General features: G+C 36.9%; 8 protein-coding genes and 5 long non-coding RNA genes across 14 annotated transcripts; 6 read left to right on the forward strand and 7 right to left on the reverse strand.

The window, feature by feature from the left end:
- Positions 1-636: 636 nt before the first annotated feature.
- On the forward strand, positions 637-6395 carry LOC144629251 (uncharacterized). The gene is made up of 4 exons (XR_013566324.1): positions 637-813; positions 2055-2078; positions 5366-5438; positions 6227-6395. It is a non-coding gene; the product is annotated as an uncharacterized LOC144629251 (long non-coding RNA).
- A 2330-nt stretch (positions 6396-8725) lies between these two features.
- On the forward strand, positions 8726-11821 carry LOC144628934 (uncharacterized). The gene is made up of 3 exons (XR_013566301.1): positions 8726-8902; positions 11436-11506; positions 11658-11821. It is a non-coding gene; the product is annotated as an uncharacterized LOC144628934 (long non-coding RNA).
- Positions 11822-21964: 10143 nt separating this feature from the next.
- Positions 21965-71054, reverse strand: LOC144629001 (cysteine repeat modular protein A-like). Its single transcript, XM_078487143.1, has 14 exons — positions 70989-71054; positions 70453-70524; positions 46265-46336; positions 42657-42728; positions 40544-40615; positions 39701-39772; positions 38553-38651; positions 28740-28820; positions 28397-28471; positions 28219-28290; positions 26755-26960; positions 25340-25465; positions 23402-24961; positions 21965-22743 (listed from the first exon to the last, which is right to left on the reverse strand). Exons 8-14 carry the CDS (start codon positions 28817-28819, stop codon positions 22412-22414), a joined length of 2451 nt encoding a protein of 816 aa, XP_078343269.1. The 5' UTR covers position 28820; positions 38553-38651; positions 39701-39772; positions 40544-40615; positions 42657-42728; positions 46265-46336; positions 70453-70524; positions 70989-71054; the 3' UTR covers positions 21965-22411.
- On the forward strand, positions 29449-31492 carry LOC144628695 (uncharacterized). The gene is made up of 4 exons (XM_078486822.1): positions 29449-29726; positions 29813-29950; positions 30322-30699; positions 31368-31492. The coding sequence occupies exons 1-4, from the start codon at positions 29498-29500 to the stop codon at positions 31490-31492; spliced, it is 870 nt and encodes a 289-aa protein (XP_078342948.1). The 5' UTR covers positions 29449-29497.
- On the reverse strand, positions 31631-34738 carry LOC144628696 (uncharacterized). Its single transcript, XM_078486823.1, has 4 exons — positions 33455-34738; positions 32611-32781; positions 31960-32147; positions 31631-31667 (listed from the first exon to the last, which is right to left on the reverse strand). The coding sequence occupies exons 1-4, from the start codon at positions 33524-33526 to the stop codon at positions 31631-31633; spliced, it is 468 nt and encodes a 155-aa protein (XP_078342949.1). The 5' UTR covers positions 33527-34738.
- Positions 48936-54296, forward strand: LOC144629243 (uncharacterized). The gene is made up of 2 exons (XR_013566317.1): positions 48936-49375; positions 53756-54296. It is a non-coding gene; the product is annotated as an uncharacterized LOC144629243 (long non-coding RNA).
- On the reverse strand, positions 55988-58471 carry LOC144629258 (uncharacterized). The gene is made up of 2 exons (XR_013566329.1): positions 58137-58471; positions 55988-58045 (listed from the first exon to the last, which is right to left on the reverse strand). It is a non-coding gene; the product is annotated as an uncharacterized LOC144629258 (long non-coding RNA).
- LOC144628697 (ATP-dependent DNA helicase PIF1-like) lies at positions 63574-66385 on the forward strand. Its single transcript, XM_078486825.1, has 2 exons — positions 63574-64747; positions 66374-66385. The coding sequence occupies exons 1-2, from the start codon at positions 63671-63673 to the stop codon at positions 66383-66385; spliced, it is 1089 nt and encodes a 362-aa protein (XP_078342951.1). The 5' UTR covers positions 63574-63670.
- Positions 66351-68227, forward strand: LOC144629255 (uncharacterized). The gene is made up of 3 exons (XR_013566326.1): positions 66351-66404; positions 66598-67051; positions 67651-68227. It is a non-coding gene; the product is annotated as an uncharacterized LOC144629255 (long non-coding RNA).
- Positions 71055-71478: 424 nt separating the features above from the next.
- On the reverse strand, positions 71479-81895 carry LOC144667488 (uncharacterized). Its single transcript, XM_078528909.1, has 12 exons — positions 81752-81895; positions 80324-80396; positions 80116-80187; positions 79327-79398; positions 79018-79089; positions 77777-77848; positions 77548-77619; positions 76385-76456; positions 75265-75336; positions 72902-72970; positions 72508-72579; positions 71479-71568 (listed from the first exon to the last, which is right to left on the reverse strand). Exons 2-12 carry the CDS (start codon positions 80356-80358, stop codon positions 71493-71495), a joined length of 756 nt encoding a protein of 251 aa, XP_078385035.1. The 5' UTR covers positions 80359-80396; positions 81752-81895; the 3' UTR covers positions 71479-71492.
- A 951-nt stretch (positions 81896-82846) lies between these two features.
- LOC144667256 (CUB domain-containing protein 2-like) lies at positions 82847-87214 on the reverse strand. The gene is made up of 7 exons (XM_078528654.1): positions 87137-87214; positions 86479-86644; positions 84946-85121; positions 84184-84352; positions 83493-83662; positions 83055-83175; positions 82847-82922 (listed from the first exon to the last, which is right to left on the reverse strand). The coding sequence occupies exons 1-7, from the start codon at positions 87141-87143 to the stop codon at positions 82847-82849; spliced, it is 885 nt and encodes a 294-aa protein (XP_078384780.1). The 5' UTR covers positions 87144-87214.
- A 15744-nt stretch (positions 87215-102958) lies between these two features.
- LOC144628993 (uncharacterized) lies at positions 102959-114633 on the reverse strand. 2 transcript variants are annotated; one of them, XM_078487131.1, is made up of 13 exons: positions 113817-114633; positions 112267-112338; positions 111537-111993; positions 110848-110919; positions 110566-110637; positions 110039-110137; positions 109245-109316; positions 108211-108285; positions 107786-107857; positions 107107-107312; positions 106683-106808; positions 104669-106228; positions 102959-104134 (listed from the first exon to the last, which is right to left on the reverse strand). In XM_078487131.1, exons 4-13 carry the CDS (start codon positions 110883-110885, stop codon positions 103749-103751), a joined length of 2706 nt encoding a protein of 901 aa, XP_078343257.1. In that variant the 5' UTR covers positions 110886-110919; positions 111537-111993; positions 112267-112338; positions 113817-114633; the 3' UTR covers positions 102959-103748. The 2 variants fall into 2 exon arrangements, with proteins under 2 accessions (XP_078343257.1, XP_078343258.1); XM_078487132.1 differs by lacking the exon at positions 113817-114633 and having other exon boundaries at positions 111499-111570; positions 111925-111993; positions 112267-112362.
- Positions 114634-114636: 3 nt separating this feature from the next.
- Positions 114637-130560, reverse strand: LOC144629036 (tolloid-like protein 2). Its single transcript, XM_078487194.1, has 10 exons — positions 130464-130560; positions 129804-129960; positions 128035-128210; positions 127153-127318; positions 124508-124683; positions 123671-123836; positions 121059-121234; positions 120017-120173; positions 118779-118951; positions 114637-114729 (listed from the first exon to the last, which is right to left on the reverse strand). The coding sequence occupies exons 1-10, from the start codon at positions 130528-130530 to the stop codon at positions 114680-114682; spliced, it is 1464 nt and encodes a 487-aa protein (XP_078343320.1). The 5' UTR covers positions 130531-130560; the 3' UTR covers positions 114637-114679.
- Positions 130561-143550: the final 12990 nt, after the last annotated feature.

Consider the following 143550-nt stretch of genomic DNA (forward strand, 5'->3'; position numbering starts at 1 on the left):
AGGAATTGATTCTTACTAATTACAGCTTTTTGAATAAGCTCGCGCAAAGTTGGCGTGCTCCTCAGAAGAAGCCCGTAGCCTTCGGTTCAAAGCTCGCTCGCTTACCGCCATCGCATTATCTTCGTAAAAGCCTGCTTACTTTAGCCGATTTAGAAATTTCCTGCGGGTTTTGAGAACTATTTTCATGATTGGAAACAAACTGCTTCAGGAAATTCTTTTACAATAGAATTGTTACGTGGATACATCGTACATGGATTGTTGATTGTTTACGAGTACCTTTTATCCAATTAAATCCTTTATCTTTCTGATCGAAACTACTGTTTGATACTTATCAGAGAATATAGCCTTTCTGGTAAACTCACGCTCACTACTGCATAAGTTTCTTGCAAGTTTTCCGTGGCCTTTGCTAAACTGCACCTCGAATTCTGCCATTTTTAATTTGATAATACGAGGTCCCATCTGCGAGGAATTATTTTGCTCGACAAAGCTATCTTTGCCTTCTTCTTTAACCGGTACGTACGAGTTTCTTCCAGCGTATCTTTTTGAAAGGATTCTTCGTGTAGGATAATTACTTGTTTGTCAAAAGCTTCAATTTTCAGCATCTCATTAAACCCATCTGCATAAGTATCGGATGAGGGTTGAACACGAGCGCATTCTGTCAGCGTATGCTTCAGTTCGCGTCATCATAATCAGCTCAAAATGGCATCAAAAGCGGCCCTTGTCCTTGCAGTGTGCTTCATGGTCTTTATCGCAGTCCAAAGCAGTCCACTTGTTATACCGGGGCGTCCACCACTGCCGCCCAAGAAAAACAATGTAAGATTATCACCATACCACTTGACTTAAACAAATATCTATCTGCTATCTATCAAACATATGAATAACTATAGCATAAGCTACATGGCCCCACGAGGGTCGTCGCTTAAAACTTGTTCGTGTATTAATATAAATGTCGTATTGTTAACAATGTAAAGGAAAAAGTGGTTCAAAAGCAGAAACAAAATTTTCATTGGTAACCTTGTTTTCATTCGAAAATTCTTCAAGTCCCGTTTGAAGAACCGAGTTCTGCCTTATGCGTGTTTTTCGTGTACAGTTGAATTTAACCTGACACTTTTCGTACGGAAAATTAAAGGGGAATACGGGATGTGTTTAAATTAAAAAAAAATTAAACGTTTATTAGCGGTTAAAACTGTGGGGGTGAGATAAAAAAAAAGTTGCGAAATAATATAAAAAAAATGTCAAATTCGAGACAAAATGGGAGATGCGAAAAAGAAAATGCGAGATTGGAGGTAAATATGCGAGATGCGAGATGGAAAATGAAAAAGTAAGATTAGAAATTGGGAGATGCGAAATAAAAATGGCAGATTTGAAATAAAAATGCGAGAAGCGAGATAGATAATGTGAAATGCGAGATAGAAAATGCGAGATTCTAGATAAAAATAGTAGACGCGAAATAAGAAATGCGAGATGAGAAATAGAAAAATCCGAGATTGATATTCGAGATGAAATGCGAGATGTAAGATAGAAAACACGAAATGAAAACTAGAAAATGCGAAATGCGAGATAGAAAATGTGATATGTGAGATAAAAAAAATGGGAGATTTAAGATAAAATTCGAGATGCGAAATAAAAAAGTGCGAGATTCGCATTTTTATATCACTATATACAGTTTGCCAATGGCGTTATCTTTTTATCTCTACTGTAATTGAAGAAAAAACTCAGCCAGTAAGCGTGCTAGAAAATTGAGCGTTGTTGTCAAAAAAAAATCGTCGTGCAAACGTCGTGCCCTATAAAACATAAAACATTTATTGCGTGAATGACTTTCAGTTTTCATTCCGATGTCCCAGAGAGCAAACATATACACCTTAGTGTAGTGTTATTCTTCAATGCAAGAAACTTGAATATGATAAATATCTCATTTCTTATGTTGCTGTTGTTGTTGTTGACGTCGTCGTTGTCGTTGTCGCTAACGCTGTCGATGTCGTCGTCGCCGTTATTGCTGTTGCTGTTGTTGTCGTTTGTTGTTGGTGTTAACAACATCTGTTTATTTTTTTCAGTGCAAAGGCGGTAGATGTCCCAAGGTACTACTAATTAATTAATTCTCTTTACTAGCCACTATACAATTCTATTAATGCGGCGAACTGACCTGGCCGGGGTAATATGTTGTATTCTTGGGCAAGACACTTTACTCTCATGGTGCTTCTCTCTACCCAGGTGTCTAATGGGTACCGGCGATGGACTAGCATCCCATTCAGGAGGATAAGAATATTCCTAGCCGCTTAATGCTATCAAAACCAGGTTAAGCTCCGGCAGGATGGGCCACTTGGCTGACGGGGCATCCCTAAATATAAAAATAGGTCCGCAATGCGTACGTGTGGGGCTTGATAATTTCAAATTTGATTCTTCTTTTTTGTGAATTCATTTAGTACATTCAATTACCTTAAGGCTGCTATTTATTGCGGCAAACAATCTTCGCGATTTTTTGCAAATCGCCAAATTTAGTAGCCGCAATAATTTCTACTCGCGAAATTTACCCTGTTTTGCAGTTTAAGCAAGATCAAAAAAGGACGCTTTTTGACGCTTTTTTTGTTTTGACAAAGTGTTTTTGTTGAGATTAATTAGTACGTTACTTTTTGTGTTTCCCTACCAATAATAACTTACCTTATCTTTCCTTAACATAAATAAATTCAAATTCTTGCCCTGTTCCTCACTCTTTTTCATTTTCGGGATTATTTTTTCTCAAGCAAAATCTTTGAAAAATCGCAAAATCTAAACACTCGCAAAATACGCAGTTTCCGATATCACAAAATTTAAGAATCGCAATAAATAGTAGCCTTAAGGTATACATTTAATACCAAAATCATCGTGTATAAAAGGAGTTGTTAAATTGTTGGTAACAACTTGAAGTACTATTTCAAAAACGAGTGCGAGTGTTTCATCACGATTTCCAAACACGAGAAAACAGATGAAAGTTAATTATGTATTCCGGTGGCCATATCTCGACTGCTATTTATCGTATACACCTCAAATTTGGCCTGTAAAGTCCTTTCATATTGCTCTTTCCAAATCAGGGGTCAAATGTTGTTAAATCGAAAAAAAGTATTTATGACGTCATCACTCTAGGACTCTATGGTAGAACGTCCGACTACTGTGCGGAAGGCCACAGGTTCGACCCCCAGCTGGTAAAACGTATTAATTACTTTTTTCTTTGAATATTAAATTGTTCCATGATTGTTACTTAGTTTAAGTCTAAGTCAAAGAAATGCCGCAAGAATCTTGATATGCCATAAAACTGAGTGAGTAAATAAAATTAAGTGAGTAAAAAAGAAAGCAAACAAACAAACAAGCAAAGAAGCAAACAAACAAGATCGAAGAGCTCTTCCAGCCACGACTGAATTTTTTGCCAAGTTTAAAAGTTTAGTTTTCATTCCTTGAAAATTTATGAGCAGCGGGTGATTCAAACATTTCTTTGATGCACATGATAACAGATAAACAGCGGAATGTCTATTACATTGATATAAGATATTTTCGCCTTACGGTATTAAGTATGTCTGAGTAGCACACCCGGGTAGGCATCTGACTGGGGAACGAGAGGTCGCGAGAGGTCCCGAGTTCGAATCCCAGAGGAGACAATTTTTTTTTCTTTTTTCCTTTTTTTTTTTCTTTTTTAACCAGTAGCACTAAAATGGTTTGTTTATTATATCGCTCCGTAGGTATGCATTGCAGAATAATTTACATATATCAGAACATATAGCCATATAGACTGATTTAAGTACAAATGTATTAAATTGTGCTGTTTCATCTGAAAAGCTCTTCCTTTTGTTCCGAACAAGCAGCCACGCACTCGATTTTAGCCAACGCTCTGGTTTCTAGATAGATCTATCGTTAATGAAGCTTATGTGAAACCCGATTTAGTTTTCGAATATTCCTACATGTACGACGCTAGCTCGGCAGATACGAAAGAGATCGATCATTACATCGCTTTTGCGGCTCTCAATATTGGCTTGCGTAAGCGTAAAAGCTCCTCTTGAATTGATGTGCAACCTGCACAGACTTCCAGCCAAACGAAATGTTGGCTAGTATGACTTCGTGAGCTGCTGTAATGACGAGCAACTACAGGAACAGCTGAAATCAAAACAGTACAAAAAGAAAATCCAATATGGCCGATTTCTACTCGACACGCTCATCCCCAGGCTCTCTCTCATTTTCTTTCCCGTCTCCGGCCTCAGGCTCTTTCGCAGAAGACCACGTGACACAAGCAAACCCACGCACAAATAAATCCCTCAGTCGACGACAATGTGCGGGCTTTCCCCCACAAAAAAGGATTGCTTTTCGACATTTGGCAAAATTAAACTTGAAGTATTTTTATGTTTGGTGGTTGACCCTAGTGAAATCGTGGCTAAACTCGGACTTGTTACAAACCCAAACTTTTGGAGGGCAAAGACGTTGGCAACAAAGCGTTGGGGTGCATCTAGTGGCAAGGTGGAGGAATTGAATCCAGGACCTCCACCGCCCTAATTACAGGCCACGCTCGCAGGGCCGTAACTAGCAAGAGGCAAGACGATACACTTGTCTCGTCTTGATTTTAGCCCAAAATTAAAGAAACGAAATCTGTTTTTTTTTTTGGGAAAATAATCCCAAGTTAAGCAAGATTGATTTTTCTCGAGAAATACCTTATGAAAAACGCCGAAGAAAGTGTTCCAGCGCTTCTAGATTTCAAAATGTTCTGGAAGGTATGCCCCCAGAACTCCCTAACAATATCTTGCCTCGTCACGGCCCTGGATCGCCCCCCTTGTCTGTGAAGGAAACCAAAATTTAATCATTCGAGTGAAAGCTTCTGAGTATTACTTGTAATTAGCCATGTTCGAAATGAGCGGGGGACTGGGTACAAATATTCAATATTGGGCCTGTCATCTGAAAGAGCATCCAAAAATTAGTAACTTAACCGAATTTGAGAGTTATTGGTTTAAACGCAAAGGCATGGTACTCTTTTAAAAATCGATAAAATAAGAAAGCTTAGTATGGATTGGACAGACAGCTGTCCCTCCAATCCATACTAAGCTCTCTTATTTTAACGATTTCTAAAAGTGAACTATAGCTATGTGCTTAAACCAATAACAATCAAATTTTGTAAATAAAGTAATTTTTGGATGCTCTTTAAGATGCCAGGGTTCATTTTTCAATTTAATCATTTTTTTAAATTCGTATCCAGTTCCCTGCTCGTTTAGAACATGGCTAATTGGCGTTTCTTATTTTGATGAAACTGTCCTAATCACATTTAAGTCTATCGACAAAATTTAGAAACCTTTTGAACGTTGACCTAAACATCGTGATTTTTGATTGTACTTTTAGTCATTTGTCCCGCCAGCATGAGTGGGGGAGAAAACGGACAACTTTGGAAGCCAGTGTCACAGAGTCTAACCCGGACATATACGTTACAGGTAAAGGTTGGCTAATTGTTATTATTATACATTGTAGTCATTAGCTGTCTTCTCATTGACTAAGAGCCTACAGCTAATTCTGGGAGTCCGCACAACCCCGCGCAACCTACAGATTAGTGAATAATCTGCTAGCAGATTATTCACTAATCTGTAGGTTGCGCGCGCAATGCATGATTTTCAAGAGCAATGTGTCAGGCATCTGGCGGCGAAGGAAATTCATAGTTCGTCGATTCACTTCTTCAACCGAGAAATAGTTTGACCAAAGTTCAAAAATTGCTGACAATAAAGTTTCGGAAAACACAAAATGACTAACGAAAATTGGGAAGTAACTATTCCACGATTTAGTAGGACGACCAGCCGGAATTAGCACAAGTTTAATTTTGAAACAGGTTGAAATTACTTCCTTTTCCAGAAAAAAAAAAAAACAATGTATAATAAAACAATTATTAGATTCGGTTTATGTGATATCTGAAATAATCAAGGTCTCGGTAAGTGTTATCAGCCTCAGCCTTCGGCTTCGGCTGATAATACTTACCTCGGCATTGATTATTCCGGATATCACAAAAACCTCATCCAATAATTGTTTATAATTATGTATCAATGAAACGTGAAACGTTTGTCCTACTTCGCGCTTTTTGAAATTCTTTTGCGCAGATGGATCGAAAGTTCTACTGATCTTCATCTTACTCTTCGACCTCGTACACCTCATAGTAGTTTAACGTAAGCACTCGACACCATTTATACGGATTTATTGCATCAAATATCAATATTTTTTTTTATTCCAACAGATGAAACAAACTAATTTCCCGATGGATTTTTCCCGATGGACCATTGACCAGTGATGTTTATCGAAAATTAATTGTTAGCTATAGTCGCTTAACTTTTAAACTTAGCTTATGTAGTCGGGTTTAGGGTCAGAACACTGTAGTGTTGTAATGAATAAAATGTTAAAATGTTCGACTCGCTCTGTCATAATATTGTTATGCATACCATCCTTTATTCAATTTTGAATAAGGGATCCCGTGCAAAAAGTGGTCACGAAAAATCATGATTAGGCATGACATTTTGTGATATTTTATGACATATCATGACTTGTCATGAAAAGTCATGATTCATCACAAACATGTCATGACTAGTCACAATTGAGTCATGACTTGCCATGACAGAGTCATGACAATGTTGATTAAGTCATGACATGTCATGACTGTTCATGACAAAATGTGATTTGTCATGAAATTATCATGACTTGTCATTATTTTGGAGACTTAAGCCATTAGTTAGCTCAGTTTAGTCATGAAATTAATGACTGATCATGAGAAAAAGCCTTTCTTTCCATCAACTTATCATTTAGTCATGATATTTTTTTTTATGATCATGATGATCTAATGACAGACCATGATTAATGGGCATGAGTCAAGTCAGTCAAATGCTCAAAATATATTTATTTTTCTTGCTAAACACCATGTCTTTAAGTTCCAGAATTAAATGACTTTAAGGTAACAAGAGTCATTAAATGGTTTCAGTATTATTTATTTATCTGAGTTTAGCATCTTGACAATCATATACTGAAACGCGAGCCAGAAAAATAGATCAAAAATAAATTAAATAATTAATTTTCAATCGATTGGTTAAAGTTAGTCTCTTTCACACGTGTTTGGCATTTTTGCAATGAATGCAGTGCCGTCGCTTCCACAAATGTAAAGACATTTTTGTAACAGCCGAGTCACACTGATGACAACTTTGGTTCTAGACCTAAAAGAAAAAAAATACAGCAAAAATTAATATTTTACTTAATCAGTGGCCATATGAGGGTAAATGCTTCTTAGCTTTCTCTTCAGTCTGTAGCTTATGACAAAATTTAATTTTTACTATATGGAAATTATTCACTACATTGTAATTCAATGTAGGTTTTGTCATGTTTCCGTATGGATTTAATAATTGTTTTTCATGCACCTACTACACAGTACATATACATGTAGTTGTTTGCTTAAAATTCTTTTAAACCAGCCTTTTTGAAAAGGAAAAACCCAGATTCTTTAAGTTCCAGAAGGAAATGTTACTTACCAAAAATGTTTCTATTTTCATTCATGAAGAGTCATGTACATGTTGCTTTTCAATGTAAACACTTACCGTGGTTCTACGGCAGACAAGTGACCAACAAATGGAGGCAATGGGTTCCTTGGTAGTGGTGCAAGGACTGACACAAGAGCATAACCATGATTGGCGAAGGTAATGAAATTTTCAATCACTCCAATACGTGTTTCACCAGCTTTATCGTTGAACAAAACTGTGTAACAATTCCTCTTTGCCATCGCTGTGTAACTCCTGCTGGTGTAGAGCTCATCTGCAATACTTGCTCTTTGGTATGATTGAATTTCATGTCTCATTAAATTTACTAGTGTGCTTAACTTAATGAATTTCAGAGACCGTATTTTACAAGAAGTCAAAGTATTTCTTTCGACCGCAAAAAATACAATACGATAAAGACACGGCTCAACTTTGCGTCTAATTTTCTAGGCCAAAATAACCCCAAATCTAAATATTAGTGCAAGAATGAGTTGATCTACATCAGAAGATTTTGAAGCCGTTCAATAAATTCGCAGTTCGTGTTTTATCAGGTCTAAAACACTCGGCTGCGCCTCGTGTTTTAAAGTTGATAAAACACTGCTGCTCATATATTAAACATTACTTAAAATTTACGACAGCTATTACAAAATGTCACAACTGTTATAATAGCATCAATTTACCGCTTCCAAAGTGCCATTCCAACCGAGTCCTCAGTTTGCCGGGATACTTTGCATCAGGCGTACTTATTTGAAAGCTTTTTACCTCTTAAAATTCAACCTGTTTACTTTTAACTTGAGTACAGCTTCTCTAGCTCACGCTAACTTTCTAATGGCAGTATTTTCTTTCAAGTATCCGGTTAAATGATTTGATTCTTATCACAGTGTATAACCTTTCTAGCTCAGTCAACACGCTAAATGCATGTGGTATTAATTTTGTTGCAAGTATTCCGTGGCCAGTTCTTAAAAATATCACGTCGAATGTCAGTATTTCCAACTTGTGATATCTTTCTGCGACAATTTATCTTCTTTGACTTATCATTTTTCTTTAACGAATATTCGTGCGTTTAATGTATCATTAGCATGCAGGCGCGAGACAAACTGACTCTTGAAATGATGTTTCCACGTTGAAGGCCGATTATTATCATTGTTTTACTTTGATACGTTTTACACACCAGCAGCTTATTTGCATAGATTTTCTCATTCAAGGCCAATTATCTTGGACTTTGAAACAGGAGCGCAACGTGTCTCTCAGATTGCGTCAGATTTTCAACTCAAAATGACTTCCAAAACTGTTCTTGTCTTTGCCGTGTGTTTCCTGGTTTTGACGGCAATCCATCTTAGTAATCCAATGATTATGCATTCGAGGAATCGAAGACGGTCGTCTAAGTCCATACACAAGTAAGAACATTAGTTACAGCCATTGTACATGTGAATTAAGTCATACATGTGTACAATGGACTAAAGATACACACACTTTACACAACCATCAAATGTAAAGCACTTTAATTTACACGCAGTTACTTCACGTAGCACGCTTAGTTTCCGAACGAGAAAAACTTAACAGGTGAAACTTTGAGAAAATATCACTAGTGACAAAATCGACATTTAAGTTTCGCTAAGAATCACATTATAAAATTGTATTTGCAGCGTTTCATGTATTTTCTCTGTGCGAAAGATATGGCTGGAACTCCGAAGCATAGAAGGTCGGCGACAGCAGTTTAAACAACGAATCCAAGTTTTTATTTTCGTAATAATCGTGACAAGTTTAGTAGAAAATTCGAATTGCTTCGCACAAGGTACTTTAGGCCATCCAAACAAAATGTCAAGTTTCCCATCACGCTTTTAGTCGGGTGGGCAGAGTAAGAATAAGTTGCAAGGGTCTGGGTCCAAGAGAAGACCTGGCTTCTAAGAAAGAAGACATAGCTACCACTATCAAGGTGGGAGTAAGAATAAGTCTTTACCCTCGAACGTAAGGTTTTCCGAAATTTTAAAAAGAGGTTTAACTCTGCAACGCTAAAACTTTCAGTACCTGTTCATTTAACCCTGGTGGAAATTTTGATATGTCAATCTTGTGCCAATGATATTTGACTTTGCCAAGGCAACGTCATAATTAAAGCAGGTCTGGCCAAATATTGTTATTTTTAGCATTTTACTTTTTTCCCCTGTTGTTTTGAAACACAATTGTACGATTTGTTTATTTTTACATTCCATACGCATTCTGGCTTGATTTTGCATCAATTTCCGTTATTTTGTGACTTTCTAAGAAAATGGTGAAATCCAAGATGGCGGCTATAATGACGTCACAACCAACAATAAGTATGTCATCTTGTAGAGTAAGCGACGGGCTTTCTACTCAGTGCAAAATAATTTCGCTGCGCCCAGCTTAGCAGAATGAAAACTCTGGGGAGGGGTTCCGAGGGTTAATTAAATTCCACCTTTTGTAATACCAGTATCAAATCTTGAAAGATGCATAAAAAAGACTGGTTTTGTATATGTTATTAGGGCGATCAGTGTTTGACATAATAAAAATTTTGGTTTGTATCTGATCTAAAAATGTTGGTAAAAACGTATAAAACTGAATTTTCGGTAACTCTCTGCTACCTTCATCAGAGTTAAAATTGGTTCAGTTTTTGCATAATCAGTTTTTATACGCCGCTGGTCTCTAAGGATGTTCCCAATGTTAAATAAACGTGTGGGAAATACACATGCTCATTCACACAGTTAATGTCCTGGATAGAATGCAGCGCTTCTAGGAATAGGCGTTGTTGTCTATTGTTGACATTTCTTTCTAAAATTTCTACATAATGCGGATGAATGTCATGGTCTGTTGTTTCCGCGTGAAATCTTATTGCGCTTTCGTTATTAGATCTTGTGCCTGGCTTGTGCTCTGCGCCGCGCGAATTCCATGATCTTTTGCTCTCTCCCACATAGGCAAAATCACATGTTTTGCATTTGACTTTGCACACAATTCCCTTGATCTGATTTGTGGCGGGGCGATCTTTTGGTTTCTTAAAGATACTACCCAGTGTTTTAACAGGCTTGAAAGTGGTTCTTATGTTTTCTCTGCTAAGCACACGTCGAACTCTCTCGGAAACACCCTTTATGTAAGGGATTGAAGCGTAACCCCTTGGAATCTCTTGACTTTCTTGGTTTTCTGGCTGTATGGTTTCTTGAGCCGAAACAAGGCAACGATCGATAAAACTTTGGGGGTATTCGTTGACTTTAAGGTCACCAATTTCTTAATAACAATAAAAAAACAACAACAAGTCAAGTTTTATACGTTTTTACCAACATTTTTATATCAGATACAAACCAAAATTTTTATTTGGTTTTGTATACCCTAGATCTAGCTCGCATCCAGTCCCCCCTTTACAAACTATTTTGCGACAGGACTCCATACTCTCTAGATTTTCATATTTGTTTACATGTTGCTTACAGCTAACTTTGATTTTGCAAACACGTAATACTTAATATCAAATGTATAAACAGGCTACTAAAAATGGCAGTTATGTGAATTTATTTTAAAATAATTATATTTAAAATAATCTTGATTAACCATTCATGTCTTAGCAATGTAGTCGGTCCGGTGATGGGAAACGAGACATTTTATCCAAATGGACTTATTCTTAGAGTTCCTCTTTCCCGTACCTTTGATTGTCTAAAAATACACGATTAAAAATACTTGAGAAGGGTGTATTACATACAATTGCCTAGCAGTATTTACGTGTGTTACAGTAGCCATACCCTTTGGTGCTTTAATTTTTGAGGGGGGCGCAACACAACCTCGACGAACTGTAATTGGCTTTAACGTTTGCAACATTTTAGTAAAAGCCGCCAAACTTTCTGACTTTATTTAAAATTTGTTAGACAACATTTTGGCATGTTCTTTTTTCTGCGAACGAAAAGGGTTTAACGGTCTATTCCTTTGCAGAAGAATCAAACAAGCAAAAATGCAAAACAAAGACATCTGTTTGACGGTAATGTACAAGTTACAGAAAAAAGGTAAGCGTATATTTATTTACATCATATTTTATGCAAGTCCACAAACCCATTATAAAAAATACATTATTTTGGTTTAATCAATCCAGGATTGCTTAGACATATATCTCTCTTTTTTTTCAAATACATCTACAGTTTGTACTTATCTCAACAGGTGAAGCAAAGCAACACGCCAAAAGCTTCTGGAACAGAAACCGCTGAAGTGTAACAGAAATCGAATTGATTGTTGCTCGCGCAAGCTCTTATATTGTTAAGTTAAATTAATCGGATTGAAGTGTAACGTACAAACTATATTGTGCTTGCAATAAAGGATATTGAAACGACTGACTGTAGTTTTCACATTAACGTATCTCTTAGTCGTGTGCTTTAAATGCCAGCCTTTCGAAAGCCATCACGTTTACTCGCACACCAAATTAATTCTATTGAGTGGCAACGGTTTTTAAGAGTGACTTTTACGAACGGCCGAGCAAGAATTTGATTTCCAGGCAGAAATTGGAAAATCGATTTTTCTTCGTTCTTTGCTCATTATTAGCTGTAAGGTAGATAAGAAACCTGATGTAGTTTGTTTCCCCTAGAGGTCTTCTAATTTTAAGAAAACAAAGAAAATCGATTTCGGTGGTCGAAGTCATAAATTTCCTAACTTTTAAACCCGAAATTAGCTATTATGAACACTACTTGCGTTCGCTTACAAAACCGCGCAGAGAAATTTGGTCACTTCCTATCAACATAAAAACTCTTTTTCTTTCGCTAGAATATAATTTCAGGGCTTTAGCGCAACTCTTCTAACTGAAAAAAATGACCAGACGAGGAATGCTTTTTACGATAACAAAAATTTGAATGAAATAGTAATTTTCAACGGCAGTATTTAGCATGTGGTATAACATTAATTTTTTTCAATTCTTGCTCAAACGTGCATACAGATATTCTTATTAAACATACCTGAGAATTGGCTCGGGTTATTGGAAAGATTCTCACTTAGAGGGCATCAAACTTCGGCAAATTTTCACAGCATGACCGTAAACTGTGTAAATACTTCTAATTGCCAAACGCCACGATAATGAATGTTTTAACCCCAAATGCTCGTCTTTCCTTCTTCTTGCCGAATGTTCCATTGCAAAATTCCCTTTTCAACGAAAGAGTGAGATAAAAAAGCCAACCTGGGTCAATTAAGGTCCATTTTGATCGCAAAACCTCTTCGCCATTTTGCCACAAGATTAGATTTTTGACTTACGTGACATAATACACGTGACATGAAACACCATATTGTGACGTAAGTGAGTCTGCGCAGTAAGAGCTCTGGGGTTGAGAATGTCACGGAGTTAAAATAACGCAAAACAATTCTCCAGCACCGCCAACGCAGTTTGAGGAAGCAAATTGATCGTTCTGGAGTTCTGTACACACTTTGGTCAAGAGAAAAGAACCACGATAAAGGAAAATTGCTAAGGATGAAGATGCAAAAGGAATTTCGCGCTTAACAGTTGCTTTGTTGTATTTTGGAACCAAGAAATGTTTAGCTGTCAGTTAGGCTATTTTGATCGATATCACAACATTTTGTGGGACTACGATGCATTGGTAAATATGCTGCCTTCAACAACCCGAGCCAATTCTCAGGTATGTCTTAGATAAACATTTACAAGTGTGTTTAAACGACAATTGAGAAAGTTTGGAGTTATACCACATATTAAATAATTCCGTTGAAAACTGCCGTTTAATTCGACTTTCTAGTATCGTGCAAAGTATTCCCTACCTTTTTAATTATTTCAGTTCGAAGAGTTTTGCTTAAGCCCTGAAATTATATTTTAGCAAATGGAAAAGAGTGTCTCTGTTGATAGAAAGCATCCAAAGTTTTCAATGTGGCTTTGTTTGTGAACGCGACGAGAGTTAACGATAGCGAATTTGGGGTTGAAATTTGTGTCACTTTGAGGCTCCGATCACGAAAACTGACTTTGTTTTTTTTTTTTCTCGAAATTAGAAGACTTCTGGGGGGAACAAAATACATCAGGTTTCTTATCTACCTAAAAGCTATTAATGAGCAAAAAAATGAAGGAATTTGTTTTTTCAATTTTCTGCCAGTGCAAGCGCGGTTTTTATTTAAAGTCCTTCTTAAAGCACTTTCAGCAATTATCTACTGATGGGTGAGTACTGTAAAAGTAAGTGCTCAAAAAGGAACACGGTGACCACCTATATTATTGTTAAGAAATGTTTGGCGGTTTTATTTTTATCACCTATTTTCGAAAATTCAAGGTGGCTCAGATTTTGATTTCTCTCGGCAAAAAGTAGGTTTATTTTCGAATAATTTCTCAGTAATAGGTATTGAGGGTCGCAAAGCTCGATTTCTATATATTTTCGCTGATTACTAATAATATATGTTCAACAAAATATTATGTTGCTATGGGCACCAAAACTGTTAAGAAAATGACACAAATTTTATTGTAGAAACAACTGATAAAGGTTAAGTAGTATTGATCCATCAAAGTGCTGGAACATTTAACCAGCCACCTAAAACAGTTGAAAAGTTGTTGTCTCTTGGGTTGCTGCATATAATTTATATCTCGGGGTCACTAAAAAAAATGAATGAGAGTGAGATGTTTTAAATAGTATACAAAGTGTTACCATGCTATGGGTAGATTTTTAGTAATTATTATGTTTTTGCACTTATTGCTCAAAAACTTTCAGCGGAGTCCGTCTTAATTAATTGTTTAAATGTTGAGTTCACACCGTTTTTATCTCCATAAAAGAGTCGGAGACTGGAATGCGGCTCTCGGTGTTGTTACTCTTGCTGGAAGTGCTGGAAGTGAAGGCGTTAATAATTATTTATTCATTACGTCCTTCCAAGCAAGTAATTTTACTTTCTTGATTTAGAAATGTGTTTTCGAATAAGTTCACTATTTTTTTGCCAGCTTCTGTTAGAGAACCGTCGAATGTTGGGACAGAGCCTATTGAGGAGTTTGGCATTTTCGACGATCTTGCTGCTGAACTCGTACACTCTAACAATCAGGAGATTTTACGTCTTTCCGTCAACTCAAACAGAACATAGGCAAGTACTGTGATCGCCCAACTCGAAAGTTGACCAACAATTAAAAACAAAAATATGTTGATTTTTTATCAAGACATACCTAATGAAAACGTTTTAAGAAAAAAGTTTCAGAGAAAAAAATCAGAGCTTCTAATTCTCCAATTTTCCTGAAGGACATACCCTCGGAACCTCCTTGTAAGATCTTGCCTCGTCTAAGTCAAAGGCCTGGTTACGGCCCTGTGGATATTTAACAAACCCAAGTGGCTCGCAGTGTGTCTGCCTCGTAATTCAGTGGTTAGAGCGCCTGTAAAGAATTTGGGTTGTCATACATTCGATTCCGGTGCGGGCATCTAATTCATTCGTGCACTTATCCAGCAAAGGCTAACAAACCATGCCATTTTTGTGTAATATTTACTGCTGTTCCGGCTCTGTTTATTACAAAAATCCACTAGCCCGTAGATAACACAGGCTAGACCAGACGGGCAGACAACATTTTGAAATAAACGACATTAAAAACAACATTCAAAAAGCGAAAATGAGCAACTCCATTAAGGCAATCTTCATGTTGATACCAAGGGTTTACTAAATGATATTGAAGCGAACAAGCTATGCCAACCAACCACAATGTTTTGATGGCGCGTTGGATGTTATTGTCGGCATTTAAAAAGCAGGACAACCTAGCAACCCTATCAATCATATTTTGGCTTGCGAGTAATTACTACAACACTACTGAGGCCTATTTGCATTGGATATCTCATCAACAAATCAAGTTATAGCAAGCTAGTCGTATCTTAAAATCATATTTTGAAGTTGTTTCACGTAATAGGAAGCTAAAGTGACTTCATGGCAGATATATGTAAATATGTATTTTCTTCAGATGAGATGTTGTGGTATCTTATAATAATATTTCAATGAATTAAGCATGACGTCAAATACTAATTAAGCAAGCCCAGTTATTGCATAATATGAAAACAATAAATCCACGTTCTAACCGAATCTTAGCAACAAGCCAAAATAGAAATAGTGGTTGCCAGAGAAACAATTCTTATTTAGGATCCAAATTAAGCTGTGGCTGTGTTTTGGCAAATTAAGAGCGATAGTTGACATAAAAACAAATCGCACTCGCATAGAACCAACAAATTAGCAAGTGAAACGATTTTTGTTTTTTCGAAAACAACTTTCAGCCCTGCAGTATAATAGTTTGTTTTACAGTCGGCGATAACACATCCATATCTTTTAAAATCAGTTCTCTTCAATCATGGGTTGTTCGGCAAGCCAATCATTAGCTCATGCATCATCTGATAACGTCTTTGCTGGTCAAGGCATCATTTACACAACAGATGATTACGAACAGGCTCGTGTCATGCTGGCAACAGTTCCTGTGAAACCTCGTATACAAATAAGACGGGCTCGTTCAGTTGGATTGATTTCGTCAGGTGTATGGGTGTACTGGCGACCTGGCTGGAATGAGCGTACGCGACAGCAACGAACGGAACAAGGCACGATTCCAACAAGATCTCCACAGGCGACAAGATCGGGACGCAACTAAATCAGTTACAGTGGAATTATACACAAGGACTTTTCTGTATCTCGTAACTTCCTTATCCTACGACTTTGCTGCAAAACAAAGAACTACTGTATTGTTTGCAGAACTACGTTTTACTAAATGTCTTTTTTGTCTCAAACTGTGACGAGCTCCGATATGGAGGATACAATATATAACGATGTTCAATGTGGAACGGAATACGAACCACAATTTTATTTTTTAAGCAACATGAATTTAGCTACATCGGCGGTTACCGAATATAATTTTTAAGCCATTGAAGTACGGTGTTAATGCAAAAATGAATGTCCAACTAGCGACAAGATTTGAAGAAACGAAACTATTCACGGCAGCAAAATTATACTAAGCTGTATGACTATTTTATCACAATTTATAGGAAGAATTTCTTGGAAATAGTTTGATAACGAATTGAATGTAACTGTACTTACTTGACAACTGGATATTTGTAAAAAGATTTCAGGCTGTACCTAATTAAATAAACTGTGGATAGTTATCAGAAAAAAATTCAGGGTGTACATGATTGAATAGACGTCTGGTTTCACCCTTGCTCGGGAATGGGTACTGGAAAGTACCATCCCTATAAGGAAAGAAAACAGCGTGGTCCGAGTGCTTGTTAAAAGACTAGGCGGTGTGCGCACTGGGATCGCTATGCATCATGGTCGGAATTAGAATTCTGATCATTTGTGGTGGAGTGCACATCAGTGGGAAGCGACGAAGGCTACGAAAATCAGCAAATTGGCTATTTTTTTTTCTTTAAAAGAACCTTAGTGAACAAACAAGTTCGAGTTTTGTTGGGAAAAAAGTCTTCGCTTCTTGATACATACCGTTTGTTACATTCGCATGTTGGTCCATGTGGGCGAAGAATATATTATCTTGCCGGTGTATCGTGCAAGGCGACTTAATGCCTGGGACCAATATCACTTTGTGCGATCAATCACGATCAGTTTGTACTTTTTTGACTCTCAGTCAGTGATTCCAAACTCAAGGTAAGATGGCCAGTGTTCGAAATGTTTTGATTTCTCTGTCCGTTCAGCTCTACCTTGAGTACTGAAATCGATTTGATCGTTTCGAGTTTTCAGCTGTCGAAACAAGGCGTCAAAATGGCTTGATTAAATAGCTGCCCTGTGTTGTATAAACTACCGCTTCTGCGTGATAAGAATTGTACTGATGTATTCTAGTGTTTATACAAACTCATCCAAAGTTGGTACAAAATGTTATGAACTGGATTGTTTATAATTTAAGCTTTTCTTTTGCTTCTTTTTGCAGTTCTTGTCATTCTTATTTTTACGGTTGAGGTTTGACTTCCTCTTGCAAGTACATTTCTTTTATAAATTATTAGTAACGTTCTGGTCAGTGGTGTGGAACAACAGTGGATTCAAATATAAAGGGATTGTCTAGTATATATATGATACGTAATCGGTGCTCCATTGAGCTTAATATCTGGCACTCTAGTACTTCAGTTGCCTCCATCATGCAGTGGTCAGGGCGCCTGTAATTAACAAAGCATTATCGAATGAGGTTCAGCATGATACGACGAGGTTTGTGTTGTATCTGCCGAAGCCGAAGGCTGAAGCGGATAACACAAAACCGAATCCAATAATTGTTTTTTTAGACATTGTAAGAGCCCAGCACTTTGATACCCACTTTCAGATGAGATACTTTTTAAGTAACAATTTAAAATGTTACTTTACTGTTTTTTGTGACGTCATCCTTTGTGACGTCACTATGTGCCATTTTGAGAAATTCTTCAACTTAAATTGACGTGGACATCAATTTGTGGTAACGCCACAAGTTCAGTAGAATAATGTTGAAAATAACCAAAATTAGGATTTATGAAACATTCGGGGGTGGTTTGGCCCCTACGTGGTGGACAACACGTTACATAAAATGTGGCAAATGTTGCGTCAGCATAAGTGGTCCCCGATCTGCCAATCTTCCACTGGGCACTGTGCGCGCTTCTCTCTGTGTGTATCTCTGCTGTCTAAGGTCAATAACGGCGCACTAAGCTTTGAACTACTGACAAATAATTGTAGTGTCATCTACAGGACAAAGTATATGTGTCACATAAAAAAATGCCTGTGTGAACCCGGCTTTATCTATAGGAATGACATCAGTTCTGCATGCATAATCATATTTTTATGAGATTGTGGCTACAGTGCATAATAATTTGGGTTGTAAAATTCATTAATAATTCATGAGGCTGCAAACCAATCCCAGCACAGTATTCAGATCACATGTACACAACTGTAAACCCCAATACAAATCAGACAAAAGAATTAACTTTTGATACAAACTCCTGCTCAGCTAATTAGTATTTATTAACTTTTGATACAGATCTCTACTGATTCGCATAACAATACTCAACATTCAATTTATTGTTTTCATTTCAACAAGTAGAATAAAATATTCGCGCCCGATCTGTATGGCCCTTTACAATGGCTCGCCTAGCGGCTCGCCATTGTAAACGCCCATACAGATCTCCCGCTCATATTTTATCTACTACTTATCATGCATTCGACTCCTGATCTGGGCTCCTGATTCATTTGTAAACCTGTTCCGCTAAATAACAACAATGGTAAATATTATTAATGATAACAATGAAAATGATAATAAATAATTATTCTTCAAGAGCTAACCTCTCTAAAGAAATAATAACCATGTTGTGCGAGAATAAAGTGTTATTTATTTCTTCTGCTGTTCCAGCTATGTTACAAAACTTCACTAGCCCGTATATTTCATAACCTTGTTAAGGCAAGTAGTAATAAGTAATGTAAATAACATTAAGGGATTTAAAGTAAAAATTCCATGAAGGCAATCTGCGTGTTGATACCAAGGGTTAGCTTGAGGATATTGTAGCGAACAAGCTATGCCAACGAAACGTAAAGTTTTGATTGCGCGTCGGCTGTAATTGTCGGCATTTATAAAGGTAGTACCACCTAGCAACGACATCAATCATCCCGTTGCTTGCAAGTAGCTACGTCAGTGCCGATTCCAAACTCAAGGTAAGATGGCCAGTGTTCGAAATGTTTTGATTTCTCTGTCCGTTCAGCTCTATCTTGAGTACTGAAATCGATTTGACTGTTTCGAGTTTTCAGCTGTCGAAACAAGGCGTCAAAATGGCTTGATTAAATAGCTGCCCTGTGTTGTATAAACTACCGCTTCTGCGTGATAAGAATTGTACTGATGTATTCTAGTGTTTATACAAACTCATCCAAAGTTGGTACAAAATGTTATGAACTGGATTGTTTATAATTGAAGCTTTTCTTTTGCCTCTTCTTGCAGTTCTTGTCATTGTTATTTTTACGGTTGAGGTTTGACTTCCTCTTGTAAATACATTTCTTTTATAAATTATTAGTAACGTTCTGGTCAGTGGTGTGGAACAACAGTGGATTCAAATATAAAGGGATTGTGTAGTAATCGGTGCTCCGTTGACTTAATATCTGACACACTAGTACTTCAGTTGCCTCCATTATGCAGTCGTCAGGGCGTCTGTAATTAACAAAGCATTATTGGATGAGGTTGAGCATGATACGAGAAAGTTTGTGTTATCTGCCGAAGCCGAAGGCTGAAGCGGATAACACAGAACCGAATCAAATCATTGTTTTTTTAGACACTGTTAGAGCCCAGAACAATGATAAAAAGCACACTTCTTTTTCGGTTTGTATGCTTGTTTTTTTTTTGTTTGTTTGGTTTTGGTGGTGACAAAATGCGCGAGAATGGTGTATGAAACGCATGTGTTTTTCGCGTCCAGCGTTTGCAACTCCGCACAATGCTATAATTTGTACTCTCTTAAAGCTAGTTTACACGAGCAACTTTTATGTTACAGTTTTTATTTGCTAGTGTATATGAGAAAAACATGGCCATTTTATGCGACAAATAATGTCATATTGAAAGCATTGCTCGTGTAGACATCTCGTCACATAAAATGTGACAAATATTGCGTCAGCATAGTTATCCCCAATTTCCCAATCTTCCACTGTGCGCGCGTTTCTCTGCACGTTCCTCTGCAGTTCAAGGTCAATAATCGCACACTAAGCTTTGAACTACTGACAAATAATTGTTGTGTCATCTACAGGAGCAAGTATAATCATACTTTATGTGGATATGACATCATAACTATATAACAGCGTGGATTAACTGGATGCTCTCAACTAATGAGATAGTGGCTAAAATGTATGATAATTTGGGTTAACTGCATTCGACTCCTGATTTGGACTTCTGATTCATTCGTAAACCTGTTCTGCTAAATAACAACAATGATAAATAAAAAAATGATAATAATGGAAATTACAATAAATAATTATCCTTCAAGAGCTAACCTCTCTAAAGATAGCCATGTTGTGCGAGAATAAAATGTAATTTATTTTTCTGCTGTTCCAGCTATGTTACAAAACTTCACAAGCCCATAGATTTCATAGGTTTGTTAAGGCAGGTAGTAATTAGTAATATAAATAACATTCCACGAAGGTAATCTGCGTGTTGATAGCAAGGTTAGCTTGGAAATATTGTAGCGAACAAGCTCTGCAAACCATGCACGTAAAGTTTTGATTGTGCGTCGGCTGTAATTGTAGGCATTTAAAAAGGTAGCACCACCTAGCGACGGCATCAATCATACCTTTGCTTGCCAGTAACTAGGCCAGCGCCATAGTTGAGAATTCTCTATATCTATCCGATACACATATAACTCACCAACAAATCAAAGTTAGCAGTATCTTAAAATCCGATTTTGGAGTTGTTTTCGCGTAATGGAAAGCTAAAGACTCTTTATGACAGGTATTTATATTTTTTTTCAGATGGAATGTTGTGACATCTTGCATCTGTTAGATTTCAGTGGTGTAAAGTATGACGTCAAATGCAAATAAAGTTAGCGCCTAGTTACCGCATAATGTAAAAACAATTAATCTACTGTGTGAATGGAGCTTAGCAACTGGGCAAAATAGAATGACTAGTTGCCAGAGAAACAATTCTTATTTATGATTTAGTTGTGGCTGCGTCAGTGGCAACGGGCAAAATAAGAGGGATAGTTGGCATACAAACACATCGTCCTCGCAAAGAGCCAACAGATTTTCGAGTGAAACGAAAGAGATATTATTCAAACAATTTTCAGTCGTGCAGTAAAATCGTTTGTTTTAAAGTCGGCGATAACACAAGGTTATCCGTTAACAACAGTTCTCTTCAATCATGGGTTGTTCGGCAAGCCAATCATTAGCTCATGTTTCATCTGGTAGTGTCGTTGCTGGTCAAGGCATCATTAACCACACAGAGGAATATTACGAACAGGCTCGTGTCATGCTGGCAACAGTTCCCGTGAAACCTCCGATACAAATTAGACGAGCTCGTTCGGTTGGATTGTCTTTGTCGGGTGTCTGGATGTACTGGCGTCCCGGGCGGAATGAGAGAACGCAACAACACAGAACGGAACAAGGCAGAATTCAGGCGAGTTGTCAAGGGGGACAAGATCGACGCGAAACTGAATGATGCTGTGGAATTTTACACAAGGACGTTTCTGTATCTCATTACTTCCTTATCCTACGATTGTGCTAAGAAACAAAACACTATTATTCTATTTGAAGAACTGTATTTTACTAATGCTCTCCAATATGATGTGATGCGCTTCAATATAAGATTGTTCAAAATGAAACTGAATTTGAACCACAATTTCATTTCTTAACAAAGATGAAGTTCACTACATTGGCGGCTACCGAATTTTAAATTCTAGATGCTAATTCTAATTCTGGAGCATGGGATGTAGGAGAGTAGCTGCGAAGAATTATTTGATAGAAATAAATATTTGCACTAAATCAACAATTCCAAAAGGCAGCATTTTTATGATGTTTATTTCTTTTACATGAAGTTCACAAAAAATAATTAAAACCTACAAAGATATGGCAATATGACTTATTTATAGCAAGGACACATGATAAATACGTTTGTGTAATGATAAATACTAATCAAAGGGGATATATCAATTGGTTATGGTTTTGTATCTGCTTGAAAACCTATTCATCGAGCTAGATTAATATTCCTATTATTATTTTTATTGCTATTGTTATTTCGATTACTATTAATAGTCTTTATTACAGGCAGAAGAGGTAAATACGATGAAAATGACAACGACAACGCAACTTTTGACATGATTACTAATTATCAAGCTCAACGTTTTGTCTTACTTAAAAGTAACATTTTAAGTAAACATAAAACACCTGGAACAACGCTCGTTACATGTAAAACATCTTTCTTTTGTGCTCTACTTAAGCCCGTCTCGGTTACTCCAACATCTGAATAACACGTAATGTAAGACGTGCGAGCAAAGATTTAAAAGCACTTCTCAGATGGTTCGTAAGAAGTCAGTTTGCGTTGCTTTATTACGCTTTTTCATAAACTTCGCACCGTCGTCACCACGATGACCTTGCTTGTGTCCACTTTCTTCTCCTTCGAGGTTGACATTAACACCGCTGCTCTCCACGGCAATCATTATGGTGGACATTTCCATGTCTCCAGTTTTTAGCTGTGATTGAAGGACGTTCATTCCATCCAGACCCTTCATTTCACCTCGCAAATCGTTAAGAGGGAGAACCAAAGCAAGGCAACAAGAAAAGGACCAGTGTGGATTTTTAAGCCATTCTTTCAAGTAACAATACACACCCACAATGTATTGAACTGAAAACAAACCAAAACAAGTATTTGTTGAACATAAAGAACCCTAGCCAAAGAAGATTGGGAAATTAAATTAAATTCAGTTAAAAAAAGATTGGTTCAAATGTACTTATGACTTTGACGTTTGAGATGGTCGCTTCCCTTCGTATGTCGAATTTAATAGCAAGCAATTATCACGCCGTCATTCATCCATCGTTTGTGCCGAGAATTTTTTGTTTCGTTTTGTTTTGTTTATTGTTAGTTAGTAAGTTAGTTTTTTTGTTTCTTCGTTTATATTTTTTTAAGCATTACCGATTTTCTTCCAGTATCCCTGATAATATTTGTGGCACACTGGTTACATGTTGTTCGTTATGATTCATGGAGACGAACCGCTCAGTGGAATAATTTCGGACAGGGATCGAGACTATGGAGATATTTGAGCACTTAAGCAAACAAAAAGAACTTTCAAGTGAACTAAAGGAAAAAAAGCAATTTACACTAAGCCTGTTCATTTTTCCGATTGATGGTCCCCTAAAAAATAGTATAAGCAGAGAAAAGGATGTACACAGAGAAGAAGAAAATAATGACACAGAAACAGGTAACATACTCTAATATTCAATTTGTTACCTTGATCATATGCTCATGCAAATAATTATTATTGATGAATTTCTGAGTAACGTACAAGCAAGTAGGCCAATCACTAGAGTATTTGCCCCAAGCACCAGCAAGTTAAATAAAAATGCTTCCATGTTCGGTTCACTCGATGATGATACATTCTCTGCGGGAATTCTACTCACAACGCCAATAGCCAAGTTAAACACAGTGACGGCAAGTGATATTGACATCATTCTGTTCTCGAACCCGTCCTGTATGGGTTTCATCCAGGAGAACACCATTCCATACATGCCTGCGATGACCAATGTTAAGCCAATATATGACCTGCTTTCTTCTCCCACAAGGATCAGACCGGATGTAAGGATAACTTTACGGGACATCTCAACCAATTCCCAATACCACGAACTGGGTTTATAGTTTTCAAAGAGAAAACGCAATCCTTTGATCATTTCCATGGTGGAACTTGGATTTTGTGACGTCTCCTTATCTTTTGGGGCTACGATCAATAATCTTTGTCTCCAGAGAGCGATGAACGAGGCTGCAGGAGTGAAAACGACATATGCTGCAGAAATGTATGCCGCAATAAGAAAATGGTTGTACCTTTCGCCTTGGCATTGAATGCTGTAATCTGCTTTCAGGTATTTGTTGCACAGCTCGTCGTTTTTATCTCGGCAAAGTTTATGGCAGGTAAGTGGCAAAACATTGGCTGTCATGGAACACGTGCTCAAGTAAGTCGTGTACAGGAAGAAAAACACATTCCTGTATAGAAGCTCCTTTGTTTGTGAGAGTTTTTTGGACATTCCCCTGTTATCCAAGGTTTGACTTCTTAAGACAATGACTTTTCGTACTCCATAAGCTACGACAGAAAGACAAATGACAGCAGCATTTATTGCCATCATGACAAGCAAGTTTCCAAACGCATCTACTTTAAATCCTTTGTAAAGGCAGTGAATGGGTGCAATCTGAAGAACGTTCATCTGAAGTACCTCTGAATATTTGCCGACAACTTCTAGGGAATCGGGCCATTTTATGTACGAGAATGTCTCGAGCAAACCATACGTGACCTGATAAAAGCCGATTACGATCTTTACTTTGGATAGAAACATGTCAATTACTGAATGATCATCGTCCTTTTTGGCACTTCGTTTGTTTGTCCACGCCAAAACTGCAATGATTATCCACAGTATGGCTACAAGTATCGACAACTGCCCCACAATCCATTTTTTCGATGGGCACCGTCTACAAGTTTGCAATTGTTTATAGTATCCCGAAGTGCACACTGCACAGAGTGGACCTTCGTACCCAACTTCACACGAAGAATCTAAGCCACCAATACACGATTCTTCTCTTGGACACTGGTAATGACTTGGTATTGGGTAAGGGTATAGCACATCATCAGCACTTAATGCTGGGTAAGGTGCTTTGAGATTTTCAATAAAAACTGTGTAGCGATGTTTTCGTGTCTCACTTCTCCATTTCCACCAATATCCGGATTTCAGTGAAGCATAGTCATCCGTGCATCGCAGTCCAATAACACATTTGTGACATTTCTCAAACATGTGCGTTCGATAAAAACCTTCCAAACATTTACAAGCGCGGTATCCAGCAAAGAAATCAGTCTCTGTTCCTATTGAAGATAAGGAAAAGTGAAAGTTATTTTTTCGAAGGCTTATTTCAAATGTACCCTCTTAAACGACTCCTTTCCAGGTATTTAAATTCGTTTCGAACCTCTTAACTAAAACGGAAGGAAAGTTTTTGATAATCTTGAGACTTAACTAAACTTGTTCTGTACTGAGTGAATGGGAAAATGGCGACAAGACATTTAAACTATTTTTTTTTTGTCACAATTAAATTTTGAAAGTGCCAACAAGAAAACACTAAAGGTAATGGAAGTGTAGTCCGGTCAGAGTTACGACTATTTGAAGTGACTGTTTATGGTTTTGAGCTTATTATTCTCCATCAAATAATAAGGCTGTACTACAAAGAAAGATAATTTCCAAATTACCTAGTGGGCATGACTTGCAATCTTGAGGCTGTGTTCCTGGTGCTTTATCAAAGTGAACAAAGGAACCGTTTGGACATTTCTTACAGCTCGGCGCAACGTGACCAACATCATCTGAGTAGAAACCGCCTACGAAACATGTCATAGGTCAAAATAAGGTTGTGATGGAAGAGCAGCAAAGTTCACAGTCATCTCATGATCCTATTATAAAACACTCTGGTGCTGTAGACAACTTTGACAAAACAAGCAAAAACAAAACAAACAAAACCTTCATTTATACACGATGGGATAAAAAAAGCTACATAGCTTGTGGGGTCGTGTGTAAATAAAACATTAAAACTAGTAGATAAAAAAAAACACGCGAACGGTGACAGGCCAACGTGACTCCTTCAATAGTTACATGTTTCATCTGCTGTTCAATCGACACGATTTGGTTTACCCACCTATTTTGGTTCTACTATGTTTCTTATTAACAATAAGAATTCAAGCCCAAGTTTTCTACGAGCGAATAGTCAAAGAGGCGCAGCTGAGTTGACTATCGCTCATAGAAAACGAGGGCGAGTAGTCTAATTGATTAGGTACGTAGAAACCCTACAGGAGTGTAGTCCGAAACCTAAAGAAAAGAAAGAAAAATGACCCTTCGAAGAGCAATGAGCACGAATTTCCAATAAAACAAGTCTGTTTCTACTATTGTGAGGATCGAATATACTGTGCTGTTATAAAAGTAGGAAGCCGAAAGAAGTGGTAGCCCTTTATTTGTTGAACGAATTTTAAGACGTCAGATAATTGTGCAGTGTCTATTTAGGCATTATTAAAAACTAGCAATGGTATATTGCAATTCTTGAGTTTTGATTGGTTAACAGGCAATGGTATATGAGCTCATATACCATTGACCACAAATACGGTAGCTGGTCCGCGTCAATGAAAACAGCTGGGGAGCTCAAAAATTGCAATTATTTGGGCGTTTTTAATAAAACAATTATTCCACTCGCGCTTGTTGGACATGAGGTCGTTATAGCCAACTCGGCGCTATGCGCATTGTCGGCTAGCTACCATCTCATATCCAACGCGTGCTCGTGGAATAATTGTTAAATACACCGCACTTTCTGTAGATTTCCAATTGGGGTGTCGGGAGAACACGAGAAAAAAATGTTAATCACGAGCGGTGCAGAAATGTAAGTTTATATTATGTTAGTTTATGAAAATTACAGCTTTTACTTTAATCACATGATATGATAAACCAAAATCTGACACTAAACCAAAGCTTAAAAAATATTTTTCCTTAGGCGTAGACGGGCCCACTGCTTGCATGTCAGGGAGAGGGAAGTTTACCGCTGGTACAATAGTACAGGTTCTTGACCAATCAGGACATGCGTAGTAGCTCAGTTATTATAATTTTATAAAACGTGTATACCTACCTGGCGGACATGTCGTGCAGCCTTGTTTTTCATCAGAAGAAGAGTTTGTAAATGTTCCCACAGGACACGGTAAAAAATAAGCCATCGTGCGATTACCAGCTATTTGTCTGAATCCCGAGGTCAGCAGAACGGATACAAGAACAGTTTGCAAAGCAGTTGTAGGGTCCTCAACTTCGATAGCTTCTTCTTCAGAATTTTGAGGGTTCCTTGAAGGCAACATAAAGTCAGTTTGCTATTTTGATAACGTTTTCGGCTTGATGAAGTTAAACGTTAACGTTAACAGTCAAGTAATGTACTAATGTACTGTCGGTTAAAAACAATAATGGTCACCTCAAAAGCCTAAAGTTAACCCTCGGACGTCCAAGGGGGGGGGGGGTGGATGCCACCCCCCCATAAGGTTTTTTCCAAATTTTGAGAAAACGATTTACTCTACAGTACTGAAACTTTCAGTAGCTGTTCATTCATCCTTTGCCGAAATTTTGATATGTCAACCATGTGTCCATGATATTTGACGTTGCCATGGCAACATCATAAATACAGGCAGGTCTTGCCAAAAATCGTCATTTTTAACATTTTTCTTTATTTTTTCCAGTTTTTTTAAACAGAATTGCACGATTTCTTTATTTTACGAATCCGTAAGCATTCTGACTTGATTTTGCATCAATTTCTGTTATTTTGTGACTTTCTAAGAAAATGTTTAAATCCAAGATGGCGGATCCAAGATGGCGGCTCTAATGACGTCACATGACGTCATGTGACGTCACAGCCAATTAAAATTATGCCATCTTGTAGAGTAAGCTACGGGCTTTCTTGTGAGAGCAAAATAATTTCGCTACGCCTTAATATAACGAAAACTCCGGGGAGGGGTTCCATCCACCCCCCCCCCCCCCCCCTTGTACGATGGTGGGGGTATGAGTTTGCTTGTACGTCCGAGGGTTAAAATATAATTACGTCTTCTATAAATAATGTCACCAGCTGTGTAAGCTGTTCAATAAGTAATGGTTGCTGATTTGTTGTTGTTGTTGTTGTTTTGGTTTGTTTTGTTGTTTTACCAAAGGCCTTTTTCCGTACGTTTGAAAGGGACTGCCAACTTACAAAAGACTTCACTTGCGTGGAAGCGAAGCCAACATTCCCAAGATCACACAACCGATGCAAACAATTAAGTATCGAGAGGGTCTCACAGGTGTAGTAATAAAGGCATGCGCTGTTTGTAATGACTAATAGCTTTATCTTATAAATAGTAGAATTTGTTCAAGGGGCGTGTATTCACTACAATTTTTCGTCAAACGGCTTTGTAGCAAATCATTAAAATATATCATTTATATATCATTTTATTTACTTTTATATTACTAGTAATGTAAACGTGCAAAAAATGGTATTTTTTATGGTTCTTAGTGTTTGTTGTTGTTGTTGTTGCTGTTTCTTTTGCTGTTACAGCAGTTGTCTATTGATGAATATACTGACAGAAAAATTATGCAGCGTTGTTGGCCGTCAGAAGAGTACTTCAGTGTTGTTATTGTCCTGTTTGTTATTAGCCTGAAAATAGTAATAATAATAATAAAAACATAGAATAACGGAATCGATTAGAATTCAAGGATTTTCGTTAAAGTCTTTATTGATGTAGTTTAAAAAAATACGTCACATTCTAGAATCCAGACCATCGAGACCACTGATAAACTCAAGGCTCAACACCTTAAGTTTCGACCGTAGCAAATATCTGGAAAAGAAAAAACACAAACAAAAAAAAAGCAAAATAGGTTACCTTAAACATTTAACTCGGACACAAAAACATGACAATAAGACTCACCTTTTCAGATTGTAAAATAAGAGATGCAAGGCTACTCGCGCTCACAATTTTTATGTATCCAAAACAGACATTCAAAACATTTATGGTTCAGTGGTTGACGCTGTATTATTTTAAGCACTTCTTAGAGGTCTAATAAAGCAACAGATAGGGGAAATGATTTTTTTTCAAAATAACTTACATTCTTGTAATTCTTGTAGCTATTAAATCCAGTTTAAATGCCTCTGGTTCGATTGTCTTTATTGGATTGTCGTTTAACATTCTATTAAGATAAACATGTTAAAGATGCGATGACCGCCAACAATTATTTGGGAATTGAATTTTTAAGAAGTCTTATCAGATACCCTAAAACATGCCTCCTGCTTGCCTCAGAATAGTTCCACGTTTGTATAGGTAATCACATGATTTTGAGAGCAATTTGGGATAAATAAGCACGAGTAAATTTTTCAAAGACTAACAAAATTGTATTCTTTGAAAAAAATACGAGTGCTTATTTATCCCAAATTGCACGACTGAGAAAAATCATGTGATTACTTATTAATAATATTCATGAAAAAATTGCGAGAAAATAACAAGCGCAAATCTCGCACAAAAAATATTTATTCAAACTCAGCAAAGATAATCACGCGTTCAAAACTTGGTCAAAGCCCAAACAACGTACAGCCGGGTTTCTCAATGTTTTAAAAGTTTTTTAGCCGAAAAAACTGGTTTAACCTCTTCCATAGATTGTCTTTTGCTTTTACTTGTCGAGCTTTACTTGAGCGCTTTCGACTCGACCACCAGCCAAGTGTTGCAACCCAATCTCCCGCACGAAATTGTAGACAGTCTACAATGGTAACTCCAGACAGATAATGTACACAGTCTACATTATTAGATTTCTGAGAAAAGACTGGAAGCGAATTCGCGGGATTCGCGCGGGGTTTTCATTGCGTGTACAAAATGGCGGATGTTCGAGATCAACTGAGCGCTGTCACTGACGAAGCTAAGGAAGCTCTTGCCTCTCTAGAGTCGTCAGTGAAAGGTGGTGGAACGAAAAAGAAGGGTAAAAAACGTCGAGTTGATATTCTGTATGACTCCTCCGGTTCACGTATTATAAAAAACCCAAGGAGAGCTTCTATAAAGATGGCTGAATCGCCAAATGAATCCACGTCCTCGACGAGATCAAACGGTGAGTACCAGTGGATACAGATGAATATTTGGATGGCTATGATTCAGTGTTGAATACTTGTTAAGTTTTCAAAGCTTGTGTTGTAGTTGGTGCCTCCAGTAGTCATGATAGCGACTTAGTGAGTGTCACTGCAGTGGATTCCATTCAAAGTGAAAGTGTGCCTGATGCAGATGATGATGCTGTTGATCTAGCTGTAGAGGTGGAATTTGACAGTGAAGAAAACGGTAAGTAAATCATTTCTTTAGGATTTTGAATTGTTAGCATTTCCGAAACATTTTAGACCATTGACTTAACTGCAGGCCAGCTTGTAGTCTGAAATTCATTTACTTATATTTTTTTCAATTTATTCTTCTACAAAACAATGTTATCTGCACTTTTTCTTCTTTTATCGAAATTTTGTTTCTAAGATCCTGCCACGGCCTTTGTCATGACTCCTACAGACTGTCTGGTAATGACAACACTGCACAGTTAAAATTAGTGATTATTGTTAATTGTGTTTTAATTGATAAGTAATCTGCAGTTATGTACATGTCCTTATCACAGGTTAAAATTAACACGATCGACATCACTTATCAATTTGTTTGTCTATCTCTAGACTTCATGTTACAAGAGGCATTTGCCGATGCTGAAAAGCTAATTGAAGCTAATGCGGAGGCTACACAAATGACCTGGCAAACAAGGCAGACACGCCTTGAAACAAACTGGGAAGGCTTCAGGGCAAACCTTGCATATTATGCTATTTGCCAAGAAGCCTTAACCTTTCCACAACACTGCTCAAAGTGTTCTGAGGAATTAGAGCAGTGTGTTGTCCGTTGTCTGGATTGTGGCCCTGGTGTCTTGTTCTGTTCGGAGTGTAACATGCAAGCCCATGATCACTATCCAATTCATGACAGAGAAGCATGGAATGGAAATTTTTTCAGACCCATTTTGCCAACTGAAGGTGTTGACTCTCAGGGAAAACTTATTTCTGTTGGTAAGTAATGCCACAATGTTAATGTTTTATCTTTTTATTCACAATGATATAAACGTTGACATTTTAAAAATAAACTATATATGTATTGTACAGAGGCCCTGCCAGGGGAGGTTCCCGTGTCACTTGTGTAAATTTAAAAATGTGCCATGTCGCTAGTTTATCAAACTTTGTGTCGCTTTCAGTGGTAAAATTGAAGGAAAATTACTTGTCGTTGTCGGAATTTAAGTTTTACCAAAAGGGTTGTCGTTTGTTGCGATTTGCTGTCGCGACTGAAAATGATTCTCCTAAGTATGTATGGTAACCTCTTAATGTAATGGCTGATGTACATACAACAATCCTCCAAGTTAATTTTTTTCCGTAGTGGCCATTTTGCCACCAGCTGCTCAGTTTGGTCACCAGTGAGAAATGTTAGTCGCTAAATTAAGCTCACGCTCTTAATGCTTCTCCTTAATTTTAGTTGCCAGGCTGCCGACTTTGGTTGCAATTTAGCCGCCAGCTCCAAAATTTTAATCGCCATGTCAACTAAAAAGGGTCTTAACTTGAAGGGTTGTATAATAATTATTTTGTTGTTGATCAAGGGTGAGGTACATGATCAAGGTATTAGTTTACACAGCCTACCTGATTAATAAATAAATATAATACATATCTTCTTTTGTTTTATGTTGTAGCTCGTTTTGTTCCATGCAGTGCTGATGCATTCTGTTGTTTTAAGTGCAAGGGCTCAGTGAAGGCCATACCTTCACAATCCAAGTGCATTTTGATAAATCTTAAAGGTCAGTCAATTTTTACGTGAAAGGTTGACTTGCAGAGTAGCCCCAGGGATTTGTTGCATCAATTTTGTTATGTTTGGTTATTGAGGACATTCAAGATTGTTTTGATGTCATGTTGATCCACATGTTCCAGGACCCCACACATATTCAAAAAGTTGCACTCACCACACTGACCAGTCACATGGACACACAAGTCTCCTTTAGAGTTGAAGGAAAATGCAGTGATTATATGAACAGTTCAGTTTTGTTCCATTTCAATGGTGTTAATTTGTGTTCAAGAAAATATCAATGTCTACCCCAAGGATGGTTAATTTTTTAATTTTTAGGGGGGATGCAATTTTGGGTTTCTCATCACAAAATGTGCATATGTAATTTGTAAAAAGCTAAACTGGGAATTACAGGGGGTAAGGGTTCAAATGAGAATCTTTTCTTTGAGGGTATGATTATGATTATTTTTGTTGTTATTTTTGTAATTGTTATGATATATTGCCTTTGTAATGTTTTGTTCGCCGCGCAAAAAAGGTGAAAGAGCCTCTGCACGCAATCGTTTTGGTAAGATAGGAATCTCCGCCCGATTCCTTCGGTCCCGTAGAGATGGAACTCGTTTCCACGCTCCGTCTCGTGGAAGATGAGCATCACGCAGTGCGTGTTTGGCTGCCCTGCATGAAGATTTGTTGCCTGAAAAGACATAAGAAAAATAATATATTTGAACAAGAGTTCATACGACAAGCGCCAGAAGTATAAACTGAAGATACATAGCAGAAACTAGGAAATTTTTTATCTATTCAGTAAACTAATGACGTGCCAGTGAAGAAACACGTTAACAACTGAAAATAGTACTTGATCCGCATTTTACAGTGTTTGTGAAAACATTCCTGATGAACCAATGAACGTTAACTTACAGATGAAGCCTTAACGATGAGTGTAAAACTCACGTTATACAAATTTCGCATCGCTAATAGCAAGGTGATCATAAAGCAGACATGGGGTCATGGCAAATTAAATTTGTAAAGGATTGATCCCCTTTTAAATTTGGCTACAAAAGTAACACATAGAGCTGTACCTGAAGCAGTCGACACTCTGATGCTGTATTGAAAGTGTAAAACTGCCATGCAGGCAAGCTATTATTAGGCAAACATACCTTCTGAAACAGCTTTGATTTGTGGTAGGAAAACTGTTTGGCAGACACTGGCTTCACCGGGACCTTTTTCTTCAAAAACTCTTTTCTACACTGCTTGCAAGTGCCAGCCTTTACAGGGTTTTCCGTTTCCCCACATTGTTCACAGGGCCTCCTGTACCATTTCGGTTTGGGCTGGAAAAAATAAAAGGCGCAACTAGTAGGACCAACAGTATAATAAAATACTTGTACCAGGCTTACACTGCTAAAATAAAGAGACCATTAGCAGTCTCATGCACAATGATGACCACATGTGATTTTCTGAAATAGCTAGTATTCTCGTCTTCTCGTTTTTTTCTGGGCTGAAATTCACTGAAATATCTAAAAACAGGATCAAGGGGACTGGACAATTACAGCCTTTGTTGAAATGGAAATGCAATTTATTAATACCAAAAGGTATGTCACCTTAAGAAGGTTTCTTCATTTATATGTTTGCATAACTTGTTATTCTTTTTAAACTTAAATATACCAGGAACTAATAAAGGTGATTGAAAACAGTACACAGCATACTAAAAATTATCTTATTTTATATTCTATGGTACAAAAAAGTGCACAAATTTAATCATAGTACCACTTCATTTCATTCAAAAAAGAAAGGCTAACTTTAATTGCATTCAGCATATCACTTAAGTCTGTAACTAAACAGTTATAGTTTCCATGATCTAAGCTAGAGAAGTTTTAACAATTTTAACTGGACAATTATTTTAAGAATTCATCAATGGAAATGTGACTTTTTTAAAACAATGTTCAGTATTTTTTGTTAATTACTAAACTGAATAACATATTACTAAACTGCTTAAAAACTAACCATAGCAACAGTTTCAATGTTATTTGTGTGGGTAGATGATGATGTTGTATCCACTTCTGCATCAGCCATCATATTTTACTGTAAACCTGAAAAAACACAAACACAATGCTCATTCTATTTAAAAAAGCTTACACAAAATAAAAACAACTTGAGCATAAAAAACCCAAAAAGGGGAACCATTATTATAGCTTAAGATTTCAATGTTTCATTCTCCCTACAAATAATGTGACAAAATAAAGCAGTTAACAGTAAAATTAATAACAATATGAACAAGGTAGAGTCTCTATTCAAACCATGTAGACCATCAGGCCAGAGCTTTCAGCCCTCTGGAATCAATGTTAGTCAATTGCAGTGTTAATCCCGACAGAGATTAGCGGGTACCCATTTAAATACACTTGGCTAATATATAGGTGAAGATAGGTATGTTGATAGTTAAATGTCCTGCCTAATAAAGGAAACAATTAACACAGTACCCCACCCAGTGTGCAAACCCGTAGCAGTCGAACAATCTGGCGTCCAACAAACTATACCATTAAGCCACAGTGACTCTCACAAATTAAGACTAAAACAGAGAAACAAACTTGAGATGCCAAAATATAATAACAAAATTGTGATTTCCAAATCATTATCTGAAACTGAGATATCCAATTTACTTTGTAATCATTTGATATTCAATTACGTGTTTGTTCCATGATAAAAAAATACCTCTCACCATGCACCTATGGAAATTCAGATCACTAATTCATACATTTCTTTGATTATAAATATTTGGACTTTAAAAGCCCCCACCTCTAGAATTTGGCAATCCTTTCTATGGAAGGGGAGTGAGGTATAAAAATAAAATGAAACTATACAATTTAGGCCCCGTCCACACTGACCCGGGTAAATTTGAAAACACATCTTTTTTCTCTGGTTAGGCCAACCGTCCACACTGAAACAAGGGCTTTTCAAAAATGCTCACCAATGAGCGTTTGGACTTGGAGCGTGAAATAGTTTATTTTTATATTTATTGTAAATAATTTTAGAGGGCCACTGGTTGGTTATTTTAGTGCTACCCTCGTTAAATGAGGACTTGTACTTTTACTTTTACTTACTAATGAAGCGTATCGTTTTTAAATTTATCCGGGTTAATGTGGACGCAAAACATTTTACGCTGCGTTTTCAAATTTCTCTGTTTTCAAATTTACCCAGGTCAGTGTGGACGGGGCCTTAGTTTATAATGATGTACTTGCACTGTTATAAGATAATTAAGACACTCAAGATGAATAACAAATTAAATAAATTTGAATATTAATAAAGGTTAGCTATTGACCTGAGTAAGAAACAAATCATAAATAAAATGACTATTAATAAAACTGTATGATATTAAGGTATATATTCTGGTAAAAAATGGTAATATAAATAACTGTTATTCAGTTGTTAATATAAGAATAAAATCAAAGGTTATCTAGGCAAAAACAAATTTATTTACAATTAAGTCATTTAAAATTATCATCTTAATTAATGCATAATTTGATTACACTGTTCATTCAATATTTTACAAATGTACAATATTATTAGAGGAGATGGTATATGATGATAAGTTTGTATACTAAGGTTTTATTTGATTAGCTATTTCCAAAATAACTTTAATTGAAATTGGTTAATTTGGATACAGTCATTTCATCATGCATGCACTTTTTCAGGAATAATATTAGCTTGTTTTTTGACTCAATAGACATAAGGCATAGTTGACATCTTCATTACTTCCCAAAGAAATGTCTGCTTGTTATTAAGCTAAGGAAGTCCAAATGGCTGTATGTGTAAAAAAATGAAAATCAACAAAACACTAATAGGGAGGGGGATTTGGCTATGTCCAGCAGACTAAATGGGAGCTGTGTAAATATCTCAACCAACAAGTTTTTCCAAATCACAGCATTTGAGTATAAGAAATCTGCCTGGCTCGAATGATTTATCCAATGTAAAAATGACGTCACTCCAATAAGAAAGTTATTTCCCAAGGGAGAACTCAAGCTTGAACTGATTACGGATTGTATTCCAAAATGAATAAATTAAATAACAATTTTTAGCGCAGGGAAGGGTATGTGACTGACTGAGGAATTATCTTCCCCAAGACCTTTATGAAAAACACTAAAACTTGTGACAAAAAGAATTGACACACTTTAAATGCCAACTGCAATGCCAATTACTCTAGATATTGATGAAACAACAAGGAATAAACATGACTCAAGACATGCCGTCTGCAGTGATAAATAACAATACAACCACTGCAATGCTTAACACATAGCATTACATGTAAATGTACTGCTTTTTTCCTAATACCAGCTTCCAATTTAAAAACATAACAAATAGATATCTAATTGGACGTATATGGACAGCAATAACTTGGCTTCAAAATACCTAGACAACAAATTATCTGGTGCATTTGATATTCTATGCTTTTCATTTGAATACATACCAGTGTATGCTTTATACTTGTGGTCGCCGGAAAAACTGATTACACTATGACTGCCAAAAGAATGAAATGGGTTTATTAGAACTATAAGAATATGGGAAAATGACATTTTAATCTGAAAAAGATTTTTCCACATGCAAGAAAATCAGGATAAACAAGAAAAAATGAGATATTGACATAAAAAGCAATATTATACCATGTCATCAGTAACATATAACATTATTATTATTTTTTGAATAGCAAATTAATTTGATTAGATGTGATTGAAAAAGAAAAACAAGCAAACCCCAGAAGGTGGTTGTTCTTGCATGGGCCTCATCAAGGCCCAGCAGGGGAAACCCCCATAAATTTTGGATATTGGTGTGCCACGAATGATCTAAAACCCTGACCCTATTTAAGGATAAAGAAAGCGAAAATCAATACCCTTTTAAGGCCCAAAACAGAAAAATGACACCATATTAAAGGGGAGGAAAAGCATTCCGTGACGGCCCAAATAACAGGTAACCGCGCACAGCAAAACACAATTCGTTATAAAACCGCTTTAATAAGACTTGAAAAGATAGATCAGTCGTTTAGCTGGGTTTTATTTTAGCTGATAGAATTTAGTTACCTTATAGAAGGATCACAATGTCAACACATTGCCAAAGGCAGCAAAAATGATACCCTACTTAAGGACCGAAAACCTCAAAAACCATACCCTATCCCTCGGCACATACCTATATAACCCATAAATGGGAGTACCTCGCCGGGGATTAGGGGTAAAAGAATATTGCTGACACATACAAACTAAATGCAGTGAATAAAAAAAAAACACCAAGTATGCAAGAGTGGAATCAGTGTAGCATGGACAAGCAATCAGGGTGGTGCAACCCAGTAAAGATGTGAGATTATTCACAGGGGTTTCAATCAAATTTGATGGAGGCAGATTGTTTGAGTAGAGTAACTGGCAAATATTTCAACTGATCTTCCTGATATATTTTCTTCATCACTGTCAACAGGGGTAAAAAAGTTGAAAAATTTTGTTGGCTGTGGGTGTATGGTTATTGAAACCCTGTATCCTCCATTCATCTGAACAACTGATCAAAAGACGTGTTGATATACAGTGAGTTATTATACCTAGTTTTGGCAGTTTACACCGAGCAATTAAATCACCCGAGCAATTAAAACAAATCAACAATGACGATACTCAAAGTAACTGAGCACAACACTTACGAGCATTGTCAAATGTATCTGCAAGTCAACCTTCTCAGTTCTTTGGCAATCAAAGTTAATTAATCTACCAATGCTTCAAAAGCTTGGACAGGCTTGGACAGTCAATTAAGAACTTAGAAAGTAATAAACATGCAAAGTAAAAGCGAATATAATTTAGTAGAATATGATCTTTCAAGAAGTACCTACTAGAAAATAAGTCTAGCTTTTATTATACTTCACGAATATATTGCTTACGGCCGTACAGTATAATGCCGAACCGAGTTTACAAACCTGGAAGGATGGATAAAGTCTAAAGCAGTCCTGGTCCTCGGTAGCTCCGTCCACTTCCACTCACAATCCTTAAGCTTGTTTGAGCTATTCTATCCTCTAAACAGTGCTCCACAACTCGCCAGATCGACGCAATTCTCCGAAAGAAAATAGTTATAATTATAGTTCCATCGCCGACTGGCCCCGGGGACTGGCGGGCATAGCAAAGATGGATCGATCGATATCCCAGCACCACCCGAGGCCTTCGAAATCTAATAATGTAGACTGTGTACATTATCTGTCTGGAGTTACCATTGTAGACCGTCTACAATTTCGTGCGGGAGACTGAGTTGGCTAAGTGAAGCTGTTTCGCTATTCTGTTCAACACTTCCTTGGACGAAACAATTATCTGTCCCGTACAGTTCCCTAAGTATAGTGTCTTTCAGGCGATGTGGTCATTACTTTGAGGCTATCTGGTCCATAATCTTCGCCAATGTGTTGTTTTTAAATTGGGCTAATTCGGCGTAAATAAATTCGCTCAAGCAAAGCGTAAAACTTAGTCGGGTTGTAGTTTCCATTTCGTCGGCAGTTTCCTTCTTGAGAAACAAGTTATTCCAAAAAAAAAAGAACCAACAACCAGTGCTTTTCAGTGCTATGATATTTACACCTGTCTTCTGGTCCTCTACTGTGCTCAAAACGCCAGCCATTTTTTTCACTCGCATCTTGAAGCAGATCCAAACTTCGCGCCATTTAGATCGCGTGGAAGCGTTTGATTGGCCCTTTGTGGGTGCCTTTGTTTATTAACCAATCAGAATGCTCTGTTTGTTTCCCTTTTTTGCACCGAATTTCCTTTTTTCTGCACTATATGATCTCATTCTTGCATCGAACTTACTAAAAACTGCATTTCTCTAAGCCAACCAGATTTGAGATTTTTTTTTAATGTATATTATAAGAGAAAAAAAAGTGACGACCTAAGATAAAATCTTCTTAGTGAAATATATATTTTATTAGTATCATCGGAAAGTAACAAATTTGACTTTTTTAACGTATTAAGACCATCACCCCCCACCAACCCCACCCCACCCCAACCCAACCCAACTTTACTCCTTTGGCGAAGAACTTAGTTTACTGTTCGTGTGTCTGAGGATGTATTTAATTCCAACTAGTTTCTTACTGGATACTCACATTGTCAAGTCACAGTTATTACATTGTATCTCCTCGGTGTGACGCAAATACGAAAAAGCTCGACGCGGAATATTCTCCAATAGGTTTGCGCCTAGAAATCTAAAATGTAAAAAAAAATGCCATTAAAACTCACCGTTGACATCAACCAGGATGACCTTTTTTAGGAAACTTTGAAAACTTCTGCCGATTGCTTACAACGTACGTGATCTGAAAGCTTCGAGTGGGTTTGAGTTCTCATAGACACACTGTTCCACAATATTGTTAGCACTTTTTTAACGACATGGGAATAATTTTTATGGGAATTCCACTGAAAAAGAAACCAAGAAACGGAACAAAACATGACGAAACAAGCTGTTTCTACCCCTTAAGGGGAGGTATCCCGAGGCTATTGATTGTTGTTCGTCGAAACTGTGGTGTAATTACCTCAACTTATTTACAAAACAATCGTAAAATACAAAGAGGAAGATACCAGCCGATTATTTGTTTTTCAAAAAAGGAACATATCTTGATCGTTTTTAGGAAAAAGATGCGAGAACTTGAAGATTTCCGCCGTAATTTTTGCAGTTTCAATTCATTTCGACCCTTTCCAACCATGGCCAGAGTTACTTGTCGACAGTTTTAGGACACTAGGTGGTAATTTATAACAAACCTGAACCATTATTTAAACTGTTTTGGTTCCCATTTACACAAAATCTTTCTCTTTTTGTAACTTTTGAAGTTACACAGAATCCCCCGTGATACTTTCCCATTTAAATCGCAGATTTATTACCTCAGGGAACAAAACCAAATAGTTAAAAAAAGGCTATATTTGACCTCTTTACGGTTGCCATGCCAAGTATTTTTGACGTCACAGTGACCTCGATTTGTATCATTGGTTAAACGTATAAAACTTCGACGTGCTAAAATATTAACATTATTGGTATGGCTACGATAGAACACAAGAACCTAAACTTAACCTAAACCTTTGTAATCTACCCTTTATTACAAAAGTTGCACTAAAAACTTGTAAAGTAGCTATAAAGAACATCCGGATTGAATGTAAGGTAAATCAATTTATTTATTTTTTTAAAGAAACGTTTAATTTGTTTTCAGTGCTAATCCCCTCTATATTTCATTTATCGCATGAAAAAGGCGCTACATTTACGTACATATTTTCAGCGTTGGAGGTCTTGGCGAAGGCCTGGTTTGAAAAAGATCTTATCTGGTTGTTATGCAAATATCTAATTGGAAGTAATAGATTAATAACATGCCAGATAAGTCTGTCATTTTTGGGTAGGTAGGTAGGTGGGTAGGTAGGTAGGAAGGTAGTTAGGTAGGTAGGAAGGAAGGAAGGTAGGTAGGTAGGTAGGTAGGTAGGTAGGTAGGTAGGTAGGTAGGTAGATAGGTAGGTAGGTAGGTAGGTAGGTAGGTAGGAAGGTAGGTAGGTAGGTAGGTAGGTAGGTAGGTAGGTAGGTAGGTAGGTAGGTAGGTAGGTAGGTAGGTGGGTGGGTGGGTGGGTGGGTGGGTGAGCAGGCAGGCAGGCAGGCAGGTAGGGAAGCGAGGAACGAAGAAAGTTAGATAAAAAAGGCTACAGTATCTTTATATACCGTATGCCGTGATTTTGTGCGAGGCAAAGATACAAGTTAACTGTTGTCTTTTTCTCATTGACATGCTTTTTATAGGTTGTGATCAAAACATTCACATTTTTTGTTTTGTTTGTTTGTTTGTTTTTTGCACGTTTTTCCTACTAAATTATAATTTTGTTATTTAAATATGTGTTGAAACATTTGTCCAGTAATTAACAGGAATACGTATTACATTTGCAAGGTTCTTTCTTAACATTTCAAGGATTTTACTGGTATAGTCGAGATCAAGTAAATGTTCAGACATCGCATATTCAGTATCCTCTCGCGTATGTGCATATTATTTACATATTATTTGTATGCGTATACATTTTCATCTCTGACCTGTGTGCCTGCATGCTTAGAAACGTTGTAACATTACATACTTACATAGCAGCTATACCATCAATACCCAAGAAAACATCCTTCTGTAGGTATTTAATTTTGTTGTAAGAAAGTTCTCTGCAGATAGTAGATAACTAATTAGCACAGCAAACACGTCCAATGAATGGGTTAACTGCGCACGTTAATCTGGTTTCGTATACCAATTCTAGTTGCCAGTTTTGCAAACTCATTAGCAGCGCTTTCAAATTTGAGATGTTGTTATTGTTGCCGCTTCGGTCGACGTCAGTTTTGTGAGTAAAGGGTTTAAAGTGCTACTGTGATGAAATTCGTATCTTTCCTTTTGTGGCCGTTTTAACATATTAACAAGTACTCTTTATGAGAAGAAAAATGCTTTTTATTTTTTTCAAATATCTCTTTTCTTTCCAGAGATACTCAAGTTTTTAGAATATGCAAATTAGCAAAATGATGACGTCATAGACTCAACCAAATTTTCATCCAATATGAAGAAAGTGATATCTCAGCCAATTTTTATCACAAGTCTCTGATTTTTTGCAGTAGCCTTCTGGTAGTTGTGTTTCACAATTTGAAATTAACAATTTGGTTACCATGGTGACATACTAGGTTCCAGATCCCCTGGATGCTAAAAGCTTTTCTGGCAGATTCTAGCATTCCTTTTTGATATTTGCCAATGATGCTTTACATGGGTGATTTGGCAAGCATATGAATGAATTTGGTAGTCGTCTTGGCTGGGTTACATTTTTCCGAACTAAAAAAAATAAAATATTAAAAATAAATCGCAGGGGACTGGAAAAGAGTGAGTTGCCATGGTAACGTAATTTTATGCCAACTGAAAGTGTGTTTTCTGTAGAACTATTAGACTGCCAAGTTTCATTGGTCTCTGCAAAAAAATGACTGAGATAATTCAATTTTTGTACTTAACAGAAAATTGGGTTGAGTAGATGACGTCATCGGTCCTCTAATTTGCATATTTTGCGATTTTTTTAAGCTTGAATATCTCTGGAACTAAAATAGATATTTGAAAACGGAAAACGGCATTTTGAATCTTTCGTTAAAAACTCCCTAAAACGACTAAAATATCAAGAGGTGAAAATTTGATCACAGTAGCACTTTAACAGAGAGTAAATAAAGGTCATCACACATCGGATTTTTAATATCTTGTCCTTGATCTTTTCGTTTAATCATTCCTAATATGTTCTCGCGTTCATTTACTTCTTTATAAATATACATAACAAATAAAACACTAACCCTCGGACGTACAAAGGGGGGGGGGGTGGATGCCACCCCCCCCCCACTAAGGTTTTTTCCAAATTTTGAAAAAAACGATTTACTCTATAATACTGAAACTTTCAGTAGCTGTTCATTCATCCTTTGCGGAAATTTTGATATGTCAACCATGTGTCCATGATATTTGACGTTGCCATGGCAACGTCATAAATACAGGCAGGTCTTGCCAAGAATCGTCATTTTTAACATTTTTATTTAATTTTTCCAGTTTTTTGAAACAGAAGTGCAAGATTTGTGTATTTTTACATTCCATAAGCATTCTGGCTTGATTTTGCATCAATTTCCGTTAATTTTTTTACTTTCTAAGAAAATGTTGAAATCCAAGATGGCGGATCCAAGATGGCGGCTCTTATGACGTCATGTGACGTCATATGACGTGACGTCATATGACGTCATATGACGTCATATGACGTCATATGACGTGTGACGTCATATGACGTCACAGCCAATTAAACTTAGGCCATCTTGTAGAGTAAGCTAAGGGCTTTCTTCTCAGTACAAAATTATTTCGCTACGCCTTATTATAACGAAAACTCCGGGGAGGGGTTACATCCACCCACCCCACCCCCCTTGTACGATGGTGGGGGTATGAGTTTGCTTGTACGTCCGAGGATTAATTATAACACTAGTTTTGTTACTATTCAGCTCGTTTAGTTTATTGCTATTTTTAGTAATTTTTTGGCCTATTCAAGTTAATTTCGTTTTTTGCTTCTATCTTTTTGGTAAAATAAAATTATTGTCGTTGTTACCGGTGTTGGTATTGGTTGAAATGCGGATTATAAGATCCGTCTATACTTTTTCTTTTATTTCCAGAACGCAAAAAAATAGTTTATTATGAACTTCTCAAACATACAGCAAGTACAACTTCGGAGTATTGGCAAAAAGACCCACGGGGAGTATTTCAATATTGTTTGAACTCAAAAGCCTGCAAAATAAATGGTAAATCGTTATCTTCCCATTTTAAAAGTGCTATCATCCCAAGAGATACTATAGACGTTTCTGAATGAATAAAGGATAACAAAATTTCGTTGTTAAATAAGAAAAAAAAATGATAAAGGAATCATCGCTTAGACTAGAGCAAAGCTTTCTATATATTTCATATTTCTTTCTATTTTTTTTTTATTTCATATTATTAATAGCTTTAGGTAGATAAGAAACCTGATGTAGTTCGTTTCCCCTAGAAGTCGTTTAATTTCGAAAAAACAAAGAAAATCGATTTTGGTGGTCGAAGTCACAAATTTCCCAAATTTGAAACCCGAAATTTGTTACTATGAGTACTACACGTTCGCTTACAAACCTGCGCAGAAAAAAATTGGAAACTTAATTTCTATTAACACAAAAACTCTTTTTCTTTCGCTTTAATATAATTTTAGGGCTTTAGAGCAACTCTTCGAGCTAAAAAAAACTGAACTGACGAGGAATAGTTTTCACGATGACAAAAAATGAATTCATTATCTCCGATTTTTTTTTCAATTCTCGCTCAAACTTGCATGTAGATATTCATGTTAAACATACCTGAGAATTGGCTTGGGATATTTGAAGGATTCTCTCTTAGAGGGCATCAAACTTCGGCGAATTTTCACAACAACACCCGTATATAAAACTGTGTAAACACTTCTAATTGCTAAACGCACGAAAATAAATGTTTTAACCCCAAATGCTCGCCAGATCTCAGGTATGACGTCTTAGATAAATATCGACATTTGTGTTTGAAAGAATATTGAGAAAAATATGGAGTTATACCAAACGTTAAATAATTTCGTTGAACTACTGTTTAATTGGACTTTTTATAGTGAAAAGAATTGTTCGCTCTTTGACTTATTTCAGTTCGAAGAGTTTTGCTTAAGCCCTGAAACTACATTCAAACCAAGGAAAAGAAGTTTTTCTGTTGATAAAAAGCGTCCAAATTTCTCAATGTGGCTCTGTTTACGAACGCAAGAAGAGTTTACGATAGGATTGAAAATGATTGAAAATTGTGTCATGTTGGGGCTCCGATCACGAAAACTGTTTTTTTTTTCTTTTTTTTTTCTTGAAATTACAAGACTTCTGGGGGGGGGGGGGACAAAGTACATTAGTTTTCTTATTCATCAAAAAGCTATTCAAAATGAGCAAAAATGAAGGAAATCTATCTTTTTTTAATTTCTGCCGCCTCAAGCGTGGTTTATCGTGAAAGGCGCTCTAAAGGTGGCTCCATAGGGTTTTGAGATATTACGGCGCGCGCACAAGTTATTCCCATCAAGAGATAATTTTCGCGTTATTTTTTAAACTAGTTAAATAAAAGCTGCCGAAATATTAAAAATAAGGACTAAAATATGTTGTGCATTATTCTTTTTTAAAGTAACGGCCTTTGCTTTTGAGCTACATCTACCCAAAAAGTCCTATTTACTGGTGTTTTCATGGCTTTGATCTTAAATTTCTTTAATTTTCTTTGCTGAATTTTTTTTAATTTTTCCCACCGGATTGAATCTGATGGGAAGTAACTTTTTTTGAGCATGCTTGAACTTTCGAACCATACGAGTTAATGAGTACAGACGAGCGTTTCCCGTTGTTGTCGGTTTTTGTACGAATATCTGTTAACACAAAGGTTGTTTAGATACATACCTTAATCCTTTATGTAGCAGAATCTCTGAAATTCTGCTCGAAGTATCTCACAATCGCGGAGACTATTCTCTATATTTTCTCTTTTTCTTTCGATCGTAGGAACTTTACAAAAGCCGCCAGAAGCACCGCAGACGTTGTAAACACCTGTTTGGGGTGTTGTAAACTCTTTTATCTGTTCAACACAGGAAAGCACGGGTGTTGTTACATTGGCAGGGAGCAAGTTTCACGTTTTCTCGTCGAAAATTTCACTCTCGCGAGAAGCCGCCATGTTTGTTTTGATCACAGGCAGACCACCCTATGTGTTCGTGGTTAATTATTGTTGGTGACGTGAAACGAACAAAACAAATTTTGAAATCTAAAAGGGCTACTGAAAAAAAGCTTTAGAAATTAAATATCCAAACTACATTTCGCTTTAAATACCTCAATAAAGTTTATGAAACGTTTATCGACACATGTGTTGTATTTCTTTGCATGCGCGGGCCGTTTTAAGTGCCTTTTTACCTGATTTAGCCGGCCGAAGGTCGGTAAGAGATGGAAAGGAGACAAGGCTTGCAAGTCGGCGGCCGCCAGCAGCGACCTTCTTCACTTCAAATCGAGCTAAATCGCAATTAACGCCAAATTACTGAAAATCTCGCCTGTCTGACGATGGCTATCGATCGGTGGGTTGTTGCTATATCTTTTCGCAGAATTTTAGCTCATCCCTCCAACATTTTCCGAGAAAATCCACGCTGAAATCATGCATACAGCTTTCTCAATATGATCGAAAACATGCAGGCCCTTTCAAATTTACCAATCAGCGCTGGCATCCCGCGGCAGCTCAACGCGGTTCAAAACCTGATTTGTGAATTTGAAACGTCCTAGGTGTTTCGAATTCCATTGGTCGCTGAATTGGGCACCGATCATATTGAGAAAGCTATATGCATAATTTCAGCGTGGATTTCTTCGGAAAATGTTGGAGGGATGAAGCTAAAATTAAGTGAAAAGACGTAGCAACAACTCAGCGATCGATAGCCATCGTCAGACAGGCGAGATTTTCAGTAGTTTGACGTTAATTGCGGTTTGAAGTGGAGGAGGTCGCTGCTGGCGGCCGTCGGCTTGCAAGCCTTGTCTCCTCTTTCTCTCTTACACCGGCCCTCGGCCGGATAAATCAGTTATAAAGGCGCTTTAAACGGCCCGCGCAGGCGAGGAAATACAACACATGAGTCGATAAACGTTTCATTAAACTTTATTGATATATATAGAGCGAAATGTAGTTTAGATATTTAATTTCTAGAGCTTTATTTCAGTAGCTCTTATAGATTTCAAAACTTCTTTTGTTCGTACAATAATAAACCACGAACACATAGGGTGGTCTGCCTGTGTTTTGATTTGCCAGCATTTCAAGCTCGCCCATTTTCGTACCCATTCTTCGCGCGGTCAAGAAACCCTATGGAGCTACCTTAAGCTCTTTTGGGAACACCATGGCGAAGTAGAAAGCAGTGGAGATGCGGCACTTATTGAAAGACACGGAGGCATTTTTTTTTACATCTGCCGAAAGTTCGGAAAGAAACTAAGAAAAAATATTTTTATTATTCAGGTTGCCAGATTTATAACTAACCTTTTTTTCCAAAAAAATAAGTAGTTTTTAACTTTCCCATATAGATGCAATTTAATTTTAGTCTAAATCTTAGTATTCTTGTGTATTTATTTTTTTTAATATTTTAACTTCTATTTTAGATACACTGTAAGGTTTATTGTAACTTTTTAATTTTTACTTTTACTGAATGTAAAGCTGATGAAGTCATCCTAATTAGTCATCCTAAAATTAAATTTTATGCCTCTATAGGCCCTCTATACATACAGGCAGGAAGTCAAACGTACAGAAATTCTAAGGAATATAGAGTGGAAAATACATAAGCGTCAAGATAAGTAATATTGTTGGTTCCCAGACGCCTGCAAAGATATGAGAAAACACATAAACAATGAATGTCGACATATGATGTCGACAAGAAACAGTTTAGTTCTCAGGAATGATTCTCGAAAAGAACGAAAAGCAAAATAAGTTAGCCACCAGTCCATAGGGATGGCATCTCTACTAGCAGGGATTTATTTCATTAAAACATATTAAAAAGAAAAAAAAAGATAGACAAGTCAGAATAATCTTCTCTTGACAAATCACAACCCCCCCCTCCCCAAACACCACCATCTGCGACAAAATTGAAAGTAGGGACAAACAGTAGGATAGCATTACTTTATGTCCTCCTGAGTTCTTGCCATGTGTTCTGTGGTTTATTTACACTCGCTTTCAGTGTTTGAAATGAGCCAATCAAAACCGATGCATACCGGTGTTAGTCTCATGCAAATAACCCCACAATTTCAGAAGGCCATGCTAGTGGTCTGTGATTGGCGGATTTCGATCCGCCTTGATTCTTTGTTTTTAATTTGGTCCATATTTTGGCCACAGAGACGTAAGTTTTATTTAGCTACATATCCATTCAGATTTATTTATCATCATCATCGATCCTTATCGCGCCATTGGACGCATAAGGCCTCTACAGTCTCTCTCCAGCGGGAGCGGTCTTGTGCCGCCTTCCGGATCCCATTCCAGGTCAGGTGCAGGGACTTAAGTTCTTTCTCGGCCGACCTTCGCCAGGTTGTTCTAGGCCTTCCCCGTGCTCGCTTTCCCTCTGGTGTCCAGAATAAACCTTCTTTAGCCACATCGCCGGAGTCCTTCCTCAATACATGCCCAATCCAACTCCATTTCCTGCGGGTTAAGCTCACCATGATGTCCTCTTGTTTACGGATGTTTCGTACTTCCAGGTTGGATATTTTTTGTGGCCATCTTATTCCCAATATAATACGGAGGCACTTGTGGATAAAAACCCTCAACTTTTTAACTACGTCCTGTGTTGTTTTCCAGCTTTCGGAGCCATAGAGAAGCACTGTCTTTACATTTGAGTTGAATAGTCTTAATTTGGTCTTAAGGGAAATCCTTTTGGATCTCCAAACTGGTTTCAGTGCTATGAATGCCTGTCTAGCTTTGCCGATACGCGTTTTTACATCTGCATCGGCACCTCCCTGCACATCAATCACACTGCCAAGGTAAGAGAACTGTTCTATTTTCTCTATCTCATGTCCATCTATCTTTATTTGGCAATTTCTTTTGCATCCAGTGCTCATCCATTTGGTCTTTTTGGTGTTAATCTTAAGCCCAACTCTACGCGCATTGTTCTGTAATCTAGCTGTTTTCTCGCCTAGATGTGTTCCATGGGTGGATAGAAGGCAGAGGTCATACGCATAATCCAGATCTTCTAATACGGTTGTCAATTTCCATCTGATTCCAGTACGTTGGTGACTTGTTGTTTCTTTCATCACCCAGTCTAGGGTAATCAAAAACAGCAAAAATGACAGCATGCATCCTTGCTTGACCCCAGTTTTCACGGCAAACCATGGTGTTAAATTTCCTTCATGGAGAACACTACATGTGAAATCTTTGTACAAGGCCTGTATCATCCTGATGATCTTGTGTGGGACGCCATAAAGCCGCAAGAGTTTCCATAGGGTGATTCGATGAACACTGTCAAACGCCTTTTCAAAATCAATAAAATTCAGGTGCAGGGATGCCTGCCATTCCATACATTGTTCTATTATGTTCCTTAGAGTGAAAATCTGTTCTGTGCACGACCTTCCTTTACGGAAGCCTGCTTGCTCCTTCCGTAGCTGATTATCCACTGCATTCTGAATTCTTGTCAGGATGATTCTGGTGAATACCTTAGACACCACAGATAGAAGAGTTATTCCCCTCCAGTTGGTACATTCTGTGGTGTCACCCTTTTTTGGGATTTTCACAATAAGACCTTTGCGCCAGTCACCCGGAAGCTGTTCTTCTTGCCATATGTGCCCGAACAATACGAAGAGCACCTCTGTAGCTGTTTCGATGTCTGCTTTAAGCAGCTCTGCGGGTATGTCATCATAACCAGGGGCTTTGTTGTTCTTCAGTAGTTTGATTGCCTGTCGGATTTCATCTCTACTAATGGCATTTGAATTTAGGTCTAGATCAGGCACATTAGTCTCAAGGCGGGGCGGGTTGCGTGGATCGTCTCTATTTAGTGTTTTACTAAAGTGTTCAGCCCACCGTTTTAGTTGATCTTCAATTGTTGTTAAAACATCGCCATTACGATCTTTAATCGTTGTAGAGCTTTGGTGGGTTTTGCCTGAAAGACTTCTTGTGATGTTATAGAGCTTTCTGCTATCATTTACCTTCGCTGCTTCTTCTGCTTCTCCCGCCTTATTCTCGAAGTAATTAACCGGGCGGGGCCTGGGCCCGGTTCATAATCTGCCCGGGGTTTAGTTTTTGTTTTTTTGTCGGTAAATCGTTCGAGATGCAGGTCACGGTCACGCAAATTTTGATGTGTATGGCGATCGCTCGTTTAAAATTTTACAAACACTTTGCTCTCTGTTTAGTGTGAAGTGTATGTTTGTGACATTCGAGCGTTTGACTGTCACATTGCAAAACCGAAAACTGTTTTGAAATGTCCACGCTATTTTTAAATGAAACCATTACGGTGACCAGCAGGTCACGCCTTGGTCACGCAAGATTTGATGTTTACCAGCGATCAGTCGCCTGTAGCTATACAAAAATCATTCAGTGCCGGTTTTTAAAATATTTTCGAATACTCTGCGCTCTGTTTTGTGTGATATTGTGTTATTCAAGCGTTTTGCTCGAAGCGAGTACAAGCCGTACTCGGAACGTGCTGAATATATTGCAAAACAACGACTTGTTTTGACATGTCCAAGCTGCACGCTAAATAAAGAACCATTACGTCATGACAGATGTCAAAACCTTGGCAAGCGGTGGTGCAATACCAGTTGCGTTGTTGATGTCGTCGAGCGCTGTGTTTGTTGAGGTCGCGTTGAGTTGCCTTGAGCTTTATATAATCTGCAGAAGTGTATTTACAATTCCCGGACTGCCCGTGGACAAGAAACGTGAAGGTAAGCGTTTACGTGTATTTCCTTTACTGTCAGGGTTAAAATTTTGATATCTGTACAGAGCCCATTTTGCGTTTCCTTTTACCGTGCCGATTTGCTCGTGAGATAAGGCTTAGTAATAAATCACAATTCTGTTGGTTCAGCGATTATCGATCTCATAGAAGGGAAGCACTAGCTCGCAGAAGCAGAATTATATTGTTCGTACAGCGAAAGCATTTATAGAAACACTGAAATACTGTTATGTGTCTTGTGTTGCTCCAAATTCTGTTCATAGAAAGCAGTTCGTTTAATTTCTCTGGGTCTTGTGTTGCTCTAAATTGTTATGTTCCATGAGCTGTTCGTTTCTCTGGGTATCGAGAAAAAAGTTTTTCTTAAATGTGCAAACTCGAAAATGTTCCCGAGAAAAAATGGACAGTTTTAAAAGTATTCGCGTGTGATGTACAGGTATTTCGTATCCACTATTTACCTTCGATCGCTCGACGAGCTTGTTTACTTGACATTTAAGTTTTCAAATTCTCACAATGTGCTTTGCTGGACGCATAACGTGTACCAGAAATGAAAAGCTTGAATTGAAGTCATGTTTAAAATTGAATACCAAAACCTTGACGAAAGCAATAACGAAAAATATCACGCATTTTCTGACTGTATTTTTTTGTCACGTAAGGGACATGAATTTGCATAAGTTATGTGCTACCAAAGTTGGAACTGCCTTGATACAGTAAGAGTGCGTTTCTTTGGGAAAATCCAAAATTGGATCATTGATCTCAGATCACATGGATACTTTGCTCCCAAAGAAACGAAGAATCCGAAAATGGATTTTTTTGCCATGACAACCCCGTAAACACATTTCGCACAGAACAAAAAATATCAGCACAAATTTATTTTTCGTCGAATGTATCCTAGATAAAATAATTTCAGCATACAAAATCTTTTACAAAAATCACACGTCGAAATAGTTCTTCTTTAGCCTCAAGCACAGTGTGGCGAGAAAGCATCAGAGAGCGAAGAATGTTTGCGAAATGATCAATGCAAACTGCACTCGTGACAATTTCAAAAGGATACAACTTCCGTAGGCACACGGTGGCTGTTCTAGAAGACCTGTATCGAGTTTAAAATAACACTTCATACCTATGGAGCAACCGTTTCCTTTTAACATGAAATATTTTCGTATTTTGATCGAAATAACCGCCTGAAAACGTACCGTATGACAATGTTTACAAAGAGCAAACCTGCATTTTCACAGCAAAGACCGCTGGGCCAAGGTACCTTTTTCGAATCCTTTCCCAAAGAAACGCACGGATCATGAATCCTAAAAATCCGGATTCAGATATGATCTGATGTATCCACTCTGAGTGTGGATTCTTCAGATCATTGATCCAAGATTAATCCATTTTCGGATATAGGTAAAGAAATGCAAAATCCGTTTTTGGATCAAGAATCCGGATTTGGATTTTTCCCAAAGAAACGCACCCTAAGCCTTCAAATAAAACGTGCTTTGCTTGACTGTCGTCACAAACAGAAAAAAATTAAATGGAAGTTATACTTAAATCGGACATTCAATAATACTGAAGTTAGTGAAAGTACTTGCGTGAAATTGCATTATTTTCTCCTGGATTTATTTTTAATCAGTGCTCGAGATTAGTGATCGTCCGAGACATCTAAAAGCGCGTTCGGAAAAAAATGCCGGACAACCCAAGAAAAAAATTGAAGTACAGTACAGTAATTACAATGTGACGCCCAACAGAATAAAGATTAGAAGTTATAAATTTGAAACACGAAATTATTAACTCTTTATAGCTTTCTTTCTGATCGATGGAATCCACGACGAAATTTTCGATATCTTGGCGCTTTGGTATGCATTTCTTGCCTTCATCTTAAAAGAAATATTATTCTAAACAAAGTTGAGTTCAAGTTCTTTCATATTTCAATCTTTAGTTCGGAAATTTTGACTTTTTTAAGCGAACAGATTTGAAACCCCAAGACGCACCTTGTCTGGGAATAGTTAGGATTTAGAAAATTACTACACCGCTTCAGAAAAAACAAAGAAGTATTTTCATTAACATTAGTAAGTCGAAGCGTTGAGTTTATTTACTGGAAGGAATTCTGCAGTTTCATCTACATTCTACATTCCTCGAAGCCCAACCAGCTAAAACTGATGAAACTTGGCACGCACGATTTGTCTCAGATCTACTGTAAACAAACTAATCAGGAACTATTGTGCAACAGAACCAACAAAGCAGTAACACAGAACACCCTACCCCACCATGTCCCTTATCTCTAGCCCTCACTATTAAGGCAACTACAATACCCTTAGCTGAAACCCTGAGGTGAGTACTTGACCTAAGTTTAGGTATAGGGGTGCCGCTGGGAGTTTATTAATTGAAACCCTGTTTAGGACAATAAAAACTTAAAATGCATACCCTGTGTAGGACAACACCCCCTATAAGATTTCAAGTGGTGCTGTAGTCTTGATAACCTACAAATTTACCCTGTATGAGTTGAGCCGTAGCGAAAAGGTCATATGGATTTTGATAACACCAAACTAAAATATATTAAAATACACAAATGCAAGAAAAATTGAGAACATTGAACAATAGAATTTAAAACGAAACAAAATTACTAAAGGTTACCAATTGTCCTCCCTCTTGCCTGAACTGTTCAAAACGCATAAAGGTACCGAAGTTTAAAACGATAAAGAACGCAAATTTGTACCAGTACAAGTCTTGCATACACTAAAGCGGCGCTTAAAGTGTTGTAATGAGGGTTTCTGTTATAGTTTGAATCTTGTTAAAATGCCCTAAATAACATTCCTGACGTTCTGAAAATTCCATTTTTCCCCAGAGGAGCATGCCTCTGGATCCCCCTTCTTTGTTATGTACTCTTCTTTGTTATTAACCCCAAGAGTGCCAACATCAAATTTCTCGTCTCAATATCAAAACATAAACAAGAGGACAGGTTTTGAGAATTGACAAATGATCACAAAAGGAAAAGTAGTTTGATTGTTTAACAAATTCTCCAACTAAAGGACTGGTCAATAAGTACCAGGGGGGTGGACCGGAGCAATTGGAAAAGTGGTGGCTCAAAAATTTGTGACCCACCCTTTCCTTCTGGCTAAAAAATGATTGATCCACCCCTGATAGGGGGTTGAAAATTGCATGACCCACCCCCTTTGCTAAAAAAAATTTAGGGACCAATCATTTCTTTATCATCTGTTAGGAGTTGGAGATTTTTGATTTGACTTCAGCTTTTAAAGTGAAATTCCCTACATAGACATTTTCCCTGATGGACACTGCGGTTCCATGTACGTCTTTTTTCCATTTTCTTTACACACCAAAGAAGGATGAATTTATCGCTTCTTATACTAGCCTTTTGTAAGTTTTCCACATATTTGTGTGTAAAGTCCATGGGTAAATTTAGACACAAACATATGCAAAAAACTGAATCAGTATGTAAAATTAATTCATAATCAATTATTGAAGAGTTCATATTTTTATACAGAAATTAATAACAGAAACTTCAACCACTGTCCATCATTCATATTTGCAAAGTGTTTGACTAAAGAGTTTACTGGTATTAAAAGGCCTAAAGCCCAGCGTGAATCTATGCAGGTTGAAGAGAGACAAGCAAAACTGATGTTACGATCACAAGTCATCTAGGGGGGAAATTTTTATATTTGGGCCTTTTGAAATTGCTAGAAATTCATTTAAAACTGCTCACATGGAGAAATTTATCAATTTTATATAATGATGAATACAACTTTTCTTGGAACTATAACAGTTTAAAGTTAGTGAATAAATAAGATGACCCACCCCGTACGTGTAGATCAAAATTAAATAACCCACCCCTTTTCGAGGGCTCAAAAACTGATGACCCACCCCCTTTCTGCTCCGGCCCACCCCCCCCCCCCCTGTACTTATTGACCAGTCCCTTAAATACTATAGAAAAATGTATGAAAATAAGTAATGAGAATTTTTGTTTTGATATTGGGGCTTAAAGGGGTAAATAACAAACGGAATCCACAACAGACAGTCAAGGCAATTTTGGGGGGATTTTGTTTGTCTATTTTTATGACTGAACAACTGATGCATTCTTTAGTCAAAGGCTTGATAAATTTTAATTTCACTTGATTACTGTTTTTTTTTTGGGGGGGGGACATGAAAAAAATCGATTTTGAGAGGGGGGGGCAGGTAAAAATTTCCGATGAAGAAGGGGGGCATTATATTTAACAGTGACTATCTATCAAATCCCACCAGCCCCCCCCCCTCCCTATAAAAAATCAACAGTCCCTTAGGTTAACACGGAGGACTTGAATATTTAACAAAATGAACTAAATGGGTTTTAGAAGACACTGACAATATTTGTTGTTTTCTTTTTCTTTTTTAGTTTCCAAAAAAACGGGACCTGATCGACGAGTGAGCTTATCAAGAGTTGTCCCAGTTATCAAGAGTTATTATTATATTATTATTATTAAGCTGAGCAAAGTCTTAGCGTAACGGAGATTAACCAAGTAACGGAAATATACACAATTATACACAATTATACTGAAATACAGCTTCACTGAGTATCCCCATGCTTGACGCAATGAAGATAATAAAAGAAACATCATCTAGATCTCGCTTTGCATTGTTTGTTAATAGTGTTGACAGCCAAAAGAAAGGGAAAAAAAGACGCTGTGCAGAACCAAGTAGGCTGCCTGTAAAACAGTTGAAACGGGCTTTAAGAAAGAGAAAACTTAGGAAAATAATGCGAAAATATGTATTAAAGAATGTTCCCAAGTCATCAAAACTCTATCACATCATTCAAACACCCTCACTGCGCAAAAGGGTTGCATTTGCCAATGGCAAACGTATAACGGAAGGCAATGAGTTTACAGTTACTGAAAAATACCCTTTGAGAAATGGCTGTAAAATTTTGCCATCACGGAATAAACTGGTGTACAAAAATGTAAATCACAGAATAAACAATATTGTTAGTAAGCTTTCTGGGGATATAGAGACAAATCCTGGCCCGTTTGTAGTAGATCCTACCAAAACCATTCATGCTCCATACAGTCAAGGAAATAGTTCAGTTTTTGGTTCAAATGCAGGAAATCAGTGTGTGGCAATGAGCTTGACAGCAATATTGTACAGCTTCATCTATTCCGTAAGATCCTCCTCAGATCTTGTAGAAATAATGACCATTGGTAATGAGTTATACACACACCTTTCAACGTCAGTAGCACAGGATCGCTTGATGTTGACAGACTCGTACCCAGTCGTTACTCTTTTTTCGTTTTGGCTTCGTTCAAAGAGGATGATGGGAAGGACGTAGAAAGAGTAACGACTGGCAGAAAACGAATCCAAGATGGCGGCCGATTTTTCCCGCCAAAAAAATGCACTTGAAGAAAGGCCATTTCAGCGCTGTTTTTTAGCTCGTAATCTTCCTTGTCCGCACGCTAATTGCTCCGAGAGTGTTTCCGGTTATTCTCGTGATGGAATCGACCACCATTATCGGGTTAGTCACAATTGCCATATATTAAAACCAAGACGATATTCTAAACGCAGGACTCAGTCCTTCTGAAAAATAATCACTCAGAAGAAACCCTAACATGTATAAAGAGTCTTTCAAATGAGTACAAGTCAAAGGTAGTTAAGTTTATTGCTATGGCCGAATGTACTTACGAAAGGAACCTGGAAAGATTTCCGCACAGGACCCTACATTAATTATGTATGCAACGTATTTCATACTATCACTATACATAAACAGCAATCATGAAAAGAACGAATCAGTCAGAAAATTGTATGCATAATTAATGTAGGGTCCTGTGCGGAAATCTTGCCAAGGAACCTTGTTGAAACCAAGAGCGAAGGACACGAATTCCAGATTCAACACGATTCCACTAAAATAAGATATTGCAAAATTATGCAGCTCAGCAACTGAAGCAGCCAAACTCTATGGCACATACCTGTAACACAAGGGTTATTACAAGCTTACGAAAAAGGTAGTAGGCCACAGATAATTATCGTTGACTCGTCAGAGTTTGTGAAGTTCAATATAGACCAATGTATGGTTCCACAAGTCTAGCAGTACTGTTGAAATTGTTGTGAAATCTTTTTAAGCGAAGTTGGTATGTTTTGTTATTAAAAGATGTAGTTCTGTATACTGGTTTCTATGCTTTTGTTTGTATATACATATGCTATGAAAACAGGATTTCAACTTGTGAAGATTTCAAGCTATCAGCACACAAATTCCACAATATAAAGGTCTTTCATAGGCTTATTTATATATATTTATCAAAACCACATAGCAGAACTGTAGGTGTGCACTACCAGGCCTACCTATACAATTCTTGATGGTGTAGATGACAGCACACTTGATGATTTTTTTTTTCAAGAAGCTTGGGTTCAATTCCCAAACAAGTACATTATGGTTCTGTGCACCTATTTCTGCTCTTAATTATTATTACTAGAGCTCATAATTAAACTATATTGTGGAAACATGTGTTCTTGTAATCCATGTTCCATAATATAATATTCTAGCCAATCGATTTCATGAAGAAGATGCATGAGTTTATTGTTTAGCAAGTATCTATTGTGAAGTTCTATATATCTTCCACAATATTTATTATTTTTGTTGTTAGCTTCCATTGAGAATGATAACATGCATGCTAACAAACAACAATTGTCTCTGAAATTTATCAGAGTTATTTTAATTCATTATGTCACATTAATTCAACAGTTAATTCATTACAAGCAATTTCTGTAGAAAAATCAAATTCTGTATCTTACAATATTATACATTATCATAGTAATTTCCCTTCCCCATATGAACCCCACTCCACAGAATTTAAGTGTAAATATTTTTAACCTAAATGTAGCTTAGTAGATTTTAATGTAAATAGTGTCCCCAATTAGTTTTTTAAAGCTAAATACCTTGACACTATAATAAAGTATCCATTCATTCATTCACACCAACTATGGTAACTTTTTTACTTTGTCAACTTGTTCTAATTCACTAACATATCAGTAACAATTATACATGTACTGTAATGTGTACCAGAAAAGCCTTTGGCGTGGGAATTGACCAAAAAAATGTGAGATTTGTCATCCATCTCACTATCCCTGAATCTATGGAGGATAACTTCCAGGAAGCAGGTCGAGATGGTATGCCCTCAACATGCATTCTATAGGTTTGAGGACAGATCAAAGATTCTAAACTCAATAAGCAGAACAACAGACTTGGACCAAAAATGTCTTCAGAAGAAGATGTTATATAGTATTGTGAAATACTGCATGCTGAGCCATTGCCTTAGATCTTTTAAACTGTCATACTTTGATGGGGACAGTGACACATCACAACCATGTGGCAATTTGTGTGATAATTGCCAGAATCCAAATCAATTTAAACCTAATTAACTGTTGAACAAGCTGCATTTACCTTCAAAGGATGAAAATGTAAAAATAGATGTACTAAACAAAAATTTCCAACGCAATTTGGGCTGGGAAAGGCCAAGTTAAAATCTGAAGGGCAAGCCATACGATTTTTTCAATAACTGATTGTCAATGGATTTATGCAAGAGAACTTGTTAGTTCAGACAGAGAACACATCTGCATCATTTTGAACACTGACCGAAAAAGCATACCAAGTCAAGAATGGAATAGGCACAGTTGCTTCAAGTCTATAATAAATAAAGCTAAATAAGGAAGAAAATACTAATATATACCTGTAAAATAGAGAGCATACAATACACCTGTGAAATAATAAGCTAACAAGATATGCTAAAGTTTGCCGATTCTTTGTTTCCTGTTGTCTACTGTGTAGTAGTAATTAAGACTAACTATTTCTCAGGTATATTGTTTGTGCTCAGCCATAACATTAGGAAACTTGACAACAGGTATGAGATTGACATTATTCTCTCATGCGATTTGATTTTATTGTTCAAGCCATACAACACTGGTGATGCTGAGAATCTCTACTATAATATGCAAATTCACTACTAAAATGGTATCACTTTCTGTCATATCGCCTAGAACGCCTAGAGCAGGCCTGGATAGGCGCTATCAAAAATGTTTATTATTAAAATGTTTTTTTATAATTATATCAAAAGTATCCAAAAAATGCAAAATTTTGTCTGTGATGACTGTCCATATGAAAATAAAAACAGATAATTTGTGACAAAACTGCAATAGTGCATTTCCCTTTGTCTTAATACCACTACTATCAAACTAACATTAATTGCATTGAATCGTTAACCAAAAATTTTTTCTAAGTTCTAGAAAGGACTTGTTGTGCAGAATTTAGGAGAATGGAATGAAGAATAAAAAACTTTCACAAGGTACCTACATAACATACAGGGAGAATTTTCAGCTCATTCTAAGACCTTTCACAAGACTTTTACAACTAATAAAAACATATGAAAACCATGCAGGCTTAATGCTTTGACTGAAATCATTTTGAAATTTTTGAAAATATTCCTTATATATATGCAAAAATTTTGGTTCCAATATAAATAGCTTTGACTAGTCGTAAAGAGCACAAAATAATTATTATGAGACAGTCTTTAATGGTCACATACAAAATGATGTACAATTACAAATTAGTAGGCTTGGTGTACTTGAAGCCATCGTATTGCGAGCTGTATATGTTGTAAGAGAGTTCTACTTGATTTTGAGTGTTCGTCAGGTCTATCATCGTCTAAAAATATCAATATAGGCTGGAATTTACACAATGATCGTACTAAAAACATAACCTATTTCAAAATAGATGTAAAAACATTCCCACTTGCCCTCGTAATTCAGCTCGTGGAAAGATATATCCAAACTCTCGACCTCAGCTGAAGCTGCATCCGCCATCTTGAATGGCAACAGACTTTGAAAATATTGTCATAATTCAACAAATACGAACTGTATAACGTCCAAACTTAATATTTAGTCTTGAATATTCTACTCAAGAAGAAAGAAGTCTAAAAAGTTCCAAAAATCGGCTGTATATTGATGCTTGCAAGAAATGTCGAATTTGTGCAAGAAAATTTTGGTTTTCTGCCAGTCGCTTCGCAAAATAAGTTCGTCCTTCCCTTGATGCCTTGCGCGCCGCTAAAAAAGCAAGAGAAGCGACTGGGTACGAGTCTGTGATGTTGACGGAATTACCTGAAGTGTTGTGTCTAAGAGAAACCATGTATAGCATGCGATACAGTGACAGCTATTTTGGTACTGTACATAATTTATATGACTGTGCAACAGAAGATGTTCATTGTCGACCCCTACTAGACGCCTTTGATCTGTTAATTGGAGAAAACTTCAAATCGTTTATTCTCACAATAACGATCTCCACCGTAGCCATTTTTATAACAAAGGACGGTACATTTAAAGTCTTTGACTCGCATAGTCGTGATTCTAAAGGAATGTCTGATCCCTGTGGTACCTGTGTGCTAATTGAAATAGCTTCTCTTGACCATCTTGTCCAGTATTTTAAAAACGTGCACATATTAATAAAAGATGCCCTTTATGAATTGAAAGGCGTCCAGATATTAACAGAAGTGACCGAAGGTGTTAGTATAACGACGCCCGAAATCTCTGGACCAGTGCAGTTTGAGAATTTAAGTAAAACTGAAATAGGTCAAGAAAGTGTACGAAACAGTGACACTTATTGCTCTTGTAAGCAGTGCTGTTTTATTTGTTTTTATGCAATTTGCTTCTCCGTCTTAAAGCAAATTAGTTATTGGAATGAAAATACATTTGATGCCATAATTGAAAATTGTAATCGGCTGCAAGAAAAGCTCATGTTAAAAGAACATTGCACGGCCTCTGATCTTCCAAATTCACTTGCAATAGACATTGCAATCATCGAGGCACATTTAAGTGTTGCATACAAAATAAGAAAAACAGAACAACAGTCTTTATGCTTTATCCAAGAAATGAAAAAAGTTATTGCAGAAAACCAAGAACACAATACCGGCTTTTTAATGTCCGCGTTAAAATGCTATGTTTGCTGCATTTTTAAAAGAGATTGTAAAGGGAATACATGTTACAATCTATTTGGTCTCAACAATAGCAAATTGAAAGGTTATGATTATGAGAAAGTCAAGAACATAACAAGTGCAATTGAACTTCTTCTCAGAATGATAGCAGATAAAACAACGTTAGATGTGAAAGCATACGAAATACATTTCGTTAAGTGCAATTGTGAGCTATCAAGCAAAGACCGCCAGACTGTATTAAGAAGGCATGTGTCAGCAAAGCAAAAGCAGAAACTTGCCAAAGATAGAAGGGAAAGCTATGCTGCTATGGAACCAGCCAAGAAACGAGCTTGCTTAGATTATTACGCCTCAAAGTACGCAAACATGGAACTCGATAAAAAAAAGGCGGTAAGTGCTAAGAATGCTGAAAAGTACAGGCTTATGGATCTCGATGAAAAGACAGCGCTAAGTGCTAAAAAAAGCTGAAAAATACAGGCTTATGGATAGCGATGAAAAGACAGCGCTAAGTGTTAAAAATGCTGAAAAATACAGGCTTATGGATCTCGATGAAAAGACGGCGCTAAAAACCAAAAGAGCTGAAAAATACAAACTAATGGATTCTAGTAAGAAGAAGGACCTAGTAAAAAAATGCGCAGCCAGAAAAAAAGAATTAAGGCAAGAAAAACGTTCATCTATACATTCTCTGGACTACTATATTAAACAATTCAATCGAGATATAAGGGAAGGTCCTTATTATATTTGTGTGGTCTGCAATAGGCTTTTGTACAGAAAAACTGTTGTGGAATTTAAAAAGGATAAATACGACTCCAGCTGCTGTTTGTTTGCAAGTGTGAAGTCGTTCAATGAAAAGATGTATATTTGTAACACTTGTCATAATACAATCAAAAAGAAAAACAAAACTCCATGTCAAGCAGTGCACAACAACCTTGGAGTCGATGAAGTACCACGCGAGCTTGCGGTTTTAGAAAAACTCGAGCAAATTCTGATTTCACAACGAATAGTGTTTCAAAAACTCATTGTGATGCCGAAAGGTCAGCAACGGAAAATTAAAGGAGCGATCTGTAATGTTCCAGTGACCTGTGAGGAAACATGTAAAGTTTTACCACGGTACTGGGATTATCATGTTAAAACTAAAGCGGAAGTTACAATTCAGAGGTCATGTCTACTTTCAGGCAGTCCGTCCACAACTCATAATGCATGCTCTCAACTGGCTTAAAAGTAATAACGAGTTGTATGAAAATGTAACTATTAATCTTGAGAACATTGATCCTGAACTATCGTTTTTTTGTGCGCACCAAGAACAAAATAGATCGAACACCACAAATTGTTCTCAAAATGGAACCGTATCACCTAGTGATATTTATGACGACAGTGGTGACAATTGTGAGAGGGAACATTCACTTAACGAGCACGCCGGATCAGAAAACGCAAACAATGACCAAAGTACACCTTTCACCAGTGAAGATAAAAGCGAGGATGATGCTGACGACTGTGATAAGGAAGACCCAATTAACGAACACAGAGCAGCAACATGTGAAACCTGTCTTCAATCCATCATTCCAGACTACCCTATCATATCTGATGAGCAAGGCAGGACTACTTCAGCTGGAAATGAAATATTTGATATCGCTCCTGGAGAAAACAAGCATCCCGTGTCTATAATGACTGACAGATATTGTGAGGAGCTTGCCTTTCCAGTTCTGTTTCCTAAAGGCAGATATGGGTATAAGATGGACAGAGAGGAAAAGCTAACACCTGTCAAATACTTCAATGCACGTTTACTTCATTATAGTGGAAGATTTGCAATGAATCCTGAATACCTTTTCTTTGCACAGTTTATCACTGAGCAAAAGAAAGTTTCAGATAGTATCAACATTGCTTTGAAAAAGTTACATGGGCAGCCAGTTACAGGATCACAATTTAGATCAGATGAACAATGTCTCAAAAAACTGATATTCAAGGACCAGGCATATCTTTTTCTCAGAGGTATCCCAGGTAGTCCACCGTATTGGCAGAAGTTTATGTATGAAGTGATAGCAATGGTACAACAACTCGGAATACCAACATGGTTTATGACATTGTCATGTGCTGATCTTAGATGGCATGAACTTTTTCACATACTGTCTCGTGTAAAAGGAGAAAATATGACGGATGAGGAAATTGACAGTTTGTCATATAATGAGAAATGTTCTTTGCTTAATCTTAACCCTGTTATTACTGCTAAGCACTTCCAGTACAGAGTGGAAACTTTTTTTAAGGATGTATTACTAAGTAACGCCAACCCTATTGGAAAGATTATTTATTATGCACTTAGGATTGAATTTCAAATGCGTGGATCTCCTCACTTGCACTCACTGATATGGACTTCAGATTGTCCTGAGCTGAAAAAAGGCAACGAGGAAACTTATATACGATACATTGATGAACATGTGCAAGGAAGACTTCCAGAAAAGGAAAACGATTCCGAATTCCATGACTTAGTAAACCTATATCAAAAGCACACTCATTCAAGAAGTTGTAAAAAGTATAAAAATATTCCATGCAGATTTGATTTTGGCCAATTTTTCACAGACCAGACACTTGTTTCTAAACCATTGCCAGATGAAATTCCTAATGATGAAAAAGCAATGCTATTGGAAAGGCGTAATGAAATCTTATGTTCTGTAAAAGAGAAAATCAATGAAAAATTGGATCCAAGTAAGTCTAATTATGACTCAAGCATAACTGCAGACGATTTACTGGCTATGTGCAAAGTTTCCAAAGACAACTATAACTGGGCGTTATCAATTAGTGCAGATGCCGATTTTGAACTGCATCTTAAAAGACCAATTAACAGTTGCTTCATTAATAATTACTTTGAAGCTGGAATAAAAGGGTTTAGAGCTAATGTTGATTTACAGCCTGTTTTTAATCACTACAAGTGCATAACCTATGTTTGTTCATACTTTTCAAAAGATGAGACTGAATGTTCCCAAGCTATTATGAATGCCGCAAAAGAAGCTAAAGCCAATAATTTAAACATTAGAGAAAGCTTAAAAAAGGTTGGTGCAGCTTTCTTGTCTTATAGGGAAGTCAGTGCTCAAGAATGTGTTTACAGATGCATGCCTGAACTTTGGTTACGAAAGACATTTCCTTGCATAATTTTTGTTAATACTGGGTTACCGCAAGAAAGATGTCGAGTTGCAAAATGTCAACAAGAGATCGAAGCACTTGACGACGATAGTACTGATATTTTCAAGTCAAATGTAATTGAACGATACAGTGATCGACCTTATATTGTTGACCAGTTATGCTTAGCTGAATTTGCAGCTTACTACTACAAAGACTACAGACAAAATTCTGATGAGTTTAATGATGTTCAGCCAAATGTACTTTCTGACGATTTAGTAGAATCCAACCATGTTTCTAATTCTGAATCAGCTCTACCACCGACAATTAAGCTGATTAACGCCCAAGAAATCATGAAACGTCGAAAGGTGAAGGCTGTTATAAGATTTCACACACCAAGCAAAAAAAAAGAGCCTGAAAAATTTTATCATCATTTATTAATGCTTTACTTTCCATGGCGAAAAGAGAGTGATCTTCTTGGTGATGATCAATTATACGTAACCAAATTTCAGGACTCAGCAGTGAATACTAAAGTAGAGGCAAACAGGAGAATATTTGAACCCAACGCTGAGGCTGTTGATATTGCGTTGCAGTTGTTAAGTGAAAACACAGTGAAACTGAATCGTCTATCATATGATGCTATTAATGACCAAGAAAATGATGATTTATCAACAGAACCAACAACTGACACAGATGAATTTGATCAATGCGATGAGCAGTTACCTGAACAATTGATATCAATTCCACAACCTTGCATCCAACCAACATCCCTAGGAGTTACTACTTACAACCAACCATCTGCTATAACAGATGATGCATTGCGCAATTCTGTAAGAACTTTAAATGAAAAACAACGTTTTACGTATGACGTTGTGCTGTCTTAATGTAGAAGCATGATAAAAAACGTTAACTGCTTGGACAAACAAAGCATTGAACCAATACATATCTTTGTTACTGGTGGAGGTGGTGGTGGAAAGAGCCATTTAATTAGAACAATTTATCACACTGTAGTGAATACATTCAAGTATGCTGCACTAAATCCTTCTCTGCCAACAGTTCTCTTAATGGCCCCTACTGGCGTTGCAGCTGTAAACATTAGTGGTACAACTGTTAATACAGCACTAGGTATTCCAAAAGATGCTGGAATTAATTTACCTCCACTGCCAGATCAAAAGAAAACGTTGTTGAGGCTCAGTTTTAGTGAACTCAAGCTTTTAATTATTGATGAAATTTCAATGGTTTCAAACAATATGTTACTGCATATCCACCAAAGATTAAAAGAAATTTTTGGAAGCTCGAGCTCAAAGATATTTGCCGGTATAAGCATTATCGCTGTGGGTGATTTACTCCAGTTACCACCTATCAAACAGAAACCTATTTTTTCTTCTTATGCCAATGACACATATAACTTAGCACATCCATGGTATGAATTCAAGATGGTAGAATTGTTTCAAATTATGCGGCAAAAGGGTGATCAAGCCTTTATTGAGCTCTTAAACAGATTGAGGGTTGGAAAACACACAGAAGCCGACATATGTACTATTCAATCTAGATCGATTGATCTCAATGACACAAATAACTATCCTTCAAATGAGCTTCATGTGTGGGCTGAAAATAAACCTGCTACAGAGTATAATAATCAACGTCTTCAAGACATTTCCATGCCTTTACATGTCCTTCAAGCAGTTGACCAATATCCAAACAATGTATCAAGGACAGATATTGAAAGAGTTCTTTCAAGAGGACGTTCTTACACAGGTGGTCTTGATTTTGAGATTTCTGTCAAAGAAGGTGCTCGTGTCATGTTAACAAACAATGTCGATATCTCTGACAGACTTATAAACGGCCAGTTGGGTACTGTGGCTCGAATTATGGTGAGTGAAATTACTCAGAAGCCCACTATCGTGTACGTTAAGTTTGATGACGATGATGCAGGTAACTTAACGATTGAAAAATCTGCAGATACCTTTGCTATAGAAAACAAAGCTGTGGCAATTAAACCAATTTTAGCTAAAATAAAGTGTAACCCAGGGAAGCGTTCATCGCCAGAAATACAAAGATTGCAGTTTCCATCAGCTTTGGCGTGGGCATGTACTGTTCATAAAATTCAAGGATTAACGTTAAAAAAAATTGTTGTAAGTTTCGAATTGTTTAGACAAAGGTCATTTAACTACGGACAAATATATGTTGCTCTAAGCCGTGCCACTTCTCTTCAAGGTCTTTATGTGCTTGGAAAATTAGAACACAAACATGTCAAAGCAGATCCAAGAGTACTTGACGAGTATGAGAGACTACGAAGTTCATCGCTGCTGGTAGATAATACAAATTTCCAAGTACAGGAAGATGATCCTATTATACCTATTGTGTTGTTAAATATCAGATCGCTTCGAAAACACAGTATTGACATGAAATTTGACACTAAAATTTTTAACTGTGATCTCCTTCTGTTAACGGAGACTCAACGGCATGTACTAAAACCCGAAACAACGAAACGAAACCACCGAAACGAAACGACCAAAACCGCCGAAACGACCGAAACGAAACCGCCGAAACAACCGAAACGGCCGAAACGAGCGAAACGAAACAAAATTACCGAAACAAGCAAAACTTCAATATTTTCGCCACTTACCGTACTATACACTCAGTTTAGCCTACTATACACTCCGTTTAGCCTACTATTCGCTCCGGTTAGCCTACTATACACTCCTGTTAGCGTACTACACACTCCGGTTAGCCTACTTTTCACTTAGGTTAGCCTACTATGCACTCCGGTTAGCCTGTTTACGGTTAGCTCTCAATAATTGTAATGGGTTTTGCTTGTTTCAGTGATTTAGTTTCGTTTCGCTCGTTTCGGCCGTTTCGGTTGTTTCGGCGGTTTCGTTTCGCTCGTTTCGGTGGTTTCGCTCGTTTCGGTCGTTTCGTTTCGGTGGTTTCGTTTCGTTGTTTCGGGTTTTAGTACATGCCAGACTCAACTTCTGCCATCTGATTCAGACAATGATATGCAAGATCATCTTGATCCTTTTATACTAAACAGGCACGACAACGATGATAGATATTCAAGCCTAGCTTTCTGTAACAAAACAACGGTTCTTATCACTGAAAAAGAGTATTTTCCAGTCATAAATGCTTTGATGTTGACAACAGTTTTCACTAGACGGAAGAATTGTGAAATGAAACTTTTATCCCTTTACCGAAAACAAGCCTGTAACGTGCATGATTTTGTTAATAACCTAAGACATATCATCAATTTGTACACGATCGATGTAATACTTGGTGATTTTAATATCAATTTCCTGGATGAAAAAGAATCGCATAATTTAAAGAATGTTTTGGAAAAAACGTTAGGTTATCAACAAATTGTTAACAAACCAACATTTTTATCAGGAAGTCTTCTCGATCACGTTTATGTCAAGTCACAAAAGTTCAAAACTGTCGAAAATACCATAATTAGCATTTACTATTCCGATCATGATGCAGTTAAAGTCCTTCTTTATTTATAATGCAAACGAAAATAATTTGTGCCAAAAAAACCCAGTTTTTCCAAGCCCTTTAAACATACTTTTCTATTTTAGAGAAAATGATGTTAAAAAGTCATTTAATACAAGTAATGAATATATTGAATTTAGCCGACTGTAGTAAATCGGATATATGATGTGAATGTAGTAAAAGTAGTGAATTTAAATAGTGGCTTTAGTAAGCAGGTGTAATACATAAATAGTAAAACTAGTGAATTTAGCCAACGTGAATGTGAATTTACATTATTGCCTTTTTTATACGTTTAAATAAAGTGAATTTAGCCAATGTAGTAAATTTTAAATTTTAAATATTGAACTTAAGAAATTTTTATTTTTTATTTTCCTACAACTGAACCCCACAAGCTATAAGCTTAAATATTTATCATGTTTAAATAAAAGTTATTTATCTATTTATCTATCTAGTGGATGCAGTGAATTTAATTTAGCCAATGTAGTGAATGTATTGAATTTGGCCAATGTAGTGAATATAGTGAATTAGCCAATTTAGTGATTTAATATAGTAAATTTAGCCAATTAAGTGAATATAGTGAATTTAGCCAGTGTAGTGAATATAGTGAATTTAGCCAATGTAGTGAATATAGTGAATTAAACCAATTTAGTGAATATAGTAAATTTAGCCAATTTAGACGAATATAATGAATTTAGCCATTTTAGTGAATATAGTGAATTTAGCCAATTTAGTGAATGTAGTGAATTTAGCCAATTAAGTGAATATAACGAATTTAGCCAATTTAGAGGAATATAGTGAATTTAGCCAATGTAGTGAATATAGTAAATTTAGCCAATTTAGTGAAGATAGTGAATTTAGCTAATGTAGTAAATTTAGCCAATGAAGTAAAAATCCTGAGCCTATCTAATTTCGTGAATAAATACTGAATTTAGCCAATGTAGTGAATGAAGTGAAAGAGAAAGTGGTAAATTTAAACACCGGCAAACAACAAAAACATAAGTTTACAAATTAACGATAAGATGAGGACGATATGTCCTCAACAACTCTGCCTGGTGCACAGCAATCAATGCTGTGCAAAGCTAGCTGTGCATGTATGTCTGACAGACACCAAGCCCTACATCATCATGAAGGTAAGTGATACTTTAATTTGAAATTTACAGCTGTTACAAGCATCCTAAGCTTTTGCTTTCTATAAGTTTTTCATACATGTTAAGTTTAGAAGTAATCAGTATCAAACACAAGAGACAGTGTTCCATCGGGATATCCAACACCGAGATGTTTGGATAGCCAATGAAACACTGTCTCGAGTGTTTGATATATCTTCTCAATCGCAACAAAAACTACGGAATAAATGGAGAAATAAAATCGTACAAAATCTATGCTTATTAAGATAGGGTTTCCAAACCTCCTTCACGGTTATCATTTTCTTTGTTTTAACTTGCTGAATTATTAATGAGTTGGAGAACTATATCCATTTACTCACGCAGCGATTGTCCCCAAACAACATGACTACACTCTTAAGTCAAGGTCTCTATTTCTATAACACAATTCTTACGAGTAATTGGTAATTATCAGTTATAAGCGTTGTTAAAAAATCAATTGGCTGTTGAAACCTTGACAACTGAAGTGTTTCATGCAACCATTTTAATCTGAAATAAATTTAGCCCCCTACTAACTCAAGTTATTTTGGCTCTAAAACTAAACAGGATCTTTCTCTGATTTTATTCAGTTGCAGGCCAGGAAAATACGTCAATCACAAGTCAAGTACACAAAAATCAAAGGCGACATTTATTAAAATGAAACTAAATATGTCAAGAACAAATGGACATTTCATTTTTTGCCAAAAAAGGATTGCATTAAAAAACACAGAAGCTACGGACTCAAGTTAATCAGCTGATCTGACATTGTACGTTTACAGAATGATTCATAACAGTCACGGAGCAACTTGGACATAAACCAAATAAAGTGAAGACAAAGCCTAAGAACAAGCTGCCATCGTGCACTGATACTTGAGTGTAGTGGAAGTACACTTCTTACCTCAGACAATCTACGTTCTGTCTTAGAAGAAAAGCGTTATATTTTTTAATCAACATATAAACTATGTGCAATCGCGAACTTGTGTTTTAGGGAAAAAAAGACTTCAGTTTGTATATTCTGCAACTAAGTTGGATTTTTCCAGAGCCATGACAAACAATGTAACAGCCCAAATGTGATTCGACGAACAGAATGAAATCCATCTGAAAATACACAAAATGAACTATACTCACAGCTGGCGATAACAATAAAAATCAATGATTGTACTCCTATTTGCATATTTTGTGTTATTAATATATTTATATTTGCATAATATTTTACACTCTTAGCCTCTAATTATTTATTTTACATGTTAATAATCGATGATAACTGCTAATCAAAAACAATGCTTGGTTATTTTTGTTAAGCAGGAAACAGAAACATAATCGAGTCGGTACACTGTACCGACTCGATTATGTTTCTATAGTTCTCAGTTCATACACTACCTGGATGAACTACCCTAATAGTTACGACAAAGATTGATTTAATGATGGTAGAATTCGGCATTTAATTGTTAGGCACAAATTTGAAAAGAAAAACTGTTTGAACCAGCCAGTGAGACAAGCCACACATTTTGTGCCTCGTGTAAACCAAGCTAGTGACCACCCACATAAAGGTCATAGCCACAAGTAACTTTTGCAATCCTTGTGTATGACTTGTATGTCCGTGTTTTCTTCCTGAAAGTACTCTTTATAGTGGAATATATAGAATGGCCCTGTCAAAAAGGGTGCCCTTTTTAGGCGGAGGTCTACAACAAGGTGGGAATTGCACAAGGTGAATAATAGAAAAGGGTTGAGCGAAATGACATTTAAATATTTAAAATGGTCTTTCAAAGTTTCTCTAATTGACACTTTAATGAGTGATCCAGTTAAACATTTGAAGGGAAACCCAAGTGAAAAGTTTAGAAGAGGGATACAGTATCTCTGACGAAGGCATGTTTTACCGCCCGGTTTTAAGCTTCTTTAAGCTTCTTGTTCCTTTTGTCCTGGCGAGCACTTTTTTTAACAGCTTTATCCTTAGCCCGGTATTGTTGCTGAAGGTCCTCGGCTGGGGTATTTATTTAGCTACATATTATATTCTGAATTTCAGAACTGAACAGCTTCGAATTTCCCGCAATCTTACAGTTCATCAACAGAGACGACATAATTGCAATTTCCGACAATTTCCCGACGATTTTCCCGACCGCTCTACGATTACGAAGGCCAAATATAAGCATTTTTGCAATAGTTCTACGATGCAAAGTCTCATTAAATGACGTAAAGTATTTGAAATAATTCATAAAAGTGAACTGCGGATGAGATGTAAAGTGAATTGCAATTAAAGAAATTGCAAAGAAAGAAACCAGAAAAAAAAAATCTTGCTTCAACGGGATTCGAACCCGTGACCTCCCCGATACCGGTGCGATGCTCTACCAACTAAGCTATTAAAGCCACATATTGGGAGCGAGGTCAGTTGTGAGTTTATATTTTCCCGTGAACGGAATATTAATGACGTAAAGTATTTGAAATAATTTTCTGGTGTCTTTCTTTGCAATTCACTGCGAGAATCATTCCTTCACTTTAAAGGGGCTATGTCACGCAACTTGTTTATACAATTTCGGCACTGACCAATGCAACTGGTCATAGAATTAACTGAAATATCACAATAACGGCTTAAAACTGTAGAAAAACTCAAAAGAAACCCAAACTCAAAAGAAACACAGAGAAGCCAAATGTCATTTACAATGCTCGAAAATCGCTCTTGTTTGTTATGTGTACACCTATTTGCAATAACGTTGTCATAGGAAAAAAAAAAAAAAGAAAAAAAGGTAAATAGGAATTAATTAGCGTAGTTTCATAACTGGTAGCATTTTCAGAAAACTCACGAGTTTTTAACTGCACACTTTGAGTCCACTTTTTTATGCTGTAACAAGATAAATTCATTTATTCGTATTTTGAGGCATTTTGAGGCCATTTGTGAGAATACAAATTGTGAGAATACAAATTGTAATTTCACAATTAGTAGAGGGGACTTTTCCCCTCAGCTAAACATTTTTAGACACGATAATAAAGTTATTCATTCATTCAATAAAGTTCATGCATGCGCATAATTAATTCTTATTTGACTTTTTCACATTTTTCTATGACAACCTTATTGCAATTAGGTGTATATGTTTTGCCAAAAAAAGACTTTTGCTTTGCCAACTTGAAGTTTAGAGCTCTTAAATAGCGAAAATAAATAGAATAACCTAAAATACCGTGACCTAGCCCCTTTAACGTGCAATTAATTTAAATCTTTAGGATATTATGTTGATTTGGATTTTAATCAATAGATTGGGGAAAAAATCTAAATTTCAAAATCGGCATTTTGGTTTATGTGACTGTTATCTGAAATAAAGCTACTAATGACACAAGGTATTACGCACAACGGAATTGAATGCCATATGGTTAACTTCAAATTAAAATAACAGAAAACTTACAGCTCGCGTAAGTTTGTCAGGTTGGAAAATACGTCATCAGGGAGGGTATGAATTTTGTTTAAATCCAGATATCTGCCACCAATAGTAAATTAAATAAGTGACTTCCGCACAATTGCATAAAGTTCTTAGAGCAGTTTTCTGTCAAGTGTCGTAAAACCAAAATCAAAGTAATTACTCTGATCAATCACAAGAAACACTTACAATGCACTCAACCGATCAAAACTCGAAGTAATTACATGTAGTCGTCACTAAGCGCGCGAAAACGTGCGCGAGTAAACTTACAATTGGTTTTGGTTTTACTTCTAATTGGCTGAGAAAGTTGCGTGATATTTTTGAGCCAATCAATGAGCAAAGTAATGCAAAGCCAAAGTAAAAGTAAATTAATTTTGACACTCAAGTGAAAACCGCTCTTTAAAACATTAAAACTTGGATCGTCTTACAGCCACTGCCACTTAAACGCGATGTTTATAAGTATAAAATTCGTATGGATCAGAAAAAAAAAGGAGTCGACCATAAAAATATGCCGGGATACTTACAAATCAATTAAAGTAGCAAGATTTGCAAACACACCAGCTTCAAGAGTTTGAATCTTATTTGAACTTAAATATCTGTAAAATGGAAGCAAAAGGAATAGACGATGTCACGAAAGGTAATGACTTATATTGGTAGCACAGTTACACAAGTTAACAACAAATATATAAAAATTCATTTAACTGGATAATATTACGTATTGATCAGACTGAATATGGCAAGTTTCGTTGGCTTCTTTCCGTTAGTGTTACATATCAGGGTAGCATTTCACCGGTAATTTGTCCAAATCCATTTAATATAAGCAATAGAAAACAACTTATAGTTATGTACATTATTCTTACATGAAAAATTGCAAACATCACTAAATTTCTCAAAACATTCCTGACAATTCTGAAATACTTAAATGTTAATCCGAGTTAAAGTTTTGTATATACACACTACTAAACAATTTATGCCCATGCCATTAAAATTCAACAAACCTGACAAGTCATTTTTTTTTTTGTCTATACTTACATAGCATCTATCCAAGTCATGTTTACGAAAATATCCTTAGGTAGATATTTAATTTTGTTGTTAGAAAGTTCTCTGCAGATGGTAGACCGCGAATGAGTAAAAAATGTAAAAAATGTTTTAGGGATGAGTGAATAAGGGAACTTTTATTTTCATCTTTTCCCAATTTTTGTACATTATTGTAAGTTTTAAGACTCATTTACACGAGAGAAAACGTTTGGCATGGCTTGGATGAAAATGGTACATGTACCCTCTTTACACGTCAACACTACAAAATTGACCCGTTCGGAACATTTTGTTTTTCTTTTACCAAACCATTTTTACCCGAGCCGTGCCAAATATGTTCTGGCGTGTTAGTGGGCCTTTGAGTTGTAGTGATAACTATTTATTACAAACCAAAACATATTTTGAAGACTAACTTCTTAGCAATGCTGAGAGTAAGCACCTTTGATTAGTTAATGCCACTGCGCACATTTTTGTCCTAAATCTGACGCTGTAGTTGCGTTGTTACAGCCTTTTAAATCCAACTCTATTTATTTCATATTATCCACTTCACTTATGCTTCGTAAAATGTAAATATAAGTATAATTTTCATAGGTGAATATATGAATCGGGTTCTCTGATTAAACAACTTAGCTCCATCGTGCAGTTGCATGTGTATCAATATAACTTTAGAGGAGCTTATACATTGAAGATGCCTAAATGTTCAACGATATTACCAATGGTCTTAATTCTATCAGATACTTTGGTTCTAATTTATGAAATATAATATTGAATTACACAGCGCAAATTGTAACTTGAGGACCTTTTTTGAACGTTATTTCCAAAACTACATTGTCTATAAACGTCTTGTTGTTTATGTATAAGCATAACTTATAATGCCTTCAATGTTTACGTCTAGCTTATTCAGTCTAATTAGCATATTGTGTGCTATATTAAACCACCAAGTGTGAATAAAGCTTTTGTTTGCTGTTGGTGTTGTTGTTGTTACATCACTGTAAAAAGCATACGTACAAAAAGAATAAAGTTTCGTCGTTCGAAAATAGTCCCAAAGGAAGGTTTTTAATATTATTAAAACTCAGATGTCTGCAAAATAGAGAGAATGTATTTGTAATTTTACATTATTCGACATTTTACAAAATACCTTTAAAGTTGCAAACACATGCGCGTCATCAATTAAAGTTCAAAGATAAAGGTTTGTATGTTGGACGACCCACCGCCAAAATACGAGCACGTGTTGTCTGTCTTCCACTATTAATCGCAGTTACTTTTCTACCTTTTTGGCAGGCCTTTAGTGCTTAAACGCTGGCTTAAGTTTATACTTAGAGAAAAAAAAAAACGTTTTCCATCAAAAAAACAAAAAACAAATAAGCTTCAGGTATACATACATCCAATTCGTTAAACCTACAGGTTGGATAAGGGGAGAGTAGAAAAAACGTTCACATCAAGGTTAGTAATATTGTTTGACTCCAGACTCCTGCAAAAAAGGAGAAACAATTTTTTCGTTAGATTTATGTATTATTTTCACGAAATATACAATATACAAATACTGTGTCTTTAGGCTTCTTTTCAGTAGCGATTAAGTCGGAGACGTAAGCGTTACGATCAAGGGGGGAGAGGGAGAACGAGGTCTGGGACAGAATAGCCATGTTCTAATAACTTGCAAAGCGATCGATTAATTCACGATCTAGTCAGCGGTTTATTGGACGATGATTGCAACCACGAATACGATGCCGTGGATTTACTGGATTTATTTATTTTTTTTTTTTTTCAAAAAAATTAAATACACTGTTTTTATCCCAAAACTTCGTCATCGTCGTGTAGTTACAAAAAAGCAGAATTTTGTGATGTCACGTTAATTTTTAGCGCTGAAATGTAAATGATTGTATTAAGTTTTCCAACGCACGTGGGGTTCACAAATGACGTCAAACAGAGAACGACGAAGTCAACAGACAACATTAAAACAATAAAGCAAGAACAATAGCTCCGACCAGCACGGGAAAATTCGATCGCCACGTTTTTATTACTACATGTTGACAATGATAACCTTTCTGGAGAGACATTTTCGCTGCTTTAAAGACACAACCTAGAAAACTTTTTTTACTGCTATAGAAAAGTCACCCTGCGAGCAGAGCCTCTTTTAACTTCCCTGCGGTTGAGATTTGGAAAGTAGAAATAGGCTCTGCATGAATCATGTCATTTCTTTGAAGTCGCCGCAGCCCCAAAGTTTGGGCTGGTCAGCCCAGATTAAACCGGTTTTTGCTGCGCCGGCATTATTTTTTTTTTTGAAACACTGATGGCCAAGACAGAGCCCACAGTACGCTCTCGAAAGCACTAGAACTGACGCTCTCTCTCGCCATCTGCTATCGTTTGTGCGCGCGTGCAGCTTGTGGATCATTTTAGATCTCGTTTTTTCGCAAACCAAGAAGAAATTTCACGATTTAAATCGCACATCTCTATCAAAAAGTCACTAACACGACCTCAAGTGGTGCTTGACGTGCTTTTATTGAAGAAACTCAGTCGCTTTTTGAAGAAAAGAACTTGTAAAACAAACACTTTGTTCATACTGTCGTGTACGATACGACACGCCATTTCGCGCGCGCATTATTAAATGATCCTCGCGCAAGCTAAACGCGCAAGCATCGCGTAAACCTCGCGCATGCTCAACAAAGATTTGACGCGATTCTTGCAGAGCTCTTTCTTCTCAAGTATATCAGTGGAAAAGAAAGGGCTCTGCTCGCAGGTTGTAGAAAAGTAACCGACATGGCATGAAATCGCGGACATTAGAGTCCGCGAATTTTGAGGCATCGTACATTTAGCGGTCGCGAAAGTTGGTAATAGCCGCTGATTCAAAGGCCTGACTTTGGGCTCATATACATCGCCGATAATACACAAAAATGAAGCCTACATAGAGTATTGTTTTGTGTAGTAGGGAAACCACTGGCCAAAAATATTGCATGTCAAAAAAAACTGGAGCAAAAGAGCTTTCACACGATGGCTTTTGCAGCAAAATTGGAGCAAAGACGGCTAAAATATCGCAGTTCAAAGATTTTTGGATTTCAATGTGGACTGCCGCCTGGTTTTCTTTTCGACGATTTACGGGAATTTAAAAGCAAAAAAGCAGGGCGAAGAAATCAGTATCGAAGGTGAAAATTTTCCAAATAGTACATCATACGGTTCTTGTCCTCAAACAATCGCGGCACTTGGGATATCCGGAATATGTTATCTGCTATGGCGGATCAAAATCTGCTTGGGATGTAAACATTGGTATTCAAGCCTCTGTAATATAGAGCGTTGTATGAGCCAAGCTTCGAAAATGGACATCGATGAAAAACAACTAATCAGAATAGCCAAGGGAACTTTCAAGAACTCGAGAAGAGGGCGGCACTTGTTCCCGTTTAGCCAGAAGTTGCTCTGTTTTACATTTCCTTTGAGTGTTTGACGGCCATATTGCCCATTAAACCCGCGCGTGCGCCGTTGCGTTGACCAGAACCTCTGGCCATGGCTCTCCCACTGGTTCATTGCATTTCATACGGTTAATCGATTTGAGAGTGAAAACGAATGCAAAACCTCAATTCGAAGTATAACACTAACGAGTGCCACATCATATCTGATTACCCTATGGAGCCATAGTAAGTAGTATTAAGGTCCTAGAGTAGGCCTTCTCGATAAACACTTAAAGGTGCAGTGCGTAATGCGTTTTTCCTTCCCGTTTCCTTTTTGTAGAATGAAAGCACCTTATTATGTGTCTATTTCAAATTTCAGACTTACAGCCAGCGTAAACTTGTGAGATGAAAGAAGACATTCGCCACGAGTGTATCAATCTTGTTTGAATCCAGTTCACTATATAAAAAAATCAACGTAAAATGAAAAAAAAAAAGAATAAAAAGATAAATAAATTAATGACTTTAGCATCGGACGTGTGGGGGAGGGAGAGAGGGATGGACGCAAAACCCCCCTCCCAACTTGAGGGCTTTTTTTAAAAAAACGTTTGATTCTAGACGTGCAAGCAAATTCATACCCCACCAATGTACAACGGGGTGGATGGAAACCCTCCACAGTGTTTTCATTCTATTAAGGCGCAGCGAACTTATTTTCCACTGAGTAGAAGGCCCGTCGCTTACTTTACAAGATGACATAATTTTTGTTAATTGTGACATCCTACGATGTCACGTGATGTCAATTGAGCTCCCTCTTCGATCCGCCATCTGGGATTTCAACATTTTCGCATGATTTCGCATTGTAGAGTAAATCCTCTTTTCAAAATTTCGGAAAGACCTTACGGGGGGTGTGGCAACCACCCCCCCCCCCCCGCCCCCTCTTGCACAACCTAAGGTAAATGGAAGATTTATAAGTAACGGGGGGGGGGATCTTACCTCTCATTCTCTTTAACGGAATCTGAAATATGAAAGTTTCAGTAGCTGTTCATTTATCCATGATGTCAACCGTTCTCCGTGATATTTGACGTTGCCATGGCAAAGTTATATTTAAAAGCAGGTCTCACAAACGATCGTCATTTGTAACATTTTTTTTGCATTTCCATTTTTGTTTTGCATTTAAATTACACGATATGTTTAATCTACATTCCATAAGCATGCTGGCTTGCATTTTGATCAATGTCCGTTATCTTATGACTTTCTAAGAAAATGGTGAAATTCAAGATGGTCCAATAGCGTCCTGTTGCGTCAAATGACGTCCCAGCCAATAAAAAATATGTCATCTCTCGTTGCCATGTTATGTCACACTGGCACTAATTAGTCGGTCACGCACGCGAACAACTGGAAAAAAGGGATTCACCCCGCCGTCAACCCCTTATTAAAATCTATTACAACACAACACAACAACTAAATACAAGGCAGCCACAACAGCAATTAACTTAGATGCTACCTACAGAGTGGCCAAACTTGTAAGATTAAAAAATACATCCGCATGAAGGTCTTTAATGTTGTTTGAATGCAGAGACCTGGAAAGAAAAATAGTTTCAGAAAAATACATATCGAACAGTTCCAAAGAAGATGGTTTTTGCTTCCGTTAAACGCGACACGAAAACATTAAAAACAAATTGTTCTTAATCCATTGGTCGTTTCTTTTTCTTGTATCTATTTACAATTATTTATGTTAAATCAAAGAAGACGATAACCTTAGAGGTAGTTAGATGCGGTTCCGAGATGGCGACTTTAGTGATGTCACGAGACGTCACAGACAACAAAAAGAATATGTACTGGGGATTAATATAACTGAAACATTAGGGGAAGTCCATCCACTTCAGTCCGCTTCACTGTTTTGGTGTAAGAAGTTCCTTTATGGTGGCAAAAATACTTCGCTTCGCTTCCGTTAAACGCGACAGGAAAACATAAAAAAAGAAGTTTCTTAAAGGTTGGCTTTGAGAGTGCTGTGCTGTGCGTGTGTGTTGTGTAAGTGTTTTGTGTTTTACCACTAAACTTAATGTAACTTTGTAAGCTGATCATTCTTTCTTTCTTTCTTTCTCTCTTTCTTTCTTTCTTTCTTTCTTTCTTTCTTTCTTTCTTTCTTTCTTTCTTTGTTTCTTTGTTTCTTTGTTTCTTTCTTTCTTTCTTTCATTCATTCATTCTTTCTTTCTTTCTTTCTTTCTTTCATTCATTCATTCTTTCTTTCTTTCTTTCTTTCATTCTTTCTCTCCTTCTTTCTATCTTTTTTTTATTTCATTCATTCATTCTTTCTTTATTTCTTTCTTTATTTCTTTCATTCATTTATTCTTTATTTTTTTCTTTATTTCTTTCTTTCATTCATTTATTCTTTCTTTCTTTCATTCATTCATTTATTCTCTCCTTCTTTCTGTCTTTCATTCATTCTTCCTTTCTTTCTTTCTTCCTTTCATTCATTTCTTCTTTCTTTCTTTCATTCTTTCTCTCTTTTTCTCTTTCTTTCTTTCTTTCTTTCTTTCTCTTCCTTTGAAATCTTTTCTTTTCTTTTTTATTTGTTTCATAGAAACAGGTGCAAATATTGGTTGTTGTTGTTGTTTCTGCTGTCGTTTTTGTTTGGTCATAAGTTACGATCATTACGTAGTACACGTACAGATGTGTTAAACTTGTGAGAGCGGAGAATACACCAGCATTAGGGTTTTGAATGTTGTTTGAATCTAAAAACCTAAAAAAGTAAGAAAAAATATATAATAATAATAATATTTTTTAATAACTTTATTTCACGTAATCATGAAAAATACAAGCACCGATAAAAAGGATTAAGAATTAAAAAAAGCTATATAGAAAGGTACAATGTATACAGCTATTTCAATGTTACGTACAGATGTGTCAAACTTGTGAGATTAAAAAATACATCAGCATGAAGGTATTTAATGTTGTTTGAATTCAGAGACCTGGAAAGAGAAGAGTTGCAAGAAAATACGTGTCAAGCAGTTCCAAAGAAGATGGCTAACACATAAGAGTTTGTTCGATCGTCTACAAGCCTTAGGGCCTCTTTATATGGAGGAGAGTTGTCCCTGGTAGGAGGGTTACCCTCCATACCGAACCACCCCGGGCGAGAGAGCTTTTTATACATTTCTTTATAAATAGCTGCGAACTGTTTATATGAGAAATTGCAAAGTTGGCTCGGGGGGCAGGGGTGACCCTGAGTGGAGGGTCACTCGCTTTGAAGGTAGGGTGACCCTGGGGAGCGAGCCAACTTTTTTTCATATAAACAGTTTGGTTATTTTCGCCTCGCTTACCAGGGACAAGTTGACACATACAGAGCATGCGCAAACACTGCAGTCGACCAAAACAAAATTGCAGATACATTGAAATCGAAGTCGGCGGTAAATTTGTCCAAAAATTGGTCGTGGTCGATGTTTCAGCGTTCCTTATTTAAAAAAGGCAGACATAATAGATGTTTCAAAACAACTCTCGCCAGTCTTTTGAACCGAGAGGGCCAAGTTTTGGCTCGGTCAACAGGGACAACTTTTTCATATAAACGCTCGCCAAAAGATAGCTCGGGGGAGAGGGTAGCCCTCCTACTAGGGACAACTCTCCTCCATATAAATAGGCCCTTAATTTTGAATTTTTTCTTGGCTCATCGCAAACAGTGTTGAGTTTTTAAAATACGACACGCCTTTTGCTGTTAATTTCGAATGTTCTTGGATTGTTATTGTTATCATCATCATTATCATCGTCATCATTAAATAATAAACACGAAAAAGAAGGAAAACAGGTAATACTTGATGAAATGAATAGCTTGGAATAACAAAGGACATGGGCTTTACAACACTTGGATAAAAAAAAAGAAACGTTCGACTGTTAAGGTGACAGATGTCACATTATTTCGGCTAGTATTCTTCGCTGCGCTTTCGTTAAACAAGACTTCATGCAACTTAACCCTCGGGCGTACAAGGTTGGGCGGAAAGTGGATTTACTCTACAACGCTGAAAATTCCAGTAGCAATTCATCCATCCCTTGCGAAAATTTTGATATGTCAATCATGTGCCTATGATAATTGAAGTTGTCATGGCAACGTCATAAGTTATAATAACTTAAATAACTCGTCCAAACGTACAGTTGTTTTAAACTTCCGAGAGCCGAGAATACACCAGCATTAGGGTTTTGAATGTTGTTTGAATCCAGAATCCTGCAAAAAGTTAGAAGGATTATTGGTGTTTGTAAATAACAAATTAGGTAGAGAACATTAATCTAGTAGATCAAATAAAATAACCAGATGGTCTTATTTGTCTTTCCATGCCTTCCAGCACGGTAAAGAGAGACACGTTTAATGTGTTCCCGCACACGAGAATGGTCAGAAAGGTCTAGATATTATTTGTGTGAGATTTCCTGGAATTCGTTTAAAAAAGCAAGGAATTTAACACACAGATATTTTAAACTTTGAAGAGGGAACAATACTTCTGCTGTAATGTTTTGGATATTGTTTGAGCCCAAACTCCTGCAAGAACAAAGAAACAAGAAAATAAAGAAGGAAAAATTTCGCGTTTGGCAGTAATAAAAAAGAAGCTAAGTAGAGAATCTCCATTGATAAAAGAAATCTACCATATGTTCTTATGCGCCTCTTATTTGCTTTAAACATAGAGAAGAACCCCGGTAACTCTAACTCTGAAGGAAATGAAAAAACACAGTTCGAGTTAGGGGATTTCGAGTTATCGGGGTCGATTGAATATTTAATTTGATAGTTTAGTGATTCTTCAGCGCTTCAGTATATAGTACAGCGCAATTGAACTTATCTCGTCGAAACTCTAACACGATCATACGTTATTTTGTCAAATACGTGACCCGTTCGTTGCTCTAAGCAATGAAAAACCGTGGCAACTTGCAGGAACTGGAATTCGAGTTATCGGGGTAAATTGTACTGAATTTCGATACAGGGAAACGAAATTTAGCGAGTGGGTAGGGGGGGGGGGGGGGGTGGTCGAGTTATCCGAGTTTGAGTTAACCGAGTAAACACGAATGAAAAGATAGGTAACATCCAATGGAAATGGAAGTAAGTTCGAGTTAGCGGGGTGTTCTAGTTATACGAGTTCAAGTTAACGGGGTTCTACTGTAGTTCAGAGAGCCACGCTTGGAAGTTATACCAAGCGCGAGAATGATGTGGGATAAATGGATGAATAAATGAAAGGCAAAAAAACAAAACAAAAAAAAAACGCACAGATATGTTAAAATTCGAAGAGAGGAAAATGTGTCCGCTGCAATGTTTCGTATATTGTTTGAACGCAACTTCCTACAAATTAAAAACGAAGAGGAAAAAAGTTACAAAAATCAAGAAGGAAACACTTTAAAACTAAACAGTAGGTAGAAAATACTAGATGGAAGACTACGTGTATGAAAAATATAAACAAGCAAGAACTTAAACGCACAGATATCTTAAACTTTGTAAAGGGGAAAAATACATTTTCAGGAAGTATTTGAATATTGTTTTCACTCAAATCTCTGAAAGAAGAGAGAAAATATTACATTGAAGTAGAAAAAATAGAAAGTGTTCCACATATATTGACAGTATTGTAATAAATATGTTGTTCTTTGATTTTTCTATGAATTATACAAGTCGGTAAAAAATATCGGTGTTTACATAACAGAGCACAGTAAATTGCGCACTGTTTGCGATGTTTTCTATATAGTTCCTCCAAGAATAGCGTTTACTTATTTGACTTAAGGTATCACAGAAGGAAAATTGGCGTTTTCGTTCTGGTAACCCCAATAAAGTATATATTTTCTGAAAGCTTATTGAATAAAGATTCTAATGAGGGATTTTGTTTGCATCATATAGCCCATAATAAGCAACGTCAGCATTTTGTTTACAATAATGATGTTGCGCAACTTTGGAGTTTATTTGAGAACACATTTACATGAGAGCCTAAACTTTTAAGTGGAATTTGATCTACATATATTGCTCTAACAAACGGTGTCTCAGATTTTAATCTCAAAGAAGCCCTAAAAACGCCATTTTAAAGGTGAAAAATTCATAAAAAAATAATGGAGCAAGACAAGAAAAATCTCAGACACTGTTTTTTAGACCAATATATGTAGATCAAATTCCACATAAAAGCTTTCGCTCTCATGTAAATGTGTTCTCAAATAAACCTAAAGTTGCACAACATTATAATTGCAAACAAAATGCTGACGTTGCTTATTATGGTCTATATGATCAAAACAAAATCCAAAATTACAATCTTTATTCAATAAACTTTCATAAAATATGTACTTCATTGGGGTTACCATTGATGGTTTGCACACAATTTCCCTTGGAACGAAAACGCCAATTTTCCTTCCGTGATACCTTAAGTATAAAACTGACATAACATATTCTTTAGTTCGTAAGTAGAGGTTTGTTTGTTTGTTTGTTTGTTTTTTACCGCGCGAACAAACTCACGTCGTCCAAAAAAGTTGATCTTGATCCACATGGTGAAGACGGTGAAAAAAATATTGGGTATCGTGGTCTTCTGGGAACAGTGGTATGGTAAAAGGAAGGAAACTACACCATTTGTTTTAGGACATTGCTAGTATAACTTTAGTTATTTTCCTCTTGATTTCTATTTTTTTTGTTCAATTCCCTTTACAGTGTTGGAGATGAGTGCATGACTGTGTTGTGCTTTTTGTTTTTGTTTTGTGTTTCTGGCACCATAATTTTGTAATTTATTATATGCATTTTGGCTTTCTAGACTTTTTAATTCCTTAGTTATTTAAGGAAGTCAACACTTTTTGTAACTTTAATTTCTTTTGTATGTAACTTTCTCCTTTTTAATGTATAAAGGTTAAATAGAGATTGTTGTTGTTGTTATACTTACAAAATCCGTAGATCTGTGAGATTTAAAAACACTCCAACTGGTAAAACCGATAATTTGCATTTAGACAATTTCCTGGAAGCAAATACAACCCCCGGATGTTAAAGTAATATGTCAACCACGTAAAAGACAGGTGAAAATACGACGCGCATCAGAGTATTTTTGGCGACCTCTCGAGGTGTTTGGAAATTTAACGAAACAATCTCTCCTTTTGTAATTTATCTTCTCAGTCGAAATTACGGAGTAAGGAAGAAATTAAATCGTTAATGTCGGTGCTAATTAAAATAGTTCATCCAAACCACCGTCACGGTCCTGATTTCTTTTTATAACTATATACCCATATCGCGATACATGGGGGGAGGTGTAATTAAAGTTCTTTAGCATTTTCGTTCTTATAGGACGAAAAAGAAGTATTTTTCTTTAGCAGATAGCTCTGACTTTCCTCTATAATTTGATTTACTTCATAGTTTCTACGCCACATGATATATAGCAACCAAAAACTTTAGAAACGCTAGGAAAAGCGGCCTTGAACTTGAAGACTTCTGTCGTGTAAACATTTTAAATGAATTGCTCTCCAAAGCGAGCCAGGCCTATAATTTTCTTTTGGCTTTCCAAAGAGTAGAGGGAGGAATCTGAAATAACATACAGTAACTTTACAAGCTTTACAAACTTGGCAGCATACTCAGTCGAAATTGTTCTTTTTTGCGAGTTGTACGTCTAGTATCTGTTTTGAACAGTTGGGAGGCATGGAATAATAAAGTTATTTTAATGAACGTTTAAGAGCGAATGTCTACCAAAGACAAAGCGCGGTAAGGCTTAAACGATAAAACTCGTTCCCCTATTGCATATTATAAAATCATGTCACATACCTAGTATGCAGCGCTTTTTGTGTACTTGCAGGTTTTAGTCAACCCCCTGTTGAACTTCTATCTCACTCGGCCGTGGTGAGTTGAAATACTCCTAGTCGCTTTATGTTACATATGTTGAAAAAATATATGGCGATATGGACAACCTTGCCTGGGGCAGCATTATTAATTACGCTCCTTTAAGTGTATTTGTCGAAAAAAGAAAAAAAAACATACTCCATTTATTTAATGCTTACAAATCCCGTAGATTGGTAAGATTTGAAAATGTTCCAACTGGTAAAAGTTTTAGTTTTGATGAAGACACTTCCCTGCAAAAAAAAAGGAAGAAAGAAAAAAAAAATATAAAGTTCTCAACTTATGGAGTATTGCTATCATGGGGCACTAAAACATGTAATGCATTCATTTCATCACTTTGTTAGCTTCTCATGAAACTCTCGTACAGATTTGTTATAATCCTTGGAGAGCATTTGATCACGTCAAAAAGTGAAGTTATATTCCAACAGAAAAGTCTGAGGCCGCCATATAGTGTATCCCACTCAAACGAGCATTGAGCCCCACAATCTAAGAAGTAAATATAAATATATAAATCAACAATTATTATTTACTATAACTATTATTGACTATAGGAATCTGGGACTTTGATTGGTCGAGAGGGCTGCGCGGTGAATACAGCATTAATAAGAGCCACATCACGTTTGATTCCACGATAATTAAACGTTATGAGTATCGAAGTTATCCAGTTGCCAGGCAGTCCGGCAGTCCGGCAGTCTGGAAATCTGGCATTCGCACAGTCTGTCAGTCTTGAAGTCTGATAGTCCGGTAGTCTGTCTGCTTCCTTTCTCCCTGTTTATCTCGATGACTGATTTCATTTTACTTACAAACAAAAGTGAAAACTATCTTGAATCCCCTTGCGTGTGAAGAGTAGTAGTCTGAGTTAAATGTAAGTAGGGCGTAGTTTCCAGTTACGGCAACATGCGTCCCAGTCCTTTTACCACAGTAACGTCTTATATTATTTTTTCTCTCATTAGTAATCTTGAGGTAATCATAACTGCAAAAAGAAATATATGTATCCGCAGGCTCGTCAGTTGCTACAGATCCGTTGTCTTGAAATCAGTACGTAATAACTTAGTTATCTCGATTCGTCTGAGAGATAATACTCTTTGAGTAGTAAAATTAATTTTATTATAAAAAGTACATGACAACACAAGGCTAAGTCTCCCTTTTTCTAGACACAAGACACATCGGTTGGTTAGAATATTTATATTAACACAAAGCATGAGAATATTGGACGTTGTTTTGCAGACATTCAGCTGGTTGTACATGTTGGGAGGAATTATTTTGTGCTACTGATATCGAAGACAGCAGAGGAAACAGCTATCGGAATTTACATATATTGAATATCCCCCAAATTGGACTAAAACGAGTAAAATAGGGAAGTAAATGCCTGTTCTGTTTCGAACAGCATCAAAACAGAACAGCTTCAGAATTTAAGGATAAGGATAAGTTCCAGCGGAATAAAACACAAGGAATGGTGCAAACTGACCCTTAGCTACCTATCTTTTTACTTACGGGCATAATGATGGCTTTGACGGGTAATACTCGACGTCAAAATCGTGCAAGTGGATCAATATTGCCATGCCTGGTGGAATAGGCACGGAGTAAATACAGTCCATATTGTTTGGGTAGTCATTTGGATATCCAGGACTTGTCAGTGTATTGTTTATCACTCTACCACATTCTATAAGACAAAAGATAAACATTCCATTTAAATTACACCTGTCACCTGATAATAATAATAATAAGTAACGTGATTTCTCGGTAAAATGCACAACCTTAGAGTCATTTATGGACGACATCAGAATTAATTACCAAATACAAACAGTTATCTATGATCCAGCCTTAATTTTAACGCGACGCTCTTTAAAATTATTATTTGCGTTGGTAAGGTCTAGCCATAGGGAGGTCGTACTTACACAGACGTTTTGAAATACGCCAAAATTTAAAACAAACGGTCGCAAAGACCAACAATAGAAGAAAAGCAAAAAAACGGTTTAATAACATGATCAATAGCAGTTTAAAGCAATTACATCCCGGTACATAAGCCTGGTACAGTGAACTACTAAAACAAACGATCTGCATGACTTTTCAACTTATCAGCCTTTTCCTATATGGATATTTTTTTGGAGGTAGGAGGTGGTGTATATATAATTCTAGTCAATAATACAGTTGACAACACAGTTAGGGACAAAACATGTACGTGGACATCTTGTTGCAAAGTTCACTAATTTTGCTTAATCAAGATGAGTTGATATTTTTATATTTGGAACCTACCAGGCAAAGAGACGATGTTAAATAGTAACAAGAATCCTCTTTTTCGTACATCACTGTCTGAATGGAAATGTAGCTCTGCGTATCTTCCAGTTACATTGATTTCCTTGTTATTCTTCTGGCTACAGTATTTACCAAATGTCTTGCCCTTCTCATTAGTAATCTCCAAGTAGTCATACCTTAAGTTAACAAAATATTTCAGAATGGAGAAGAGACAAACATTCGTAATGTTGCAAAATTAAATTTTGGACGTTTTCAGTCCTCTTTCTATATCCTTACGATGCCATATAAGTCGGATGACAGTATTTTCTGTCACTTTCCTGCAATTATAGTTTGATAAATCAGTACTAATTGAAACAAAATACAGACTGAATACCAAGCGCAATGACCGTGATCTAGACAATATACAACCTAAGCCAAGTGTGCTGGAAAGGTTAGCAGTATTGTGTATTTCCTTTCCTTGCAGGGAAATTGAGGCTTGAGCCTTAAGCTGTTTCTTAAAAAAGTGAAGGAGTGGTCTATCTTTTTAAGTATTTTACATAACAGTGTTATGTAAAATACTTAAAAAGATAGACCACTCCTTCACCGTACGGCATAAAGTTGGGATATCATTAAAAAAGTAAAAAGTCATGAAACTTTAGATGTCATTTTGGGTCATATGTTGTCCAGTGACCTGTCAGGGTTATGTTTAGCTCAAAGTTTTTTTTTTTTTTTTTTTTTTTTTTTTTTTAACAAAACGGCAATACTTTTAATTATTTTCTGTTGGCTGCAACTGGCTTTATATATCATGTTAAGACTCTTAGCTACATCATTTCTGTGTTTAATAATTTTAAGATTATTCGAAAGTAAAGTGTTGAATAAGAAATTTCTTTTAAAGGGTGACTGGGTACTAATAATAACTATTTTTGCCCATTTCGCTTCATTTGGTAGCAGTAAAAACGAGGCGGTTGTATTAGGCCATCGTTGCCATTATTTTGTCCAAAGAGGTTTTTCAAATTTTGTGGCCGTTACAGCTTACGTGACGTAATTTACATAAGTCATCCATGTCAATGCTACAAGATTTATAAACTTATTAGTCTGTCACAGTTTTAGGTTTTCCACGATAAAGCCTTAGAAGAGAAACCACGCACTAACTTTTTATAGCAAAAATGGTGAAGCCCATGCCTTAATTTTCTTGAGTCCTTAAATCAATGTTTAACTTCTTTTACTCACACAACCTGTTTAAAGTCGACGCACGACGTTTATTAAGTTGAATCCAAATTTTACCCTAAGGTTTTTCTAGAGATTGTCACTTACAGAGAACAATAGATAATAACCTGAAGAGAGTGTTGAATACCAATTTGCCTTTCCGTATTCCGCAACCCGTCCCTTTTACTAGCAGAGAATCTTTCCCTTTCGATTTACCTTTCCTTTTTACATATTAAAGTGGAAATGGTTAACGTGGTGCAATGCAAGCTGCCCATTTGCATTTATCTTACATGTCCCGTGTCCCGTATCCCGTGTCATTCATAACACTCATATTTATCATTTACTTACTCGCAGTCTTTAGCGCCCTCCACGTCAAATTCGTAAAAAGTGATTTTTAATGCCCTGTCATGTGGAATGGGAACCGAATAGTTACAATCCATTTTGTTTGGGTAGTTGTCCGGATATCCTGGACTTGTCAGTGTATTGTTTACCACTGAACCACATTCTATGGTCTCTGCAACAGTTAACCAAATATGAACCTTAATAACATTTGTAACTCAACTTGTTAAACCTACTCACCCAACTCTCCCTAAACCGCTACTATAATTTCCTTGGACCCTTTAACGTATTAACTCAGGCTTTCTTCTTTGTTTTAGTGTTGTTATACGACTGAACAGTAGTATTACCTCTGCTGTTTCTCTTTGATTTTACTATTGAAGGTCTAAACAAATCTCCCTGCTAAATAAACAACTTTTTTAAATAATTATTGAGGTAAAAGTTATATGATTTAAGAAACGACGCCATTGTCGATAACAGTTTGAGTTAGCTCTCTGTGCCTGCTCTCTACCTCGCTAAGCCGCACGATCAGCCCACAACGTATTAGTCCCGAGAGAGATAGCATTGACCCCCCCCACTCCCCTCCCCCCCCCCCTTCCATCTCGTCATGCCAATATATACTAACTCGAATCGTGTCTGCTGTAAAATATATATATCGGATTTAACTCACCAGACATTGAAAAAGCAGTGAAAGATATATTGAATCCTTTTCTTGTACCTCGGAGTCTGAATGGAATGTTAGATGGAGGTTGCCACCAATATCAATAATTTGCGTACCATTAAACCAACCACAGGCGAAACCGAGAAGCTCACCATACTCATTACTAATCTTCAAGTAGTCACAGCTTTATTAAAAGAAACAAAAATTCAGTTATATTACATGTTGGAAATATAAACAGCCTTTTTTCAATTTGGTCGCTTTCTTTCAACCTCTCACTCATTTCCAATTTATGCACCAATCAATTTTATTTATGACCTGGGGGTGGGAGGAAGGAAAGGCCAGGGGTAGGTGCAGATTTCCACAGCAATAGCCCCGGTGCATACTGGCTACTTTCAACGCCAAGCCTCGGCTACGAAGTGCAAACTTTCAATCATTATCATGTGCATCTGCAAAAAAAAGTTTAGGACGGTTGAAGATAATTCACGTAAACGAGGCCTGTTATATCTGCCTGTAGTGACGCTTTCACCGTTTTCGTGGAGTTGCACAAATGGAATCTACTGAATTGAAATGTCTCGTCCAATCCCCCCCCCCCCCCCCCCCCAACTTTCGGGCTAGAAATTAGCCATCTTGTTCAGTAAACTTTAATTTCGAGTTTTTGTCCTTTGTTTTTCTTTTTTTTTATTTATAGGTAGCGCCATAAAGCGCAGAAAAAAATGTATCTCATATTGCGAAAGCGCTCCTCTAACAATGTACACGAGTAGACGCTATCTAAAGGTGAATATAAGAATGTTACATCCTGATTGGTCAAGAAGCGCAGGGTGATGATGCTATATAAGTGGGCATATAAATATTTTGACGTTTCAAGAGGCGACAATCAAGAAATTGCAAAAGGTTTTAAGTGAAATCGTGAAAAAAAGGCTTTTTGGATAATGTAGGCCAGATTTTTAGGCTTCTACGGCGCATCTTCATGTTTGTCTTTCGTAATTTAATATTCCATAGTCAAGGCTGTCTTTGCTCATAGTTTTCCTTGTAAAAAGGTCTCGTTGATTTCAATTTGCAAGTAATTACGTGCAATAGGAAAATACCTTAACTCTTTTAACCCTCGGACGTACAATAGGCTTGAATAGATTGTGCCGGTAAATTCAGAAAAAGTTGCTTCACAATATACCCAAAAGTTGCTCTAAAGTTGCTTTAATATCAAAAAAGTTGCCACCAAAATTTAGAAAAGTTGCTTGCTCTCTAGAGTGAATTATGCGTTTTCTAGAAATTGAAGCGCTTGCAGGGTTACTAAGAGTTTCCCCAGCGTCTATTACTCGCACTTTAAATACCAAGATGGCCGGCGGCAGGCTCTATATTGCAGCGAGTAACCGCTGGATTTAAGCGCCCGTTAGATAGGAAGCCCGCCGTCAAGATTTCGAGGCGTAAAGCAAGTGTTATTTTATTGTCATTTTATTCAGTATATTCTTAGTTTTAATAAAATAATCAGTTTTGATAAAACCAGTTTTAATAAAATCCTTCGAAATGAAACGACCTTTTATGGTTTGGATCGGTTTTATATCAATTTGTTGCTCAAAAGTTGCCAAGGAAGGCAAAAGTTGCCCTAGGTTACTGGTACTACAAAAAGGTGCTCAAAACGCTAAAAGTTGCTCAAAAAGTGCCGAGCACAATCTATTTATGCCTAACGTACAATCAAACTCACACCCCCAAAATCATACAAAAAAGGAGGGTTGGAACCCCTCTCCAGGGTTTTCGTTCTATTAAGGCACAGCAACATTATTGGGCACTGAGTAGAAAGCCCTTATCTTGCTCTACAAGATGACATAATTTCTGTTGGCTGTGACGTCATGTGTCGTCACGTGACGACATTAGAGCCGCCATCTGGGCTCCGCCATCTTGGATTTTACCGTTTTCTTAGAAAGTCAGAAAATAACGAAATTTTATTCAATATCATGCCAGAATGCTTATGGAATGTAAAAATAAACAAATCTTACAATTTTGTTTCACAAAACTGGAAAAAATAAAGAAAAAAAGAAAAATGTTAAATATCATGGACACATTGTTTACATATCAAAATTTCCGCAAAGGATGAATGAACAGCTACTAAAAGTTTCAGCATTGTAGAGTAAATCCTATTTTCAAAATTTCCAAAAAAAACTTATGGGTGGGGGTGGCATCACCCCTCCTGTACGTCTGAGGGTTAAAATATTTCTTCTTACTTACTCGCATGTTGAATGGTACTCGACGTCAAAAAAGTGAAAATAAATCTTCATCGCCATACCACTTGGAATAGGGACCGAGTAATTACAATCCATATCGCTTGGGTAGTTATTTGGATATCCAGGACTTGTCAGTGTATTGTTTACAACTGAGCCACATTCTGTTGAACAAAAAAGAAAATGATGTTATAGTGGACCTAAATTCAATGCACTCTTTAAAGCAAAACTTTGTTGTACTTTCCTTACCGACAATCTCTCTTGTGTGCTTGCTGTTTTCTCTGAGATTTCTTTGACTATAATAATAATGAAGCTCGACCGTTGGGTCAAACGTCAAATATAATTCTTCGAACCGACGGTCGAACCAAATTCACAGCAGCAACAACGAATATCGAGCCCAAAAATACATTAACATACATTTTGTTTAATTTATTCATTGATGTCGTTTCATGAAAATGCCGTCTTTTTTCACACAGTCGATCTTCACACGTTATATTCGTCTGAAGCAGACGGACAGAACGTGTTGGTGGATCCTGATTCAGTCGGACGAACTCAAATAATCACGAACTTTATTTGCTCAGTTTAGTTCGTCTCATGTCAAGTTTGACGTTTGGCCTGGCCTGGGCCTAATTAAATGAACCAAATTTAACTCACCTTGTGCTGCGAGTGCGCCATCTTGTCTGCTGCACATGAATATGACCAGTACGAAAACCACTGTCATGATTCTGAAGTTTGTTTTGTTTAGAAGCAAACCAATCGACGACTTTTAGTTTAGAGCCCACATCCCTGCAGATCAAAAGAATAATTGAAAAGGAAAATTGTGTTAAACGATAACATTCTTACGTCTAACGCCAAAACGACTTATAGTAAACAAAATTGTTTTTGCCTTTGTCTTGTTTTTGTCTGTTTTTGGCAAGAAGATTGCGCAAAGTCAAAAGGTGACTCCAAAAAAGTAAATTTTAACATGTTTGTATCGGTTTAATGGAGACTTATTGATTTTTTATGCCTTTTCTGTTGCTTTGCCAGATATTTAGTTTAAAGAAAACAGGACAATGTAACGTCAGCGCTAAATTATCTAGCGGTGACGCCGTTCTTAGGAAAGGTTGATTGGAAAGATTTCCTTTCTGTATCCAGGCACCACTGTAAGGTTAAAGGAAACAGGCCGACCTGGCAGGTTGAAAAAACTTAACAACGCAAACTTTCGCTTCCCCCGTCTCTCCATAATTGCAATGAAGTTTGTTGAAAAGATGCCTCTGTGTCATTTAGTTTGATCAGCAAGCTGACTACTCTAAAGAAAAGACGAGAAGAAATATCACGTGATTTTACAAATTTCCTTTCGTCCAGAGCATGATACCACCAGGGGTGACAAAGCCCGTATGTCGCCGCGATGATCAGTCGTTACCCTTAATACGTGCGCTATGATTGGTCGACAGTTACCTCGAAAATAAATAAGAATTATCCCATGTGATTGTCATCAAAGGGGCGCAAATCCCCGCCCGTTAGTGGAAAATGATCTCATAACAGGAGCGGAAATCGGACGCCGTCCCAAGTATAAAACACCAGGGATGAGATCGTGTAACTGCAGCAAGTAGAAATCTTGGTAAGCTAGTCCCCCACCACCCCCCCCCCCCCCCCACACACACACACACACACACACACACACACACAAACACGCACACACGGGGATAATTCGTATTCATTTTCGTGGCAACCGTTGAACAATCGTAGCGCACGTATTAAGAGTAATTAATGGCTAATCATCGCGGCGACAGGTGGGCTTTGTCACCTGTGGTGGTGTTGTGCTCTGGACGAAAGATTATTTGTGGACTAGCGTGATATTTCTTTGTATTTTCCTAAGAGTTGTGAGCTTTCTGGTTAAACTAAAGGACACAGTCCAAACGGTGCAATCTCTTCGACAACTTTAAGCCCAATTTTGTAGGGACAGAAGCTTTTTGGAAGCGAAAACTTGCGTTGTTTTTTAACCTGTCATTATTGCTCGAGTGCAAGTTTTTCATTTTTTTATTGGGGATCATTCGTCATTGATTCGCCATACGGTATTTGACACAATCGTTAGACTACGCTATGAATACTCTCTGCGATGTTTTGGAAGACCAGGCGGAAAACAATAAAGAGCAAATGTACCTTTAATGACAGTTTATTACTGTTTTACACTTTTTAATAACTTTAGCGTGGGCTCCCTATGCTTGAAGCAGTTTCTGACCTCCCAGGAAGTTCGAATTATTTTGTTTTCGAAACAGCCCACACGAAAAATCAGGCCCAAAAGTTTTGATCTCAAACCAGATAACTATTTCTGTTCGACGAAACCAAAATTTCGAATGTTAATTATGTTATTTAAAAATATACATACTATACATTGCTGAAACTTTTGTTCTGATTAGTTTCCGAGTGCCGTGGCCCCTGTAGAAGTAGACTGTAACAAAACAATAAACTTCACCAAAAAACTACAAACTATTTTGCAAATGAAAAGGAAAACACCGTTTTGACTCGATATGCGATATTTTGTTTTCTAGGTGCTTGCTGCTGATTTTCGTATCAGTTTACTTTCGTTGTCGGTAAACATCTAACTTTGAAATACTACGCTCACAATTTCAGTTGACAAACCACATTCATTGTTATTCTAGTCGTTTGATAGAGATTTAGATTTGCCTTGGAACCGATATTTAGGTAAGTTAAAGATTTTCTATATTACTTACCTGGAATAAAACTTATAATTTACATCGCTGAAGAATTATCCCGTGAGCTCAGTATAACACTTTCCCAAAAGCTGCTACTAAAAAGAACTTTCAAAGCACGTTTACTCTCGAGTTAAACAAGAACGACAAACAGATGTTCATTGAACATATTGTCTTTCTAATAATCAATTTGGGTTTTTGAATCGAATTTAAGGAAACACATACTGATGGTAAAATTTTTCCTATGGTTGTTTGTCAATTTCATATTCAAATTTTAAAATTTTAAGACAATTTCAGTCTAGAAGCTATTTTTTGTAAAATAAAATCGCTTATTAATATTATTTTTTTTTTCTGAGGGCAGGTCACGTTTCACGGAAAATCGAATTATTAACAAAATACAGTTGAGACTGGTCAATTGTTCCTATAAAGAGTGAATTAATGAATTCATTATTAAAACCTGAAAACTTAGATTTAATACTTTTCTACAATAATGCATTCATAAAATGAGTAATTCAATGTATAAAGGGCAACTTGATTCAAAACTTGAATGTTGATTGGATTAGTGTCTGGCTTCATGTGACAGGCCAATAGGCAGCTGGTCAGAATTTGCTTAACTTCAGTTGCAACTTGTCGAACGCCAATTGTCCCACACGGTGTTTTCAAATTTTGTTCTTCACTCACTCTTTTCAACACTCATTAAACCAAAAGAGTTGCAATCAATGTTGGTGTAGTGAAGATGCTCACAAATGGTTCTAGCAAAAGAGAAACAGTGAATAAATGCCATTCACCCAGTTGTATTATTTAAGGCTTAACGGTTAACTGCCATGTGGTGTGTCATTAACGGCTCACGGCAACGTGTGGTTTTAGCAAATCACGTTTAACGAGGAAGAAAAACCAGTTAACCTATATATTAACCCAAAAATGAAAAAGGTTAGTACCCAGGCGTTCTCTGACAGGAAAGCTTTCAATTTATAATTTAGGGATTAATTATCTGCCCAGTTTTGACAATACAACTTGGAAATAATTATATGTGTCCTCATTTGTGTCTGAATGAGATAGCAAATTTCTCTCCTTAAACAGATATTAATTTGTCCCGAGCACAAATTCAGCCATTGTAGTACCGGGTAATTATACAACATTACTACATTTCAAGGCAATGCTTGAATCTAAACCTTTCCAATTCTGACGAATTGACGTTCTAGTCAGCGGTTTTTGACAATACAGCAGCAGGCTATCATTTTAAACAAACACCTCATGCTCATAACAAAAACTTTTCCGGGGACATTTTCTCCGCTGGGAGAACAACTGAGAAAACTGCTTTAAAAAATGAACCGAACTCCGACTTCTTTGCAAAATTCAGAATGAAAGGATCTGGTCATGCACCGAAGAGGTATCCGTTGACTACCGCCTCGATGATTGGTTTGCAAGTTGAGAGAACATGGTTCGGATTTCATTTCAGAGAAAGTTTGGGAAGTACATGAAGTTGCTCTGATCCCCCCCCCCCCCCCCCCAACCTCCCCCCACACCGTACGCGTATCACGCGCTCATCCGAGAATGGAATTACCTGCTCACTGATGATTTTGCTCTACAAAAATTTGACCTTTAAGATCCTTTTAGGCTAAAAGTAGGCCATAGAAAACACCATCGACTCAGACCGAAGTATTGAAATAATTAAAATATCATTTTTATTCATCTGGGTAAAAAAAAAGAAGAAAAAAAAAAACAAAGAAAACTAACAACATATCAAGGCAGCTTTTGCATCCACCTTTTCCCTTTATTCATCGTGCATCTGTTATTAACTTTAGGCAGACTGCAGTCATTCTTGGGAGTTCGGTGCAGTGCATTTTTTAGAGGGTAGCAAAGGGTTTATGCGTGTCACGTGAAAAGGGCAAAAATTAAATCGTGACACGTGAAAATAGGACAAAAATTTGACCGTGAAGCGGGAAAATAACTAGAAGACACGTGATTCGTGACCTTTGCTGTTTCAAGTATACGTGACACGTGAGTTTGGTTAAAATTTGTGCGTAATACGGGATATTGACCACCCCTTTGCTACCCTCTTTTTAGGAAAACAAGAAACAAAACTCTTAATAATACACTTTTACATACACCTAATTGTAGAAAGGTAAAAGGAATAAATACGAATAAATCACTTGATCTTGTTACACCATAAAAAGTGGACTCAAAGTGTGCAGCTAATAACTCGTGAGTTTTTTGTAGATGCTACCAGTTATGAATCTACGCTAATTGATTCATATTTTCCATTTTTTTCTATTTTATTTTTTTTCTGTGACAACCTAATTGCAATAAGTTGTATCATAAATATCACATACACTTCTTGTTAGGTTACGAAATGAACGCTCAATACTGCTTTATGATTGAAAAAAAAAAAAAACAGTGCAATCTGGAATTCGCATATTGCTTTAAGCTTAGGCTGTCATACCTGGAAGGCGTGTTTGCCTAATGGTTAGTGCGCCGGACTCCGGATCGAGCGGTCTGGGTTCGAGACCTGCCCAGGGTCACTGTGTTGTGCTCCCGGACAAGACACTTAACTCTTACAGTGCCTCTCTAACCATGTGTTTAAATGGGTACCAGCGACATAATGCTGGGGGGCGGAGGGGGGGGGAGGGGTACCCTGCGATGGACCAGCATCCTATTCAGGGGAGAGAAGCAATATTCCTAGCCGCTTAATGCTTCCGAAACCGGGATTACCTCCGGAAGTATGGGCCGAATAATTCGTCTAAATTAATTCGTCTTTTCCATAGAATAAGATGGGTAACATCCGATGTTGAATACTGGGACCTGTCCTATAAAGTGAAAAAAAAAAACTCTTTAGCAAACGTACATTTGCTTAAATAGTTCATTTTTTAACTACTCGAGCTCATATTACAGGTTTATTTTTGTTAATTATTTTTAATTTTACATTTGTCATTATGACCTTAAAACATAAAAATGTCGTAATCGGGCATGATTTAAAACTTGAAAATCGGGGGTCAGACTACTTAAGAATTTTAAAGCAAGACTGCGGTGAACGTAGAATAACAGAGAAATAGTGATAAATTCGTAAACAAGGGTTAAAATTAAAAATTAGCAGTCTACTAAAGTTCGAAAAATTATTGAGACAAACACGAGGGAACTCCACATGCTCGTTCATTGAATTTTCTTCTTGAGTGCCACGCTTCTACCAATTCAACACTATTTTGTTTCACTGGGAGCAGATATCAAAGATTGCTGCCCCGCCGAAATCAATGTAGTTTCCTGTTTGTGTGGAGTGTTGGCCCAGTGCGGAATTTCTTCGAAAGAGTCGATGGCTTTGAGTGTTCTTTTATTCTTCTATTCAGTGCGCGTAACGATTTGCCGTTATACATAGCGTCGCAATCATTACACTTGATTTTGTAAGCAATGCTTTAAGATCTGTCTCTGAATCCTCTTTAAAGTGCGTTTTTGCTGTCTAAATTCTGTAAAACAGCATCCGATATTGGGCCAAAAATGATGCCTTCCGAGGAAACTTATTAAATCACATGACCATTGATAAAGCTGTATAAGGAAATCGAAGTCTGAAAAGTGAGATACATATGATCTACAGTTTCACAATGCTTCATGCATCTTTTTAAATAGGGATTGTACTCACATAGATTCTCAATCAGTTCTCTGAAAATGACTCGCTTGCCACAGCAGCATTGATGGGGTAAAGCGTTAATAACTCTGTCTGTGTTCCTTGATTGCAATTGTTGTTGAATTTCACGTGTTGAAAATTGCATACATGCGTCGCCGTTGTGTCATAGCGACCTCCTTTTTCCAGCTCATCACGTCCGTTTCCACTTTCTTCGGGTCGGACATCAGCATCACCGCTGTCCTCTTCGGCAACTAGTATGGTGGCCATTTCCATGTCCCCGCTTTTAAGCTGGCTTGTAAGAACATCGGTTTCAGCCAAGCCACTCATTTCACCTTGCAAATCGGTGAGAGGGAGAAGCAAAGCCAGACAGCACGAAAAGGACCAATGTTGATTTTTACGCCATTCTTTAAAGTAACGGTATACACCCACAAGATACTGAACTGAAATAGCAAGTAAACGCATCATGATCTAAGATTTTTGGTGTATTTCCTCGTCGAGAAAAAATGCACAGCTAAGTTAACAATGCGTACATTAACGTCACTTCTGCACAGGCTTTCATTCTCGGAAGTAATGTCCCTTTGGATCAAACCGCAATCGGTTTGGGTTGATTTGGTTGGAGTGTTCCAATAGAACACTTACGTAAAAGAGTCTCAAATGGCTATTTCTATTGTTTAACCCTCGGACGTACAAGCAAACTCATACCCCCACCATCGTACAAGGGGGGGGGGGGGGGGGTGGATGGAACCCCTCCCCGGAGTTTTCGTTATATTGAGGCGTAGCGGAATTATTTTGCCCTCAGAAGAAAGCCCGTAGCTTACTCTACAAGATGGCATAATTTTAATTGGCTGTGACGTCATATGACGTCATGTGACGTCATTAGAGCCGCCATCTTGGATCCGCCATCTTGGATTTCAACATTTTCTTAGAAAGTCACAAAATAGCGGAAATTGATGCAAAATCAAGCCAGAATGCTTATGGAATGTTAAAATAAACAAATCGTGCAATTCTGTTTAAAAAAAACTGGAAAAAATAAAGAAAAATGTTAAAAATGACGATTTTTGGCAAGACCTGCCTGTATTTATGACGTTGCCATGGCAACGTCAAATATCATTGACACATGGTTGACATATCAAAATTTCGGCAAAGGATGAATGAACAGCTACTGTAAGTTTCAGTACTGTAGAGTAAATCGTTCCCCCCCCCCCCCCCCCTTGTACGTCCGAGGGCAGGTGGTGTGCGTGCTACGACCGCAATGCACGCTGGTAGTTGTTTCGGTTTCGCATCATTTGCTCTTGGCGGCCATCGTGTGAGGATCTCTTGTGAACGCCAAAATTACTTATTTCTGTTCAAAATAACGCCGCTTTTGTGATTCTTTCGATGTATATCTTAGTTTCGACATGTTTTCGATCTTTGGAATCAAAGATTTCCTCAGACTTCAGTGCGTGGAGTTTAAAATATCGGTTTTGTGTGTCTAGACGGGACTTGCATCAAAGCGAGAGGTAAGAATCATGCTTGTAAACATAGTTGGATAAGCAACCTTTATTTATACACGATGTAGGATGTGCTAAGCCTAAATATAACCATGTAATGTTCACAAGGCGGTTGCCCTTTAGCTTTATTAACCACTACGAACAAGTATATCGTACCTTGATTTGAAATGAGGAAAACATATTTGTCACGGCATGTTGATGTTATTTATGTTACGTGTCAGGACTGATTTATTTTGTATTACTTTTCACGGCATACTTTTCACTAACCATTAAAGCTAATAATCTTCCTAATTGTTTTGCTTCTGTTTCTTATTCTTTATTTCGAAAAGTGCTTAAGGGATTATTTCTGAAATTCTGGTTTTACGACACTTCAAATGATCAACAAAGATAATTCCTGCAACAAACTAACTACGATTTCAAAATACAGTTATTAAGTAAAATTAATTTAAAAAATTGTGTTCTTGTAAATTAGTTTGATATCATTGTTTGGGGTTGATTTGATGTTAAAAAATCTCACTTAGGCAAATTAAAAATTGTCTGCTGGGCTGAAGTAAATCAGTGCTAGAGTCTAAACAGAAAATATATCAGCTGAGTTTCTATAAGCACTTTTAATCTGGCTACATACCTTACAATGTAGGCTTGATTACTAGCTGCCATTAGAAAAATAAGATCCTCTGGACCTTGTTCGAAGGCTGACTGGGAATGTTTTGTGTCATTGAGCAGTCTTATAATTATCTCACAAGTGACTCTCTCAACTATACTAGGGCAACCTAATACAATGCTAGGGGTAACCAGTGATGTACTATAGCTTCCAGGGCTGCTAAGCTCTAATGTTGTAGGCCAATTTGGACCAAGTGCATTCTTTTAATTCATGTAATTTTGAGCCAACCACAGTTATTTGCAAAAACAGCTCGTACTTTAACTTTTGTGAATATCTCACTGGAAGCCCTCTCCCTGCTACTGTTGTGTGTATACAGACCATGATTGTTTATGGTACTTCCATTTATTACTGCAACTTCAATTATAACAGAACTGGTTTATAATCAAGTTTTTTCTTTAATTTTATTCAGGGATATTACACTGCAACAGCAACTGAATATAAAATGCACAGGTCTGGAGGATAACTTTGGAGACAGAATTTTTTTTCTCCAGGGGAAGCTTCATAATCAAGAATAAACCAACCAGATAAAGGAACACATCAAGTGACAACCTCAGATGCTGAAGGTTGCATAAATAAAACATTGTGAAAGAAACACTGTGTCATTTCATAATAATAATAATTATAATATTTCCATTAGTGTCTTGATAATTTAAGGGTGGTATGGAAGCGCAGTGCACCAGACTCTGGATTGAGCAGTCCTGATTCAAACCATGGCCCCGGTCATTGTGTTGTGTTTTTGGGCACGACACTAATACTCTTATAGTGCCTCCTTCCACGCAGGTGTATAAATGGGTACTGGCAAGTTTACTGCTGGGGGTAACCCTGTGATAGACTAACTAACATCCCATTCAGGAGGGGAGGGGGAGAATACTCCTAGTCTCTTCAAGCTCCTGAAACTGGTAAAGCTCCAGCCTGCTGGGCAACTTGGCTGGAAAAATACAGACTTAATAATTTGACATCAAATGAGTAGGAGGCAGGACTTATTTTTTTCCTGTTACCAAGCTCAACAAATTAAATGAAATACTCTTGGCCAAAAAGCTTGATGCCTGTGTCAGACAAGGTTTTTCTCTTCTGTAATAAGCAGGATAACCACTTGCAAAATAATGAACAGAACCAATTTGACCCTCATTAAGTTTTAAACAATTTATTGAACTTCTCATTTCCACAACATTATTTTGCTGTACATGAAGTCTCCACAAATGTGGTAGTGGAATCACTTTTTAGTTACAACAGATGCAATAAAACATTTCAAAGTGACCTTCTGAAGCTCAAATAATGCAACCTATTATCTTACTAGAGCCTGGAACAGGCAATACTTGGTCCACTTGGGTACAAGCAATTTATGCAACAAAATAGCAATTTATTATCTTCTCAGTCCCTTAAATAAACCGGAAAAGACTGAAAAATTATTTTGGGTGTTCAAAAGGAACTATAATTCAACCGTGACATTAGAATCAGTACAGTACAAACAAATAATTCGCTTGCTTCTTCAGTAAACTAGCGCCCTTTTGACGTTCATCTTGATCATCTACAGCAACTTTTTCTCTTAAATTGGATTATCCTAAGTCTTAAAGAACACAGTAATTAAATCATTTTGAAGCAAACAACATAACTTCCAAAAACATTGGAAATTTGTAGAATGAAAGTGCTGAACTCGATACCAACTCGACGTAGGAAACTTCAATAGTACAGACGATTAACACTCAAAAAGGGACATTTTCGTTCAGTCGAAACGGCGTAAATCGACTGGTGCATACTGGTGCATTATGTTTCCCATATTGGAAATTGTCTAAGCTTTTGTTGCATTATAATTTTACGCCAAGCACCACTAGCTGAAAGCCGTGTTCAACAAAAACGTTCGACCTACTAGACGAAGAGAAAAGTCGGCCATTTTACCTTGTTCGAGAAAATGACCAAATTTACCATGATACGCTTTAAATGTTAGACTTTCGACGCAAAAAACTAACTTAAATATTCCCGACCTATCCAAATCTAATATTTAAGCAGAGAAAAGGCCAGCGAATGTTGTGCAAACGATGATCAAACTCACCCGAAAAACCGCTCGCATCACAACAATCTTCCGCCATGTTGGAAATTGATCAAAATAATGCATTGCGGTCATAGTGCGCACACCACCTGGTCCGAGGGTTAAAACGTGCATGTAACGGCCACTTCTGATACAAATCTATCATCCAACACGTTTTATAACGGTACGAATCTGACGGGGCGTTTTGATTGGCCGATACATTGCTGAAACATTCTCGTGATCATGTGAAGGAAGATCTCTCGGTGGTCACCAGTGAAGTTAAAGAATTCCTTCAGATAATAAAAAAGTGACGGAAACAGAAGCCATCGTGAAAATATAATTTCTTTTCAAGATGGTTAACCTGCGTATACCACCTCATCGCTCCCGACTAGTTTAGTGAACCGTTCAGGAACAGGGTTCAGAAGACATAATTTATTGTAACCTCTAATTGCCGTTCTATAGATAGTTTGTTTATTCATTAAGAATCAAAAAAATAATGGTCGTTTTCTTCGCGTTGTTATACTGCCTACTTTTTAAGGTTGATTAGTTAGTATGGAAACGATTTCAACCCTGCAGGTTCCTTAACGTGCCTGATTACCAGAACATTGCGGTATAATCTGTTACTGTATAAATTACTTTGACAAAAGTTCCCCTTCGAATGATAAAAAAAAAAAAAATGAGCGCAAACACATTGGTACAGTTTCCAAGCATAATTATGAAAGTATCCAACATTTACAAGAATGGTATTTAACTCATACTACAGCGTTTTATATGGGGATCCGTTTTAAACGAACGCCATGAATTAACTAAGTGGGACAAGCTAAAGCATTTCCCGAGGGTGGCCACTCTATACAGGTTTAACTGTTTTTTTTTTTACTGAAAAAAAAAAATCACCAAATTATTTGCTCCCAATACCAACATGTTGAATAAAACAGCTTCTAGTGTACGGCTCACTCGATGATGATATGTTCTCGGCGGGAATTCTAATCACAGCGCCAATTGCCAAGTTAAAAGCAGTGACGACAAGGGAGATTGACATCATTTTGTTCTCGATTCCGTCATGTATGGGTTTCATCCAGGAGAACACCATTCCATACATGCCTGCAATGACCAATGTCAAGCCAATGGTATTTAACACTTGCTTGCTGCAGTCATTCGAAACAATTGAAACAAAAATTTCGTCTCGGAACCGTTTCTTAAGTTAGACCTTTTTCTATTTTTAGCTGAAGTTAAAACTTACAATTTACATCGCTGAATAATTGTCCTGTCGTCAATGTAAGACTTGCACAGAAGCTGCTATTTGAAGACGTCCTTAAAGTACACGTATACTCTTGAGTTAAACGAAAAATAATAAAATGTTAAAGCAAAACCAAGACCAAAACAGATGTTAATTCAACACATTGCCTTTCTACTGGTCAGTTTGACTTTTTGAATAGTAATTAAAAAATACATACTGATAGAAAAACTGTTACTATGGCTGTTTGGCAATTCATATTCAAATTTCGAATATGAAGACAATTTCATTCTAGAAGCTACTTTTGGTAAAAGAAAACTGTCAAAAGCCACAAGCAATCAGTGCGACTCAGTGAGATAAAGGTTTTATTTTTATTTTTTTTTTTTCAGAAGGCTGGTTAATTAAATCATTCACAGTAAATTAAATACCGCTCATTTCTTCCTATCAGGAGGGATTTAATGAATTCATTAATGGGACGTAGATGTCATTCTTTTCTACAATATTCAATCCTTGAAATGAGTAATTTAGTGTTTAAACAGCGACTTGATTCGAAACGAATGTTGATTGGATAATTGCCTGGTGCAGCCACGCGACAGAGACAGAATTGGCATAATTCATATTTATTATTTTTATTATAAACTAGTCTACCGCGAAATGTCTCACACAATGTTTTCTCATCCTTTCGATCTTCACTAACCTATTTCAACATTCCCGTAATACCAAAAGAACGGCAAATGATTTCGGTGTACTCAAGAGGCTCAAAATTTGCTTTTGACAAAAGAGAAACAGGGGAAAAATGTCGTTGAGTCAGTTTACATCTACAGTTTCACTGATAACATATCGTGTGGTATGTCATTAACAACTTACGGCAAATCCTGTATTAGCAAGTAACAGTTAATACAGATCTAGAGGAAAAGGCAGTCATCTCACATTTGACCCCAAATAAAAAAAATCCACAAAAAGGATGCTCAAGAAATGGATTTTTTTATCCTCGTTCTTGCTGGCGGCAAATAGGCTTTGATGTTTAGTAACTGAGCTGGAAAAAAATATTAACACTTTCGAGCAACTCTTCGTGTTTGGGTCCGTTATATTAAATAAAAGTGTATTTTATAATCTTAGGAAATTCCCAAATAAAAATAAAATAAAAATTTAAAGGATTTTAAGCCTTTAATTTAAAATATTTTAAACATTTAATATTTTAAAATATTTCAAAATGCGGAGCCAACTGTGTTCCAGCCCAGTTAAGTACCCAGGCGTTCCCTTTCCTCATAGATGCAATAGATTTGGCGCGAATTTTCATGAACGTACTCGTCCGAGAAAGGAAGAGAATGCCTAGTGGCAAGGTTAATCACAGCCCTTCAATCTTTCTCTTCGTGTTTGTCACTGCCTGCTGACTTAAACAATTGGAATTCATTCTCGCCCCAGAGTCACCTGTCCTTCTTAGCCGCCAGAGCCTGGAGCACAAAAGTTGTGATTGGTGGTCCGCTGTCGTACAGTTGGATCGTGGGGATCCATGCTTCAGGAATTTCAATTTCACTATCTCTGTTGAGACTTAATATCAACAGGGATAGTGTAATTGAAATTCCTGAAGCATGGATGGATGAAATTACTGATTGACTGATTGATTGATTGATTGATTGATTGATTGATTGATTGATTGATTGATTGCTTGATATGAGGTATTAAAAACTACTTGAGCTTTCTTACTAGACATATTTCGGTAGGGGTCGGGCAAGGGCGTACCCACATTTCCTCATCTAACGGTCAGGTGTAAAAGTGTATCTGAGAAACGACAAGTGCCAAGGAATCATTAGTTTTTACCCGTTCAATTTGCACTTGAAAAATATGACAAAATGTAACATGTTTTGAAGATGTTTATTGACACATTTGTACTGGAATATAAACATATATTGGAATAAGGTCGATAAGTTGATTATGTTTTTGATGCTGCTTTTTGATGTTTTGTTGTGTGAAACGAGCTACCCATTGATTATGATAGTGACTGCTTTTGTTCTGATATATAATATCGAAATCGATAGGTCTGTTATAATTAGTTTTCTGATTTCTTTTCTGTTGACCAACTTTTAAGTCCACATAAAGAATGTACACACCATTATAAACTTCATAGAAGATACAAGAGTGAATATATCTTAAAAATGATAAAGGTTCTAATATGATGTTGTCAAGAACCGGGACATATATATTAGGAAGCAAAAAAAAGTTCTTTGTTGTAAGGTATCAATGTTTTGAACAGATTCCTTCACAATTCCATAAGATTTCTTTTATCATGACATATTTGCAAGATAAGGAATGACAATTTATTTGCCAGGCGATATTCCAGTATTGATTTCAAATATCTAACAGCCACTTTAACTATAAAGAACTAATAAAACCCGGGGGATACCCAGAGACGAGGATGTTCTTCTTTACGCGCAACCTAAAGCTTCAACGGCTTCCAGTCTGAATGAGACCAACATTGGCAATTTTGAAAAGGAAATAGAACAACGAGCATCGGCGTCTCTTTCACATGGTGATCCCCATTGGGGCAAAAATTCGCGTGAAATTCTTAAAATAAACAAACTGTCTACTTGCAAGGTGTATATTACACACGCGTGCACATTCTTGGTTTACTTATTGATTAACCAAATACGCTCACAAAGATTTATATACAGTGTTTCTCTAAAAATATTAAATGTCGGTAAGTGTAAATAACTCGGTTTGTGTCCCCTGGCTGCACTTTTTTTCAAACTTAGCGACTTGAACACTGCATTCTTGCGTCTTCGTTGTGTCATGATAACTTTGTTTGCCCTGTTTAAATTGTTCGTTTTTCTTTCCTTCAACTTGGAGACTGACTTTAGTAAGACGGTTCTTCTTTAGTACCATGTTAACTATGGTGGGCATTTCTATTTCTCCAGTTTTTAGTTGCTTTTTAAGGACGTCCATCTCAGCGAAACCACTCACTTCATGTTGCAAATCGTTGAGAGGAAGTAGCAAAGCCAAACAGCAAGAGAAGGAACATTGTGGATTTTTGCGCCATCTCTGGATGTAACAGTATATTCCCACTACGTACTGAACTGAAAGCAAATGAGAAAGTTTACGAATCAGCATAGTTACAGCTGTTTGACGCAGAGCCATTTTCAGTCAGCAACAATACAAAGCGACTTTACGATGTGTCGACTGCCCGTTTCCCAGGTTGTGAATGATTTAATAGTCCGAGAACCTTAATTCCTTCCTCCGTAACTAGAAAATAGATATTATCGAATAGAAATATCCTCAAGTATATTTAATACACTTATCCTTGTCGATCGTCTCATTTTAAACGACGAACCACTTAGCTGAATTACATCGGACTGGGTTAGAGCGGGTGGAGAAAAACTTATCCTACCACTTTTTAGAAACAAAAAAACAAACCTTCGCCGGCAGTGAAATAATCAGAGCGATCATTAAAGAGCAAGCCTATTTTTACTGATTGCTTGTTGCTCCTGATCAAGTTGTAAAAGGACAAGAAAACATTACGATGTTCACTGAAAGGTATCACATAACATTTTTTTTTAAGAATGTTGCTCTTACAAAGAATTATTATCAATGAGTCACCAAGGGTTGCTTACCAAAGAGTAGTACAATCACCAGAGTATTTGCCACAAGCACAAGCACGTCGAATAATAATGTTTCCATGTTCGGTTCGCTCGAGGATGATATGTTCTCTGCAGGGATTCTACTAACAGCTCCAATAGCAAGGTTAAAAACAGTAACAGCAAGGGATATTGACATCATTTTGTTCTCGAACCCGTCTTGTATTGGTTTCATCCAGGAGAATACCATTCCATACATTCCAGCAATGACCAATGTTAAACCAGCGTAGGACCTGCTCTCTTCCCCCAAAAGGATCAGACCAGATGTAAGGATTACTTTACGGGACATCTCAACTAGTTCCCAATACCACGAACATGGTTTATAGTTTTCGAAGAGAAAACGCAATCCTGTGACGATTTCCATGCTAGAACCTGCATCCTGTGATTTCTCCGCATCTTCTGTATTTAATATGACTTTCTTTTGTCTCCAAAGGGCAATGAATGCGGCGACAGGGACTGCAATGACATAGGTTGCAGAAATGTATGCCACAATAAGCAAATGGTTGTACTTTGCGCCTTGGCATCGAATGCTGTAGTCTGCTTTCAGGTGTTTGTTGCACAGCACTTCTTCTTCATCTCGGCAGAGTTTCCGGCAGGTAAGTGGCAGAACATTGGCTGTCATTGAGCACGTGCTAAGGTAAGTCGTGTACAGGAAGAAAAACGCATTCCTGTAAAAGAACTCTTTTGTTTGTGAGATTTTTCTTGACTTTTCCCTGTCCTCCAAGGATCCATTTTTTAAGATGGTCATCCTTCTTATTCCATATGCTAGACCCAAAATTCCAATGACAGTAGCGTTCATTACCATCATGACAAACAAGTTTCCAAAGGCGTCTACTTGAACTCCATGAAAAAGGCAGTGAATGGGTGCAATCTGAAGAACATTCATCTGAAGTACTTCTGAATACTTGCCAATGACTTCTAGGGAGCATGGCCATTTTATATATGAGAACGTCTCTAGCAAACCATAAGTGACTTGATAAAAGCCAATTACAATCTTTACTTTGGATAAAAGTATGTCAATTGCTAAGCGATCGTTGTCTTTTTTGGGGTTTCGTTTGCTTGTCCATGCCAAGACTGCAATGATTATCAACAGTAATGCTGCAACGATTGACAACTGCCCCACAATCCATTTCTTTGAAGGACACAGTTTGCACGTTTTCAATTGTTTAAAGTATCCAGGACTGCATACAGCACAGAGCGGACCTTCGTACCCAGCTTCGCAAGGGGAATCTAATCCGCCTATGCACGACTCTTCTCTTGGACACTGGTAAGAAGTTGGTATTGAGTAAGGGTATCGTACATCATCAGCACCTAATGCTGGTAAAGATGCTTTAAGATTATTTATAAAAACTGTGTAGCGACGTCTATGAGTCTTGCTCCTCCATTTCCACCAATAACCGGGCTTCAAAGAAGCATAGTCATCCGTACATTGCAATCCACCAATACATTTGTAACATTGCTCAAACATATGCGTTCGATAAAATCCTTCCAAACATTTACAAGCGCGGTATCCAGCAAAGAAGTCAGTTTCTGTTCCTATTAAAGATTAAGAATAGTCATAATGTTAATAATTGAAAGCTGACCTCACCATTGAGGTTGTCTTTTAACTCCAATCTTGTTCTATTCCAAAATTTATTTTGGTCTTCCTTAGTGCCAATACCTTTTTGCAGACATGTTACATTTCAAAGCATATAAGATCATTGATATATTTATCATTGAGAATGATGATGACCTCATGTGCCGTCATAATTATGTAAAACAAGGCAAGGGCTTTCTTTACAATCGAAAGTAATTTCACTCTGCGGTTATAGACCAAAACACCTAAAAAGAGGTGTCCCATGCACTCCCCCACTCCCATTGTACGATAGTTGGGTGTTAATTTGCTTGTACGTCCGAGAGTTAAGCAACATTCTTTGGAAATGTTTCTGTCTTTGAAATCGTCTGTTTTTTGTATATATGTTTTAAAACCACTAGAAATTGTTCATGCTACCTCGTGGACAGGATTTGCAATCCTGAGCTTGCGTTCCTGGTGCTTTATCAAAGTGGACAAAAGAGCCGTCTGGACATTTCTTACAGCTTGGGGCCACGTGACCGACATCATCTGAGTAGAAACCCCCTAAAATAAAAAGTCAGAAAAAATACTATCATACTATTAATTTACCAAGGTGCGATCGACCCCTAACCAGGGGAAGAGACAATACTCCTATTCAACTAAAAGAAACTAGTATAACCTTCGGCTCTGTGACCACTTTTAGTAGTTCGATTTGTCTGTGTGGTACAACGACTTTCAGTGCTCAAATTGTGTTTCGGTACTATTACAATGAGTTCCAAATTGAAAGGATCGTTTTGCGGTTTGTTCAAGCGATAAAAAAAAAATCACATGTCTGCATGACTTCTAAAAGGGATATCCTTACCTGGAGGGCAAGCTGTGCAGATTTGATTTCCATTTGAAGAAGAATTTGTGAAGGTTCCAAGAGGACACGGTAGGAAGAAAACCACCGTTTCATTACCAGCTACTTTTTCGAATCCAGACGCCAAGAGAGTAGAAACAAAGGTGTTTGTCAGAGCATCAACGACGTTTTTAACTTTGATAGCTTCCTCGTCAGAATTTTGAGGATTCCTTAAGGAAAGTAAAGGCTGTGGCTTATCACATGGAAAATAAAGGTAATTACACTTGTAAATATATTAAGTTGTATAAGGGAACATAGGAGTTCTTCCAGTGATATTAAACCTATGAACTTCCGTAGACATGCCAAATGCACCACTGAACCAAATGTGATTCATAAAGACTATCACATGGAAAATAAAGGTAATTACACTTGTAAATATATTAAGTTGTATAAGGGAACATAGGAGTTCTTCCAGTGATATTAAACCTATGAACTTCCGTAGACATGCCAAATGCACCACTGAACCAAATGTGATTCATAAAGACTAGCGTTATAGGCTCATCACGATCTAGTTGTCGAAGAAGACCTCGAAGTTTCTGCTGAACAGCTTATGTCCCTCACTGGCGAGCACCTTAACCAGTTAATGTCAATGTGAGCGCAATTTGAAAAGCTACAAAATTTGCGTCGCACTGACTCTACTAACAGAAAAATTGTGCAGCGTTTTTGGCCTTTAGAAGAATACTTTAGTGAAGTAATCGTCCTATTTGTTATTAATCTGAAAGCAAAGAAAAATAAGCAATTGGAAATAATTAATTACTAGGGAGAATGCAAGAACAGTAGTACACAAGCACCACAATAATGGATGCTAAGTTGGTTGATAAGTGCCCACTAGAACGCAGAAAAAACTGTAACATAACGCGTACGGACAAAAAGAAATAAAAAAAAAATAAACACTTGCCAGGATAAATAAAAAAAGGCCGGTATTAAGGCGAAGGTTAAAATAGAAAGCAATAGGATGAACCAATCAGATTCGCAATTGAAAACAAATGTACCCGGTTTCTAACACGGATTATAAGCACGTTATAGGCACTTCAGTTATTATAGTAAAGGTAAAAGTAAATACGTCACATTTGAGAATCTAAGCCACCGAATCCACTGAACGACTCCAGGCTAAGTACTTTCAGTTTCGTTCGTAGTAAATATCTAAAAGAGAGAATGCAAAAAAAAAAAAATTCTTAAGTGTTTTCTTTTTAATATGGACGTCGAGGCAACTTTTACGATCATAGCGCAGTATTCATGTTTTATTGTTTTTCGTCAGCTTTCCTCGAGTGCTTCGCGCGTCGATAACTGTTCGCTGGCTATAACCACTGGTATCCGACAAGGGCGAATGGAATAATTGTTTTATTAAATTCCTGTTTAAGTTTAAATCCACTGCACATTTCATTTTGATGTAAACGAAGTGAAATTACGAGGAGGCGGGAAAAAAGTGACGCGGTGTTCACTTCTTAGTTGAATGAAACTCGCAAAGAAAACGAGCGAGAGAGTTTTCTTTCTAAGATTTTCCTCGACAATCTCCTCTTCAATCGTCTATTTATGCTGTAAAATTGTTAAAAAAATTAAGGTTTACGGGAAGATCCGAAGCAAGAGCTCTTCTGGAAGTTATACGTCTTGTTCAAGTCGAACAAGGCAAGGAATGGCTGTCACCAAGACTACCAACGCTTATCCTACATATCATGCTGAGACGAAATTGCACCCAGATTCGGTGAAGTTTATTGAAGTTCAAAAAGACAAGATCAAGATTGAAAGGTAAAAATACTTACCTGAAATGCTTAGCGTTATTTTACGTCGAACACTGAATGAAATTGTGTCAGTTTTCTGGCCATGGTTTTCCCGTAAACTAATTTCTGATTTTCATCTTTGCTCGGTCGCTCTCGTTGTACATTTACAAGAACTGCGGCTCATGTTTTCTACATTTCCCTCGTTTTCTCAAATGCCCATCGTGTTTTATTACAGTATAAAACATGGCTTAGGCTTCTTTATTTATTAAATATTGGACATTATCCGCTTTTTTAAATTATTGATAAGCATTACCATCTTACAGTTTTTAAGTGTAGTATTGAAGCACCCCTAAAATATCTAAAAAAATTAAAGGAGTAACTTACATTCCTGTAAAAGTAACATCAAGTCTAAATGCCTCTGGTTCGATTCTCGTTATTGGATTATCGGATAACATTCTACAAAGAGAATATGATAACTGAAAAGAATGAATTGTCATTAAAAGCTAAGAATGTGTTTCACCTGGTTTTAGAAAGTTTTCTCTGTAAAAGGTATCCCTCGGATGCTACGATAAAAAAAGTGATGCCTTCCCTCGAAGTCTTTACGCAATTTTGAAACAAATATTTCTTGATGCTGAAACGTTTTGTTCATTGATGTGACCATAGTTGTGGCAAAACTTCTTCAATGTCTTTCACCTGACTTCAGAAAATTTGAACACCAAGATGGCAGATCCAAGATGGCAAATTTAACCAAAAACTGAATCGTCTACAAATGAGCTCCGATACCATTGACCACAAATATGGTAGCCGATACGCGTCAACGAAAACAGCTGGGGAGCTCAAATATTGCAATTCCTTTGGGCGTTTTAAATATAACAATAATTCCACTCGCGCTTGTTGGATACGGTATCGTTATAGCCAACTCGAGCCTACGTGCCTCGTTGGCTATCTACCATCTCATATTAAACGCGCGCTCGTGGAATGATTGTTTAATATAAATATACGACATAAATAATTATTTTAAAAATTAGAAATGTAGGCGAACGTGTATGTAGCGACGCGGTTGCCATGGTAAATATGGAGCAAAACGTTGTCAGATTTAAATGTGCTGAAGAGTACTTGATTAACTTCTAAAAGTTTTTAAACTAAAAAGCATCCTAGACAGCCAAATCAATACCCACATTGTGGTGTCACACATCCAGCATGATCTCTCATCGTGATGACGCAAATGGAAAAAGGCACGGGCCGGAATACTGTCCAACAGGTTTGCGCTCAAAAATCTGAAATACAATGAGGAAATTGCGCATAAATTTCGTCACAGTTATAAACTGATAAGAAATGAGTGATTGCAAGCATTCTCTGAGATCAAACAGCATCAGGGAGGTGTCCGCATTACAAAAGTGCCCGTGTAGAATAGTTGGAATTTTTTTTTTTGGCTAGCGTCGTAGCAGCAGAATTGCATAACAGTATTAAAACGAAAACAATAAGATACATTTTATTGGACAGCAACAACTAATTGACTGTCCTTTCTTCCTTGCTTTCTGGTCTTTTCACATTTTTATTCTTTTTTTTTGTTGTTGTTGTTGTTGCTGTTTTTTGAATGACTTGCCCTCAGTGCAAGGTAGATTGAATTTGCCAATATCTTATGCTGTGCTTATCACATACGAAAACGTAGTCATCACAAAACTTTTTACAATTATTTACTTACATATTGTAAGCGTCGGTGATTCTGGCAAAGGTCTTGCTTGAAAAAGATGTTATCAGATTGCTGTGTAAATATCTGTATTAATCGATTAATAACACTTGGCATTAGTCAGTCATCAAGTACGAGTGGACGAAAAAGAAAACAAACTTGTATTTATCATTCGCATCCCGTTTACACGTTTACAGGTTGTTTTTTGCGTTTACTGTAACTGCACCGCACCACACGCGCACGCACACACACCCACAAAATTATTGCCATTAATAAATAAATGCATTGCATACTTACATGGAACCTGTCCATTTCATGCCCCAGAAAATATCCATGGGTAGATATTTAATTTTATTGTAAGAAACATCCCTAGATATGGTAGATCTCTATAAGCCTTTAGTTTCCTGGAATATATTTTGCTAGTGGTATTTCAAAGTTTCGATTTTCATTTATTAGTAAAAGAGTTCTTTTAACTTTAACAAATTAAAATAAATCATCTCCAATAAATAAAGAAACAGTCACATACTTATTTTTTTTTTCAGTAGCTTTCCATCCAACTCTGTCTTCTTCCGTCCGAGTGTTAGAGTTTTTTTTTTTAGATTCTAACGCGCAGTTTGGGGTTGTCATTAGTTCCGCGCGCACAAATTGTTTTTGTTTTTTTTTACGCACGTGTTCCCTCGGAGAAGAAAAAACACTCTGCAGCACACTACCCAACGCTCCAAAATGGATTTCTACAATCAACTGTCTTCAGCAATTCCTCAGCAACTGCTCTAAGATATCTGAACCCACTAAATATATCTATACTCCCAACCACTCGGACATACAGCGGGGTGGATGCCAAAGTAGTAGAGCAGGCGGATGCCAAAGAATAAGAGAGGGAATTTCAAAAGAACTGCTTTTTTTGGAAAGACACAAATTAGTCAATTAGAAAAGACTTTTCAAACGTACAGGATAAACAGATTTGAATCATTGCGAAAAAGACCTACTGGAAGTTCTTGAATATTATTTGAACTTAGATTCCTGCAAAATAAAATAGACTCGTAACTTTACATATAACAAATCTTAGGGAACACGAAGAAAACGAATCAAAAACGAAACGAAGAAATCTAAAATGGCCTATTTGCCATGACCACCCCGTATAAACTGTTTGCGCCAAAGATTTGAACTGATGGCGAGGTGTTGATGACTAGCTTATATTTTTGTTCTTGTGAGTATCCTAGCCAATTCATTTTAGCACATAAGAAAATCCACACGATTCACACCATAAAGTATAAGTTATTTTAGCTAGTAGCACGTGGTGACCAAAAGAACGCATCTGAATTGATTCCATCTTGCTATTCAATGTTACAGTTCTTTGTATAATTTCCAACTCACAGAAAGGACAAATAGAGAGTGGAAAAAATATTCACGTTAAGGTAAGTTATCTTGTTTGACTGCAGGAATCTGGAAATTAAAAAAGGGAAGAAGTTTAAAAAAGTGACGCTGACAAAAAAATGGAATACTTCAAGGGTGATAATTATTTCTATTTATTTTGACAAAATAAATTGGTTGTTGTTGTTGTTGTTTATGACTAGAAATTCTTGAAGAAACAAGTAAAAAGGGTCGAATTACAAATTGGCTGCTATGATGTGCAACGGTAAGGGTTTGAGTTTGCTTATACGTCCGGGGGTTAACAAACGAGCGGGTTACTTTTCTTAAGAATTGCAAAAAACATACAGCTCGCGTAAAGTTGTTAGATTGAAAAATATCTCCGCAGGAAGGGTATGAATATTGTTTGAATCCAGATGCCTGCCAACAAAATTGAAAAATAAATAAAATAATAAATAAATAAATAAATAATATTATACTAAGTGTTAACCTTTTTCTTTGATTTTTTTCTATAATTAAAATTAGTAAGTAAAAGGTTCTGTGTAGTACAGTTCCATCTATTAATGTACATATCAAAACTGTCCGTGATTTTATTTACAAATTAAATTCTAGTTTCGCATCAGCTACCCCAACGCACAAGATATGAAACCGCGCGTCTCAAAGATGCACAAAAGCTAGTTCAGAATCACTGTTAGAAAAATGTGTCAAATGCTACATGAACTGATGGATGTCGATGAGACTGTGGATAGTACTTGGCAGAGAGAAAAGGAGACATTTTTTCAACTTTCGAAGAGATACTTGACTCCAAAAATGCTCACCACAAAGAGTGGATTTCCATAGAAACCCCCAGTCTGATCAATTGCAAGAAAAGAAGGAGAAGAAGGCAACTGCCACTTTTAGGAGAACAGAAGCCGGAAAATCCAAGGCCCAGGAGGATTACTCAAAGGCTAACGACAGGGCAAGAAGAGCATAGTGCGGACAGGAGGGAATACATTGATGGATTTGCTGAAGCAGCTGAACAAGCAGAAAAAGTAGGAAACTTGAATGTTGTCAGTAACCCCGAGAGACCGGTGGAAGATTGGGCAGTATGAAAAATCGTGGGGGAGGAACAGAACAAGAGACTTCGGCTATCACTGCATGGTGACAACCAGGTGATCGCATTCCAATAAGGGGTTAACACAAACAATAGGTTGGTCGCTGCTAGGATAACTGCCCAAATTGGACTCCATGTAGTCCTATCACCCACACATACATAAGTAACTTTCACTGTCAGTTTTTAGTACTCCTTTCAGTAACAATTGCGCGTGAAACGTACAGTATGAATATATTATAAAGGTTTGCAAATACATTCAGCGGAAGGGTTTCAATCCTGTTTGACCCCAAAAGCCTGCAAAGCAAGCAAGAAAAATGTTACAGAGCAATCAGAAAAACAATAACAAACTAAATGCCATGCCATGTTTGACGAGTTGGTTTTATATGAAAAAAAAAAAAAGAGAAAATGAGATAAACAGACAGACAGTCATTTTAAAACACTGGAAAAGGGCTTAGCCCGAGACGTTTGTACGTTTTCGTTTGTTTTTTTTGTTTGTTTGTTTGTTTGTTTTTATTGACACAAGAAAGACTCTTACAGACAGACAGGCAAATAGACATAAATGTTAAACAGACAGTGGAAGGGAAGATCAAACAGACAGAATGATGGACGGACGGGACAAAACGTCATTCCATGCTTAATATGTTCACAATATTGCAATTCATTCGCTTTAAGACTATAAGAGAAATTTATCTTAGTAAAGAAACAACTGCTTGTTATGTTCCCATAGCTGAAAGGGAAGTAAATTAAATTTTATATGGCAGCCATTTTGCCAAACATAACAATAAAAGGACAGCAAGAAACGTACAGAGTGCTTAATCTTTTGAGAGAGGAGAACACTTCTGAAGGAAGGATTTGAATATTGTTTGAACTCAAATCCCTTAAAAAAAAAGAGTGGAAAGATTAGAACAAAACAAGATGCAGAAAATGTTTTTTGTGTGTGTGTGACTGCAGTATATGACAGTCAGTGTGAACATGATCAAACCTTGCTGTCAATTGATCTGTCGCATGCTTTAAAGCTTCAGACATTTTAATATACTTTCTCGCTGAATAGTTATTTTCTGAGAGTTGTGCTTGCGATGGCCACAATAATAACTATTTCTGTTTGTTAAGATCCTCGTGGACGAGAAACGGCAAAAAATTGGCTAATGTCTTACAACTTTAAAATATCAACTAATTTTACCTGACGATCTCATGATCATAATTAAGATTAAGATTGTAATATTTTTCTTTTTAATGATTGCTCAACGGAGGGCGTAAAGATCCGTTAAAAGATAGCAAGAAACTTACAGATGGCTCAAACTTTTAAGAGAGTAGAATACATGTGCTGTAAGATTTTGAATATTGTTTGAACTCAAATCCCTTCACGAAGAAAAGAGAGAAAGTTTTTCATCCTTAACGATAAATCAAAACATTATTTATCTCAAATAACTTAATAAATGGTTTGTCCCTTTTTCTTTGCAGCCTTTCGACTTTGTTTTTCTGTACATGCTATAATTGGTTTAAAGTTATTGGATAAATCACGAGTCAGTGGAGTGCAATTTAGGGGAGTAATCGAGCTAATAATTATGAAATTTTGCAAATATTCGAGACGACATTGTATGACTCGTTGGACAAGTAGCAATCATACAGCGGTGCGTAAAACATACAGCCTAAGTAATTTAGTTAGGTTTAAAAATACATCCACCGGAAGTTTTTCAATCCTGTTTGACCCCAAAGTTCTGCAAACCAAACAAAAAAATGGTTAACAGCCATAGAGGAATGAATGGAATGACAAACAGACAGAGGTATGGACGGAACGGTATCTAAATATTACAGTACATTCGCATTGGGGCATTGGAGATTATTTGTATTCAGACGCCGGCAAAGGGAAAGAGAAAAATTTTCTTTGAGTAATGCAAAATGTAAAGCTATGGAACTCTTTAGACAAAGACTAAAAAACTATGCAAGAGTCATACAATTTTTAAGAAACTCTGAAGACAAAGCTTCTCAGCGAGTTTTTAAATTATTTTTTTTTTCTTATTTCTTGCATTCTCCTTTCTATTTCTTTTTTATTTTTTATAATATATAACTAGGGTACACATTTTAAATTTTACATTTTATTCAACTTCATGTATTGTTCACTAAAAAACCTCTTTAGGAGTGTTCAATAAAATTTTATCTTATCTATCTCTTATCTTATTTGGGAATTTCATTCCCATAGCTAAAAGTGAATGGAGTTGAATTTAATATGACAGCCATTTGTTTTTGACAAAATCTAAACAGTTACGCAAAAAAAGTGTGAAATAAGATTATTGTGTCTGATAACACTTCTGTTGTCATTAGTAACAGCAATTACGTCATTATGGAATCCTTAATATTGAAATGACAGCCACTGTAAAACTTTTTAAGTCCCTTATACAAGAATAGTTTACCATAGAAAACGTATAACGCATGAATAAAGTTGCTTGATTTAAAAATACATCCGAAGGAAGGGTATAAATGTTATTTGAATCCAGATACCTGTCACTATAATTTAGAAAAACTCGAGTAATTAATCAAACTATCAATTCACGTCTAAGCGATGACCTTTCTCCTCGAACTCGGGGAACTTGCCCCTCTCTGGCGCTAATTCCTTTTATTCGAAATAATTTTTCTTTGCAATCCGCGTTTATTCGCCCAGTTCAATCTATTAATGTTCATATTAATAATATCCGTCATTTTCAAATTGGTTCCCAGCTGCTCAGCTATCTAACTTTGTTGGTCTGATGAGAGATAGACATATTTGTAAATGGACTGAGTCAGTGAAGTGAAATTCAAGCAATTTTGAAATGAAGGCTGTTATTGTACGAATGTTTTTGTAAGGAAGTCGATTTTTACACAACATGAAATAGCTCGCATAATCAATGCCTCCGTAGGTTTCCTGTCACGATAAGATCAGACTGGACACCAAAAAGTGGAAAGCCACGTGATTGCATTTCAATAGCGTTACCTAACTGAATTAAGAATTTCGTCGTTGCTAGGATAACTCAGTGACCAGATGGACTCCGAGAGGTCTTATCGCCCATATGAACTAACTTTCACTGCAAGACTTTTTTATTAACAACGACGTGAAACGTACAGGAGCATTAAACTAGTAAGGTTTAAAAATATATCCTCCGGAAGGTTTTCAATCCTGTTTGAATCCAAAAGCCTGTAAGCCAATGAAGAAAGACAATAACGAATAACACGCCATGCCATATTTGGAGACTAACTACGGCCTGCCCTTATTTCTGTAATAAACAGTCAGACAGACAGACAGACAGACAGACAGACAGACAGACAGACAGACAGACAGACAGACAGACAGACGGAAAAACAGGCAGACAGATGGAAAAAAAAAATTTAACAAACAGTCGGAAAGAAGGGTGAGCAGACAGAGGGATGGGCAAATAGACAGACGGACAAAAGCGTCATTTGCACAAAAGAAATAGTTATTATTAGATTGTTGCAGTACATTCGTACTGGGGCTTTGGAGATTATTATTGACTCCGGCAAAACAACAAAACATTCCATAGTTTAAAGTGAAATGAGTTTATTATGTTTATGACATCCAGTTGCTTCTGTCTGACAAGGTTTTAATTTAGATTAGATCTTTTGAACTGTGCATAAGGATAAAATCAGCAAGAAACCAAACGCACAGACCTGTTTAAAGATTGGATAATACAGATGCGGGAAGAATTGGAATTTTGTTTGAACTTAAATCCCAGCAAGAAAGAGAGACAAAAACGACAACAACAGCAAAAAATATATAAGAATAGTATTTCATAAATGCCATATATTTTAATAAATGTAATTATGATCTTTTTTTAATGTTGATCTGTCTGTCACATGTTTAATTATTCGGGCGTTTTATGGTATTGCTTGATGTCTAGTTATTTACTGATAGTGGTTCTTGCGATTGTCACTTCAATAATTAATTTTGTTTGTCCTGCTCCTCGTGCAGTAAACGACTTAACTTCAAAGACGAAATGATAACGTGAGAGATAGTAATAAAACGTACAGAGTTTGTAAATTTTCAAGAGCGTAGAATGCATGTGTTGTAAGAGATTGAACATTGTTTGAACGCAGATCCCTTTAAAATAAATGGAGAACAAGAATTTCAATGGATGGACTCAAAACTGATTTCTTTAAGTTTTTTTTATTATTGTAATTAAAGGAGCAGAGATTGAGAGCATTAGAAGGGCAGAGACTGTGGTTAGAATTTTAAGATTAGAAATGGATCCTATGTAGGAATGACCCTAATAGATAATTCGTTTCTTACGTACTCTTATTTCTAGGAGTGTACTATTGGGGGGAAAACGCAAGCAAACTCGATATGTTTTTATGATTTGATTGTTTTTATTTAAAACTTACAAAGTAAGTAGATTTGTGAGTTTTGAAAATACTCCATCTGTTATATTTGAAAAGTTGCTTGAAGACACTTTCCTGCAAGCAAAGTGAACGCTCTAAAAATACCAAGAAACATCGTCCAGTTTTCTTGAGTATGCAAAGGTGACCTATTTGAATGTTTCAATTATTTTATTTTGTTATCCCGGGCTTAAAAAAAGAGTTTTAAGTCAAGGACTTTTTTACTGCTGACATTACCTCGCTACAGCTGTACTTATAACGGACGTCCCAGAACGTAAAGAATTCAACTATTACTCTTACCCTAAATTGTTTCACTGTTTCCAGGTTGACTGTGTCTCACTGCTGCTTCCTTGTTTGCTATAACTATCGAATCCGCTAGAATCGATCATTAGGCCGCCCATAACTGTGAGTGCAATCTTTATTTGCCGGCTTCGAATGGACCACTTATCGGCAATAAGGCATAATTTAAATGGTTCTACGTCTTATAAAACACACATACAGAATTGGTACTGCCCTTGGGAGGCATTTGATAACGTCCACCGAGATTACATTCCAACAAGAAAGTCGGTCGCCCTGAAATTGACATTGAAGTCCACAATCTAACAAGTAAATGTACAGCAATACTAGATTAATTACTTGGCAGAACTTTTGTGTTTCCTCGTTTCCTCCCTTAAACTACGTTTTTTGTTAGTTTGTTTTTAATCTTAGGAATTTTTTTACTTTCAACGGCATATAATAAGTTTGATACTCTTGCACTTCTCCGTCTCCATCTTTATTGTACATGTGAGATACATAAACTGATGTAATTTAACATGAAGTGAAGAAAATATATGAATACAAAATGGAAAAAAAATTATCTGCAGAAAAAGGTTTCATGTGCAACGGGAGCTTGAAGTCCCAATGCTAAGGCAAGATACCTATGTAATATTAGGGACCGTGAACTACTTGCCCATTTGCCATTACCAGAATAAAACTATTTGGAAGAATCGTCACATATTCTGGACGTCAATTATTAAATGCCTCATGCCCACTAACGTCTTAAAGGTAGCTCATTCTTTATGGATCTAAACAACTGACGAGATATTTTGATATTTAATGTCTGCTTACCTGTTCCGTTTACTTTCTAAACGTAACTTTCATTTTAGTTTAATGTCTGTCTGTCTGTCTGTCTGTCTGTCTGTCTGTCTTTATGTCAGTCAATGTCTGCTACCCTTCCTGCTCTCTGTTCCTGCCTGGTCTAGATGGCTGATGTTCCTAATCTCCATATCTTCCTCCCTTTCTTTCCGCATACCCGCCTCCCTGCCTGCCTGCTTGCCTGATTGCCTTTCTGTCTGTTTGTCGGTCTGTCCGCCTATCCGTTTATGTCTGTCTGTTTCCAAGCTGCATTTCCGTCTTTACTTACCAAAAGGAAGAAAACTGAACAATATCATGAAACCGGGTGCTTGAATGTAGTAGTCTGTTAAGAACGTTAACAAAGCGTAGTTTCCAGACAGTACAACTACCATCCCCTTTTTCTTGCCACAGTACTTATCAGACCCTTCTCTTTGATCACTGGTAATCGTCAAAGAGTCCCACCTACAAAAAAGTGATCATATAACACGCTTTCTAAATATACTTGTTGTAAAGTCGTTTTCGGCGTATCAATATATCAGTCGGCCATAAACTGAAAACGGTCTTGAAAAAATGTAGGAAAAGAAACATTTGCAACAGTCCGGATATCATAATGGATTAAAGGTGGGTATATTTATATTGTTTTTATGATTAAATAATGCTGATAGTTGAATTTGCCCAAACTAAGCATTACATAGATGTGAAGAAGTTTCCTTCGATAGCTAAGATCCTAAATATTGTGGTATTCCGAGATATGGCGGATATTCAAAAACGACAATACTTCTGACCAATCAACGGGCATTGGACTCTAGTTTTGTGTACCGTTAAACGTTCTAAATAATCTTATACTTATGAAAATCGCATACTTTATACAAGTAATAATCATGTTATAGGTTGGAAGTATAAACCTTTTCTGCGCTCAAAATTGTCGACAAGCGAATTTAATGAAAATGGTCGATTTTAACCTAGTCTAGACTCTCTGGATCTCGCTAAGTCGAGTCTGGAGGTAAAATCGAGAATATAATCTTTCTCGAAAATGCAAAACTATTTGAAGATGAAACTACATAGCGGTAGTATTCTCACAGAGGGCCACTCAAATACAAAAGAAGATTGATTATAGTTTTGCCGGAGAAATTAAAAATGCGGATATTTGTCCTTAAGAGCAACGGTCACGAAAAACCGAGCAAAATTAATCGTGCTTCCGCGGCAGAATTTGAAAAATATATTCTGTTTGTGTTTGGATCATAGCTATTACGTCGGTAAAAATGATGTAGGGTTTTTCGTTTTTTCGTATCATTTCTTTTTTTTTGCTATAGGTTATTTAATTTTATGAAAACAAGAAAATTGGTTTCTTTGCCTCAACTCGCCTTAAATCAGTGGTTAAATCTGTGAATAAGCTACAAGATTGAGAATCGTTTAACAACTCGCGTTGTAGACAATTGTTGCAAGTCGACTAACAGCCTCTCATATGCTTACTGCAAAGCCAAAGGTTTGATTTTTTTTTTAAGTGACAGTTATTGCTTTAATTACTTGCAAAACGAAGAGTACTCCACATCAAAACCATGAAAGGTTATCTTTATCGCCATGCCGGGTGGAATCGGTACAGAATAATTACAGTCCATATTGTTTGGGTACTTGTTTGGATATCCAGGACTTGTCAAGGTATTGTTAACCGTGAAAGCACATTCTATTAGAAAAAAATAATCGTACTTTTATTTTACCTGAATCAGTCATCTGGTTTTTCTTGTGAGGGAACCTAACCTTACAAGCCCCGTGGTTTTTTATAAGGTTCCCTGGCCATTTTGTTTTCTATTTTTAATAATCTTATATTATATTGTAGTTTTGTATATTCATTATTATCTTGTGCATTAATTTGTATTATTTTTTTCATAATTATTTTTTTTGTTTGTGTGGCAAAAATAAAATAAGTAAATAAAATAAAATAAAAATTATTCGAGGGCAATACGTACTTTCATTGCTACGTGACATTTTGAAGTCAAGCCTCTGACTGTGAAGTTGACATGACTTGTCTTCCGTCAAAACGGTGTACAGTCAATTCCCACCTTGCTGTCAACTCGATTCTACGGACATGAGTTGAACTCCCAGCGAATAAAAAATTGCTGAAAATAACTCTCGCTTCTACGGACTTTCTTCATTACGGACAACAAATGGTGGTCCCGAAGGTGTCCGTTATAAATGGAGCTGACTGTAATGACACACACGATTACTCAGCTGGTTATTTTTGCTTGTGGAGGGGGGCGGGGGGCGGGAGCCCGGGAGAAAAGGGGCGGGAAGCAGTAGGAGAGAGGCCGGGAAGCGGGATTCTTAAGGTGGCGGGAACCGCCAGAAAACGAGTGAAATTTCGTAACATTTCATTATATTTCGCAATAGACATGGAACAAACAAGTGAGAAAAGCTACGGAAAAGGGGCGGGAGGCGGGAGTAAAGGGTACGGGAAGCGGGAGTAAAAGGTACGGGAGGCGGGAGGTTCAGACCCCCCTGTCACCCCCCCCCCCCCTTGCTTGTGCTTGGGCTCCAATAAAAGTAAGATATTTTTATTTTTTGCACTTACCGGGCAGTGGGACAGTACTAAAAAATAACAAGAATCCTCTTGTCTCTAGTTCAGCGTCTGAGTGGAATTTTAACCTTGCATAGTTTCCAGTTACATTGACGTCCGTTCTGTACAGCCCACAACAATGTTTACCAAAAGACCTGCCCTTCTCGTTAGTAATCATCAAGTAGTCATACCTTAACAAAACAGAAAAGCTTGCGAATAAAAAGTAGACAGATGGTCTCTCTTTTTTAGTTGTTTTTCTTACTTAAGCATAACATCAAAGTATGAACAGACTGATTATGCGTCTTTTTAAATTTAGGATAATATTGTCGGGTGTGATGAAAAGAGAAACGATCATAAGGTAAGGGATAGAGTTTAAGGAACACATGAAAGGATACTACATCTCGTTTATTAACTTCACACCTGAATAACCTCTGAAAGTACAAAAACGAATCGATCATTCGGTCCTTTTAGATTTCTAATTGACAGTTCTACGAACCGTTTTGTATACTCCAACCCGTAAAATCCCTATAAGTTCATCAGCCTGAAAAAGGCACTGCTTTGATGCGGAGCTTCCGGATATACTTTTTCCTACAATAAGTCGCCCCTTTTCCAGGGATTGACTTTACTTTTTTATCATTAACATGCACGGCCGGCAGTTATTTGGTGTTGTTTTAACCAATCACTTAAAGAGAAGCCTACCTACTGTTTATTAGCCAACGAGGAGGCTCACGATTGGGAAGGGATAACCTAGCGGTCTTTCCACCAGTGTCTTCCTCGCCGTATCGCTCCGCTACTGGAAAAGCGGTGAGGGTAAAAGGCGGAATGAGTTTGCGGAATGGCATGTGGCATGACTTGCGGAATGGCATAATTATGCGGAATGTAATTTACGCGGAATGACTCATTGACATAAATATAAATAAATTTAAAAAAATAAGAGCGCGCCAATTTTTAAAGAGCAGCCGCTTTATTAAATACTGCGGGCTTAATGATGACAATCGATTGAAGATAGCATAGAGTCGTATGATGTTCTTCACGGATTCTACGAAAATATTTCGGCGGTTGGTGTTTCCCCAATGCTAAGGATTTCCCATTTTGTGGACGGTTTATCGCTTTTAGTCAAAAGATAAAAACAGCGACGGAAAAGCATCCGACCGTAGATCTTTATACGAACCGAAAAATGCCTCGGGTACATCTTTGTATTATAATATTCATGTAGCGGTTATTAATGCTGTATAAGTTAAACAAAACATCGAGACAGAAAGTCGAGTTTTGGCGGATGTCATCTCAGCCTCAGTATACGTAAGTACAGGGTACAAAGCAGAGAGATTACGAACACTACGGCATATTTGTTTCATTAGAAGTCTTCTAGCCCTGCTCAGTTTCGTTAGTCTCCTTCCCAGCCGCTCGGGCTGAAATGACGCAACGCTCCCGGTTCGGCTCGAGTGCCGGGCTGCAAAGGAGACTAGTTTTTCGCCTCCCATTATGAAGACTATATAAACTCAGTGAAAGACTTGAACATTAACTTAAAATAGCGGCAACCGACCGGCGATCGAGTAGAGCGAAACTTTCATATAGAGACTATAGTCACTGCACGGTAAAAACAAGCTATCGTATTTCAAAACTAGCTCGCATTGCAGATTTACCGATAAGGCAGATAAGGAATCCGGCAAGTAATTATCACTGCCTACTTGTTGTGAATACTTGGCTTCCTCTTAGGAAAAGAAAATCATTCGCTATAAAACATACATTTTATATTACCGCAAAGATCACAAGACGCACATCGATAAAATCCACTGCGGTGTAAATAGTGTCACACCAGCGGAGAAGCCGTGTCACGATCTTGTTCATCGCTGTAATAAAAAGCTAGATATATACCACTAGATGAAACCACTAGCTTTTTCCCACCCCTAGCAAGTTTTGATTTAAAAAGAAACGATTCCTGGAACAAGGCAGTGACACGTACGGTCACACATTATTTCGCGGGCGACTAACAACACGTCACTTGCTTTCATTTATTTAAATGCGTTGTCTTTTAAAAAAAAAATTATCTTTAAATGGGTTGAACTTGACAGTTGTGTGTCTTGCCTTGAAGTACGTAGCTTTTAATAATAATAGAACGAATATCGTTCTGTATTTTGAGGCAAATAGACGAGAGTTTTCATTCACGTTGACAGAACTACTCACACTGTACTCAGCCAACGCCAGCTAGTCGATAATTCAAGTCCTCGGAAGCGTCACGGCAAATAGCGAAAATAATTTCTCTGCTTCTGTTCGGCGTAAATCAGTGATTTGAACGGTGAAATGATCTTTACAACAATGTGTCTATGGAAGTTCCTCGTCCATACTGCATTGATTGTTTGAGCCAGCAGTATTTAACAAGGCGGCTTCTCTTTTAAAATTTGGCGGGCTTTTTAGTATAATTTATGTCAATGAATCATTCCGCGTAAATTACATTCCGCATAATTATGCCATTCCGCAACTCATGCCACATGCCATTCCGCAATCTCATTCCTCCTTTTACCCTCACCGCTGGAAAAGTTAGCCTTTCGCCACTCGTGTGGCCAAAGGTGTGCCTGCTCGCAAGCTCAGTGTTTATAGCAAGATTATAGTTATAACCATTTACTTACCTACATGAAGAATCACACTCCACATCAAATTCATAAAAAGTGATTTTTAAGGCCATGCTACGTGGAATAGGAACTGAATAATTACAGTCCATATCACTTGGGTAGTTGCCTGGATACCCAGGATTTTTCAGTGTACTGTTAACCACGGAGCCACATTCTTTTATTTCTGAAACAGTAAATCTCAATCTACCTCTTAGTTTCCACTTACAGTACCTCATACAGAAGATAAAGATACGAAACCCCAGAGAAATATACTTAACTTATTCGATCTAAGGCGTTGTCTGTCTTTAGCTAAAGGACAACTCACTCAACAATGAAGTTAGCTTTTCCACCTTTCTATGACTTTTTTGAAGAAAGTCATTACCTTTAGTTAAGGGTAAGTCACTGCACCCCACACTTTGTCGGTAAAGTTATTTTCGTCGTTATTTTTTATCAAACGTAAGGACTATATGGGCGCTCACTCTCATCTTTAATGGTGTAATGCTTATCAGACAGGCATAGAGGGCTTGGGGCACCGTCTTTTCCTTCGTAATATTAAGAGTTCTAGTGACTAGAGGTATCTAACAACTTTACAGTTACCGCAGTGAATGCAGTACATACAAAACATGGCTCTCGTGTATATTTTACAACACAAATTATTATTACTCTATTTTAGATACTTTAAATCCATAAACTGTTTTAAAAACAAAATCCTTTCTACATTGCTTTTCGTTTCACTCACTAATGTCGACAATTGAAATTTTGTTTAGTTAGTTAGTTTTTTTTTTTATGAGCTCATCTCTTCGACTTCAACTTGATTTTGTGTCTACTATGAAGTATAACTATACTTCAACTTACCAGACTTTGGAACAGTAGTGAAAGATACCAAGAACCCTTTTTCCTGCACTTCAGAGTCTGAATGGAATGTTAGTTGTGCGTAGTTGCCCAATACAATAATTTTCTCCCCATGCTGGTCACCACAAATCACACCAAATTCTTTGTTGTTCTCATTGGTGATCTTTAAGTAGTCATATCTCATAAAGAAAATACATGTTAGAAAAAAAATAGAAAGGAATAAATCTTGCTCAATAACTCTGGGACAAAAATAATTTTGTTTTGTTGGTACATTTTCCTATCGATCTTTCAAAATTGCCTTGGTTTTTGTTATTTTTTTTTTTTTTGGAACAAAATGTCAAAAATCACATAACGACGTCATCACTGATGACGCCACAAGAAACCTGTTAAATTCTAACTTCACACCACTACCATGAAAATAGAACTAATATCTTTGCCATGACAAACGTTCCTTGATTTATCATGATGTCTCCCGTTAACATATCTAACCCTATTCAGACCGGAGGGGGGGGGGGGAGGGGGGACTTTTGAGGCCCGCGCTGACATTGAACTCTTATAACTTTTATAAGATTTAACCAAACGCTGCCAAACTTTCTGACGACACTTTGTATGGGACAATTTATTTGGCCGATATTTCGACTAGTCAACTAGTCTTTTACAGGGCCAGAGCTGGAGTGAGATAAAACTTATCTCACTCCAGCTCTGGCCCTGTAGAAGACTAGTTGACTAGTCGAAATATCGGCCAAATAAATTGTCCCATACAAAGTGTCGTCGCACTAGCCGTGCATTTAAAATTACTGTTCTATACAGCTCGAGTGAGTTCTAGTACAGTATGGGGCCCAGTTCTCGGCCACTTTGTGTTTAACGCGTTTTTTCACGCTCCAGTTGAATTAAAAGAAAGAGTTATTTCCTTCAAACGATAGACTGATTCATGTGCTTTAATTATCTCGAGTTTCATCGTTCAACTCGATATAGAAAGCTCACACTTCGAGTTTACGCGGAGGTAGGTGAATTTGTTTTCCCGAAAAAATTGTTTGTTTACGGCTCCTTAAAATTCATGGATGTAGTTAAATTCTGATTTCATCCGAAAGCCCCCACCAAACGAGCTAATTTTTGGCATGTGAAACGTAGAATAATTCAGCGGTCTGCTTTAGTTAACTTTTCGTTGAACCGTTGTATTTTTTGGCCTTAATTTACTTTTGACGTTTGCGTATTTGCCAGTTTTCGGCCACCCTGCTCGCTATCACAACGTAGAGCTTGGTTTTTAATATAATTTCATCTGCTGCTGCCAGAATGAAAGAAAGGAATGTTTTAGAAAAAAAATTCAATCTTATCTCTAAGTTTTGAGCTGACTCTTGTCTTGTTTATTATTTCTACAACACCTAACTCTTTCAAGACCTTTTCACTGCAAAATAAACCATATAAATGCATTGGTCACACAATGCGGCTAGAACCTGCACATAGGCAACTAGGCGCGTTAAAAACCTTCTTTTCTAAAGTAAAACAAAGCCTCATAAACATAATTTGGGATCGATATAACATAAATAAGTTTACAGAGTGATTTTATGACTGTAAAAATTAATTGAGCATTTTTTTAAAGATAATTATGCACAAGCTTTTTAGTAGCCGAGAACTGGGCCAAGGTGGCCGAGAACTGTGCCCACAAATGGAGCTTTTATTTTTATTATTACTCGGGAAATTAATTACCGTAGAATTCCGGTTATAAGCCCTGGGCTTATACAACTTCGTAAGGGTTTTTGGGTGGGCTTATAAGCGGAAGGGCTTATATTCGGGAGGGCTTATAAGCGGAAGGAAAAAAACGTTTCGAAACGAGCCTCGGGAGTGTTGATCGAAATACGTTTTTAAGTTAAAAACGCACAAAAAAGCAACATTTAGCCCTGTTCAGTACTGTCATCCGGTAGAGGGGGGCTTATATCCGGGGGGGCTTATAACCGGATGTATTTTTTTGTTTCCAAGATGATGGGCCTATAACCGGGGGGGCTTATAACCGGAATTTTATTGACCGGTCGATAGCTTTACACCAAAAAGCTGAATGATGAAGCTAGTTCTGGGAGAAATTTCGAGTTTCTTTGGTTATTCTGAGGAAAGAAATACAAGTTTACGTCTGAAGTGGCCGAGAACTGGGCTCCAAACTGTACATGCATCTCCAAGCTACGTGTGATCCGGCAAAGAATTGTGCCATAGTCATGCATTTAATCGTCCCACAAACTTTCTGAGTTTTCCTAAAATTTATCTGGCAATAATTTGCTAGGGTTGGATGATGTGTCAATAACTTGACATCACCATGGCAACGACTTTTTGACAGGCATGTTTTCCCAAATTTGTAATTTTAGGTGTTTCTGTTAATAAAAATCAACTTACATGGAACTATTTTTACATTTTTACGGGTTTAAAGCACATTTTTATTGATTTTGAGTAATTTTCAGTCATTTTGGGTGGTTTTCTGGCATTTTGGAAAAATTTTGAAATCCAAGATGGCGGATCCAAGATGGTGGCTGTTTTGACATCATGATGTAATTGTCACGTGATGTGACGTCACCTTCACACGTGACGTATACCAAAAGAAAGATGTTCGGACATACAATGCATCCTGTAAGTTTCATTGTGATTGTGATTGATTTACTTACTCGCAGTCTCGATCATACTCCACGTCAAATTCGTGAAAGGTGATTGTAATCGCCTTGCCATGTGGAATGGAAACTGAATAATTGCAATCCATATTGGGTGGGTAGTTGTCTGGATACCCAGGACTTTTCAGCGTATTGTTTACCACGGAACCACATTCTATTATTTCTGCAACAGTGAATCCAAAACGTGAAGCTCAACTACAGCAATGACTCATTAAGTTTTGCTTCCCTCTGGAAGTAGCTATCCCTTCAGCGCTACTAGAGTCTACCTGTAAACTACAAAGGGACTGAGCAACTGGAACCCCTGCTGTGGCCGCATGTCACATTTTGGGGTAGTAAACTTGGTTGTCACACAATATCAGATGGTTGCAACCAGGGCGAATTTGTCAGCAGGGAGAGGGTTAACAAATAATAGCCTCTTGCTATCCAGATAGTTGTGTGTGGGGCCAATCACTATGCATGTAGATACTATAGATACTGTAAAAGCACACTTGACTACAGAAACCCCGGATCAAAGAGGCAAAAGTAAGAAAGGTTTATTAAATATATAATTATTTCCTTTGCCTAGCGTGATTTCAGAACAAATTAACTTTATGGAAGTTCAACTTTTTTTGGAAAAAGCTACAAAATCGAAAGATTCATTTTTTTTTTTCCAACCTTTATGTAAGCACGCTAAAAATGCAAACTTCAAGTTTGTGGATTTATGTGAAGTATCAGTCATTTGTTGCAAGGGTTTCGGAAATATCTCGCAAAAAAATTCATTTCAATCTTGCACCCCATGTTGTCAGGAATGTCAACAATTTTAACATCGCAGTATTCTGCGACAAATCTGTACCAACGCGACATCGCATATGTTTTGAAATACTTTTTGACTGTACTCACCAGGCTTTAGAACAACAGAGAAAGATATATTGAATCCTTTATTCTGTACCTCAGAGTCTGAATGGAATGTAAGCAGTGCGTAGTTGCCAGTTACAATAATGTCCGTCCCATACCGATAACCACAGATGGCACCAAATGTCTCGCTGTTCTCACTGGTAATCTTCAAGTAGTCATAGCTTTATTAAAAGAAAAATGAAGAAAAGCCAATTGAAAATACCGTAATGATTCGATTTAGCGCCCGGGGCGCTTATTTACTTTTGGCAACTCAAGGGATGGCGCTTATTCGAGACAGGGCGCTTATTTGGGACAGGGCGCTTATTTAATTTTTGAGAAACAACCAAAAGTTTAATAAATATCAAAATAACTAACAATACAGAAACTGTAACAATAACAAATTGTTGAAAGTTCAGTTACTTTTAAAAGAATTGTTCATTTTAGCAGTAAATAGTTACATGTACGGTACGGTGAATGTTCATGAGTTTATCTATTCGACGTCGATGACTTCAGTTGGGGCAGCTACCCACAATAGGAGCGCTTATTAGAATTGGAGCGTTTATGAGAATGGGGGCGCTTAAAAAAAAAGTCATTCGAAGGGGGGCGCTTATTCGGAAGGGGGCGCTTGTTCGAAGGAGGGCGCTAAATCGAATCATTACGGTAGGCTTGTACGTAATAGCATTGCAGAAGGTAGCGTTACATACTCCATCTAAGGAGCAATGTCCCGGATGTCGCATGTGCATGGGAAAGTTCAGCCTAGATACCATCTCAAATTGATCGCTTTACCACCTAATATTATTTCCTGATCTCATTTCATTCTAAGGTAGCGTTGTTAATCACAAGAAAATGACTCATGAAATAGTGATAGTACTAGTGCTCCTTTAACAGATAGATGGCGAAGATTAAGCATGAATTACTGATTGTTGCAAACATGACGAAATGCTACCATAGTTCGCAAACACGATGACGCCGTTTCCATTCGATTTCAAAAAAAGGACCAGAAACATTAAAAAAAATACTGAACTGGTTATTATTAATCTATACAGATTGTTCGTCTTTGCATTAATCGGAGAAAGTAATACCCTGCTGTCAATCAATCAATCAAAACCTGAGCCTCCAGATTATTACGAGGGTGACACGTAATAGTTTTTCAGCTAATTAATTTGTGGCCCTCTTAATAATCTAACTTAAAATCTAGTTAGCACCTAAATAAAAATCGAAATGTAAGTTAAAAAATTGAAAGCTAAGCTACAATGTTAATTCAAAAATTATTACTAAAATATCTAAAAATTCTTATCTAAAAAAGGAGTAAAAATCTTATTCTTGAGCTGATTTAGTTTAAAATATTTGTACAAAGCATTCTTAAGGATATTTACAGATGAAGAGGCGCGCAACTTAAGGGGGGGGGGGGGGGTGATTCCAACATTTAGTAGTCGTTGTAGAAAACGTGCGACCTCCCTCTGTACAAGGTTACAACAGTTCAACGCATTTTTTTATTTTTTTTTTTTTCAAACAGACTTCGATGATTCCACAGCAGAGATCGAAGTTGTAGAAGATGTTGTCAAGTCTATTCTTAACAAGTATGTTGTTCGTATATCTGATGTCTTTTTTTTTGTTTTTGTTTTTTGTTAGCTTATTCTCTTGTTATTTTCCTGTCTTACAAAGTTATTCACTTGATGAGCTCGAGCTTTCCTTTAATTTGAAAGCAATTTTGTACACTGGAGAAAATGACTTGGCCTTATTTAATAAGCGTTAACAGCTGTGTCCTTACTTACTTGCATGTTGGATGATACTCCACGTTAAGTTCATGAAAGTAAATCTTCATCGCCATGCCGTGTGGAATAGGAACCGAGTAGTTACAATCCAAATTGTTCGGGTAGTTATTTGGATATCCGGGACTCGTCAATGTATTGTTCACAACTGAACCACATTCTATTAAACCAAGAAAGGAAAACATGTAACAGTGAATCAAAATGTAATTCACAATTCAAAGGAAAATGTGCAATTGGTTGTACTTTCGCTACGGACTACCACTTTTTAGCACCTAAAACGACACGTCTGTTTACAATGAGATTGCATTTCTACAGATTGAACAACTTAGCGACGTCTCTTCTGAGCTGAAATTCACAATTGGTTTGAACGAGAGGATTTATTAATTTTCCACCAAGAAGGATTTTGGATGTTAAAACAACATACGATCTTGTTACGAATGGATTCGGTATGGTGAAGTAAACGTTTACCAGACTGAACGCAGGATTCTCGGTAACACAACAATTTTACTCAATTTCAGCTTTAACATGTCGCACCCTTCGACAATCAACTCAAAACACTTCTCGTCTAAAGTTCTGGTGCGTGTTTTTGGTCTTTTCTGGCGCGTATTTTCTGCCGATGTCACATGATTAGCGGATGAAAAAATGACCTACTTATGAGCTCACCTTGTATTGCGAGTGCGGTATACTTTCCACTGCACATAAACATGACGAGTAAGAATATCACTGACATGGTTTTCTGGTGCTTCTTGCTAATAAGCAGACCAGTGGGCAACCTTTCGTTTCGATCCTTTATTCCTGCAGAATGGAAGAATGATTGAAATGATATTGTGTTAACGATAACAACCTAACAACAAAAACCACGAAAAAGTTTGCCTTTTTTCAATTTATTTGCAGTGAATTACTCCTTCTTTTGAGGAAAATATTTTTCGTATTTATTAAATACATAATACTTTCGACTGTTGACCGTAATAGATCTATTGCATTCAAAGTCTACAAAGAAAAGCACCGCTTGAAGTATTACTGAACTCCCAGGAAGTTAAAATTAATTCGTTTTCAAGACGGTTAAAAAATGAACCAGACTTTAAGGTATTTTTGTTAGTAAAATCAAATGAACTGTTTCTGTTCGACTAAAGAAATAAACTTTTTAACATTGATTTTCGATGTCAGCATATTTAAAAATACTTACTTTACTGCTAGACGTCTCTTTCAGAAAACTTCGAGAGCTTCGCTTTTTTTCCTGGAACCACAACAAATCAGGAAACCTCTGCAAAAAATACATTGTAAATGTCAAGGGAATAAGCATTTTTTTGTTTTACATTTTCTTTCTTATTAGCTTGTCCTATCTTCCGACAGCCGTGAAAGTTAAAAGGCAGCAAAGAAGCTAAAAGGAGAGAAACTACCTTTTCATTTTATAAAATGCTAAACGATGAAAGAAAAAATAATTACCCGATATATACAGAGTATTCCTGATTTCGAGTAAAAGAAAATACAGACAGTTATTAATGAAAAACTTGGCCTTTGATGATGAGTTTTCCCTTTTTGAATAGAAATTAAAGAGAAAGTAATGTCCAGTGACCACATTATATTTCTAGTAATTAGTCTGGCTTTTGAATAGAAATTAAGTAAAACATACTGATACTAAAACTGTCCATATGGATGTTCGTCAATTTCGTATTCAAAATTTCAAATTTGAAGACAATTTTAGTCTAGAAGCTTTTTTTGGTAAAAGAAAATCGCTAAAAACCATAAGCTATCAATGCGATTAAATGAGACAAGGGTCTTTTTTTCAAACGCCAGGTTACGTTTCACTGAGAATAATATAATATCATCCACAAAATACAGTCGAGACAGAACAATTGCCACTATCAAGAGTGAGTTAGTGAATTCATTAATGGGACTTGAACCATCAGATTTAAAAAAATAATAAAAAATTATTTGTCTATTTTTTTTTCAAACGAGAACATGTTTTTGAAGAAAAATCCGATTCCTGGGAGAGTGTCTCAACAATTTTACAACTGGTTGAAGCGTTAATTAATCACAAACATATGGTGATGAGAGATCTAACGGATTAAAAATAGAAGAGAGTGTATTTTCAATTTAAAAGGAATGTCATAAAATTTGAAAACAGTTGCCGATGTTTGTAACCAGTAGACAATGGTTAACGTGTTACATGATTTATTCTATAAATTCCAACATGGAACTATTTAACAAGGTTAGATTCGTTAAATCGTTTTCTGTTTCGATTTTACTTTTAATGACAGGTCCCAGTTGTTGATATCAGGTGAAATCTGCTGTATTTGCACAGGGCGAGATATGTAGTAGATAAAATATGAGCGGGAGATCTGTATGGGCGGTTATACTGGCAAGCCGATAGGCGAGCCATTGTAAACGCCCATAATGATCGGACGCGAATATTTCATTCTACTTGTGAAATGAAAACAATAAATTGAATGAAAGTATTGTTATGCGAATCAGTAGAGATCTGTATCAAAAGTTAATGAATACTAATTCGCTGAGCAGGAGTTTGTATCAAAAGTTAATTCTATTGTTTGACTTGCATTTGGGGTTACAGTTGTGTACATGTGATCTGAAAACTGAGCTGGGATTGGTTTGCACCCTCATGCATAGTTAATAAATTTTACAACTAGGTATAAAATTGAGCTGAATAAAACGGATCAAGTTCTTTATAAGCTTTTTTGCTCTCTCATTATCGTTATCATTTTGAAATTTTGAAATGATTCCTCTCGAAAATTCCAAGACATTACTGAAAAAAATAAACGTGTGAGGGTTTTCTATTTTTTGAAATAGATCCCCCGCTATGTCCTGTCTTGTAACACGTGTCCAAATTGACAGATACATTGCGAAGCAACCAATTGGAATATCGCTGAAGCATCACAGTGTTCTGAAGACTAACTCCTTGTGACTGATATTATGCAGAAGTTTTGTTAGTGCGGGCGAATTCGATACCCGATAAATTCGCTACAAGTAACACCAGTCATTTTGGCTCTCCGGCCGTTTTCTGCATGCGGTTTAATAGAGTTGAAGCTGATTTTAACGCAGTGCGTTTACATTTTTTTAACCTAAGGACACCCGCGAAGGTATACGGTAACCTTAACCTAAATTCCGCAGTAACTTTTAAAGTGCTACTATGATCAAATTTTCACCCCTTGAAATTTTAGGTGTTTCATAGAGTATTTAACGAAAGATTCAAAATGGCGTTTTCCGTTTTCAAAAATCCTTTTTAGTTCCAGAGTTATTTAAGCTTAAAAAATCGTAAAATATGCAAATTAGAGGATTGATGACGTCATCTACTCAACCCAATTTTATTGCAAGTACAAAAATTGAGTTTTCTCAGTCATTTTTCTGCGGAGACCAGTGAAACTTGGCAGACTAATAGTTCTGCAGGTGATACCCTTACACACTTACACAAAATTTTGTTACCATGGCAACTAACTCTTTTCCAGTCCCCACCAATTTGCTTTTAATGTTTTAGAATTTTTCAGTTCGGAAAAATAAAACCCAGCCAAGACGCCTGCCTACTTCATTCATATGCTTGCCAAAGCAGGCATGTAAAGTATCATCGCCAAATATCGAAAAGAAACGCCAGAATTGGCCAGAAAAGCCTTTAGCATCGAGGTATCTGGAACCTAGTTTGTTGCCATGGCAACCAAATTGTTAAGTTCATATTGTGAAAGACAACTAGCAAAGTGTTGCTGCAGAGAGTTCCGATACAAATTGGCTGAGATATCACTATCTTCATATTTGATCAAAATTTGGTTGAGTCTATGACGTCACAACTTTGCTAATTTGCATATTTTAAAAACTTGAATATCTCTGGAAAGAAAAGAGATATTTGAAAACTGTAAACGACATTTTTCTTCTCATATAGAGTTCTTGATAATATTTTAAAACGGCCACGAAAAGAAACAGGCGAATTTCATCGCAGTAGCACTTTAAAAACTCCTGGGCAGAAAGAGGTGTGGTAACAGTTAAGTGTCTTTCTCAAGACCACAACCCAATGAACCCAGTCAAGGTGTATGATCCATGCAGTGTTCATTACACGCCTGTACCTCCCAGCAAGAAGGTATAAACTAAACTATCCGGGTAACTGATAAGTATTTATTCGTGCTGTGTTTTGCTGCATTTGAATGGTCGTGCAGTAGAACAATTTTATTCTGGACGTGAGTTATTCCAAACAGTACCGTGGGGCATATATCAAGGGGGAAAAGTTTGTTAAAACCATTTTGACAAGACAGGCGATGTGACTTTGTAACGGCTGAATACATGTTCAGATTTGAGGCATAATTCAAATTGAGTGCAGTTTAATTTTAAAAGATGCTAGGGGTGTTGAGAATTCGAAATCATCAAATTATGCCTTTGAACGCTCTGTTGAAATTGTGTATTTGAGAGACAATGCGTCTTCAAAGATGCTCATATCACACAAACCTACCTTGTATTGATTATAGAGCTTAGCTTTATCGAATATGATCATTTAGTTCATCTACAGCAACTTACTGCTAGCTGATGCTCCTTGTAATGCCAAATAACAATACGTTGTTGATTGGGTATTGTGTTTGTCCCAAATTGCCACCTAAAAACAACACGCACTCAATAATTGTTGCAGTAGTATGCACAGTGACGTGGCTCTCTCTATTATAATTCAGCCGCAAATCTTTCCGCGATAGGAAAATCATGTTTATAAGCGAGGTCTGTGCCCAATGTAAGAATGAGAAAAGATGATTATCTTGAGACGACTCATTATTTCACTGCATGAGAACACGCGTACTTTAAGGTGGCTCGACCCAGTTTTTTTCTAGCGATACCTATCAACTTTGAAACCCTCATACTTAAAGGGATTGATGTCAATAACAAAAACTACTACATCAGATGCATTACATATAGACTGAACTTCAATATGATATAATTTTTTTGGCGATCAGAATGAATATCACGTGGCAATGACGTCACACAGGGTTTTGCTCGGAATCGAATTTTAAGCGGTAACTGCATTTTCTCTCGAGATCCTCCACGCTACGTATACCTTGGGTGTTTGCCTTCATCTCAGTGGAGTTTCATCGAAATCTACAAGAGGAATTTTGAAATATCTTGGAATTTCTTTTTAGATGGTATAATTTATGCGTAAAATAAAGTCAAGACTTCATATAAAGAAATTTGCTTCTTTTTTATGTTTAATGAGAGGATTTAGCCCCCATTCCTTTTAGAAATGTCCCATATACTACATCCAAACCTTTAGAAGAAAGTAGACTTGCGCGATTTCGAAAAAATATGAAAATATCTTAATCGGAGTAGAGCTCAATGTTTAGCTCTATTTACCATTTTTACGGCTACTTTTGTAAAAAAGCGATTATTTCAAAAACCCGTCGATGAATTTTTTCCAAATTTTTTCAGGGTGACAAATAATCAGTACACCACACAATCCCTAAATTTCATGCTCATTGAAAATATCTAAGGTTGTCTAAGCTAAAAGCAAAATTGAGTAAACATTGAAGCGATGTCGAAGTTTTGAATAATTTTGTGCTCTGGGATTTCCTATTGTTTCGATTTAAACACAACATCGAATTCCTGTGCATCACGCGTGTAATGACCACGCTTGGCTTCCCTCCGAAAGCTTTCCGAAATAGTTCGGAATATGGTAATATTCTCATCGAGTTCAAGTAAACAATAATGGATGACTGAATACATTTCCAACTGAAGAAAGCAGTCACACAACACCAAACTCAAAGCCGGTAATTTTTTTATGCCTCCTCAGTCATTTAAAAAAGTAAAACGGACAGAAAATAGACTTCACGTATTATAAGCAAGCTGCATCTGGCGTCCAGTATTTATTAATTCATTAATCTAAAAGAAACATACCTCGTTTACTCTTTCTTCTTTTTAATGTTTAATTCTCTTTATCGTTGCACTCAGTACTGCGGCCTTTTTGTGTTTTGCAATTCTTGTTCTTGGCATTTTTAACTTTTATTTCAGCCAAGACGTCGACCCAACAAGAAAAGCTAATGCGTGACAATTTCTTTTCCATTGTTCCATATTTCGGAAAGATTTCGGAAAGCTTTCGGAAGGTAGCCAAGCGTAGTCATTTCACGCGTGGTGCACAGGAATTCGATGTTGTGCTTAACTCGAAACAAAAGGAAATCCCAGAGCACAACATTATCTCAAACTTCGACATCGCTTCAATGTTTACTCAATTTTGCGTTTAGTTTAGACAACCTTAGAAATTTTCAATGAGCATGAAATTTAGAGATTGTGTGGTGTACTGATTATTTGTCACCCTGAAAAAATTTGGAAAAAATTCATCGACGGGTTTTTGAAATAATCGCTTTTTGCGAAAGTAGGCGGAAAATTTGTAAATAGAGGTAAACATTGAGCTTCACTATGATTCCTATATTTCATATATGTGACCTTGCACGGGAAAACGTACTTTAACGATAATTCGTTAAACGGGCAAAAACTAACGTCTAACGAACGAGTAACTAACGACTTTTCCTAACGCTCTAACGACTTTTCTAACGAGTTGAACGCTCAAGCAAAAATATCTAACGATTTGCGAGAACATTCTAACGAAGTGCCTAACGACTTTTTAAAACGACTCTAACGAGCGAACTAACGAATTGCTAAACAACATAAACAACTAAAACGTTCAAACTATCGACTGGTTTACTAAACTAAGACGTTTGATCATCCACCTTGTGAACTTATTTTAAAAGATGAAAATTTTTGCCAAGTAAATAAAAGCTTTAAATCATAACTCATTTCGCGCCGACATCGAGAAGGCATTACGACCGAAACATGTGCTTTGAGCAAAAAATTGGACGAGAAATGATACACAGCTAGTTTAAGAACTAGTCTAGCTTATTAGAAGGACGCCAAAACATTTCCAAATGATAAAATCTTTATTACTTACCGAAAGTTCCAAGTTCATAATGGTATAAAACAGTGCGTTCGCAAAACATTCACGGAAAGATGTCGCTGACATCGAAAGCAGAATTCGCTGCAGATGTAAAATAACTGTCGCATATTTTCGACTCTTCGACCACATCAGATTAAAGACGAGCATTGCTTAAGTGTTTTCCTTCTTAACTTTAAGAAGAAACCGAGTTGGAGTTAGCTCGGTCCCGCCGAATCACAAACATAACCTGCGATCAGGCGATCTTCGGAGAAAACATGATGCACGTGTGTAATGTCACGCGTACGACTTGTTTGTGTTATGACGCTTTAGGACGCAAATATTAAACCTTAAAGTTCAATCTGTCATTTAGTTTTCTTTAGAAAAACACAGTTAGATGTGTATGAAAGAATCTAAATCGGATACTTGCGTGCGGCGTTGTGTTACATGGAGTTTATTCGAAAGGTTTCAAATTACTTTTGACATATGCAAATTTTGCCAACTTTTAGACTCTTTTGGCTGCGCCGCTTTAAAAAAGCAAAATTTGTATAACTCCTCTAAAGCTGTAATTATAATTGACGCCATTATCTGTGTTATAAATGAAGACAAGTTTCATTCAAGAAAAATTAAGGTTTTAAGAATTTTATGCCAAATTCACAAAAAAAATTAAACAAGTTCATTTCAAGATAGACGCGATGGCGCGACAAAAGTCTGTCTTTCAATTTAATATTCACGGATGGCTTTACGGCTCCGATGTTTTTCATGTGGAATGTTTCGTTTGCCGACTACAGAATTTTCACAAGTCAAAGTTAAGAACCGGTTTTATTTACGGAAACTCTTGTCTGAATTCCCGACGTTTCGGCAACGCTGCCTTCTTCATGGGGACAAAATTATTTCTTGTTTGCTTGCTTGCCTTCGTGTTCGCATTTCTCCTAAACACAAGTCGAAGACACTGATTCGTTTGAGGTGCGTTTATAAAACAATTGGACTAACATAACGATTTAAACGATAACAGAGCGATAATCTAACAAGTATTACTTCCTTTAGAGTTCAAAACTACTTGGAAGGTATTTCTAAATGATTTTTCCAAAGTTTCAAACGACTTGAACGGAGATTCTAACGATTTTTACTAACGATATGAACGACTTTTCTTGATACATCTAACGACGTGCATGATCTTTTTTAACGATTTTTCTAACGCTTCTAACGACAAAGAAAATTTTTCTAACGACCATTCTAACGCTTCTAACGATTTTCTTAGTCGCTCTAACGGTAATCTAACGACTAACAAACGATTTAAGTCGTTTAACGAAAAATCGTTAAAGTACGTTTTCCCGTGCAAGGTCACATATTTCAAAATCACGCAAGTCTACTTTCTTCTAAAGGTTTGGATGTAGTATATGGGACATTTCTAAAAGGAATGGGGGCTAAATCCTCTCATTAAACATAAAAAAGAAGCAAATTTCTTTATATGAAGTCTTGACTTTATTTTACGCATAAATTATACCATCTAAAAAGAAATTCCAAGATATTACAAAATTCCTCTTGTAGATTTCGATGGAACTCCACTGAGATGAAGGCAAACACCCAAGGTATACGTAGCGTGGAGGATCTCGAGAGAAAATGCAGTTACCGCTTAAAATTCGATTCCGAGCAAAACCCTGTGTGACGTCATTGCCACGTGATATTCATTCTGATCGCCAAAAAAATTATATCATATTGAAGTTCAGTCTATGTGTAATGCATGTGATGTAGTAGTTTTGTTGTTGACATCAATCCCTTTAAGTATCAGGGTTTCAAAGTTGTTAGGTATCGCTAGAAAAAAACTGGGTCGAGCCACCTTAAATGCGAATTGTTTTAGAATTTTTTACCGCGTGGTACTGCATATTTGGAGTTTGCCCAAGACGACCGTGCTAAGAAATGTACAGGGATGCCAGAAGCACGTGCAAAGCTATTGTACTAATAATTTCACATTTTGTTCTCTTTAAGATGTCGCTGACTTGTCGCGACAATTTTGTTTCTGTCAATAATAACATACATCGAAAAAATTGTCGAATCTGATTGGCTTAGAGAAATGCTGTTTTAAGTAATTTCGATGCAGAAATGAGGAAATTTTGGGCAAAAATTAAAAGAGAAACAAACGCGACATCCTGATTGGTTGATAAACAAAGGCAGCCACAGAGGGCCAATCAAACGCTTGCACGCGATCTGAATGAAGTTTGGATCTGCTTCGAGATGCGAGTAAAAAAAAATGACTGGCGTTTTGACCACAGTAGAGGACCTGAAGACAGCTTTAACTACCTTAGCATTGAAAAACACTTGTTTTTGGTTATCGTTTTGGAATGGTTTCGTTTGAAGGAAATTGTCAACGAAATCCAAGCTACAAGCCAACTATCAAAGCTTCACGCTTTGCTTGAAAAAAATTATTTACGCCAGCGAATTCGCCGAATTCAAAAACAACAAACACATTGGCGAAGATTATGGACCAGATAGCCTCAAAGTTATTCTAACATCGCTTAAGGTCGCGCAGGACCCTTGCTCATTAATACATTCATTAGCCAAATTTCTTGTTGGAGTGCTATCTTGTAAAGCTTTAATTCACTTACATTTTGAATATCGATTCCTCTAAAATTTAATAAGGATACTCAGGGATGATGGAATTACATCACGATTGTCCTTTTACTGAGAGATGACCGTTGTCTGTGATGTAACAAGCCCTTAAACAAGAAGTTCCGGTATAAAAGGGGCCTGGCCTGGCCATTCTCACGCTCAGTTGTCTGTCAATCATCAAAGCGTAAACAACTGACAAGCAACCTTCGTATTTTCCACAACTGTTACTGATAAAATGTGTTTCATTTTCGCTAGGAATATTCTGTTAAACGTTAGGAAGTTATTTTTCATATTTTTGTCAATAAAATATCTCGGTTTCATGAGATTTCAAAGCATGTTCAGCTTGAAGGATGCTCGGCACCACAACGTGCCACGACTGCAAAAGTACAAATTTGCATTTCGCGCCAGAGAAGTATGAAATGTGGGAGGTGCCATCCCTTTTATAGCGGAACTTCTTGTTTAAAAGTTTAACTGAAGATAATGCGATTTTGTGTCCAAGTTTTCAGCTAGCACAGCGCACCAAATTAAATGATTATATAGCCTAGTGATAAATCGTAACTTCTTTTGTGCTCCCACTAGAACGAAATTTTCGATTTCAAAAACTGCTACAAGTTTATGGCTTCTAAGAGAGTAAAAATGTGAAATCTAAACTTTGAAACACGCTATCTTCATTTTGAGAAGGAAATTTAAAAATTCGCTCTAGCCAGAGCACAATAGAGTACACCAAGTTTATGTTCCTCGCGAATCAACTCTTGAAATTCTATATCGGCCGAGAAAACATGGACACAAAATTGAAGGTTTTGAGGCTTCCGAAGACCTTCCGAGTCAATGTTTACAACAACGTGTGATATATTCAAAGCTGTGAATCTATTTATGATAATTCCCTATGTTCCAGCGCACGCGGCACAAAGCTGAGAACAATTACTAGTAATTACTTGTACAAAATAGTTTAAAAACAAACATTCTCATGAATATTTCGTTTGTTGTCAGCTTCAGTCGTCTGGCAGTTTGTGCATACTCTTTAAATAAATACATACTAATGATTGCAAGGGTCCTGCGCCACCTTAAAAGTCACTGTACTTCGAGTGGGGTAGGGGGAATGATTTCCCGGAATGATGTTTACCGATTTGTTCCATCTACGGTATGGTGTAAAAGTGCAACTGCGAAAGAAAGCCATCATTTCTAAATGGTTACATTTGTGCTTTATTAATAATTTTAAAATCAGCATTTTGGACAGTGTTTATTCTTTCCTGTTTTTGTTTGCTTTCACCAAGACTTTTTTCAAACTTATCAAATACCTATCAGTTCAGTTACTCTATAACAGGCAAAAATGATAAATATGCTTTCAGAATGATAAATATAAACTGGAAATAGATTTATCAGTTGACTATCTTTTTGTTTTTGCTTAAGGTGGCTGGTAACGGTTTCCAGCACTTTCCAGCTCTTATACTTTGACGGGTCAGTGCTACAAATCTTTATCAGTTGAGGCTACAAAACTGGTATTAAATTAATGCCCAATGATTGGTAAATATGTTGTGGTTATTTTCATGACGTCACTTGTTACTATAGCAACAATATAACCTGTTAAAAACACCCTTAATTTTGGCTTTAAGTGCTTATAACTCAAAAACGAGCTCGGTGACCCCCATTTTTTATTATTGAACATTGATCAGCATGTTAAGAAACAACTTTTTGCAAATTTAAAAAAAATTCTGCGAAGCGGTTTCAGAGCCACCTTAAAAATTTGAAAATTTAAGGTGGCTCTGAAACCGCTTCGTAGAATTTTTTTTAACTTTGCAAAAAGTTGTATCTTAACATGCTGATCAATGTTCAATAATAAAAAATGGGGGTCACCGAGCTCGTTTTTGAGTTATAAGCACTTAAAGCCAAAATTAAGGGTGTTTTTAACAGGTTATATTGTTGCTATAGTAACAAGTGACGTCATGAAAATAACCACAACATATTCACCCATCATTGGGCATTTTATACCATTATTGTAGCATCAACTGATTAAGATTTGTAGCACTGACCCATCAAAGTATAAGAGCTTGAAAGTGCTGGAAACCGTTACCAGCCACCTTAAAACCCTATAGAACGGGAAACATTTTTTTGTATTAGCTGCAAGTGAAGTATACTCCTTGATACGGTTAATAATATAAAATCAGAAACCCATAAGGGTTGAAACGTGTAACTCCCTATGATTTGCATTGTACAAAGCGTTTGCACATTCGTTTACACTAAGTATCATATTTGGAAAATCACGAGAAACATTTAACCAATCAAAATTACTATATTTGGATTAAATTCACAGCGCGCGCTAGCTCGCGCTCGATGGCGTAATCTTGTTTTGAACAAGCTTGGTTGAAGAAAGTTAAACTTCGCTTCGATAGACTTAATGTATTTCTTTAGTTTCTGTAAGAAATTTACGGCATTTAGGTCGAAATTCAAGCAACTTATCGCAAAACCAAAAATTATGTTGCGTGTGTCATAATGTGTATAAAGCATTCGCGTACAAACTCTTCGTGTTTCCAAATATGGTACTTAGCAAAATGAATATTCAAACGCTATGCGCGCGCGTTACACGTTTCAACCCTTATAAGTTTCTGATAAAATAGATACATCTGTTTGTATCTAGTTTCCTGATTCCGTTTTTGTTCGCTGAAATGTTACGTATACCTTAACGATGCATAAATATTTATTAAATTAGTTCTAGGTACAAGAGCTAAATACTTTTTGAAATGATAACGATAATTTGAGCAAGGAAGGCTGATTAAGTATGATCCCTTTAAGTTGTCAAGCTTGATTCCCTGGCTTTACTCTATCTTCATTTCCTAATACCGCAGATTTTGTGCTTTAACAAATTGACCCGCCATATAACTTAAAAAGAAAAACAGTAAATGTTTTAGCTAAGAGAACCTTTGTTAAATGGTTTCAATTTGGGACTTAATATATAATAAATCACATTACATGTTAATCCCTGTCAATGGGTTGGGAACGTCGCGTTTTTTCAACTTTTATAAATACGGTATTCCCTTTAAGTCTACGATTCAGTCTTTTCTATTTTAACCCTATGTAACCACCATTTGCATTAATAAGTAACGTCCCAAACGAAAACACCCGGGGGAAACGTTTCTAAGATTTCCGTCAATCATTAGTAGTCTGAAATAACGTTTCGTGCGAACGATCGTGAATTTAAACCGGCGATAAATAACTTAATTGCAAAGCATTTATACGATTTTTTCAAGACTTTACCTTCAATTTCAAATATTTTGCGTCTGGAAACCAATTGAAACTAAACGGTTGACAGATCTTTAGGAAAAATTAATTTTATACAAAGCCGACACTGCTGGGCTGAATGTAGAGCTACGTGTAACGCAGGGCGTATGGAGAGAGGGCGTTGAAACGGGCGTACATGTTCTCTGGCGCAGCCTTGATGCGGAGGGAGACTGGAACTAGTCCGCTCTCCGCGCTCGAATCAGTTGTTTTGAACAAGAAAATGGCCGGCGACAGCTAAAGGCGAGTTCACATGTATTGGTTTGAAACACAAAATCGCAGTGATGCAGCAACAAAATAAATATCTAATTCTGTTCTAAGGGAGACAAAGACCATATTCAGCTGATAGTTGTTATCTGATGTTGTTTGCATCTGTGTTTTTTCTGTGGCTAGATTAATGTAGTGTCGATAAGTGCCGTCGAGCAATCTGGCGTGTAGCTCGTAATAATGCTCGCCAGATAAAAGAAAATGATAATAAATGTCTAAAATATAAATTAGAAAGTTTTTTATTCATTTTATTTGTATAAAAAATTTTTTAGAGTGATCATACGTGATCTAACAAGGTTTTCACTCCTCTGAAGTGACAGCTTCACAACGGCGATCGAAAGATCGAAAGATCTCAACAACATCGAGAGAATTCGCGATTTTGAAATAGATTTAGCGATTTTGAAATAGAGATTTGTATCAATATTGTGCATAAGAATTCTTGAAGTGATCGATCATAATAAAAAGGGCCAGAATGCAAACTTCAAGTCGACATGCCGGGATTTTAGCATTATCGAGTAAATAGGTTACAAATTTTCACAGGACCTTGTCAAAAGCGCCCTGTTCACAGGTTTGCAAACTTTGCAACCTGTGACAACCTGTGAAATGCATGTTTTTATAGGAAGATAGAAACGGCATTACTTTTGCTTGTTGACCGCTCAAAGAGGATAAAAATTTTCCCGCGATGATGTGCACTCC

This window comes from Oculina patagonica, chromosome 10 (assembly GCF_052425735.1).
Source record: "Oculina patagonica isolate OP01 chromosome 10, crgOcupat, whole genome shotgun sequence".
NCBI lineage: Eukaryota > Metazoa > Cnidaria > Anthozoa > Scleractinia > Oculinidae > Oculina > Oculina patagonica.

What these genes read in the sequence shown, in the direction of transcription:
- LOC144629001 (XM_078487143.1), bottom strand. Translation starts at nt 28,819, where the DNA reads ATGTTAAACGACAATCCAATAAAGACAATCGAACCAGAGGCATTTAAA. An exon ending in CTGCACGACATGTCCGCCAG is followed by an intron (nt 25,466 to 26,754) that starts GTAGGTATACAC and finishes CATGTTTCGTAG; the next exon opens with GCGGTTTCTACTCAGATGAT. An exon ending in AGTGATTGGCCTACTTGCTT is followed by an intron (nt 22,744 to 23,401) that starts GTACGTTACTCA and finishes GTTTGTTTTCAG; the next exon opens with TTCAATACATTGTGGGTGTG.
- LOC144628993 (XM_078487131.1), bottom strand. Translation starts at nt 110,885, where the DNA reads ATGGATATTTTCTGGGGCATGAAATGGACAGGTTCCAT. An exon ending in GGTGGCTTAGATTCTCAAAT is followed by an intron (nt 107,858 to 108,210) that starts GTGACGTATTTA and finishes CTTTGCTTTCAG; the next exon opens with ATTAATAACAAATAGGACGA. An exon ending in AAACGCTGCACAATTTTTCT is followed by an intron (nt 107,313 to 107,785) that starts GTTAGTAGAGTC and finishes ACTTTCCTTAAG; the next exon opens with GAATCCTCAAAATTCTGACG.
- LOC144667256 (XM_078528654.1), bottom strand. An exon ending in GATAGTTTTCACTTTTGTTT is followed by an intron (nt 83,176 to 83,492) that starts GTAAGTAAAATG and finishes TTTACTTCTTAG; the next exon opens with ATTGTGGGGCTCAATGCTCG. An exon ending in CCAAGGATTATAACAAATCT is followed by an intron (nt 82,923 to 83,054) that starts GTACGAGAGTTT and finishes TTTTTTTTGCAG; the next exon opens with GGAAGTGTCTTCATCAAAAC.
- LOC144628697 (XM_078486825.1), top strand. Translation starts at nt 63,671, where the DNA reads ATGGTTTCAAACAATATGTTACTGCATATCCACCAAAGATTAAAAGAA.
- LOC144628695 (XM_078486822.1), top strand. Translation starts at nt 29,498, where the DNA reads ATGGCGGATGTTCGAGATCAACTGAGCGCTGTCACTGACGAAGCTAAG. An exon ending in GTCCTCGACGAGATCAAACG is followed by an intron (nt 29,727 to 29,812) that starts GTGAGTACCAGT and finishes CTTGTGTTGTAG; the next exon opens with TTGGTGCCTCCAGTAGTCAT. An exon ending in GGGAAAACTTATTTCTGTTG is followed by an intron (nt 30,700 to 31,367) that starts GTAAGTAATGCC and finishes TTTATGTTGTAG; the next exon opens with CTCGTTTTGTTCCATGCAGT.
- LOC144629036 (XM_078487194.1), bottom strand. Translation starts at nt 130,530, where the DNA reads ATGTCAGTGATATTCTTACTCGTCATGTTTATGTGCAGTGGAAAGTAT. An exon ending in TACCGCACTCGCAATACAAG is followed by an intron (nt 129,961 to 130,463) that starts GTGAGCTCATAA and finishes TTGGTTTAATAG; the next exon opens with AATGTGGTTCAGTTGTGAAC. An exon ending in GAGTACTCTTCGTTTTGCAA is followed by an intron (nt 118,952 to 120,016) that starts GTAATTAAAGCA and finishes ACTTTTTTGTAG; the next exon opens with GTGGGACTCTTTGACGATTA.
- LOC144667488 (XM_078528909.1), bottom strand. Translation starts at nt 80,358, where the DNA reads ATGTATTTTTCCCCTTTACAAAGTTTAAGATATCT. An exon ending in CTCACAAGTTTAACACATCT is followed by an intron (nt 76,457 to 77,547) that starts GTACGTGTACTA and finishes TTTTCTTTCCAG; the next exon opens with GTCTCTGCATTCAAACAACA. An exon ending in ACTCTCCCCTTATCCAACCT is followed by an intron (nt 72,580 to 72,901) that starts GTAGGTTTAACG and finishes TCTATTTTGCAG; the next exon opens with ACATCTGAGTTTTAATAATA.
- LOC144628696 (XM_078486823.1), bottom strand. Translation starts at nt 33,526, where the DNA reads ATGATGGCTGATGCAGAAGTGGATACAACATCATCATCTACCCACACA. An exon ending in AATCAAAGCTGTTTCAGAAG is followed by an intron (nt 32,148 to 32,610) that starts GTATGTTTGCCT and finishes ATGTCTTTTCAG; the next exon opens with GCAACAAATCTTCATGCAGG. An exon ending in GCGAACAAAACATTACAAAG is followed by an intron (nt 31,668 to 31,959) that starts GCAATATATCAT and finishes TCAACTCTAAAG; the next exon opens with GAGACTTGTGTGTCCATGTG.